The sequence below is a fragment of the Manis javanica genome, chromosome 4 (assembly GCF_040802235.1).
Source record: "Manis javanica isolate MJ-LG chromosome 4, MJ_LKY, whole genome shotgun sequence".
Taxonomy (NCBI): Eukaryota; Metazoa; Chordata; class Mammalia; order Pholidota; family Manidae; genus Manis; species Manis javanica.
Genome location: NC_133159.1, coordinates 80,179,121 through 80,304,127, shown reverse-complemented (window position 1 = coordinate 80,304,127; position 125,007 = coordinate 80,179,121). Strand labels below are relative to the sequence as shown.

Here is a 125,007-nt window from a genome sequence, read left to right as displayed (position 1 = left end):
CTCCTGGGAAGGCTGGGGTGCTCTACTTGGGGAACTTAATAAAGAAACATGTAGCCCCAATAGCTGCCAGCAGTTATCTTGAGACCACAAAGAGAGCAGCACAAACTGGAGTGGACAGACAGAAACTAGGTCACCAAGCCACAGCATTGGGCCTTACCTGAAGTCATCCCTCCCCACGGACTTTCCACAGGATGAAAGCCAATTAAGTATTTAAGCAGGTTTGGCTCAGTTTTTCTTAACTTTTCTGACTCCCAGTCAGAAGCACCCTAACCAACGCTGTACAGGCATTGACCACAGAACATAAACATAGATGAAGAAGGTGCCTATAATGTAAGCTTATGAAAAGTTTATAATGTAAAATAATATTCCATTTTCATGCCTTCTCAACTACTAAATGACTCTGCTCTGAAATTATCTACTCTTTTCAACACTATCAAGTTCTCCTTTCCTATTGGATCATTCCTGTCAGTTCACAAACATACAGCACTATTTTCTATCTTAAAAAATCATTTTAAATAATAATTGGCCCTCATCTCGATTTCCTTCTCGTGTCCTACTCCTTGGACACATCTCCTCTCAAGCTTCTAAATGCTGGGTTACCTTAGTGTTCCACCCATTGTCTCTCAGTACCACTCTCTAGGTAATAGACCCAAAAGGGCACAGCTCTATCACCTAGCTCTATCACACCATGTGCCCAGTCCAGCTGCTGATGACTCCTGAATGTGTATCTTAGTCCCCACCTCCGTCCTACAGTCCAGAGCTGCACTGTAGATTCAGCTACTTACACATCTCTACCTGGGTGTCTAACAGGCATCTCAATCTTAATATGGCCAAAGAGATCTATAATTTCCCCCACCCCCAAAAATGTCTCTCTCCCAGTCTTTCCCATTTCAAGAAATAGCACGACCCTTGGCCCTGGCCAAAACCCATGATGCCGTCACTGACTTTTTCTTCTGTCATGCCACATTCAGTCCGCCAGTGAAGCCTTTAAAATATATCCCGATTCCAAAACTCACCTCCCGCTCTGCCATCCTCCTGATTCAAGCCACTCCCATCTCTTACTGGATCATTGCAACAGCCTCCTAGCTGGCCTCCCTACTTCCACATTTGGTTCCCCTACAGTCTGTTTTCCTCACAGCAACCAGAATAATCTTTTTTAAAAATGTAAATCATGTTCTATGTACGTGCTGTTCTCATACAGTCATTACAACTTCAAGAGGGTTTGGGGTAGGGTGGTTTGTAGTATGTCAGTTTAGCTAATCTAGAATGACATTTAACACAGTCTTTTTCCCTGCAGGATCCTAGATCAGTCACCCAAAAGAGGAATGTGCACAAGATTTGAACAGAGGTAAAGCAGCTGCCAGTAAAAGGCTCGAGAGGTTGGCGTGGCAAAGGAGAAATGCAAAGGGGCCGATTCCAGGTTGCCCTCACTCTCCTCCTGACTTATAACCCTTCTGACCAGTGGCCCCCAGCCCTGCGTCATGAGGGAAAAAGTCCGTAGCCTTTTCTACCAAGTCTCTCTCTGGGAGCCCAGGGAGGGAATGAGCACACTCTTCCTGGAGGATCTGCAGAGGTTTTGAGTAAGAGATGGGTGTGAGCTGACACTGGTCCTTCCACAGTCTTGCCACCTTTCAGAGTAGAGCATTCAACTCCTTGGTGGCCACCCCGGGAGCATGAGGCCATAGTACTCCTGAGCACAGGCCAGTCCATGCACCCAAGCTGCGTGCTCAGCCCTTCGCCGTTTAGGCCTCCCTCCTGAGCCAGGAGTCTTCATGCCCTCCCCCACACAGGCCCCTGTCGTCATATAAATAGCAGCACAGAGCCCATGTGTACAATGACTGCTACTTCCTTCATGTTTCTGATGCTTGATTTCATTTCTAATTTAGGCTCCGTTTCCACCAGATGGTAGACTACATCCTAGGCAATTTGATGATTCCCCAAACATGTGTCTCTTCCCTGGAGCTGTGTCCAGGTCCACCCCTCCACTGCCACCGCCCCTGCCCCCCAGGCAACCTCCGCTTCCCCCTCAACACACATCACCGTGTGAGTCTTAGTGTACAGCTGATGGTTTGATCGACGTATAGTGTCAAATGATGACCACAACAGGCTTAGTTAGCACACATCACCTCAGAGAGATGTAGTAAAAAGAAATTTCTCCTGGTGATGAGAACTCTTGGTTTAACAACTTTCCTGTATACCATACAGCAGAGTCAGCTAGAGTAAATGTACTTATTTATATAGTAACTGGAAGTTCATACCTTTGGACCACCTTCCTCTGATTCCCCTACCCCTACACCCTCCACCTCAGGTAACCACGAAGCTGACCTCTTTTGCTATGAGTTTGGTGGTGGTGGATTTTTTAGATTCCACACATAAGTGAAATCACACAGAATTTTATCTTTCTGTCTGACTTATTTCACTTAGCGTAATACCTTCAAGGTCCATCCATGTTGTCAGGAATGGCAGGTGTCTTGCCAATGGGTTTCAGCCCCAGGCAACTTCACTCTGGATTCAGAGAGACTGAAATGTTACAATGGAACGTTCTTGGGGTGAAAGGGTTATACTAAACTTCGGCGGTGGCAGGTCACCACGATCCTGTCCACTCAGAGCAAGTTTGCCTGCAGCAAGCTGGCCTCTGCCTCCGGGCCTCTCTGCCCCTGCAGCCATCTCAGTCTCTGTCCTCGGCGCTGCCACCACTCCAGCCTCCGCTCTCCAGCAGTCTTGTAGTCCTGCAGCAGCCCAGAGCACTGGGCGGAGCTCTTTAATAGAGAGTCAATAACAACGTATTGCCCACATGTGTATAGTAAGCTAGCCGACCAGGGCCAGGTGAGAATCCTGGCCATAGGAACTTTTGTTTTTTCTACATCCATTTTTTAATTGGATTTTTAAAAATATTGAATTGTGTAAGTTACATGTTTTGGATAATAGCACCTTATCAGATACATGATTTGCAAATATTTTTCCCCATTCCGTACACTGTCTTTTCATTTTGCTGGCTGCTTTTTTCACTGTGTACAAGTCTTTATTTTGATGTAGTCCCATCTTATTTTCAGGATTGTTGTTTGTCTTTATGTGTGATTTCCAAAAATATATTACCGAGACTCATATCAGGAGGCCTTTTTCCTGTTGTTTCGTAGGAGTTCCATGTTTCAGGTCTCATTTTTAAATCTTTAATCCATTTTGTCAATTTTTGTGAGTGGTATAAGATAGGGATCAGCAATCAATGCTTTAACAAGAAGACGTCAGGTGATTCTAAGGCCTAAAAAAGTTTGAGAACCAGAGGATTACTTTATTATTCACGGCAACGAGAGACTGGGGTAGCTATAGACCCAAAGGGGGCATTCTCAGCTCTTGGGGAGCTCAGAATGCAGCCCACTGTCGAGTCAAAATCAAATTAAGCATACGTAAAGTATAAACAAGATTCTCCATCTGTAGACTGCATACCCTCTGTAGACTCTCACATGTGGGTCTGTTAGGATTTTTCATGCTGCAAGGACCAGAAACTCTTCCTAGAGAACTTAAGCAAATTGGGAAGACTGTTTTCTATTTTGTCAAGCGAGCTAATTGGTCAAGCTCTTCAGCCCCTTTTAGCCTAAATCCCATGCCTATATGTTATCAGAGCATCAGTAAGTAACATTTATAAATAATACTCTTACTCTGGGGAAAATGAAAATACTCAAAAAAAAAGAAGGTCCAGGAATTTTGAAACTGAGAAATTGAAAATCATCTTGAACATACACATTAAATAAACTTTTAAAACACAAGCCTGAAAAGCCTTTTAAGAAAAAAGTTCTTAAAAATCTTTATCCAGATTTTCAAAAACCACAAAAAATGTGTGCTCACCTGCAAAGTAATTTGTCTTCTCTGAGATTTTATCACACCAGAGAAATTAACATTCAGAGGGGCAGTAAAATGGTTTTCCCTTACATACAGCACTGGAACTGAAATGTTGTGTAACTAAGGTTGTGGCGCCATCTTCAGTTCCTGAGGAGGATCGACAACTGGACCAGAATGTTCACATTGGATTATAAAAGTAAAGGAAGTGTAGGAACCAAACACCTGTAAATGATTAGAATGAGGGAACGTGGCAGGATGGGTGGCCAGAGTGCCTTCTTCAAGTTGCTGCAACTCACCTGCTTTTCAATTTCAAGATGATTTTCAATTTCTCAGCTTCAAAATTCCTGGACCTTTTTTTTTGGTCTCTGGTCCAGAGCTAGAGCTCCCACCCCACCCACCCCAGGTCCTGTTACTCAAAGAGTGGTCTGGAGACAGCAGCTTTAGCACCATTTGAGAACCAGAAATGGAAATTCTAGGCCCTACCACGGAACTAATGAATAGAATAGGCATGTGCCAGGTGCTGTGTGCATTTACTGACATCTGAGCAGCTCTGTTCTATGTGCTTTCCCCAACCATTTAGCCAACTATTCCTGACTTCACAAAAGCAGGGTGGGGGAAGATGGGTAGAGAAGGCAGACAGACACCTCACCAATGGATAGAACTGCACAGCTTTGATGAGATGTCACTTATTAAATTTAAATATTGGCAAGTTATTAAAAGCCATGCCCAAAGTAAAAGCAGAGCCACGGTAATATTACAAATATTACACATTTCCCCAAAACAATATTTTGGGGACTTCTGCCTCAGTCAACACGTCTGGGACTAATTTTTCCTTAGTTCTGTCAGTTTTTATGTGTTTTGGGCCTATGTTACTGGGAGGGACTTTCCTTCTCATGCAAGCCTGTCCAAGTGCCACCCAAATAAAGCATGTGTGTTACTGTCTCACAACTCCTCGATCAAACCCCAAACCCCCAAACTTACACAAGTTCAAAATTTCACAGGTTCAAGGGGAGAAAATACCTCCCCTCCCCATGATGTTGTTACCATATGCTGAGAGCATGTGCAATGGGATATATATTCATGGAACCATCCTTGGAAAACACAATCTGTCACAAAGGCCAAGATACAAAAACTGCATTTCTATTCAGTAGCAACCATAAGAAAATGAAATGTTGGATACAATTTATACAACAAGCAAACATCAATGCCTAGCAATAAAGCTGATAAAAGATATATAAGACCTCTAACAGAAACTACATTACAGATAGAAATTGAAGAAGTCATAGATAAATGGAGGGATCTATCATGTTAAGGGATTGAAAGAATTCTGCAGTTGCTGGGTGTGTATGTCAATTAGGTCAAGTTGGCTAATTGTGTTCAAGTATTTATGATGGTTTCTTTTGTTATTGTTGGATCAACCCTTGTATCATTATGAAATGTCCCTAAATTCTAGAAATGCTTAGTCTTAAAATCTTCTTTGTCTGATAGCTAGTAAAGGACTCATATCCAGAATATATAAAAATCTCTGTAACATGAACAGGACAATTTATAAAAGGTGGTCCAAAGATTTAAATGCCCACTTCAAAAAAGAGGATAGCCAAATGGCCAATAAACTTGAAACAAGTTAAACTTCATTACTGATCAGGGAAATGCAAAATGAAACCACAGTGATTTACTGTTGATGGCTATAAACATGTAACTAAAATAAAAAAAGAAAGAAAACACTGACAACACTGAGTATTGGCAAGGACTGAAAAAATTGGAATTCTCCTACACTTTTGGCGGGAGTGTAAAAATGGTACTACTTTGGAGAACAGTTACACAGTACCTAACAAAGCTAAAATGTTCCACTCCCCAAATGCATATGTGCACCAAAGACATGCATAAGAATGTTCATATAAGGACTATTTGTAATAGTTGCCAACAGAAAAGTGAATGCCCATCAATGGTTAAGAAAAAGTATGGTCTACTCATCAACTTAAATATTATGCAATAGAAGTGAAGGAATTAGTATACCTACAATGATCAGTCTCCAAAGATGGAGAAAGCAGCTGTACACAAAAGGGAATCTATTGTATGTGTTCAAAATTTTTGTATGTAAAGGCAAAGTAATTTGTATGATAGGAGTCAGAATAGTGGCTAATACCATTTAGGGGCTAATAATTGGAAAACAACATGGAGGTCTTTGAGGTGTGCCAATGCTTTTTTTGCCTTGGGAGGTCAAGAAATGATAAGCATGCACTTTCTAAACTCACTTAGGTTTATAGACTTTTCTGTAACTTAACTATATACAGAAGATGTGGCAGGAATACGGACAGTAGGGAATGTTGAAAAACTGATAAATCAAGAAAAAGCTATATGGCGTATTATTTAAAAATTAAGTAATTAAAAAGCTAAAAATGGTTATCCTTAGGTGATGGGAATTGTTTTTCAGTAATTTTTGGTACTATATATTTTTTTAAGTGACATGCATGTGTTTATAGGTCAGAACATTTCTTTACAAAGTAAAAATTAATGATGCAGGTAAAAATACGATGTTTCCTACAATGGTAAAGGCCATCAGATGAATAAATTCACTATTTTAGGCAAATTATAGTTTAAACTACCAAGTTTAAAAGTTAAAAACTATACAAGGAAATGATAGATATTATATTTCCACAGTTTTAAGACAAGCGCTAATAATTAAGAAAGGGGGAAAGAGGTGAAGGGAAGCAGAACATGTCACCCCAAAATATACCACTTTGGCATAAGGACTATTATGAGATAAAAGGTACTTTAAAAAACAGCAGGTGCAGGGGTGGAGCCAAGATGGCAGAGTGAGGAGAGCAACGGAAATCTCCCAAAACCACATATATCTATGAAAATATAACAAAGACAACTCTTCCTAAAATAGAGACCACAGGACACAGGACAACATCCAGACAACATCCACACCTGCGAGAACCCAGTGCCTTGCGAAGGGGGTAAGATACAAGCCCCGGCCCGGCGGAACCTGAGCGCCCCTCCCCCCAGCTCCCGGCGGGAGGAGAGGAGTCAGCAGGGAGGGAGAAGGAGCCCAGGACTGCTGAAAACCCAGCCCCAGCCATCCGGACCAGAGCGCACACACAGTGCATGCGTGGGGCCCTGGATACTAGGGAAACAGGACAGCAAGACTGGTGAGCGGGTGCTTGAGGCGAGGCCGGAGAACAAAGAAACGGGAGCGGATATTTTTTTTTTTTCTGGCGAGTGCTTTTTGGAAGTCTTAAAGGGACAGGGACCCCAATACTAGGGAAACAGGGAAGCAAGACCGGTGAGCGGGTACCTGAGGCTGGCGCCTGAGGACAAAGAAAATAGTGCTTTTTTCTTTTCTTTTTTTTTATATTATTTATTTAATTTTGTTGTTGTTGTTGTTCTTTTGGTTTGGCGAGTGCTTTTTGGACGTCTTAAAGGGGCAGGGCGGGACACTTAGTCCAGAGGCAGGGAATCTGGGGATCTCTGGGCACTCTAACCCCCTGGGCCGCAGAGAGCACGGAGGCCCCTTACAGAAATAACTAGCCTCCCTGCCACTCCCCCTCCAACAGGGCTCCACCAATTTGGAGCAGCAGCCTGAGCCAGGCCATGCCCACAGCAACAGCGGAGATAAACTCCATAGCAGCCGGGCAGGAAGCAGAAGCCCTGTCTGTGCCCCCTGTCTGCGCGCAGCTGACCAGCACAAGCCACTAGAGATCGCTGTTCTCCCAGGAGAGGAAGGCCACAAACCAACAAGAAGGAAAGCTCTTCGAGCTGTCACTCGTACCAGCTCTGCAAACTCTCTATCACCATGAAAAGGCAAAACTACAGGCAGACAAAGATCACAGAGACAACACCTGAGAAGGAGACAGACCTAACCAGTCTTCCTGAAAAAGAATTCAAAATAAAAATCATGAACATGCTGACAGAGATGCAGAGAAAAATGCAAGAGCAATGGGATGAAGTTGAGAGGGAGATCACAGATGTCAGGAAGGAGATCACAGAAGTGAAACAAGCAGAATGGATAAGATGCAAGAGGCCACTGAAGGAATAGAAACCAGAGAACAGAAACGTATAGGAGCTGACATAGAGAGAGAGAAAAGAATCTCCAGGAACGAAACAATACTAAGAGAACTGTGTGACCAATCCAAAAGGAACAATATCCATATTACAGGGGTACCAGAAGAAGAAGAGAGAGGAAGGGATAGAAAGTGTCTTTGAAGAAATAATTGCTGAAAACTTCCCCAAACTGGGGGAGGAAATAATTGAACAGACCACGGAAATACACAGAACCCCCAACAGAAAGGATCCAAGGAGGACAACACCAAGACACATAATAATTTAAATGGCAAGGATCAAGGACAAGGAAAGAGTTTTAAAGGCAGCTAGAGAGAAAAAGGTCACCTATAAAGGAAAACCCATCAGGCTATCATCAGACTTCTCGACAGAAACCCTACAGGCCAGAAGAGAATGGCATGATATATTTAATACAATGAAACAGAAGGGCCTTGAAACAAGGATACTGTATCCAGCATGACTATCATTTAAATATGATGGTGGGATTAAACAATTCCCAGACAAGCAAAAGCTGAGGGAATTTGCTTCCCACAAACCACCTCTACAGGGCATCTTACAGGGACTGCTCTAGATGGGAGCACTCCTAAAAAGAGCACAGAACAAAACACCCAACATATGAAGAAAGGAGGAGGAGGAATAAGAAGGGAGAGAAGAAAAGAATCTCCAGACAGTGTATATGACAGCTCAAAAAGCGAGCTAAGTTAGGCAGTAAGATACTAAAGAGGCTAACCTTGAACCTTTGGTAGCCACAAATTTAAAGCCTGCAATAGCAATAAGTACATATCTCTCAATAGTCACCCTAAATGTAAATGGACTTAATGCACCAATCAAAAGACACAGAGTAATAGAATGGATAAAAAAGCAAGACCCATCTATACGCTGCTTACAAGAAACTCACCTTAAACCCAAAGACATGCACAAACTAAAAGTCAAGGGATGGAAAAACATATTTCAGGCAAACAACAGCGAGAAGAAAGCAGGGGTTGCAGTACTAGTATCAGACAAAATAGACTTCAAAAAAAAAAAAGTAACAAAAGACAAAGAAGGACACTACATAATGATAAAGGGCTCAGTCCAACAAGAGGATATAACCATTCTAAATATATATGCACCCAACACAGGAGCACCAGCATGTGAAACAAATACTAACAGAACTAAAGGGGGAAATAGACTGCAATGCATTCATTTTAGGAGACTTCAACACACCACTCACCCCGAAGGATAGATCCACCAGGCAGAAAATAAGTAAGGACACAGAGGCACTGAACAACACACGAGAACAGATGGACTTAATAGACATCTACAGAACTCTACATCCAAAAGCAACAGGATATACATTCTTCTCAAGTGCACATGGAACATTCTCCAGAATAGACCACATACTAGTCCACAAAAAGAGCCTCAGTAAATTCCAAAATATTGAAATTCTACCAACCAATTTTTCAGACCACAAAGGTATAAAACTAGAAATAAACTCTACAAAGAAAACAAAAAGGCTCACAAACACATGGAGGCTTAACAACATGCTTCTAAATATCAATGGATCAAATGAACAAATCAAAATAGAGATCAAGGAATATATAGAAACAAATGACAACAACACAAAGCCCCAACTTCTGTGGGACGCAGTGAAAGCAGTCTTAAGAGGAAAGTATATAGCGATCCAGGCACACTTGAAGAAGGAAGAACAATCCCAAATGAATAGTCTAACATCACAATTATCAAACTGGAAAAAGAAGAACAAATGAGGCCTAAAGTCAGCAGAAGGAGGGACATAATAAAGATCAGAGAAGAAATAAACAAAATTGAGAAGAATAAAACAATAGCAAAAATCAACGAAACCAAGAGCTGGTTCTTTGAGAAAATAAACAAAATAGATAAACCTCTAGCCAAACTTATTAAGAGAAAAAGAATCAACACAAATCAACAGAATCAGAAATGAGAATGGAAAAATCATGACAGACTCCACAGAAATACAAAGAATTATTAAAGACTACTATGAAAACCTATATGCCAACAAGCTGGAAAACCTAGAAGAAATGGACAACTTCCTAAAAAAATACAACCTTCCAAGACTGACCAACAAAGAAACACAAAAGTTAAACAAACCAATTACGAGCAAAGAAATTGAAACGGTAATCAAAAAACTACCCAAGAACAAAACCCCCAGGCCGGAAGGATTTACCTCATAATTTTATCAGACACACAGGGAAGACATAATACCCATTCTCCTTAAAGTTTTCCAAAAAATAGAAGAGGAGGGAATACTCCCAAACTCATTCTATGAAGCCAACATCACCCTAATACCAAAACCAGGCAAAGACCCCACCAAAAAAGAAAATTACAGACCAATATCCCTGATGAATGTATATGCAAAAATACTCAATAAAATATTAGCGAACAGAATTCAACAGTATATCAAAAGGATCATACACCATGACCAAGTGGGATTCATCCCAGGGATGCAAGGATGGTACAATATTCGAAAATCGATCAACATCATCCACATCAATAGAACAAAAAGGAACCCTACAGTATGGGAGAATATATTTGTAAATGACAGATCCGATAAAGGCTTGACGTCCAAAATATATTAAGAGCTCACACGCCTCAACAAACAAAAAACAAATAATCCAATTAAAAAATGGGCAGAGGACCTGAACAGACAGTTCTCCAAAAAAGAAATACAGATGGCCAACAGACACATGAAAAGATGCTCCACATCACTAATTATCAGAGAAATGCAAATTAAAACTACAATGAGGTATCACCTCACACCAGTAAGGATGGCTGCCATCCAAAAGACAAACAACAACAAATGTTGGCGAGGCTGTGGAGAAAGGGGAACCCCCCTACACTGCTGGGGGGAATGTAAATTAGTTCAACCATTGTGGAAAGCAGTATAGAGGTTCATCAAAATGCTCAAAACAGACTTACCATTTAACCCAGGAATTCCACTCCTAGGAATTAACCCTAAGAACGCTGCAATCAAGTTCGAGAAAGACAGATGCACCCCTATGTTTATCACTGCACTATTTACAATAGCCAAGAATTGGAAGCAACCTAAATGTCCATCGATAGATGAATAGATAAAGAAGATGTGGTACATATACACAATGGAATACTACTCAGCCATAAGAAAAGGGCAAATCCTACCATTTGCAGCAACATGGATGGAGCTGGAGGGTATTATGCTCAGTGAAATAAGCCAAGTGGAGAAAGAGAAATACTAAATGATTTCACTCATCTGTGGAGTATAAGAACAAAGGAAAAACTGAAGAAACAAAACAGCAGCAGAATCACAGAACCCAAGAATGGACTAACAGGTACCAAAGGGAAAGGGACTGGGGAGGATGGGTGGGTAGGGAGGAATAAGGGGTGGGGGGAGAAGAAGGGGGGTATTAAGATTAGCATGCATGGGGGGAGGGAGAAAGGGGAGGGCTGTACAACACAGAGAAGACAATTAGTGAGTCTACAACATTTTGCTATGCTGATGGACAGTGACTGTAAAGTGGTTTATAGGGGGGACCTGGTATAGGGGAGAGCCTAGCAAACATAATATTCTTCATGCAAGTGTAGATAAATGATAACAAAAAAAAAGAAAGAAAAAAGGGGGATTACTCCCTGATAGGGTAAAACTAACTGTAAATCAACGATTAATGCATGCTTTAAATATCCTTAATTTTTGATCACTTAAAGGGTGTCAGATGATCGGCTATGGAGGTACATTTTTCTGATAATATTCCTTTCTCTTAAAAAAAAAAAAGCAGTTCCTCTGTGGTGATCTCCAATGAGCTCTACACAATGGTATAAAGGGCATATCAAAGTGTGGGCAAAGGGTCTTTTTGTGTTTATACAGAGAATCAAAGCCTAATTTGGCTACCCAGAAAATGAACTAAGATACAATATGAAGAACTTCTAACATCAGCACCCTCTGGAAGAGTCATACCAGAAGATGATCACCAAAAAACCTCAACAAAGATTCAGGCGATACTGCAGTTGTAGCTGCATTCATCCCACCGGTTCCTGGACTTGCCACTGGAATGAAGAAGGAGATATCTAAGCTGGCCTGTGCATACAGTAAAACAACAAATTTGACTGGATTTATACTGTTGGAACTCAACCAAGAATTAGGAGAAGTGCAAGCTGTAGCGCTCCAAAATCTTACTACTACAGTCTATGTACTGTTAAAAGAACATATGGGATATGAACAGTCCCCAGGAATGGGTTGCTTTAATTTGTCTGATTTCTCTCAGACTGTTCAAGTTCAGTTGGACAATATCCACCATATCATAGATAAGTTTTCACAAATGCCTAGGGTGCCTAACTGGTTTTCTTGGTTTCACTGGAGATGGCTGGTAATTATAGGTCTGCTTTGGTTATGTAACTGTATTCCTATTATGTTGATGTGTGTACGCAATTTAATCAGTAGTTTAAAACCTATACATGCTGAAGGTACTCTACAAGAAGATATGTCAAAGAAATAATCAATCTTCCCATGTTATCTTCCGTCTGCTACTCCTATAGCTTTTCTTCTTCCTTCTTAATTACAACCCTTAAATAGAATTCATGCCTCATATCGAATTTACCGAGTATCATAATTCTTCCAAGTGGTAAAGATACCTCAAGACAAATACTGGGCCTAAAAGCCACAGGGCTTAAATCTGCAAAGAAGTAAAAAGCTAACCTTTTCAAACAATATTGCCTCTCTCTCACTTACCAACTTTACATTTCCCTGTATGGCCCCGGAAGATGACCGGTTAGCCAGAGACGGGTAAGATTCCTCAAGGGAGGAACAACCTAAGACAGGCACAGTCGCAGGGGGGCCATCAGGTGAGAAATTGGGGATCAACAGAGGTCAGGCTTAGAACATCACCCCCCATTTTGAGAGAAATCTTCTGCATCCGTGGATGTTTTATTGCCCTTGTCTAGCTTGGATTAACACTTAGTCTACAGGCACACACCTAATCATCTAAATTTGCTCTCTTACAGCACTAAATTATGTTTTCTACCTTTATCTTGCATCTACCTACCACTTCAGCATTTTATTTAAAAAAAAAAATAATAATAGTAATAATAATAAGGGAGAAATGTGGGATTCACATATAAATCAAGTATAAAAATCAAATGAATATTAATATTTGACCTGATTGTTTATAGTTCATAATGTGTGATCAAAACCGAAAGTTTCTGTGATGACTGCCCTTGTACTGTTCACTATCTAAGAACTTATTCACTATGTAAGAACTTGTTCACCATGTAAGAGCTTGTTCATTATGCTTCAGAAGATTGGAGACTGACGAGAATTAGGCTTGGGGTGGACTAATGATTGTACATTGAGCACTGAGTCCCCTATACAGAATTTTATTGTTGTTAACAACCATTTGATCAATAAATATGAGAGATGCCCTCTCAAAAAAAAAAAAAAAAGCAGGTGCAAGAAGGGTGCTCTGACTATTCCCTTTTTCTTCCTGAAAACAGGAGATAAAACACCCATATAGAAGATGTCTTCCCTATACCAGAAGAAACTACCATTCTCATCAAGGACAGGATGTTGAGACTGAGACTCCTATACAAACAAACCTTATCTTTCTTAATTCTTCCACAATTCTTATCTTCCTTTAGTCTCCTCAAAGAGTTTACTTTTCCATAAAGCTTGCTTGTTTTGCCACTTTTTTTGGGTCATTTCCTTATGAGGCTCCTATCACATAGAACTTCCATTAAATAAACTTGAATGATTTTCTCCTGCTAATTTATTTTGTCAATTTAATTCTCAGACCCAACCAAAAACCCTAAGAGGTTAGAGGTTAAAAATCTGCCTCCTCTCCAGAAGCAAACCTTTGGTACATTTTATTCTATTAGTTAGTGGACAGCTGTTCACATTTCTATTTTACATACAAAGTAGAAGTTTGGTACTGGAACACAGTGATACACTTGGTATTCAGTGTGCTGCTCAGGGACAAAAGTTCCTCCTCTTTAGCTTATTCTTAAGTCAGTTCAAACTGCCATTTCCCAGTGCAGTCTATAAAAGACACTAATAGGAATTACGTGGAAAAAGATGTTCCGTGGTCAATAATGTTTTGGAAACAACAGATTTCTTTATTGTAGTCCTTCTTAGAACCATCGTTATGTTATCATACACTGATTCTCCAGGAAAAGGATCTTCCTTTATGCCATGGTGAGGTATTTTAATTACTTGTTAAATCTAAAAAGGAAGAAGAAATGAAAAAAAAAAAAGGTTTTTTTGGATGGTAAGAATCCATTACAGAAAGAATTAGGAGGCAGCTATTAGTAGGTTTAAGGTAACCTAGAAATCTGAAAATCTCAAACTTCTCCTATACCTTAAGATCTTTCCCAGGACTGAGAATACCTTTTAAAGTCTCCTGGCTATTTGGTAGCATTTGTGAAGGTTTTATCAGGCTTCTCTAAAAGATATTCATTGTTGAAACCACATTTGACTAAACTTTTTAAGGAACTACATTGGGTGGTGCTAAAAGGGCTTTTTGAATGTTCTTTCTGTGTTTTGTAAGTCAAGACTACATGACCTATCAAGCATTTAGATACCAGAATAAAGAGAATGTGCAAAGGTTATATAGGATATCTTTTTTTTAATCTGAACAGAAGTTAAGTATACAAGTTTACTAAAGAGAGTGGTAAAAACTGAATATGTATTATGGCATCGATACATCAAGTTTTACTTCGGTAGCCACTGATTCTTATAGATAATTCTGCAAAAAAACAAAACCAGTTATGCAGAAACAAGAATATAAAATGCTCATTTCCAAATCCCAGTTTGATAAAACTGCTTCACATCCAGCTTATTGGTAATATTCAGTTTCAGTTCTCCCTGTGCAAATAATATGTGTCATCATTAATGGTACTTTGCCGAGGTGAAATCAATTTTTCTTAGGGTAGTTCAATATAATAACCCCAATATAAAAGTTACCATAGATTTACAGAGATAAACCAGTGCCTAGGAAACATGACTCTCCCATGTACATAACAATCTTATAATGTATTTTTTAAACACAAAATCGCAGAGACAGGGTCACAGTGCATGCGCAGTGCGCTGCTTCACGTAGTGCATTCCTATGGCTCATCTGGAGTTTACAACCATGTAACCACCATACTTCAAATGAATGGGCTTCTAACATACACACATTCTTTAAAAGAATCTAAAATCTTAAGACCATGAGGCTGACATATTAAAGATTTCATATTTTAATATCCCAACATTGAGAAGACAAGGTGTGAAACATAGTGACAACTACTTGCAGGCAAAACAGCACATATACTTATGTTCTATTACCACAAAGAACCCTCAAAACAAGTCAATACTGCAGACTGAGAAGGGCACATTTATTATTTAGGCAAAGAAAATTCAAATGACTGTCCTGGAGTCAAATGAACCCCAAGACATATACAAGGAATGAGTATAACTGTGGCAGCTAAAGAAGTCTGCCACTGTGTAATAAATGCTATTATGCAATAATGCTGTACATTTTGAAAATACACTGATTTGTTTCCCATAATCATGGGGCATAAGAATATGAAACTCAGGACTAACTTGTTAGAACAGGACTAGTGATGACCCCAGTTTTAAGTAGGGTTCTTCATTGAAGGAAAAGATAGAGCCATAGAAGTCAAATTAGCTGACTTCAAATGGTTTACATCCCAGGAGGAATCAGGTTACACTGATTTAAGCCCAATTTAATTTAGGCAGGTTTTTAACCACAAGAATAAGGACATTCTTAGTACATATTAATAATTAAACCAAGATATACACAATTAGCAATATCCTATATCATATTAAATGTTTTAACAACTTGTTCTGATTACTTTGTATCTAGTTAATTTGTCGCTTTAGGAAAAAAACCTCAACTTCATTTTATAGCGTATTTTGTATTCCTAAATGAGTTCTGTGATTATTTAATTGAAGCAGGTGCAGTTCTCCAGATTTTAAGAGCCAAACTCAACTGTATCTTCTGTTATCTGTTTGAATTCATAATTGCCTCTGCCATCCATATGCAGGTAGTACTATGGGGAAAAAGCAGAAGAAAAAGAATCAATGACTAAGAAAATTTACTTTTTGGCACGAATTTATGCAGAGGTTATTACACTAGAAAGGGAATAGAAATGACTATTTTAAGCCATTAAAACCTTCAAAATTTTATATTCAGAAATGCACACGGTTCTCCAAATAAGTCCAAATGAAGAAGTCTTCTCTTTTTAAAAACAGCAACAATATAACTGTTTGGAATGGATATAGTACTTCCCACTTAAGATAACTAAAATGCCGGGCTTCTCATTATTTCAGAAGACCCAATAAGCATCCCCCAAATAAGAAAGCTTGTTCAACTCCAACACCACGTATCTGAGCTACCACTGGCTGAACTGCCCTAAATGCAAGCCTGTTCAATAGGGCAGTCTTTAATACTTCCTTTATCTGGTTTTCCAAATCAACTCCGATCTCTAGCTGAAGGCCTTTTGTCTGTTCTGAGATTTAGCAGAAGAGGAAAAGAGGCCTATATATCACATCCTATGAAGACTGTTAGGGCAGCAATTACAAAGCCTTCTGTTGCATTTAGTGGCTTTTTGTATGCCACTAAACATGGCTGACATTATTCAGTTTCCCCTTTGCAGCCATAATCGCCATTAAAAATGGCACTAAACTTTTTGCCATCTAATACTTAAGACTTTTTCCTCCTCTGTCAATACTGGATGGTAAGATAAAGTTTACTTAATTATAGTTATATAAGATCATGCAATTTTTAGTCAGTTATTACACAACAGTTATCAAACTGAAGAACCATACACCGGTTCTCCAGTATCTCTCATATCCAACTAGGGATTGTTTACATATATTGTAGCTTTCAAAACTGACAACTATAATATTTAAGAAAATCCTCTTTTATTTTATAAAGCTGTAACAAAATCACCTTTTTCCTTAAGGTATACGTTTACAAGGGAATATACACCAAGAAATTGAAAACCATAATCACACTGAGTTCACAAATTTAAACAAACTTTCACTATCAATATAAGAAATACAAACCTCATGGTGTTTCCAAAGAGACTTTCTGTGTGACACAGTGAAGAGGGTGATGCCAACCTAATACAAAGAAAATGATTTAGGTTTCTACAAACAACACAGAGCCGCATATTAAACCAGCATACATATTTTAAGCTATTAAGATGACTGTCTTTGGCAGCTATAGTTCAAAATCAAGGTCAAAGAGAAAAAGATATGACTGATGCCAAATGTTCAAGGTAATGCAAAGTATAGGCCATCAACCACATAATAAAAACAAAGTTCTTTAATCAATTTTAAATCAATAAAATCATTAAGAGAAAAGCTGAAGAGAATTAATAGGCACTTTCATTATGTGTGTTATTTTGTTTGTGGCAGAAAATATATACCCTAGCACATTTTCTATTTCACTGAAAAACAGATGAAAAGAGTATAAGGATAGTAAAATTAGCAAAAAGCCAAAATCAGGAAAATTAAATCAGTATAGTACTATCATAGTCAATTTGTTTTTCAAATATATGGTCATAATCTTCTATTGGAAACCCTTGTTTTGTAATGTCTTGGAATTCAGATTTTGGAAAAGTAGTATTTACCACTCCCAAAAGGTTCTGGTACATAATTCAGTTTAAACACATGCATGCTTCTGCAGCAAGATATATGGACATTGATTTGGGACAAAAGAATTTACATACACATCTTTTGTTAGCTTAGGCCAGGTTTTGGCTACCCAATCAGTTTGCTATGAAACAATGAAAACTCTTGGTTTTAAAAGCTTGCTGGATTTTAGACTGTGAATAAGAGCTTATAGTCCCGTACTTTAGATTAAAAAAAAATACCCCTAGTTGATACAACTGTAGATACTCTGGATCAGTGGTTCTCACAGTGGGGGAAGGGGGGTCACTTAGGGGACAGGCAATGTCTGCAGACATTTTGATTGTCACAACTGAGAGCGCTAATGGTATCTAATGGGCAGAGGTCAGTACCCTACAGTGCAGAGGACAGCCCCCAACAGCTAAGGATTACCAGCCCGAAATGGCCATAGTGCTGAGGTGGAGAAACCCTGCTCTAGATCCTGTTTCTCAAAGTGGCTCTCTTGGGGCTGAGAGGGCTACATGCTAGGGTATCCAGGAAATTTCCATCAAGAATTCTAAATTTGAGTTTCATTTTGATAATTTTTTAAAAATTAGCTTAAGTATATTCCATATCATTTCTACCATGAGGTTTAAGTGCCCAAGTTTGTGCTTACACTTCTGCTGATATCAACTAATGACCAAAGTGACATCACTTACAACTTTTAATGTGTCATAAGTTTGGCTGCCCTGTAGAAAGTTTCTCAAATTTGTTAGGAACTGCATGAAAAAGTGCTTTATTATATTATTAATAAAGCATACATTTCTATAGTATAACAGTTATTGATTTTTGAGAGCTCACTTCAGATATTTCTTTTTTTAATGATTCTATAATAATTGGATTAGATCTTACCTTAATGAAGGCATTCTTTATAACAGAATGACTTAAGTCAAAATACATAAGCAAAATTCAAAATACAAGATCCAGACCTCATATTATACCTTTTCATAACTAAATCCCAAACCAGTGGTTTAGTTTCAGCAAAACAGTATTACAAGTCTCTCTATTGTTGCAAACTTGAAATTGTATTTTGTGTGTACTTAATTTGTAAATTTATATTGGTTTTGTAGCTATAAATGAGCTCTAAGCTTAAGGAGTTCATACCTTGTTTTATGTTTATGCATATTCAAATGCTACTATAGTAATATAATTTATAGTATCAACTGGGAGGACCCAAAAGAATTTTCTTCTTTTAAATGGAATCTATACAGGAGAATTTCATCTTAAGTGGGGACATATGATAGCTAGACTATAAGAAGAAATTGCAGGTTAAGCCTCTAAATCACTGATCAAATAGAGACTACATAGTTTTATGCGTAAGAGAATACCACAAACACCTCTAATACCTATACATATGAAAATCTATATGAACAAATACATAAAAATTATGAATGACCAAAACTGACTCAAGAATAGAAAATAAGCCATTAAAGATATAAAATAAGGAACCTCCCCACAAACATGAATGCAGCAAATTCATTCTTTTATCATTATGCCAATGCTTCTCAAACTTTAATGTGTATGTGAATCATCTGGGAATTTGGATGAAATGCAGACTGATTTAGTAGGGTCTGAGATTCTGTGTTTCTAACAAGCACCAGGTTAGAGTGATGCTGCTGACCCATTGCCACACTTTGCCGAGCAGGGGATTCACACTGTATATATGCAACACGGTGTTTTATATTTACTGTGAACTCCCAAAGAACAGTTAGATAGTGTTGTCTCATGTACTTTATTTACTTACATGAAACTATAGAACAGGTTGGATATACTGCTCTTATTCTCAAAATCCAACAAGAATATAGACAATAGTAACAATTCCTCACAGAAAAAAAAAAAAAAACAACAACTGATACTACTGAATAATTACTTAAAGAATGGAACCAATCTAGACAGCCACAGAAAAATAACTGAAAGAAGCTTTGGTAAAATACTGCCCAAGTCAGAGAAAAAAATGGATGAATTAAAATTACTAAATGATTACTATTTTCTTGATTGAAAGCACAGATGATATGTAGGTAAAGTTAACAGAATGTATTAGCTTGTTAACGGAGTACAGAGAATGAGGTAAAAGGGAAATAAATTTAAATATATTATGTTTCAAATCTAAGATTAGGCTAAAAAAGTACAGAATCCATTTACCATTCTTTTGCTAATATCTATTATCAGTTTAAAAACTTTATTATAGATATCATCCTCTGATAGTAATTTTGTTACTTAATAACTCAGAATCCTCTCTTTGGACAGATATTTGGTTGGACAGAGTAAACGGGGCAGGGGAACATGGACCCTCAAACTGAAAACCTATCACACTTACCTTTCGACAATGACTGTATATGTACCCTTCCACATCCACACTCACTGCACTTGTACATTCATCCAAAATGGCAAACTGGGGTTTATGATAAAATAATCTTGCCATCTGAAGCATAAAAGAAAGTAATTTTTGTAATTACAAAAAAAACGAATGAGCTAAAACAGACTTACTTTAAATATGCATTTACAGTCTGATAAAGCAAGTATGAAAATTCTTCTAACTCAAAAAAATCTACTTCCCAGGAATAGAAACAATATCAATAAACCTGTTTTACTATCTTTCCAAACAAAGGGGAAAATTTTACATTTACAAGAGTAAACATCTCTTAAGACTGATGTGAGATGAAGTTGCATTGTAAACTAATATTAAATAAAGCTCTCTAAATAAGACTAACAGGTACATATTTTAATCAAATCTATAGATGACTCAGGTGTAAAAATGTATCTATTTTAAAACATTTTGTTGCTTAAGTAAAGCCAGTTAATATTAAAGCTGCCAATTGATATTTTCAACAACAATTTCTAAGTGCATCTGTTTTATATTCCTGTGGTTGGTACTGGGTGTGCTTATACTGTAAAGCCTGTTAATTTTCTAAGTGAAAATCAACATCAAGATTGTTATAGCTTACATCTGATTACCAAGAATGTTGAACATTTTGCGTGTTTATTTTCTGGGATTTATTTATTCTGATTCTTTGTCTAACAGGGGCAACCTGTCATCTGCTCCTAGCAATGGTTTTCCATGTTGCAAGACCAACAGACACTTTTGTCCTTACCCAATTTATCTCCTCTGCAACATTCCACTCAGATGGCCACTCCCTCCTCCTTGAGAAAGTGACAGGAGACCATGGTCTTAACTGTTCTCCCACTTCTTAGGCTTTCTCAGTTTCTTTTCCAGCATTTTCTCTTCCATTTGACCATTAAATGCTGGGGCCCCTCAGGGCCAATTCCTAGGTCCTCTTCTCTTCTCCTATATTGTATCTCTCTGAGTTACCTCATCGAATCTCCTGACACCAGTTTTAATTTGCATTTGTAAACTTCCACTATAGCTCTCTCACTCATACTTCTCTTCTAATTTCCAGATTTATATACAAAAATTCCTATTTGTTCTTACTACTTGGATATCTCACAGGACTGATACTTTAAAAATCCAAAACTCAAATGGATTTTCTAGATTTTCCCCTTAAAATCCATTCATTCATGCCCCATAATATCTTAAATATTTCAGTAAGTAACACAACCAAACAGCTGCTCAAGCTAGAAAACCTTGAGTCCTCCTTAATCTTTCCCTTCTCCCTTTCATCTCTACTCCCTCATTTTTAGTCCATTCACATTAAGTCCGTGGAGTTTGTAGTCCACTCTTTTCCCCATCTCCACAATCAAGCTCGCAGCCCAGAACACAATCTCTCGGGCCTGCATGACCACAAGTAGCCCCCTACTTCCTCCTGTGCTCTTCCCCAATCCATTCTCCATGTAAGCAGAGGAGCTTTCAGAAATGTAAATCAGAGAATGTCACTTTTCTGCTTAAAACCCTTCAACAACTTCCCATTTCAATTAGAACAAAACTCAAACTGTTTACCGTGGCTGACAAGGCCCTGCCCAATCTCATCCCTACTCTCCACATTCCAGCCAATACTGCCTCCTCTGACTACCATGACACAAAGTTTTGTAGGCCTTAGGGCCTTATTATTAGCACCTTATGTTTTCACTATCCTTATGTTTCAAACAACTTACTCTACTTCTTGCATTTTTAAAATTTCTGCTTAATGTGACCTCCTCAGACAAACCTGCCCTAATAACCACTCCCCCTCAATCCAAGGGGGTCTCCTCTGTAACACCTCTGCAGCACTTCAAATACTGTGGATTGTATGTTTCCTTGCACCCCTAGGATATAGCACTCACATTAGTAAAGGCTACATTTTAGTCACTACTGTATACCCAACACTTGTGTATAAGAAACATTCAAATATTTGATAAATGAATGACTAAACCACGTAAACAACTTTCCTGGAGATCTTAATCTATTTGCATGAGGTAAAAGAAGGGAAAGCAGCAAAAACAGACTACCAAGACATTCAGCTGTGCAGAGAATGAAAGGTACAGACTATAGGGGACCTTTGGTGAAGGCAGAGTCTGAACTTTATATCAGAGACCGGAAAATGCCTAAGAGAAGAACTAGAAGAGATTAAAGGGGGGCTGGAGGTGGGGTGGGGTGTGCATGCACATAACTGAAGGGAAGGGATGTGACAGACTTAAGAGGAAAGAGGATCCAAAAACACAGATGGAGACATGTAACCTTTCTACGAGGAAGGATGACATATCCTCTATGGATAGTGGAAGGAGGGCAGTCAGGATAGCCCACTGCAAGGCTAATTAAGAGGAATGGTTATTTGAAAGCATGGCACAAGCACCCCTCCTCTGTGTTCCCATGGTATTCTTTGCGAACCATCATCACCATACTTACTTACCACATTATCTGGAAATTTTTTCATCATGTTTCTCTTTCCCACTATGCTGTCAGCTACTTGATACAATACTCGTTGTAAAACGAGTAAGTACGTGAACACTGTAGTCTGCCTGAGCTGGACCAGCCATCCCCACCAGCTTTAACTTTTACTAGCAAGCTACTTAAGTGTACTGCACTTAGAGCGCATCTTATTTCCTTTGTAAAATGGGCATTCACAGTTCTTATCTCACAGGACTGTGAGAATTAAATGAGATGACCTGTTGAAGGGCTGAGCATGTTGCCTATCATCTGTTAAGCACTCAATAAAAACTAGCTGCCATTTAACGGAAAGAACAGATGCTTTCTTTTGTTAAGGAGATGAGTGGTATACTAGGTAATGAATGAGGTAGAAAGCTCATGATTAGTAGTTTTTAGATGACTATCATGCAAAATGAGAGTTTTTAAATGACTGTCAAGAAAAATGAGAGAGGGGGCAAAAATAAATGATTTCCAAGCCATGCTGTGAGTTCCTTGTAAAACTGGAAACCATGGAACTGTGGTGATACCAATCCATACCATTCTGATTTTTTCAACTGTGTTCAGAAACCTATGTAGAGAAACACCAAGGCGAACAACTGTCCTTGGGTTGAGGTTTAGGTAATATGAGGAAACAAAAAGTGGGAAACGTAGTTAAGGTGAAGGGATCATTCATTTGCTCCTTTAAGAAACACCTCCTGAGTACTTCCTATGTGCAAGGCCCTGTGCCAGGCCCTGGGCGACTAAATCAGTCCTGGAGAGGAAAGGAAGCAGAGTCAAAGGGGACTGATGAACTACAGAAAAGGGAGGGGTCCCTACTCAGGAGATCTCAGTGAGGCGGAAGAAAGAGGACAGTTGCCAAATGAGTAAAAGAAAATGAATTACAAAAATGGATTTTAAAAACACGAGAAGTTTTATGACAGTGGTTAGTATCTCAGGTAAGGGGATTTTGGCCCTTTATACTTTCATCCATGTTCCAACTTTTCTATTACATATTCTTTTTTGTGACTCAAAATAAGAAAAACCATTACTACACAAGCAGAGCAAGAATAGTTAAGTGGAAAAAGTAACTATTGGTCAGAGAAATAAGACACCCCAAGCTATGATATTTGGTGGAGGAACCCTGGCTGATGATAGCTGGGCCCAAATGGGTGTAATGATGGTAAGGGGAATGTCAATTGAGACTTCAGAGGAATAAAGAGAGAGGAAACTGGGTAGACAATCCACCTGCACATTGAAGGCTAGATGATGTACAGGTTCAGATCAAGAGTCCTGCTGTCAGACCCACCTGCACTTGAATCTCAGGTTTGCCACTCAGTAGCTGTTTGTCTTTAGTAGGCTGCTGCTTAAGCCCCATTCAGTAGGTTGCTTAAGTTCTTTAAGTCTTTCCTTGTCTGCACCTTACTTCACAGGGCTGTCAGGAGAACTAAGTAGGACCTGCTGTTCAAAATCAACCCCACCCTCATCATTAACCCCAGTGTACTTTCCCGGAAGCTGTTACTGAAGACTGCCTTATATTTCAGTTAGTTGGGAATCTCAGGATCTCTGAATTAGATTATAAGGGCAGGCAGCTAGTTTAATGGCTTGCACAGATTAGATTCTCAGCTAATACTGAGAAATTATGTCACAATTAAGTTTTTCACTGTTAAAATAATGGAATGATAATCTTATTTCCCTACATTTATACTTTTCTTAGTAAAGTTTTATAAATGTGCTTACAGGGCTTCCCTTTATTCAGTAGTACTACTATTCCATACCCTCAAATTCAAATCTTAACTCTCCTTACCCAAAAGTTCCTTTGGTTCATTGATTTTACACCAACCTTCACTCCTATAGATACAGTTTTCAGTTGTTAGACCTTTCCAGTCTGTTCTTCCTAAAAATTATAATTTTTGAAATTATAATTTATAAAATTATATAATTTTATATGCAATAATATATAGCATTAATATTTCATTAATATTATAAAATTACATGATTTATAAAAATTGTGTCCTCTTGTCTTGCCAACGCGTTTTAGCCCCGGGCAAGTTCACTATGGATTCAGTGAGGCCAAAAATATGACAGTGGAACATTCTTGGGGTGAAAGGGTTTATACCAAACTTTATTCCCATGGCGGCAGGACAATCACTAGAATCCCATCCACTCAGAGTGAGTCTGCATGTAGCAAGCCGGTCTCTGCCTCTGGGCCTCTCCGCCCCCGCAGCCATCTCAGTCTCTGTCCTCGGCGCTGCCACCACTCCAGTCTCTACTCTCCTGCAGCCATGCAGCCCAGAACACTAAGCAGAGCTCTTTATATAGAGTCAATAACAAGGTATTGCCCACACGTGTGCAGTGAGCAAGCCAATCGGGGCCAGGTGAGAATCCTGGACATTGGAAGCTTTACTTTCTCCACACATCTCTTGCTGCAACTTTTTACTTTGAAAATTTTCAATTCAACCAAAAAACTGAAAGAACAGTAAGATGAACACATACACTCTTCACCCAATTTCTCTCTCTCCTTACAAACCCTCTGAAAGTAGCAAAACTATACATCTCTTTAAAACTTCACATTCAATTCTCCAAACACTGGCCTAAACAGAACACACCCTGTCAATGGCTTGGTCAGCAGCAGTGTCATGGGTGAGCTTTCTCCATTTCTCAAACAACTCCATCAAGGTTCATCTGGTTTTTTTTATAGGATCCTTCCCCTACTCCCTTACTCTTCCAAGATACTCCTCCAGGCCTTGAATTTTTTATCTTCAAATAAAAGCTATCCACTCTGTACCTTTTACCACACACACAGGATTTCTTAGTTACGCACATTTATTTTTCTTTCTCTGGGTTCCACTGCGCCCACTTGTAATCTTGACTCATCCTTTCATTTTCTTTGAAGTCATGGTATAGGAATTTAAATTTGTTCACTTGACTTACAATTGTTTCTAAGGTCATCTTCTAAATTACTTCCAGAAATGCCCAATCACTTCAAATTCTTAGTTCTTCAGTCCAATTTCCATTTTTGAAGGTATGGCTGATACATCTCTTTTCTTTCATGATTCACTCTCACTCTAAATTAATCTCATGTTATAGCACTAGCTAGACAAATCACAGTATTAAATTGGTATTTAAACAGAATGGGTATTATTTTGGGAAAAACAGCATGCAAAATCAGGGAATAGGAGGCAACAAAAAGGTATGATATAAACTGAAGACAATGAGTAAGCAATTCTGCAATAAGCCATTTCTGCTGTCTTTCCTTAGCTACAGTTTTCTCTAATTTCCACAAGGTCAACACTCTGGGAAAAAAAATTGCTCTGTATCTGCTCAAGCTATGGTATGTATGTATAGTTAGAAAAAGAGTTATCCCTCTTAACAGAGGGATATTGAAAGTATCACTCTTAATATGTAGTATTTTGTAGTCATGTTTGATCAAGGTAAGTTTAGTCAATCATAAAATTAAAATAGTTTCTTTCGATTACTTCTTTGTATTATAAAAATTTTTTAATTCTAAGTAACTTTAGGTAGTTGATACTGAGCCCTAAAACAATGATACATATAACAGCAGAAGGAAAGGGCAAGACCATTATAAAGAATAAAATGATAAAAATAGGGATAGGGGTGATCATCTCTAATACCTTCAGCTACTTCAGATAGAACAGCCTGAATAAGGCAAAGAGAGGTTTATAGAGAAAAGATACCGAAAGAGATCTTTTAACCCAGCCAGAATTACCATATAATATCCCAGGATCAATGTGGTGGTTTCCCCAACCTTTAGAAAAATAGATTATGAATTTATCAGAATTGTACATTTTCTGAATGTACAGATTTTTCAGAAAAGTTTTTAGTTCTTCAAAATGGAAACTGGACTGAAGAACTAAGAATTTTTCTGCAGTTTTATTACCATTTAAACTAATCCATACTAAAACAATTGCTAAATAAAAAGAATAAAATGAAACCGTCTGCCCTGACTAATCAAAATGCTGGACTCCAAGAGTGACTTCATGGGAACCAGTTGCATTATTGTACAATGTCTTCAGGACATACTTACCGCCATTCTTTGTTTCTCTCCACCGCTGAGTACATCCATCCAATCCTGAACACTGTCCCAGCCTCCTTCACGTTCAAGGATATGACCCAGCTGAACATTATCTAAGTATTCCTTCAGTACCTTTCAGCAGAATGATTAAGGATGAAATCAAGTTTATTTTTAACTAGTATCACTATAGTTCTGTTGCCAAAATCACTTAAAAAAGGTACATTTCACAAAAGAATGTGGTACAAAGACAGCACTGAACCCTTTATTTCCTATCTATACTGACTTTGACAAAATATATTTAGTAGCTTAAAGGGAACAACAATATTGTACATAATTAAAGAATGAAGGAAATAAGGAAACAAACTACAGGGTAAGAGACAAGTTTAAACACCCATCAAGTCATATTTAAGCAAAGTGGTTAACACTTGCCTCAACTTGGAAAGTTGTAATTAATGACAAGGCTTTAGAAAATTTTGTAAGTTAGGATAAACTACCTGGCATTCAAAGTGTGTAACTGGGTAACATAAAGAATCTGTACTGTAGTATTTTCATTAAGTCTAGGACATAAATATTTGCTTACTAGGTCAGATATCCCCTTCCTTTTCTGATCTTCTCTTCCATCTGGATATATCACTTGGTCTCGAAGTGTTCCAAGGGTCATATAAGGTCTCTGATAGTAGGAGAGCAAAAATCATTAGAAGTGCATTTAAAAAAAAACAAAAAGATCTTTAAATCCAAGATTACAAAATGATACAAACAAGGTCTTACCTGAGGAACGTAAAATAACTTCCCTCTCTCAGGTTTAGTTAGACGTCCCCCAAAAAGAGGCCATAGCTATAAAAGGAAAGGTATGGAGGAGGAGCAGTTGTAAATTTCACAATGTGGTAGACTACATAGCAAATGAAACCACCACATTTTTTGTTTGATTTGTACATACTTCACCAAGAACACGGAAAAGCGAACTCTTCCCACAGCCATTTGGGCCACAAATCAGAACATTAGCTCCAGATAGAACCTGAAAGAAAATGAATCTATAAATTAATTAAGTAGCGTGAATACATACTCAATGAATATTTCCTTAGAGTTCATTAGTTCTTTGCTAATGACAAGCTTTTTATTTTGTCCATAAATGTGATACTAGGTAAAAGCAGGGGAAGATATGGTTGAAGGGATCTTTTACTTTTGGTTCCTTTCAAATTTTACTCAGCTATTTTTTTCATTTAAAAATCATTATTGAGATCATCAATCAGAATACAAAAGAGCTAAAGCTTTAAAAAAACTGAGTGTTCTTGAAAACAATAAATGTTCAGTCTTTTTCTAAAAAACGGAATATATGTTCTACATTCATTATTATTTAGCAATATACCACAAATACTCTTCCAGGTCAGTATATTCAAATTTCCTCCCATTCTTTTTTTTAATGTTTGCAGTGTATTCCATTGGAAGGATGCACCCTATTTTAAACATGTACCTTTTGTTAAATATCTAAGTCATCCCCATTTTGTTTTACTTTTCTGCAATGAACCTCTAAATCACCGAGAAAATTCACACAGTAGTAAGGAATGTTTCTATAGATGAGATTCTTAGATATTAAAAGTGCTGGATCAAAGCACAGCATAAATGCATTGTAAGTATTTATAAATGCAACCAAATTGCTCAACAACATAACTTTAAATGAGAAAATGTAAAGAATGGTTAAATTCTAAGTTTTTGGTCTTACGTAAACAACCCTATGCAGAATCAGAAAACCTGGGTTAATTTTAGCTTACAGCATCACACAACAATGTGTTGCAGCAGGAAAGACGACAACATAGAGGTAAGAGTTGCATTAGCTGTGAAGCCTGCCTTTGACAAATTTTTTAAACTTAGTTTCTATTATTTAATTCAGTGAGTATTTATTGAATGCCTAGTTCAGGCTCGTAGGCAGTGGAGCTGTATTAGCAAATAAAAGAGATGCCCCTTCTCTCTCCCAAAAACCCACAAAGTGCTGCCCTTACCAGTTTATATTCTAGTAGGAGAGACATAACAATCAAGAACACAGATAAAATGAGTAAATGAGTAAATTAAATAGTAGATAGGAATAAGGAAGCTAGGGAGTGAGTGGGAGAGGTTGCATTTTTAAGGTAGTCAGGCTAGGCTTCATTGAAAATGACAACTGGGAAAAAATTTTTGAAAGAAATGGTAAACAAGGAGTTTATCTGGAGGCAGATGGTTCCAGCCCCAACCTTTCCCCAAAAAGAAGGTGCAAAGGCACCAATGCAGCAATCTACAAAACAGTCATATTCAAATACAGGAGGCTGATTTGGCTGATGAAAAATGAGCAGGAGGGAAGAGTAGGAAATGGGCTCAGAGGTTTACAGGTGGGTTCAGAGTAGTGGCAAGCAAATCCTGTAGGAATAAAATTCTGACACATATTATAACATGGATGAACTGTAAAGAAATTATGCCAAGGAAAATAAGCCAGTTGCAAAAAGACAAATACTGTATGATTCCCCTTATGTGAGGTAACTTTAGTAGTCACATTCATGGAGTTAAAAAGGAGGACAGAGGTTACCAGAAGCTGGGGGGATTGCAGAGTTATTGTTTAATGGGTACAGTTTCTGTTTTGATGATGAAAAGGTTCTAGAGATGTAAGAGTTGCATTAGCTGTGAAGCCTGCCTTTGACAAATTTTTTAAACTTAGTTAGTAATGATGGTTGCACTGTGTAATGTACTTAATGTCACTGACTGTTCAATAAAAAATACTTAAATGGATAAATTTTGTTACATGTATCTGATAACCACAATAAACAAAACTATTAATGGTTGAAAGGGTAAATTTTATGCTATGTACATTTTACCACAATAAAAAAAAAGAGAAATAATTGAACTTCTAAAATAGGTTGGGAATTACTACCCTATCACATAGTTGATCTATAATAAAATACATCTTATACAGATTAATGTTAGAAAATGACCTTTCCAGATGAACTGTGCCTTCTTCTGAGAAACTATTTTAAAGAATCATTTTGATGGACTTCAAAGCTATTACCTATTTCCTTTTCCTGTTAAAGTGAATATAGTAAATATTCCTGATAATGCAAGATTATATATAATTTTACTCTTCTATAATAGTGATGTCATTAAGAGCTTCTAAAGTTCAGAGAGCTGTTAAGTGGTTTTTCTACTACTATGTTTTATTTAAATAATGTCAGCTATATTAGAGCTTTATAGAAAGGCATTTTTTTCTGAATTGACTTAAGAGTAAAGCCAAGAGTAACTTTCACTGTATTACTGAGGCTCCTGGAATGATTTAATAGGAAAAAGAATGCTTTGAATCACTGTATTTTTACCAATTAAATGTATTTCATGAGAAATAACACTTCTTGATAAATCCTATTTCCTACAAATTTATCATAAATCCTCAAAACATTCTACACAAAAATATGATTTAAATAAATGAGAGATTAAAACTACACTGAAGATTTATAGGCTGCTTTAAACACTATAAATGTGCCTTACTGAAAAGGTAAAATAAACACTTGAGGAAGTTACAAAGTACTATTTTAAAGCCCACATTATAATCTACAAGTTGTTCTCTCTTAGGGTCCCTTCAGTCTACATTTAGATAGATGAATGACTGTGCTGGGGAGTTTATAAAGGAAATCATGCATAAAATCTCCCATCTCAAAGAAGCTTATATTATTTGGTTACTATGTAACCCAAAAGACAAGGAAACATTTATTTTTGGTGGCCAAGTCTGTTTCATTATGTCTCTTTCCAGGAGAGAGCAATCCTGTGTTTCAGATGGGCAGAAAATAATGAGGTTACAGAACTGAAGGATGTTTGTTGAATAAAAGAAGGCTATGTTAAGAAAAACAATAGAAAGACAAAATTAATGAGAAAAAGCCAAAGTTAATTTAAAATACCTTAAGTCAGAAAGAGACTGAAAAAGAATTCATTACATAGACTAAAAGGACAGAAGTCAAAGAAACAGCTCCCAGTGGAGGAGAAAACAAGAATCACAGGACAGACAACAGGTAGTATGGAACGTGGTTACGAAGCAGAAAACTTGCTCAAGTACGGTGTAAATGGGGACTCAAATAAGACTTTCTAAGTGAAACCAAAATAAGGGGAAAACAGTAATAGCTTATCTGAGACTGTAAAAGTGAAGCGATAAGACCTGGCTAGAAGTATACAAAAATCCAAAAATAAGGGCTTTAAAGAAAAGGGCTTTTGGACATAAAGGAAAGTGCAGCTTTTTAGTGTGTTAGCCTTGTGAGAAAGTGAGTACCACAGACCATACCCACGATCTTAATCTACTCCATGTATCTATACAAAAAATATCCCAAATCTCTTCTCACTATGCTTAAGCCATGGGTACATCTGTATTGTTGGTGTAATCTATTTCTGCACAAAGACAGAGTAAGAGAAAATGCGGGAAAAGACCAAGAGGATTCTTCAGTGGGGAAATCTCACGGTTAGGTTGTGGCAATAAAAGGGTTTCTGGAAATGTAACAAAGATGGGGTCCTGAGCTCGGTTTTAATCCCTAAAATCAAGCCTGATAGGTGACTGCCTGAGCCAAGGGAACACACTGAACTGACTGGAGTACCTAGAGCTAAATGAGAAAACATTTCCTTAATACCTGAAGTCATTCCATATTTACCAAATATATTTACATTTTCTCTACTTCCTCTTGTGCTTTCTGGCTTTAAATTAAATATGATTATACAATACTCATTGTTGAATAAAGTCAAAGTACTTTGTTTAAGTAACATTTTTCATTTTTATCGTTCCTTAAAAAGAAAGTGGAGGTGTACTTAATATATTCCTAAGAATAGGAAAACTAAAGACTTACTTAAGATCATAACAATTTAAAAACAAGTCCAATAATTATATTCCTTATTTTATAAACTATCAGACAACATTACTTCAGTGGAAGCAGTTGAAAAGAATTCCCACACACAATGCAAATTACAGAAGGCACTTCCTCCCTCCCTCTCTCTCTCTCTCTCTCTCTCTGTGTGTGTGTGTGTGTGTATATATGTGTGTGTGTGTGTGTGTGTGTGTGTGTGTGTGTGTGTGTGTGTGTGTGTATATATATATATATATATATATATATATATATATATAGGCATGTAGAGAATTCTGGAGCCATGCTGTCCAATACAGTAGCTACCAGTCACATGTGGCTACTTAAGATCAAATTTATTAAAATAAAATTTGAAATTTAAAATTAAGTTCCTCAGCTGAACTAGCCACATTTCAAAAGTACACAATATCCACATGTGGCTACTATATTAGACAATGTAGACATAGAATATTTCCATTATCACAGAAAGTTCTATTGGACAGTGCTGTTCTAGAGAAATGGTATCTCAAATTGGGGAGAATGCCTACATGACAGGCAGTTACTTATGTAAGTAACTACATGTTATTTATTGCCAAGATTTTCAGATGTGAACTATTCATAAAGTAACAACAGACACAGAATCCAAATATTAACCCTTACATCTGAGAGCCTAATGAATTATAAAAATACTTATCTTTTCTTCTTCTTTTTAATTTGGTCTGTCATACACCCAATAGTTAACAGACTATATTGAATCAGCACCACTGTTCACTTAGCATAAGTTGTTACCTGTTTTGGGTGAGTGACTATCGGTACTGCTATTGTGCTGCTCTTGCACTATTTTCATCAGTAGTAAGAAAGTTTTTGTTTCTATAGGTTTTTATAGATCCTCCTGCACAGTCAAGACAATACCAAACCATAATTTTTAAAAATTTAAACAGACTAAAATTATATTTCAGGTTTAAATAAACATTCTACACAGCAAATTACAATTAAGTCTATCTTCCAGGGCCTTCTTAAGATGGCCTGTATTTGCAAAAGATTTTTTGATAGCAAAATGTGAACCTTTATTAAAGACTTGTCAATTAAGAAAGACAGATTCCTAAGTGTTTCAAAAGACTGACTTTTCAAAGCAATTTTGTGGACTCAGAGACTAAGTCAAGCCTTAAAATTATTTTTCATTTCACATTTTGAAGACTATTAAGGCTTTTATAAGATCATTTAAAAACTTACTTCAAAATTAAGGTCTTGGATCAAGATATCTCCATTTGGCGTTGCTAAAGGAACATGATCAAATCTACAGAGGAAATTAATAAAAAAAAACAGCATAATTTTACATTAAACACTATGCAAATGCAGCTGAAAGAAAAAAGCTACTAAGTAGTTTAACAAATGTTTATGGTGTTGAAGAACCTTTTTGTACATACTTTATAATGTTATCAGCATTGATGATTTCTCCGGCACCAGGTATCAAAGGAATGACTTGTGTTCCTTCATTACCTTAAATGGAGAATAAGTATTAAAGCATCATATTATGTCAGCAAAAACCTAAACTACATAACCTAATATATTTATATTTACCCCTTTCCTGTTGCGAGACCATTGTGCGTTCATATTTGCCATGACTTAAATCCTTTAGTACTTGCGTTAATTCTGTAATCCGAGCAGTAAAACTGAAATTTTGAAGGAAAGCCATAATCAAAACTCCAAAGCCGTATCTTTTACTTTTACTTTTGTTTTATTTTTATTGATGATTGACATATAACATTAAGTTCATATCTTTTATTTTATACAAACTTAAGTGAAATTTCTAAAATTACGATTTAGTTTCAATTAAATAACCTAAAAGAAGTGTCATCACCATAATGTATTAGTGATAGTACACATGTTTCAGCAGGAATAGCAGGAACATGGGAAAAGGGAAGAGATTTCATAGGATCCCTACCTCAACAGATACTTATTTCATTAATAGGTAAGTCAAAAAAGCTGTTTGCTATCAGAATTTTAAAGAAATTTCTAGTAGATACGACAGAAAGACTAGTGCTAGTGTATTCCTTAGACAGAGAAAATGGAAGCTTCTGAACAGGAGATTCACAGGGCCCTGCTATCACCCATTGTGTACAATGTGAACTGTTTGCATATTATGGGCAGCAGGATGTTTACAAGGTACAGAACAGCTGTCAGTCAAGGGAGTACCGGCCCAAGGGAACTATGGAGGGGAAACATCCATTCTCTCCTCTCCTGAGTTCCTGGCACATATTGGTCAGGCGGCTGCCAGTCACCAGAGACCCGCCTACAGAGTTCCTCTCAGTGCTAGGGGCGGAGAAGGGAGGGAGAACAGGAAAGAGTGGAGAAGGGAAGCCTAAAGGGAGAGCCAGAAGAGGATGGAGGTGGCAGAGGGAAGCCGGAGAGCCCCGGGTGCTAGGGAAGAGAGGATTAAGCCCATGCTGGGGAGCAGGAGCAGCTGCACAAGAGCCAGGCAAGACTAAGACCTACTGCTCTGAAAATAAACGTGGTATGAACCCCTTTTAAACCCCCTCAACTTGCTCATCTTCAGTTGGTCTTACCAAATTCAAAGTGAACTTGCGCGAGCAGGGAACCCTCTCCTTCAGAGCAACACACAGGAAGTATGGACCTGCGTTCCTGCTGGAGTAAACTGTAAAGCCACCTATAAAGCTGTCCTTTCTATATGAAGAAGACATTTATTGTATGTATACCAAATGCATGCTATCTCCCTGAAAACATAAATTTGGAAGATTCCCGTCTTATGCTGAAGCAGGGAAAAGATGAACTGTTCTTAATATTAAATGGAAATCACTGTGGCAACAGTGAGAAATCAAAACTAATGATAAGAGGTTGAGGAATATAAGAATGACATGATGGTTAATGAGAAAGCACTCTACATCAGAGAAGCAAAACAGGATTTTTTGTGAATAACAAACAGAAATCTCCTGAAGGAACAGAAGTGCCCCATATGCCATTAATTGTCAAGGCATAATAAAAGTTATTAATAAGAAAGAAGAATGTCAGCATTCCTAAGAGAAAGAGACTCCTCTAGTTTACAACTTCTTCTATCTTGCCATGAAGACCTTAACTACCATAGGAGGAGAGAAGGAACGGAGAAGAGGAAATATGCAGATGAATAGCAGGCCTGAGTAAGATCTTGAGTCATCTAATTTCTTCATATGACCTGAAAGTTAGTGTTTTTTACATTATAGTGATTTTTACACTGTTCCATGCCCTTATATTACAGCTTGAAATACTGAAAATTTTCATTTTATTGTTCAAGAACAATTTTGCTAGACAATTGTGACCATATTTACAACTGCACCTACAGGTACCACAAGGTTAACTTTTCATTTTTTCCCATTAAAATCAACTTCAACTTCATTCGTCTTTTGCTAGGTTGCTGGTATTAAAGTTTTAAGGAAAAACAATGTATGGGGGTGTGATTTAATGAGTTACAAAAAATACATATTTGGTCATTCAGATGACCAAATTTATATTTCCCAGGTATATTTGGTGTTCATCCATAATTCCTAAAGATACTGCAGAGCCTTAAAAGTGAAATGGGTGTCTTGTTACGTTAATAAGACTTTTGGACCCCACCCAAGGCCAGGGTGGAGGTTGAATCAGCCAATAGCCAGTGATTTAGTCAATCATGAATATGCAATGAAACCCTCATAAAAACCCTAAGAACTTGGGCTCTCTTGGACCCTGCTTCTCTATCAAATACAGCTTCCATACTTGAGGAACCAGAAAGCTTCCACATGCCACAAAGCCAGGGCCCAAGTTCCACAAGGACAGAAGCTCCTTTATTTGGGACCTTGCCCTATGTATTTCATCTGGCTGTTAACTTACATCCTTTACAGTATCCTTTATAAAAATGGTTAAACTAAGTGTTTTCTTGAGTTCTGTGAGCTGCTGGAGTAAATTAATCAAACCTAAGGGGCAAGTTTTTGGAACCTCCAATCTTTAGCGGGTTGGTCAGAAGCACAGGCTTGTGACCGGTACAAGTTGGGGGTGGAGGGGAGTCTTGTAGGATGGAGCCCTTAACCTGGGATATCTGGTGCTGTCTCTCAGCAGACAGCATCAGAACTGAGGAGAGTCCCCAGACGCCCTGCTGGTGTTCAAGAACTGCTCGGTGTTGTGCTTGGGTAGATCCCCCCCTCCCCACCCCCACACAAACCTGCACTGTAATCAGGTCTGGGAACCAGAAAGGAGTACTACTGCTGGTAGGAAAAAAATCAAAGGGGGTACAAAAAAGTTCAAATGAGAAAATTATATTCGTTAACTTCATTTTCTGTGAATTAAGACAGCCATGAGTCAACATTTCCTAACTTACCAAATACTAGTATCCATGAGCCAGACAGCTTGAGGCCCACTAACCTAGTTTAATACTCAAAACAGCTATCTTAAGGAAATATGAAAAGTTAACTATCAGAAAAATCTTCCTTAATTTTCTCTCAAAACCAGCTTCCAGAAGAAATGAACTTCATTTCCTTATCTTAATCTTATCTTAATGGGCTTCCTTATCTTAAACTCAACTGGGCACAATCATTAAGGAGAATATATTTTTAAAAAGTATTATTCTCTGCAATTGCTTATTATTACTAATCTTACTTACCCAGCCAATCTTGTCATTTCACGGCCAGCCAAAACTATTCGACCCAAAGCTTGAGACATTCGCAAAAGCATTCTTCCACTTTGGTAGTAATCCTTAAACAGAAATAAGTATTAGTTTTCAATTACATTTCTAAGATTAAAATCTGGCTTTATTTTTATATTTAAATTTTCAATTTATTATTATTACTACTACTACTAGTTTACCTCCAGAAGTTCTGAATGTGTACTCTTGAGATGCCGAGAATGAGACAAATCTAGGAAAGGACGACTGACAACTAGGTAACCAACTACAGTGGCAAGATCTGAAATAAATCAATTAAGATTTAAAACAAATTAATACTTCACTTTTTCCACAAATCTTATTCTACCATCTCTTTTAAAGCATACTCACATTTGGCAATTATGCTATCAATGAAGCCCATAGAAAACCGAAACAAAATGAAACTATGTAGGTGCTCCACCTGGCAGAAAGCAAAAACAAACAAAAATATGTATATAAATATACGTATATATATTCTGTGTATAAAAAAATCTATCATGAGAATAAAAGAAAATATATAATTTATTCAACAAACATTTACTCAGTGCCTATGATTTCTAATTACATTGTATGTAACATTTCCCTGAGCACAAGCTGATCAGAGCAGGTGCCAAAGACTTCATAAAACTATTTGTATGCAAAAAGAATGGAAATTATTTAAAGAATGCTAATGTGGTGTAATAGGATGATGCTACAGTATTGTGATTACAGTATTCATAAATACTGTCAGATACATAAATGCCAAAGTGATCAACAATAAAACCAAAAAACAGATGGATAAGCTAATTTAGGTGAAACACTTACTGTCTGGGCCGGTCCTCAATGATTTTTGCTTCAGTTGGAGATACCTGGTCTGTGTTTTCCCAAACACTCAGTCTGAACCAAGTGCTATTGCAAACCAATGCTGCACAGCCATAGTTTGTAGCTTTAATCTGAGCATGCATTATCTCAAAGTTATATGTCAAAAAGTGTTCTTCATTCTGCATTTTCAGTGTCCTCAAATTTTCCATCTGTCAAAGTATCCAAGACCCTGCATGATCTGGTGCTGGGGTCTGTTTTAGACTTCATGTGTTACTACTTTGCTCCTCACTGAGCTCCAGAAATGCTAATTCCTCAGAAATGCTGCTGCCTTAAGGCTTTCCTCTTGCTGTCCTCTCTGACAAAAATACAGTCTTCTTAAATACTTGTATTTTGTGACTTAACTCCTTCACTTCATGTGGGTTTCTGCTAAACCTCCTCAAGAAAGACCTTCTTGCCACCAGAGCTAAAACAGCTAGGCAAGAGCCCCCATCATACATTACCATTTCAGTCCATCTTACTTTTGGTCACAGAATGTATTACTACCTGAAATAATATAAAATATCCAGTTGTTTACATGTTTATTGTCTCCTCCACTAAAATGTGGGTTTCCTGAGTATAGGTAGCTTGCTGTTACTATGTTCTGCAGAAGAACAATGACTGAAACACTTATTCAATGAATGCCATATATTCACATACTGTGTACTCTGTGCTGAAGATACAATGAATAAAACATACAAGTTCCCTGAGCTCATGGAATTGGCATTCAAATGAAAGAGACAAACTGGTGAACAAAGAAGATAATAATAAATAGCAATATACCCTTTTAACGACACAGATCATTAAAATGGGAGGTAACTAGTAGAGGCCACTTCAGGGAGACTAATCAGAGAAGGTATGACCTCAATTAGCTGTTAACTTTTAGCCTGAAATCCAAAGGATGAGAATAAGCAAACCATGTGAAGAGACAACTGGTGAACAGCAGTGCCCTGGGAAATTACCATATATACTTTATCGTCAGTGAGGACGATTAAAGTTCAGTCATGTTAAATATATACAAGGCAAAAATACACTTTCTGAAACAATTTAAAATTATTTCTTTAACCTTTTAAAATCACCTCCAATATTTGATTTCACAAACTTCCACTAAAATGTAAGCTCCTTAAAGGCATGATTTTGTCCATTCACCACTGTTATCACTAGCACATGGAACAAGCGCAGACAACCTAGATGGCACTCTAACTTTTGAATGAATGAATAAAATTACTTGAATTCAAATTTGCCAAGTGCAAGTAAACAAAAACTGTTAGTTTTCACAAGAAACAATGTTTATATTCTAAATCAAGGGTCAGCAAACTATGGCCCACAGTCCAAATCCAGCCCACCACTTATTTTTGTAAATGAAGTCTTATTAGAACATAGCCACACCCATTCATTTACATATAGCATGTGGCTACTTTCAAGTAGCAGAGTTGAATTGTTGCAGAGATCATACGGCCTGAAAAACCTAAACTGTTTATGTACTATCTGGACCTTTACAGAAAAACTATGCTGAACCCTGTTTTAAATAATAATCTTCATAGTATTTTCATGACTGCTACAGGAACAAATTATTTCTGTAGGAATCACTAATTATCACTAAATAAGATTCCTAAGCAACCTTTGTAAAAATACAGATAATCATTTTAATAAATTTATCCATTTTATAAATGGACAACTTAATATATTTATTTTCATATTTTTAATGAAAATACAGTACAAAAATCCTTTATAGCTATTTAAAAATAAATACCTTAAAGATTATAGAAATATATATATGTATCTTGTCATAGGTCCCCCCCCCAAAAAAAATCTTCCCATAATATATGAGTCTCAAGCATATTACTTACCAGTTTTCGGAAGACTGAGTAGATTGTTTGCTTTTCTCTTTTATTCCCATTATAAAAGGCAATTTCTTCACTGTTAAAGAAAATAATTTAACAATTAATTTTAATTTACCTAAACCTGAAAAATAACTGAAATACAGTATTTGATGACTGAATATTTGTATTTAAATGGACATTTTACAACTAAAGAGCTTATCTGGTATGTCTCAAGCCATGGGCTTGAGATCCTGTGGGTAAAATTGCAACATTTCCAGAATCTCTTGCCTGGCCGCAGTACATCTCGGTATCAATAGGTGTTTCCAAGGGGTGGAGAGAAGTAATCATCTCCATATCAATAGGTAATTACAAGGGAGAGGGAGAGCATAACTGGACCACAGAGGTTGGGGATGCCCCTTTTTTCTTCTGCAGCTGGGTCATGAGAGACACGGGTGAGCTAAAGTGGACTACTGTATGTAAGCAATCAATGGGTTTCTCCCACTTTATTTCTCCCTTTGACTGATTTCAGTTTCAAAGATATTTTGCCCTGGGATTTTCCATCGGAGTTACATCTGGTGGTAGTCAGCAGGACTTCTGAACCCATAGTCTGTCTACATGGGTGCAACCCTTGGGCGGGCTGCCTGTACATAGAGATGGTGGGGACATACCTGGAAACCCCCTGTGGATGGTGGGGAGGCCCCAGTGTATGCAGTGGCAGAGGGTGCAGCTTCACCCAGGAGACCCCCATCTGTGGGGTTTCCAATTTGGGAGGCCCTAGTGGGGAATTGGTCTAGGGTAAAGCACCTCCTAGATGGGTGGGCCCTTCCCCAGAACTGGGGACTGGTGGAGACACCAGAAGCTGTGGTATTAGTCCTCTGTGAGAAAGAAGACTGCTTAGAAGCCCTGAGAGGCTGTGTAAGCAGCCAGGATGTGGGATGTCGTTTTCTCAAGGTAGTGGAAAGAGTTATGGAGGAGACTTCTGCAGGAGAGAGAGGCACTTCAGCATAGCTTGGATGAGCTGTTCCATGACCTATGGGATGCCCGTAAGAAAGAGAGACAATTATTGAGATGGACCTTGCTAATGCTTTGTTCTCCATTGACAGAGCACAGGAAACTCAGGAACAGTTTGCCTTCAAGTGGGAAGGCCGGCAGTTGGACATTCACTGTCCTTCCACAGGGATACCTCCACAGTCCCACCATTTGTCACAGACTTATAGCCCAGGACTTGGCCACATGGAACAAACCGTAAATAGTGCAGCTGTATCACCACATTGTTGATGATATTATGCTCATATCTGACTCTCTTGCAGATTTAGAAGGGGTAATTCCTAGATGGCTGCAACATCTACAGGAGAAAGGATGTGCTGTGAACAGCACCAAGGATCAGGGATTTGGTTTGTCTGTAAAGTTCTTGGGGGTTGTCTGGTTGAATCAAACTAAAGTTATCCTAGAAGAAGTCATAGACAAGGTCCAGGCTTTTCCTACCCCTACCACTAGGGCAGTATTAAAAGAGTTTTGGGGTCTTTTGGGCTACTGGAGAGTGTTTAACCCATACTTGGCACAAATTCTGAAGCCCTCATACTGGCTGGTATGAGAGGGCATCAGGTGGGACTGGGATGAAACATGTGCAGCTGCTTTTACTGCTGCTAAGTGAGCAGTCAAGGTCCATACAGGCCTTGAGTGTAATGGACTCATCAAGGCCCTGTGAGATGGATGTTCATGTAACTGAAGATGGTTATGGGTGGGACCTTTGGCAGCAGCTTGAACAGACATGCCATCGTATTGGATACTGGTCACAACTATGGAAAGGAGCAGAATTCCGGTACACCTTGATAGAGAAGCATCTAACTGCTGTGTACCATGCCTTGCTGGCTACAGAGCTCATCACCAGAACAGCTCCAGCCAAGGTAATAACCACCTATCCCATTGCAGGGTGGGTGCGAGACTGGACCCAAAGGCCACGGAGTGGTGTGGCACAGATGCCTACATTGGCCAAATAGGATGCATATTTACAGCAACATAGCACTCTCACTACTAGCTCCTTAAGTGGAGAACTCCAATGCTTATTGGGGCTGGTGACCTATACCAGTGGAAAGCAGGAAGAACTTGCTTTTGAGCCATTGGTAGCCGACAGTCCTTATCAGAAGAGAAAAGCCCCTATACCTGAGGATGCTTGGTATACAGAGGGCTCCAACTGTGGGCAGCCCCCAAAGTGGAGGACTGTGGCTTTCCATCCTAAGACTGAGACAATATGGATGGAGGATTGAGAAAGGAAGAGTAGTCAGTGGGCTGAGTTGCAGTCAGTATGGCTTGTGATCACCCAGGAGCCCTCCCCTACAGTTGTCTGCACTGACAGCTGAGCCGTCTATTGGGGCTTGACCCTGTGGCTACCTACATGGTACCATGCCAACCGGCTGCTTTGGGGGCAACAGTTGTGGCAAGACCTATGGGCCTCTGGTCAGACTAAGACAGTTACCATTTATCAATGTGACTGGCCATTTGCCTTTGGCATCCCCAGGGAATGAGCAGACACTGGCCCAGGTGCATTGGCTAGAAGGAAAGCCTGACTCTGATGTAGCCCAATGGTTACATCAGCGTTTGTTACACATGGGGCAAAAGACAATGTGGGCCGTAGGCTGTCGGTGGGGGCTTGCCATTGACCTTTGAAGAAGTCAGCCGAGCCCAGGAGTGCCTTGTGCACTCTAAGAGGGACTTACACCAAGTCCCGCAGTAACATGGGCCAAGAGTAAAGGGGTCGATACCCATTGTCAGGTGGCAGATAGACTATATTGGGCCTCTGTCCATATTAAAAAGATATCAGTATGCCATGACTTGTGTGGACACAGCTACTGACCTGTTGGTTGCTTTTCCTGCACGTTGTACAGATCAGCATACCACCGAAAGGGGCCTAGAGAATCTCTTTGCAGCTTATGGCCGGCCACAGGTGATTGAGAGCGATCAAGGCACCCATTTTACTGGATTTGTTACAAGAGTGGGTGCAGCAATTAGGAATAAAGTGTTATTTTCATGTACCATATAACCCTTCCAGGGCAGGCATGATAGAGAGGTTCAATGGTTTGTTGTAATCCAGCCTGAAGTTGGAAACCAATAGCTACAGGGCTGGTCAGTTCACTTACAGACAGTGCTATAGCATTTGAATAAGAAGCCCCAAAAAGGAGCCTTGAGCCCTGTGGACATGCTAACACACATTGCTGCCTCTCCTATACAACTATATGTGCAAACCAGCCAGCAATGGCTGGCCCTTCTGGCATCTTGGGGAAAAGGCCTGGAAAGTGGCTTCCTGTGTATTCCTGGAGTAACAGCAGAGTGGCCCCCAAAGATCACAGTAGTGTACCCAAAACATGCGAAGGCAAGAGCATCTTATGGGGAAGTTTTGTTTTATCTTCATAGCCAGTGCATGTACCTCCCGTAGCCCTATATATTGACCCATCTATAACTCTCACAGGGGGGGTGGTGGAAGTCGGGTATACTAGACCAGGGTGAGATCCCATTCCTGCCACTGTCCTATCGAGGACCACTCTCTTGCATGCATCCTACCTGATGGACAAGATTTGCCTATGCTGGTGTCATTAAAACTTGTATCTTATCATGCTTAAGGTTTTTTTCTTCTACAGTCCCTGTGGCCTGTACCCACCCCTGGCTGCAGATACTATGTGAAGATTACTCTGAACTCCCTACCCATTCAGCTATTGACCACCTGTGGAATGGGTGAGCTATGGACTAAATCTGCATAGGACTTTGAATTTAGCTGAATCCTCCAGCTTGAGGATACTTTTATATAATCCTTAAGGATCATGATTTTATTGCTGTTGTTACTGAATGTTATTAGTCTGGTTACAGTGCTCGTTTTCTCACACAGGGGCCATTGTGGAAGATGGGGAGCAAGTAGATTGTGAGGCAAGATTTCTGGAAGGGTGGGCTATGGGTAAAACTGCAACATTTGCAGGATCTTTTGCAGGGCCTTAGTACATCTCCATATCAATAGGTGTTTCCAAGGGGTGGAGAGAAGTAGTCATCTCCATATCAATAAGTAATTACAAGGGGGAGGGAGAGCATATCTGGACCAGAGAGGTTCGGTGGGCTCACTTTCCTTCTGTAACTGGGTCGTGAGAGCCATGGGCAAGCAGAAGTGTACAACTGCTTGTAAGCAATCAATGGGGTTCTCTCACTTAATTTCTCTCTTTGACTGATTTCGGTTTCAAAGGTATTTTGCCCCAGGATTTTCCCCCAGAGTTACAGACCCTGCTCCTAGATCAGCTGACTGGAGCAGAGAAATACACACTTGACTGGATCACAGATTGGACTGCAACCAAATGTGCATATGCCATATGAAACCTGGCTGGAAAAGATGTGCTGGGCTAATACTCAGAAATTCAAATTAAGAAATAAGAAGGACACTGCCATGATACATAGGCAGGCAGGGCTGGAGTAGCTGTTATAGACCATAAATTGAGTACAGATTCAGAGGGAGTGGAGAAAACAACAGCTAGAGAAAGGCAGAGAGTGAGGCCATGACATACAGATTTGAAAGACAGAAAAACAAACTAAGTCCTGATGGTTTCAGCACCAGCTGCCAGGATGCATAGTCCTTATTCTTGGAACCCCACCATATCCTCACAACTCTCTTTGTCTTGAGCTGGCTTAATGGGCCCACACAGACCACAAGAATCTTGATTAGAAACAAAGGGCATTTTTATAGAGGAAGAAACCTTCAGTATAGTTAAGTAAATCTGTCAAAGTCATACTGCCAAGCACCTGAGAGTAAAACTTCTATATGACCCTGAAGTCTAGTTTTTCCACTCTGTTCAGTATGACGTCAACTTTCCCAGCAAAGTACCTCTTACTGCAGAGGAAAGTAAAAATTTGTAGAGCAGTCTAGAAGGCAGTTAAAAGTCTTCAACAAATAACCAATACTTCTTTAAAGTCTTTTTTTCCTTTCAGAATTTACATAAATTTTATGTTCTACTCCAAAATAAACCTGTTTTTTCTATCATAAAAAATGTAGCTCTTAAATCAACTCTTTCAAGTAAAATAAACTTTCCATAAGATGCATCACATTTGACCTGTGTTTCCTGGTTTCCTTGACAGTGATACACAGCATCAGGGTATCAGAATCCCAGTTTAAGAAACACAGTTCTACACCTGTAATTACTCTTCTTTCTTCATTCTATCTACTTTGTATGGAGGAAGATGAGGTGATATTCTAATTCTCCTGAACTGAAACACTTTAGCCCCTATCTAAAACCTGAAAGGACCCAATATCTTTGAATACTGATAGTTGCTTCTCCAATGTCTATCTCTTCCATGTATTCCCTTCTTCCAAATATTTTTAAAGTTACCTACTCTTTTCTGTGTACCTAAATGGTTTAGGAATGGCCTCTACCCCACAAGGGATGAGTTCCAAATGCTCTAAGCCAATCAGTTTTCTGTAATTGCTTTAGGAATTGGCCAAGTTATAATTCTGGCCAATGTGATGTGCAAGAAAGTCAGCTGTGAGGCTTCTGAGAAAGTTTCCTTGCTCTCTTACAGAGAAAGCAGAACAGAAAGCCTGTTTTTGTTTTTGGACTTTTTTCAGGGGAGGAGGGCTGGAGAGATCTAGAACTGTTTTTGCCATTTTATGATCACAAGAAGAATCAGTCTAATGAAAAGAGCAACTTACAAAGGAAGGCAAAGCCAAAAGAACATTAATGAAGAAGAGCCAGTGCCCGGAACTGCACTACCTTAACAGTTCTTAAGTGAAGTAGTAAATGTCCTTATTGCTGGAGCCATCTGAATCAGGGTTTTCTGTTTCTTGCAACAGGAAGTATCCAAGCTGATATTATCTTTCATTCTCTTGGCAAATCACATCTTTACTCAACTGTCTCTTCCTCTGCCTCCCTACAGCACAAAACCCTACTTAAAATTGGTACCACTTTAGCAATCTAAAGAAATAAAGGAAGAGGAAGCTGTTAAAAGAGAGTAATTTCCTCAGTAATTTTGTAAATACTTGTAGGGTAGTAAATAAATCTTAGGACCCTCAAAATTAAGGTTGACTTAAGGTCGACAGATCAATATATGAGAAAATTTACTGAGCACCTGCTACATATCAAAAATTGTGCTGGAAGCTTTGTATATATTTCACATTTTATCCCCACAAAAGCCACATATTACCTATCTATCAGAAACAAGCAAAGTGAGACGATAAATAATTTGTCAAAAGTTAGTGTAATATATAATTGATAAGTGCAAGAGATGGATTTTGAAACTATTCATTCGGTTCCAAAACCCAGTGCTTTTTCTCCTTATTTTGGATTTCTGAACTATCTGGAAAATAGGTAGAGACACATTCAGTGAGACTGAATTATTGAGCATTCTAAACAGTCTCAAAATAAAAATATTTGTGGACAAATTGAAACAAAATTTAAAGTAGTGTTGTAAGTAAATTTGTATTTGAATTGTATTCTGCCTACATTTAAAGTGAAATTAACAGAAAATGAATCAACAGAAAACATGAAAAGGTTGACCAGGGATACTGCAGTTAACAAGAAAAAGGTGTAGTTTATTACTTCATAACTGATATCCTTCACAATGCACTTCCCTCATTCCTATCTATATCCTATGTTCTATCATACTGAAAAAACTGTTTCCTGCATTTACCATTCTGAAATTACTCTTATGTCTCCCAAGTCTGATGTATCTAATGGATGCCTTTTTATCACCCTCAGAGCAGCTCATACATCACCTCCAACTCTTCCAGACACTAAGTACTTTACTCACACTTCTATTAGGGAACTTGTGTATATTTTCAGACAGGTAAATACATTTACACTCACACACACACAATTTCAATATTGGTGTTACTGGATTTTAGGGGGACAACTTACATGACATCAATATCCATAAAAATGAATTTTTGGTACAGATAGGTATATTTAATACATTTCTCCTCACCTGTTTGTGATAAGCCGGGAATTAACAAATCTATACTCTCCTTCATACTTTTGCTCAGTTATTGTCATCTTACCAATGGGTCTTCTAAGTCGAGTTAAGAACAGCCCAGAAACAACCAAGTAGGCCATCATGCTTGCAGGGCCCTATTATTATTGGGAGAGAAAGATATAAAAAGTTCAAGGATATTATAGCGAATTCACTGAATGTAACATGCACAATTTCTATAATTAACTCCAGTGACTTTGAGAGAAATTGCTCTTTTGAATATTTTTTTCCCCTTAATTGCTTCTTTTCTGAGAAAATACATAGTAGGCCTCTATGTTTTTACTATTCGTGTACTCCTTCTCCCACCACTATAGCTCATCCCCCAGCTCTCCCAAATTTGCTCATCTAAGAGCTCCTCATTGCAGTCCTCACTTTTTCTATGCATCTAAAACTCTCTGATGGAACTCTTCTTGATATTATCTTGATATCAAGATAACTCTCAGACCTCTTTTTCATCCTCTCTTTGAACGCCAATATTCCAAGGATTTTTCCTGGGCTCCCTTTTCTTCCCAAATTTATATCTATAATCACACCACTCATAAGAATCCAAGATATTATTTCCAAATAAGTATATCTTCACCTCACTACTCGGTAGAGCTTTAAAACTCAATTCCCCCAAATGAGCTCTAGCTTCTTTTCCCTTCTCCTACATGTTGCCTCAGCTGCCATACTTTCTAACTTGGTAAGTGACTTCATCACCCATCAACTGTCCCAAGAGAGAAGCTTCAAGCTTACTTTTCCAAGCTCACTGCAGGCACTTCCCTCATTCCTAACTATATACTATGTTCTGTCATACTGAAAAAACTCTTTCCTAAATTTAGCATTCTGAAGCTGTTCTTATGTCTGGCAAGCCTGACATATCTAATGGAAGCCTACTCATCCTCCTCAGAGCAGCTCAAACATCACCTCCAATTCTCCCACACCCAAAGTACTTTACACAACACTTCTTTTACTGAACTTATCACTATGCACAGTAATTGCTTGACTATCTACCCTTTTTCACCAGATCGTATTCCTTCTTCAATAGGAACTGTGTCTTACTCATCTTTCCACTCCTACTACCTAGCATATATACCTAGGTGGAATATAGTGTGTATTCACAATTTTTTAATTTAAATATGATTGATTCAAAGCATTTCAACAATTACTGAAAGTATGGACAAAAGAGATAACTAAAACATAGTTTTTACCTTCAAGAAATGTAGAATTAGGTAACAGGAATTTATGGGATATATTTTAGGTATTATAAAAATGTATTAAGTACCATAAAAATATAATAGATAGATGTAAGAGGGACTAGGCCTATTCACCTGCTTTTGGTAAAAATAAGCTGTAAGTATGATTAATTCTAATCATATTTAATTCTAATTCTAAGAATGCTTGAACCTGTATCAAGCAGAACAAAAGCTTAAGAAGATAGACAAGGAAGTTCACATAAAATCTGCTTTCCCCATTGTTCTGGAAATGAACAAAAGCCACTATATAAAATAATCACTATAAAATATATATACACATGTACATATATACATAGAACAACCACACTGTTATAGGCTTGTGTTATAAATATGTAACAATACATTACATATTAAATGACTGAAGTCAGATTTCAATGCGAATACTCAAAGGAAATTTAAAGGTCATTCTCACCAACAGAAATACCAGAGAGGCAGGGTAGTAATGGTTATGGGCTAGTCAACTGTTTATATTATAAAATATTCTTGAAACTTATAGCCATTCTAAAGGTATTTCTGATATTTATATATTCAAATTTCATTTTAAAATAGCTATCAAACTTCCTTTTTAGACAGTATTTTGCAACAATTAGTACATGTATGTTTCAATGTTCAAGCACTTGTGGTCATTAATGCCACAAAAATTTTCCAAGTATCTGACTTAAGGAAAACTAAAAAGTCAAATTAGAATACTTTTTAGGTCTCTAGCACAGCATTACTTTATAAGCAGATTTTGTTAGGTGCAGGTTCTTTGAGATAATATGAAAATTCTTAAAGCTATCTAGCTAGTTACAAGTATTATAGCAATTTAAAAAAATGAAAGTAAACTTACCTGAGCTCCTATTGCACTTGTTAACTTGAAGATATACAAAACTATGTCTAAAAATGGCTGTAAAATAAATATTAAAAGATACAGAATTAAAAAGAACTAAACTGCGTAAACTGATAGCTAATACATGTTAAGTACAAAATGTTATCAACACTTAACCATAACTATCAGCATGGAGAGATCCCACTCTGTATAATGTACCTTAACATACATAGATCAACTAATACAGAAAAGACACAACTCTTATTCTCAAGTAACTTAAAATGGAGACTACTCACTATCAAATGGTAAAACCATTTATCACTTTTGGTGAACTAGAAGCCCTACATGATAATTAGCCATTAGTAACTTAGTAATTTCTCAATGCAGTATAAAGATACTGAATAAAATGACCTGAGGTATAATTCCAAATGTGTTACCAGCTTTTCTGGTCTCTATTCTTATTCAGCTGTAAAATGCAAGGCTCTTGCTGCTCTTAATACTGTTTGATTCTATTACTTTATCACAACATCTATGTGTTGAATCTAATTTTCTGACACAAAACTGAAGCTTCGAGAACTAAAATAATACATTAATGTGTTGCTCCTCACACAGAGACAATTGGCATGCCTAACGTTGTATATATTTTGAAGTGTTTATCATAAACCCAAATTGTGTTCATTCATTTTAAGTCTTATACCCACCCCTTTCTAACTAGTATTTGCATTATTACTAGAACAGATGGCTTGGTTCATTAATTGGCTTGTACCAAGATGAACATTCTCTTTTTTTGTCTTTTAAATTATCAAGGAGCAGGACATACTTGTAAAATTCAGGTACATTAAGAAGTACTGACAAAAGTGACTCACAATTTAAGTCAGAATTCAAACAATTAGATGTTAAAAACAATAAATGTACTGTGGTGCACAGGACATTATGTCTCTTGCAGCTCTGAGAAGACCTGAGTAATAGACTTGTTCAAGTGCCAAGATGTAAAGAATACATACCGATGTCTACAGAATAACATGAAAAATTTTATATGCACCTGCAATACCCTCCCACTTACATACAGAACAAACTTTAAAATGTGGTAATGGGAGCAGAGAAAAAAGCTGAATTACAGAATATTTATAGTCGCCAGAGTTCCTAGAGTTTGGGTTTGGTTGGTAAAGGCTTCTAGAGAACTGAATAAAGAACAAAATGTAGCATGAAGTGAAAGGGCATCTTAGTCGTAGGCCCATCATGAAATGCAAGAAGCTTTTGTGGATACCTAACACTTTTCTAAGAACTGCCTATCCTCTCTCCATCCACATGGTTGAAGCAGGAGCATTCTTACTTCTACAGTGTGACCCAGTCCTTGAATATAGTTTTTTGTCTTAGGATGCATTATCTGGATCAATTGTGGCCAAAGGCTAAGATATAAGCTCCCACCCTAGACCAAGAGCAGTCATGTGGATGAAGGTAGGAAATGGGGCACCTGAGATAAAGCGGGGAAGGAATGCTGGGTAGACAATCTTACAGGTGCCCACTCCATGCCCTACTTAATGTAGGAGGTAATAGCAGAGAAGATGGTTCAATGAGAAACTACTGCAAAGGTTGAAAGAGTGGTGAGATAAGTAAGATAAGGAAAAACTGAGAAAATGGAAGGAAGAAAACTAGTTAAGGCCTTTCAACACAGACACGAGCTTTGGCAACATTCTAAGAAGGAAGGAAAATAGTAATTAGAAACTGAAATAAACTAGTATCTTGTGATTTTTTTGACTATTACTTAAATGATCTATTAAAATTAGAGATACTGAAGCAGAGAAATGGGCAGGAAGCAGTCCTAATCTAGTTTTATGGATATGGAAATATAAATATAAATTGACTTTTAATCTGTAATAAGTGTCAAAAGTACACAGGCCAATTTTTGTTTTACTGAAATCAGTCTACAAGATTCCTATAAAATCTTTGTAAGACACTTAATTCTCAGTTCTCTGAGGCCAAAGCACCTCAAAAAATATATTAAAAAATTAATAATAATTGTGGTCAAAATTATTATAACTATAATTTTCTTATGAAAACATTTAATATTTATATGCCACTGTTATGTCCATCAAATCAATTCTATGTAAATTTGATTAGATTCAAAATTCAACAAATTAACAAATTTAAAAAAGAGAGAGAGAAACTTACCTTACTAAGATTTGAATATAGATCAACTACACTGTTACAAAACTTTTCTACATCTTGAGTAAGCAGCTGGTCTGGATTAGCTATTCTGTTGTCCAGGTTTCCCATTTTATAGTAAGTGAAAGCTCTAAAATTGCAATAAGAAAATGTCTTTAAAACAAATGATTGAAAAAAAAATCACCTTAGACTACACAGCACAAATCATAGAAACAAAAAAGTATAGAACTGGAAAAGGCCCTAAATATTGTCATAATTTATTTTAGAGATGAGAAAGCAAGTCCAGAGGGATGACTTGCCAGTTAATGGAAGAGCCAAGATTAGATTCCAAATAGTTGGGGTCTTTCACTATACGCTTCTGGGTTCAAGAGCAGTTTTCTTCAGAAACCCCCAAAAAGGGGGGAAAAACTGTATTTCAGTATCCTAAGTATTACTGTTCAATGTAAGTATTTTTAATATAAAAATAAGTTATCACTTACTGGAGATACTCCTCATAGAGGTATTTAGTTAGTCTTACTCGGAAGCATAGTTTGAGTTCATTTAACCCAAACTTCAAGAAGTTATTAACCAGAGAGATCTAAAACAAACAAAAAGACATTACTGATTTTGCTTCAATTCTACTTACTAAATTATAATGTATTTCTCTGTCATTGGCTATGTCCCCAAATGTTGATTTTTTAAAATGATACTCCAAACTGATATAATTTTGTTCTGTTTCACTTAGAATTTACAAAGATCCAAAGAGAATATAATAAACATGATAAATTGACTATATTACTCTGATAAAACTTTATTTGGAACTTAATGTTAGAATATGTTGACATCATAAAATATGAGAAGCATCTTACTACCTTTTTCTTTTTTGTAAACAAACAAAAAGCCAAATGTATCACCTTTCTAGCTAATGTAAAGAGCCTTGCTTTTAGGAGTCTTGACATTTATGTGTTTATCTTCTGTTTCCTACTACCAGCACTACAACCCTAGACAATGAAATTCTATATATGCTGCATTTTGCATTTGTTAAAAATAAATATTGTAATTTTTAATACCAACTAATGCCATTTCCCAAATTATTTCTAGAGTCATCTTTACAACTCCTTTCCATCATTATTTTCAAATTAATTCTTCCATAGTCCCAAGCTCACATTTACATAGAAATATTCTCAAGAAAACACTGGTCATCTGATGAAAATCTTTAACTGATTATCTGTGCTGCTTATCTCAGTATTTTAAAAGGTCTAAAAACTGTATGTCCATCCTCAAGATTTATTAAATCTCTGACAAATTTTCTAACTGGATTTTATAAACTTCTCCTGTTTACTCCCATTTATAATGCTAAAATTCTTATAGTATCAATATAATAGAATAAAGATAAGAACCAAGCTAAGAAAATCACTTAATAAATTCCAATTTAACTTAAATTATATTAATGGTTCAGGTTACTCTAATAAATTCTGGCCTAAAGCAATGGTTCTCAAACAGTGAATTTTGCTCCAATTCCCCTCTACCACTTTGGCCTCCCGGGGACATTTTTTGTCTCAACTGGGAGGGACACTACTGACATCTAGTGGTGTGTTACTAAACATTTAAGAAACCCTGGCCTAAACGTTAAAAATAAATAAATCACTCACATACGTATACAATGAAATTGAATCAAACATAATTCCTTTTAATTTTTCTATCTCATGTAAAGGTTTACAGCAAGAAATTTGGCTAGAAGTTACAAAACCAGCATTGAAATAGGTACCTAGTGCCACAAATCTTCAGAGAACTTAATAAGTACAAATAATTTAAGATTTTAGTAACATGCAAATTTTCCCTATGTAAAGATTTTTAAAGAATCACACTTACGAGAGGCATGGCAGCGATGAAGTTGAGTAAGTATCTCTTGAAATCTTTTCTGCTACGACCAATGATACCACTGCAAACCACCACATGCAGTGCATTAGTTGCAAAAAAAGCAATATTTAACCCTAAGAAAACTAAAAAGCTCTTAAAATTACTCAGAAATGTCTACTGAATCAAAAGACTAAAGAAAAAAAGATGCTAGCAAACATTTTCTTACAAAAACATGTTTCCAACTTATGAAATTTTATCATTTAAATAGCTTGCTTGAAAATTACTCTAGAAATGGCAAAATTAAATAAGAATAACTAGTTCTTTCCTTAGTAAAAATGGTAATTTTTGAAAAGATTTAGGCTGCCACAAAAGGGGTTTAGATAATAAAACAATCAAGTTTATAGACAAGGAATGGATCACTATGGATAAAACAGTATTTTTTGTTTGTTTTTAGTAATTTTAATATCCTGATTCTCATTTGTATGAACTAATGACAGGTAGACAGACTAATGAGAAATAAATAAACTATAACTATAAAAGACCAAGAGTAAATACTCTAAGCTTTTGTGGGCCATAAGGTCTCTCTGTTCCAACTACTAAAGTCTGCTACTATGGAGCAAAAACAACCAAGAATGAGATTGGCTGTGTCCTAATAAAATTTTACCAGAACTATCAGTCCTACTTTGCTGACCATGGAACTAAATGATAAATCACAAAGTACAATCAGTGCGGGTGCCTGAGAGTTTCGGAATGGTTCTGTAGAAGTTTCAGATCTGTTAAAGCACTTCAACTAAAAAATCTCCTCTATTATCTCTTTGTAATCTATTTTACATATTCATCTGTTTTTTAAATATCCTCTAAGAACTTAAAATTATGGGTTCCACCATTTATTTTAAGTTTGAAAACCATGTACTATATAAGGGTTTTTGAGTGCTGTATGTCTATGATCTACTAGAAAGACATAATGTACTTGATCACACACTGTGTTGTCAAATAATACTTACTGAACATTCACAAATGTAAATATAATATATTTTGGAAAACACTACATCAAATGACTTAAATCTAGCTCTACACAAAAATGATTGGTATATGATAAGGATATATTTACTTTTAATGAGGAAGTAGGTGAACAATGCCAAGTAATGTTAACTGGTCTTTTAAAGCAAAAAAGTTATATGGTCAAATAAATTTGGGATAACTAGGTTAAACAAATGTATAATATATGCACTGTAAGTCTCTGAGAGGGCTTTGTAGCTAGCATGTAGTATTTCCTCTGTCATAGCTAGGATTCCACACAACATACTTTGGGAAATGTTACTTTAGACTAATTTTAAAAAATAATAGTCCAATTTTGATATAACTGCTAAAAAGTAAAAAACAAAAAGAATTAGTTGAATTAGAAGTTCAATGAAAAAAGAATTGCAAAAATTTTGTTTATAGCAATAAGATTATTAAAGACAAGAGGCAAATAAGACAGTACAAAAAGTTTAGAGATTTAAGTTAAAACTGTTTCAAGCAACCTTTATATAAACTCAGAGTGCTTAGTGTTGCCCAAGCTGTGAAACACACAGGATTATAAAACTTTGATAAAGCACATGCCATCATTCAGCAATGGTTTACCATTGGAGTAGCAGCTATAAATTTAAAAAATGGTTTCTTGAATAAAGCTTTATTTCTGCTTATTATTCCACTGCAAAAGAAAAATAATAATAATGACTAATTTTACGGTAGCTCCAATCATTCTTTGCTTCCAAAACATTTAAAGGATCTTTACGAAAGATAGTTTGGTAGTTTAAAATGCTGCTGTAGTGGACACCATCAGTAGAACAAAAAGGCATCCTACAGTATGGGAGAATATATTTGTAAACAACATATGGACAACATCCAAAATATATAAAGAACTCACAAGCCTCAACACCCAAAAAGCAAATAACCTGATTAAAAAATGGGTGGACGAATGAACAGACAATTCTCCAAAGAAGAAATTCAGATAGCCAACAGGCACATGAAAAGATGTTCCACATTGCTAATTTATCAGGGAAATGCAAATTAAAACCACAATGAGATATCACCTCATACCAGTTAGAATGGCCAACATCCAAAAGACTAGGAACAAATGCTGGTGAGGGTATGGAGAAAGGGGAACCCTCTTACACTGTGGTGGGAATATAAGCTACTTCAACCACTGTGGAAATCAGTATGGAGGTTCCTCAAAAACTAAAACTAGAAATACCATTTAACCCGGGAATAGCACTCCTAGGAATTTACCCAAAGAAAACAAGTTCTCAGACTAAGAAAGACATTTGCACCCCTATGTTTATCGCAGCACTATTTATAATAGCTAAGATATGAAAGCAACCTAAGTGTCCATCAGTAGATGAATGGACAATGAAGGTGTGGCACATAAACACAACGGAATATTATTCAGGCATAAGAAGAAAATAAATCCTACCATTTGCAACAACATGGATGGAGCTAGAGAGTATTATGCTCAGTCAAATAAGCCAGGCAGAGAAAGACAAGTACCAAATGATTTCCCTCATTTGTGGAATAATGATGAAGAAAAACTGAAAGAACAAAACAGCAGCAGACTCACAGACTCCAAGAAGGGACTAGTGGTTACCAAAGGGGAGGGGTGTGGGAGGGTGGGTGGGTAGGGACAGAGAAGAGGACTGAGGGGTATTCTGATTAGTACACATGGTGTGGGGGGTCATGGGGAAGACAGTGTAGCACAGAGAAGACAAGTAGTGACTCTGTGGCATCTTACTACACTGATGGACAGTGACTGCAATGGGTTATGGGGGGGACTTGATGATATGGATGAATGTAGTAACCACATTGTTTTTCATGTGAAACCTTTGTAAGAGTGTAATATCAATGACACCTTAATAAAAGAAGATGCTGTTGTAGCCAAATGAGTGAAAATAAAATATATCTTTATGATTACATACAGCAGCAATATGATAGGAAGGAGTCCCCTCCATGTCATGGAATAACCACATTTTCTACCTGACTTAAAGAAGGGGTATTGTCCCATTAAAATCTGCCCATACTCCAAAGTCATTAGCCACTGCTAAAAAATTAGCTTAAAAGATATGAAGGATATTAAAATGAAGTACATTAAGAACCATAACAAGTCTTTTTGAGACTCTTTTTTAGCAGAAATACACAAATCTAAACCCACTCCTACTCTTTTAAAGAGGCAAAAAGGAAAAGACAGATAAATGGAAGACAGATATATCAATTTACAATGTAGCTTTAGTAGCAAGGTAGAGAAATGAGTTAACTTTTTAAATAAAATTATTCCATATTATGGAATCACAATATTTAAAAATGTTTAATTTGACCAAATACCAAATATACATAACAGAAGCTCAAAAATATTTATTAAGGAGAAAGTTAACAATTAACTTCAAAATAACCATTTCACAATTGGTAAATTTGGATTAAGAGTATAAGGAAGTTCCTTGTATTAGTCTTGCAACCTTTTCTCTATATTTAAATTTTTAGTATCAAAATTTATTTTAGAAACTCTTAATAAATTTTTTCATTTTTTCTACATCTCAAAACTGAATTTTAAAATGGAGTACCCACAGCAGCAGACTCACAGAACCCAAGAATGGATTAACAGTTACCAAAGGGAGAGGGACTGGGGAGGATGGGTGGGTAGGAAGGGATAAAGGGAAAAAAAGGGGCACTACTATTAGCAGACATAATGTAGGGGAGTGCATGGGGAGAGCTGTACAACACAGAGAAGACAAGTAGTGATTCTATAGCATCTTACTACGCTGATGGACAGTGACTGTAATGGGGTATGTGGCGGGGGCTTGATGATGGGGAGAGTCTAGTAAACATAATGTTGCCCATGTAATTGTAGATTAATGATACAAAAAAAAAATGAAGTACCCAAAAAGTTGATTACTCTATCTAGCAGAATTATAATATAAGCTGGGTCACGCTATATAATAACTTTCCTCTTGTCCACCATCACCAATTAAATTAATGCACCATCTACTCTCAGCAATGCCTTTTCTCCAGGGCATTAAGTCTTTGAGAAAATTTAAATTAGCATCTATTCAATTTGTTAAAAATTCCTAGCTTAGAAGGTATTTTTGGATTACAAAAACATGAAATCACAAAATCTGAATGAAAGGGAAATTAAAAAATAAACTAATCTTCTATACTTAATCATGATTGTGAAGAGTTCTATGTATATGTTACTGTTTCTACATACATTTAGCATGTTGTTAAATTGGATATAAACTGTATATTTTTGCTACAGGTAATTAACAATGCCATAGTTGGGGAGTCCATATCACTATTAACATATGGCATTTAAATAATTTATCAAAAGAAAAAATATAAAATTCTACAATCATATAAAAGGGCATAAATGTCCCCTCTACATTAATTATACAAAAGACTCAAATTACTTGAGCTCATACAACGCACAGGGCTCATAAAAACAGAATCTAGCAATAAAATTGACCCTCCTGAAGGTGACATTCTTGGGCAAGGAACAAGCATTTCAATTATGCTTATGCTTAAGTTGAAATTTGTTAGAGAATTCCTCAGCAGAGCACACACACACACACACACACACAAATGACAAAACTCCCCCTACAAACACCCTTCAAGGGAAACCAGACAATAAACTAGCCCTCACTGTGTCTTCTATAAATTTTTTAGGCCTTCACTTTTAAATATGAATACACAGCCAAGAGTGACAGACTGCTTGAGAAAAGCTTCTAACACTAATGCAAAGGATCAAAACAACAAACGGAAGACCTTGAAAAAACAGAAACAATACAGGGAGCTTAAAAAAAAAAGCCACAGACTTCAAAGAATGACTGCTATAAAAATGAACATCCATACAAAAAGATAAGTCTTAGAAATGAAATTTTAACAAAAAACAAGTTCATTGGATAATAAAGTTAAAAGATATAAGATCTCCTAGAATATAGAATAAATATCAGAGGTGGAAACAGAGAATTCATAACATTATCAGATCATCAGTCCAGGGGGTCCGACACTCAACTAATAAAGATTCCAGGAAAAAAGTGCAGAAAAAAATGAAAATGAAGAATTTTCTTTTGAACACAAGAAAATTTCTCAGCATGAAGAATGAGTTTCTAGTTTGAGAAAGCTCACCTAGTGCCCTGAAAAATGAATGAAAAAAAAATTCACACCTACATTCAGTAAAATTCACAAACACTAGCAATATAACATCGACAATAAAAAAATGATCATAAAAGCTTCCAAAGGCAGTAAAATACACATCGGCTGCTAAGGAAAAAGCAATCAGCACAGGAATGGGCCTTAACATCCAATGTGGAAGCCAGATTAGTATTTAACCTTGGCTGCATATTAGAATTACATGGGATGTTTTAAAAAGTAGCGACTAACTGAATCAAAATCCCTTATTCTTAAAATTCACCAAATGATGATCATCATCTTGCAGCCAAGGGTGAGAACCACTGAACTCAACAGCGTGAGAAGACAAGTAAGGCTTTCAACATGCTTTCCAAATTCCAAGTTGGAATATATGAATACAGCTAATCATCAGTCAAGGTGCAAAAGAAAGACTTTATCAGATCCACAAGTCTCAGAAATTTACTTGTACCCTTTCTCAGAAAAAAGCTGCCATTTGCCAAAATGAGAAAGTAAACCGAGGAAAACAAAAGATCCAGAAAACAGGTTATTTAGTGCAGAGAAAAAGATGAAAATATTTTCAAGATCATGATAAAAGTAAATTCAAACATGACTGCTACTGAGTGGGCCTAAAGTGCAATCAATCCTGATGAGAACAGGAAGATGAGAGACTAACAAGAGATATGGGTGGGGTGATAATAGAGAGATAAAAATTGATAGATTGATTATGTGGTGCATTTGACCATATTACAACACTGAGGTTTTATAATGTTGTCCATAAGCTTGAGATGAATTAATAATAAGCAGGCAAAAAACTAAAGCATACAAACAGAAACTTGCAATTTATAAATGTATATAAAAGAAATTACCAAAGAAGAGCATGTGACTCAGCTGTAAACAATAATCAAAATCATGTAATTAATAAACTCTGACTTAACAAAAAATGCAATAACCACCTTGACAGGATGAACAAGGATGGCAAGACTGTAAAGTAGTTTCTCCTCATATTTCCAAGTAGGAAATAAACATATACTCTCTCAAACTAAAAAATCTAGAAATAGTAACACAAGAATGTTACACTAAAATGCAGAAATAAAGTAAGAGATGAAATAGTGTAAAGAATAAAAAAATGATTCGTTTGGGAATGAAAGAGAAGAATGGGGCAGAGAACAGATGTGATCCCGATTAAGTCCTAAGACTATCTGACTTTAAGCTATGTTCATGTATTACTTTTCAAGCTGTTTACTTTGATTAAAATAAAAGGCATGGGATTGATGACAGGTTTCAGGGAGATCTATGTTGAATTCAAGAGCCTACACAATTACACATATTCTGAGGCATGTGGTCAGGGCTTTAAATCTATGAAGATATGCTTTTTATTCTCTGAAAGAAAGAAATCAGAAAATGTGTGGACAAAGTATTCTTCCTCATCCTACAAATCCTCTAAGAAGCAAATGAAGTATATGAGGAATAAAATCTTTATTTCAAATTTGGGAGTACTTAGAAATCTTACTGTCATTCAAAGTTTAAATTTTTTAAGAAATTTTCTGAAAAACATTATATGTCAGGAAACAGAATTTCAAGAAAAATGTTTTACTGTGATATTCAACTTGGTATCATAAGGAATAAATTCTTTATTAACAAATAAATGTTAATATCCCAACTAAAAGTTTTAAAATTCATAATGATCAATTACACTGATTAATGACATAGTATGTAGAAGACTATAATGAAAAAATACACACAGTACTAACTTCAGAAACTGAAGGAAATGTCTAAAAATTTTTTTTTCCTTCTAATAAATATTCTCAATATAAGTCCCTGAAATGCTTTGACATTTTCCTCCAACTCACCTCATTAATTTCAGACACCCAACTTAGTGACTATTTTTTAAACCCCCACTATGGCATTTATTTATACTGCATTTAAATTTTTCTGTTTATTTGTTTCTACCCGTCTATAAATTGTCAGCTCTGCAGGGCTTGGTACAGGGTGTCTCCTGTTCACTGGTATGTCTTTATAGTAGAATAGCAAAATGCCTAGCACATGGGAGGCACTTGATAAATATCTATTAAGTAAATGAACAAATTCATAATTTGACTTAATACTTACACCTAATTTAGAACCTACTTTTTCCTTATTAAGATAATGCTTAAATATGAAACAAATTATTTTCCATACATGTAGGAGGAAAGTGAGTAGAAATGTACCTTTCAATGAGTGTTCCATTTTGAATCATCCAAACATCACAGTATGTTCGAGACACCAGCATAACAGCAATAAGTACCAAGTAACCTGTCTAAAATAAACCAGGTATAATAAATTAAATAAATTTAGAAATTATAAGAAACACGACCTTGTTAAGAGTTTCTGGTTTCTAAATTCTAAGCTTTATTTTAGCTTTAATATAGTTGGGTGATATTTCACCTATTAGGCAACTCTTTACAAATTTAAAAATATAAATAGAAAAGGATAGATCATTTTGTCTTCCAGAACTCAAAAGTGAATCCCAGGCAGATAAACAACTTTCATACGATTAGTAAATTACAGAAGCTGGCAGTATAATGTAGATTACCTGAATCACAGTGTATTGTGATTGCCTTGTATTTTTAATATACAAGCCTAATAAAGAAAAATGACAATAACTCTATATACAGTTAAACTAACAGCTACTGAAGTCTAAAATTTTGCCTAAGTAGAATAAATTTGGTATAATTTGTTAAAAAGTCTCCAATAGTGGCTCTGTCCTCACAGGGCTTTCAATTTAGTTATTAAGGCAAGATTTACACATAAAAAATAAGAAAATAGCAATTCAAGTAAATATATTTGCATTGCTTCATGTAATAACTGGAAGGATAAGAAGGTCTGGGGTAACACAAGAGGATTATGCCATTAGAAAACATTAAATAGGCCAAACAAAACAAAGGAGAAAATGAAGATTATGAGTGTAAAAAAGGTGAAGGATCTATGGAAAATAACAGATCAAAACCATATGAATTATGATATTGCATATCCAGCAGAATTTTGGCAATATAAAACTACTGCAAGCTTCCAGAGAGAACAAAATGTTAAAAGGTGTTTGGGGAACATTACTTAAGAAATGCTACAGAAAATGGGTTATCAAAGGGGATGGAGGGTGAATAAGAATCAATTATCCCTCTGTGTGATAAGAAAACGTACCCTCCAACCTTGCACACACACACTCAAAGGTGACCTTCAACTTTCTAAATAGGAAGAATAATGACAGTAACATAAAAAAGCTAAAGTCAGGAAAAAGGGCATGTGGTAGGGAGGATATTTGTAGGATAAGGTGTTTCATTTCAAAGTTATAGGATTCAGCATTTGTTTCTTATGCGATTTTTACAAAAACAAATATTGTTTTAAAAAATATGAAGGAACTGAAAATACAGCCCTTTAAGTGAAAGATAAGGCAGGGAGTCATAACGTGAAGTAATAATAAAGCCATAAAGAAGACAACAATATCAAAGAAAATCTGGGTAACTGAGTGGTGACAGCTGCTACCTTAGTGTTTGTCAGAGTTGCCAGCGAGGTATTCCACCATCTCAAAGTTAGGTATTAAACTACATTAAATTAAATTAAATTGGTAAGAGAAGAACCTATTAACTTTAATAAATGCTATCTGTAGGTGGCACTTTAACTGGTAATGTTAAGTGTTAATTCAGACTTAAATACAGTCTCAATCCTAAATTAATCATTTGAGGTATAAAAGTAACATTAAACAAAGATTTTTTATTTTTTCCCTTCATCTTACGTTCTTGATTTAATTTTCCTTAAAATAAATACTAGGTTTACTTGTTTCACTTTAGCAAAATCTGACAAACTGATTACTGACAGTCCTGAAATGTCTTTATACAAAGGATGTCCTTAGAACCATCACTATTCCCATTATTAATGGGTCCATAAAATATGTCAGAATCTAAAGATCTGCACAGATTTAGGCAGTCTTTCACCTTATGATATGTATGAACTTCTCCATATTCATATACACATTTCTGTTCACAAGTCAATTAATCTCTCTCTAACTACCTCCATTATTATTTGACTTTTAAGGAAGTTCATTTCATTGTCTTGAGCTGGAGTTAAACTTAGATTTTTGTATCTCTCAAACAGATTACAAAATGACTCTGTGGCATGGCTAGATGTAGATAAAACTAGAAGGTTGACCAAGTTAGGCCCTTCTACCTTCCTTACTAACTTCAGAGATCTACTCAATGTCTCACATTCATTTCATGCTCTGCAAACCCCTGCTAGCAGGTTAAGTGAGCATTAAGCTATTAACTGATAGGACTCTTTCCATAGAAGCTTGCATTTTAAATAAGGATTCTTTTAAAGCCAGGTGGGTTGTAAACTGAGAAAATGATTAATTATGCCTGAAGACACATGGAAATTCTTCACAAAGATCATGAACATTAAGCTCTTTTTTAAACAAATTTGTTTTACTGGGGAAGGGGGTCAGATTATCACAGATATGAGGTCATTAGAGCATAAGAGCACAGAGCCTCAGCATAAAACAGCAAAGAACTGTCTGAGTGGATGATACTGAAAGGAAGGTCCAAGTAAGATTGTGGGCTACCCTATAAGAAAAATGAAGCCAAATGTTTTCATTAGGGTTTTAGAAAGAAGGCTAGGGGAAGAGGCAAAAAGACCAATTAGGAGATTACAGTAATCCAGGCAAGACATAGTGAGAACAGAGGAAATGGAAAGATAGACACTAAGAGAACTCAAGGATACTTGGATAAAACATTTAAAATATAAGGGAGGGAGCAAATTTACAGAGTGGCAGTATGATCTCATTTTATTAAAATATATGCTCTCATACAAGAAAACTATACACTAAAATAATGATAGAATTATAAGTGGGAGGCTAACAGGCACCAAGATGAAAGATATTTATATGTATTTTCCAATTTTTCTTCAAGGACCATATATTATCTCTAATTAGGGAAAAATAAAATGTTATTAAATCCTTTTTTAGAGTTTCTTAAGGGTAGAACCAACAAGCATGGTGCTGAAGTGAGGGAAAAGGAGAGCAAGCCCGGTGTGATGAAGGAATGTGCATTCTCTGCAGGAATCATAGGGTTTTTGGGACATCTTAAGCTTTTCCTACTAGTAACAGATCGTAAGGCTAATGCTTCCTAAAATTTAAACAGTGGGCAACATTATGTTTTAAGAAGAAAAATTTGGTAGAAAAGATTGAACAGGAGATTCTTTGAAGTGAGACTAAAAAACACTGTAATATTGAGGAAAGACTATTTAGAAAGAAAAATTATCAGATCCCAGTAACGGAAAGAATGAGGTACGGGGAGGAGAAATCTTTGTCCAAAGATGATATTTCTGGCTGTATAAAAGGTGATTAAAGATGGAGTATACCGCATCATTTTAATATTTTTTAATCATTAAAAGTAGTTATCAAATATAATGATCTTAATAAAAGGACAAAGGAAAAGATAATAAAGCTTACTCCTACAACAACTTTATTTCCTGAAAATACTTGAAAAATTCAGATAGCATTCTGGTTATCTTAAAAATACATTTAATAAACATATTCCATGTCAATGTGACTCATTAACATCTCAATAAAAAGATTTGTCATTTTGAATATAATCCTGTTTTTATTAATAGTATTTATAATAAAGCAATAGCATTCAGAGTAGCTGTACTGAAGTACTCCAGTATTTCACAAAAAACATTATAGCATAACATTTATAAACAAGAGAAAACTAATTAAGAACTGGCACTCAACATGGGTACCTGCACAAGAAAAATATTTAGTAGTCTTCACTACCTACATAGAAAACATTTGACCTGAGCATAACAAAAGCCTTATAACTGTACTGTTCTGCTCTCATGTAATCTTGAAAATCAAACACTTATCATATGACTCACCTCTTTACAAAACATTCTAGGAACCATAATTTTCAGAATCCGTGCGAGCCTTAAAAAAAACACTTTGTCCACCACAGCACGTTCTTTTTTTCCCTCTTTCTACATTAAAACAAAATAAAAAGCTTTTAAGAATGGTATAATAAATCTACAACAATAAAATCAAAGAACTATGTTTCATCTAAATCAATATAAACAAATATCAAGATGGATACTGCATTTACAGAGCACAGACTTGTACTTCTCTTCATATTCATACATGCTTTTATCAAAACCTGAGTAAGGAGCTCCAGAGCCATGGGACTACCTGAGAGAAGAACACCACAAGCAGAAGCAGCAGCAAGTATAAAACACCAAGGTGAAAGCCTGCTTAATGTGCTTGAGGAACAACACAACAGCCAGTCTGGCTGGGGCGGTAATCAAGAGAGAGTGTGGAAGACGAGGTCAGAGAGACACGTACTTACTGTTTATCACCCACTTTCTGATTAACAGCAGAATTTTTTAAAATCCTGAACAAGAATTTCCCTGATAGTAATTATACAGGAAGCTTTTAGATTCCTAGTTTTATCGTTTATCATTTCCAATATGCAATCTGCCAGTTCACTCTTTCTCATAAATTCAAAGACAGACAAGCTTCCTTCACTCACACAGCTCATACTTTATCTGGGGAAACAGATAAAAATAAACCAATAAGGTGAGGTCCAGAAAAAAGATGGTGGAGGGAAGGAAAGGTGGAAACCTCCTCCCAAAGACACATAAAAGAAGTAAATACAGCAAATACATCTCAACTTGAAAATGACTTGAAGACTGCAGAACAGACCACCTATACCTGAGGAAGAAGAGAAGTCCACATGGAAAAGGGTAAAGTGGCAGAACCGAGATCCAGATCTGGACCCAGACCCTCACCACTCCCCAGCCTACAGCCAGGAGAAAGGGGAACAGAGCGGGGAGGGTGGAGGAGCACAGCCAGGAGCCCTGCACACCTGGCCCCGGAGATCTGCTCCAGGAGCATGAACCCACATCACATTGGGTTCCAGTGATTAGTGGGGCTGGACACCAGGGACAGGTGGAACACTCCAGGAGGCTGAGGCTCCAGCCACTGTGAAGGCCAGGCATGCTCCGCCAGCCCTGAGACCCAAAGTAGAGTGGCAGTTTGAAAGTCTTGCCAGCAATGGGAGGGAGGCCAGCGGGATGAGGGTTAGATGGAAGTCTCTCCTCAGGAGAAAGGCAGGTGGAGGATGCCCCTCCAAGCCCTTCCTTGTCCCAAGAGATCAGGTACTGCCGGGAGGCCAGATGCTCCATTCCCCTTGCTGGCAACACAGCCCCAAGGATCTTCTCTGCATGCACTGTTTATATAATTAAGATAGACTATTACAGTAAGAAAGCTATCCCTGAACCTTTGGCAACAACAAAATTAAAGCCTACAATAAATACACACACACATACCTACATAAAAGAGAAATTCAATTACAACACTAAAGAAAACCATCAATAACAAGAGAAGAGTATAAGAGAGGAAGAGATGAACAGATAGGAGCTATAAAAAACAGCCAGAAAACAATTATTAAAATGGCAGTAAGTACATATCTATCAATAAACACCTAGACATGAATGGACTGAATGCAACAATCAAAAGACACAGAGTGGCAGAACGGATAAAGAACAAGACCCATCTATATGCTGCCTACAAGAGACTCATTTCAGACCCAAAGACATGCAGAGACTTAAAATGCAGGGATGGAAAAAGATACTCCATGCAAATAATAGGGAGAAAAAAGCAAGATTAGCAGTACCTATATCAGACAAAATTGATTTCAAAACAAAGTAACAAGACAAAAAAGTATATGATGTAATGGTAAAAGGCTCAGTCCCATAAGAGGATATAACTGACACAAATATCTATGTACCCAACATAGTAGAACCTAAATATGTAAAACAAATACTAACAGAATTAAAGGGGGAAACAGATTGCAACACATTCATTGAGGAAACTAACACACCACTCACATCAATAGACAGATCAACCAGACAGAAAATAAACAAGGAAACAGAAGAATTAAACAATACATTAGATTAAATGGACTTGACAGACATCTACAGAACAGTCCACCCAAAAGGAGCAGGGTATATTTTTCTCAAGTGTACATGGAATATTCTCCAGAACAGATCACATACTAGGCCACAAGAAGAGCCTCAATAAATTCAGAAAGACTGAAATTGCATCAAGCAGGTTCTCAGACCACAATGGTATGAAACTAGAAATAAATTACACAAAGAAAACAAAAAGCCTACAAATACATGGAGACTAAACATAATCAATGGATTAATGAACCAATTAAAATAGAAACCAAGCAATACATGGAGACAAATGAAAATAAAAACACAATGACCCAAAATCTGTGGGCTGCAGCAAAGGCAGTTCTAAAAGGAAAGTACATAGCAATACAGGCTTACCTCAAGAAACAAGAAGAATCCCAATAAACAGTCTAAAATCACAAAGAAACTAGAAAAAGAAGAATAAATGAAAACCCAAAGTCAGTAGAAGGAGGGATATAATAAAGATCAGAGCAGAAATAAACAAAATAGAGAAAAAAAAATCAATGAAATCAGAAGCTGGTTCCTTGCAAAAATAAACAAAATAGATAAATCCTAGCAAGACTTATCAAGAAATATCAAGAAAAAGAGAATGTACACACATAAATAGAATCTGAAACAAAGAAGGAATAATCACAATGGACACCACAGAAATACAAACAATTATTAGAGAATACTATGAAAATCTATATGCTAACAAACTGGACAACCTAGAAGAAATGGACAACTTCCTAGAAAAATACAACCTTCCAAGACTGACCCAGGAGGAAACAGAAAATCTGAACAGACCAATTACCAGCAATGAAATTGAATTGGTAATCAAAAAACTCCAAAAACACAAAATGCCAGGTCCAGATGGCTTCACAGCCAAATTCTATCAAACATTTATAGAAGAGCTAATACACATCCTTCTTAAGGTATTCCAAAAAGTACAAGAGGAAGGAATATTTCCAAACTCATTCTACGAGGCCAGCATCACTCTAATACCAAAAACAGACAGAGACACAACAAAAAAGAAAATTACAGACCAATATCCCTGATGAACATAGATGCAAAAATCCTCAAACAAATATTAGCAAACCAAACTCAAAAATACATCCCAAAGATCATACATCATGACCAAGTCAGATTTATTGCAGGGATGCAAGGATGGTACAATATTCATAAATCTGTCAGTATCATATACCACATTAACAAAAAGAAGGATAAAAACCATATGATCATCTCAACAGATGCTGAAAAAGCATTTGACAAAATTCAACATCAATTCATGATAAAAACCCTTAACAAAATGCATATAGAGGGTACTTACCTCAACATAATAAAGGTCATATATGACAAACCCATAGCCAACATCATCATACTTAATAGTAAAAAGCTGAAAGCTTTTCCTGTAGGATTGAGAACAAGACAAGGATGTCCACTCTCACCAGTTTTATTCAACATAGTACTGGAGGTCCTATTCACAGCAATCAGACAATACAAAGAGATAAAAGCCACTTAAATTGGTAAGGAAGAAGTTAAACTGTCACTATTTGCAGATGACACGATATTATACATACAAAACCTCAAAAACTAGTTCAGAATAACTGAATCCAGAAAAGTTGTAGGATACAAAATTAATACACAGAAATCTACTGCATTCCTATATACTAGCAACAAACTAGCAGAAAGAGAAATCAGGAAAACTCCATTTACACTTGCATCAAAAAGAATAAAATACCTAGGAATAAACCTAATAAAGGAGGTGAAAGACCTTTACTCTGAAAATTACAAGACACTTATGAGAGATATTAAAGAAGATACCAATAAATGGAAATGTGTCCCGTGCTCATGGACAGGAGGAATGAATATTGTCAAAATGGCCATCTTGCCCAAAGGAATTTACATATTCAGTGCAATCCCTATCAAAATACCAAAAGCATTCTTCATGAACTGGAATAGTTCTAGCATTCATATGGAAACACAAAGGACCCCAAACAGCCAAAGCAATCCTGAGAAAGAAAAACAAAGCTGGGGGGATTATGCTCCCTGACTTCAAGCTCTACTACAAAGCTACAGGAATCAAAACAATTTGGTACTGGCACAAGAACAGACCCATAGACCAACGGAACAGAATCGAGAGTCCAGATACAAACCCATTCATCTATGATCAATTAATATATGACAAAGGAGCCATGAATATACAATGGGGAAAAAACATCCTCTTCAACAGCTGGTGTTGACAAAACTGGACAGCTATATGTAAAAAAATGAAACTGGATTATTGTTTAACTACATATACAAAAGTAAACTTGAAAGGAATAAAAGACCTGGATGTAAGTCATGAAATCATAAGACTCTAAGAAGAAAACATAGGTAAAAATCTCTTAAATATATGCATGAGAAATTTTTCCTGGATACATCTCCTCAGACAAGGGGAACAAAACAAAAAATGAACAAGTGGGACTGCAACAAACTAAAAAGCTTCTGCACAGCAAAGGACACCATCAGCAGAACAAAAAGGCAACCTACAGTATGGGAGAATAAATTTGTAAATGACCCATCTAATAAGGGGTTAATATCTAAAATATATAAAGAACTCTTAAGCCTCAACAACCAAAAAACAACCCCATTAAAAACCGGGCAGAGGACGTGAAGAGACACTTCTTCAAAGAAGAAATACAAATGGCCAACAGGCACATGAAAATATGCTCCATATCACTAATCATCAGGGAAATGCAAATTAAAATCACAATGAAATATCACCTCACACCAGTCAGAATGGCCACTATCCAAAAGATAAACAACAAATGCTGGCGAGGATGCAGAGAAACGGGAACCCTGCAACACTGTTGGTGGCAATGTAAATTGGTGCAACCATTGTGGAAAGCAATCTGGAGGTTCCTCAAAAAACTAAAAATAGAAATACTATTTGACCCAGTAATTCCACTCCTAGGAACTTACCTGAAGAAAACAAAATCCCTGATTTGAAGATACATGCACCCCTATGTTTATTGCTGCACTATTTGCAACAGCCAAGATATGCAAGCAACCTAAATGTCCATCAGGAGATGAATGGATAAATAAGATGTCGTACATGTACATGACAGAATATTATTCAGCCATAAAAAGAAAAGAAATCCTGCCATCTGCAACAACATGGATGAATCTAGAGGGTATTATGCTCAGTGAAATAAGCCAAGCAGAAGAAAACTAGAGAGTATTATGCTAAGTGATAAGTCAGACAAAGAAAGACAAATAGTGTATGATTTCACTTACATGTGGAATCCAAAAACAAAATCAAATGAATAAAACAGAAATAGACTCATAGACACAGAGAACACACTGCTGGCTGCTATAGGGGAGGGGGTGAGGACATGGTGAAATACGTGAAGGGGGAAAATACTGTCTGATATTTTGATCTAGGTAATGGTTACATGAGTGTATACCCATGTCAAAATGCATGGGGCTATACACTAATATTTGTGCATTTTGTTGTACATACCTCTATAAAAATTTTTTCTAAATAAATAGACCTTGAAAATATTACCAGGAAAAAAACTAAAGATGAAAAAAAGAATCAAGCTAGATAGTGGTGATGGCCACACAACTCTGCGAATATAGTAAATCCACAGAATTGTACATTTAAATGGCTGGCTTTTATGATATATGAATTACATCTCAACAAAGCTGCTATTGAAAAAAAAGAAAAAATCAACTAATGAATAATATGTAGGGGATGTGTCAATCAAGCTGTTTTTCAGAAAGATACCAGAAAGTTATAATTTACCATAAACACTAACAGCAGTTATCGCTAAAGAAGTAAAAGCAATTTTTGGCTGAATTTTAGCAATATGTGTTCATATCAAGAGATGTAATCATGCTGACATAATTCCATGTTAGTCAAACCACGTCTGGACAACTACATTCTATTCTAAGCATAATGTCTACAGAAAACTAACTAGTACAGGCCCAGAAGAATATATACAGAATTGAAAAAGGATCAGAAACCATGTCATGTGAGAAACACTTGCAGGAATGAGGGCTGCTCAGCATAGGAAAAAAAAATACTTGGAAGATAAAACTATTTTCAAACAATATGAAAGTCTATTACAGAAAATAGAGCAGACTTGCCCTCTGTTGCTACAAAAGACAAAAATAGAGTCAATCACTAAGAGGGCAGAGGGGGGGAAGATTAATCTTATCATGGGCTAGAACTAATACAATTATGGCTGCTTCCTAAGATGCTGCATCAAATGAAGAGATTCCAATAAAAACTAGAAGAGTTCTATTTCAGAAAGAATTCCTACTGGATTCTTCTAATAATCCATCTCTAATATGTAGTGGATTAGAGATGATATTTAAGTTCCCTTCTAATTGTAAAATTCTATGATATTATCCTAATACAAGATTATATAATGGAATAGATGCATGAAATTCCAAAGAGAAGATGATTTGAAATTTTACCTCATTGTTCTGTAATGGTGGTTTTCCAGTTTTCTTACTGTAGAGAAAAAGAAAGGAGAGAACTTTATTTGAAAACTGTTCTCATCAAAAAATTATTTTCAGATATCCAAAAAATTTACCCAATTCTCCAAATGAGTTTCTTCTTCTTCATATATACAGAGATAGAATATATTAAATATATATTAGGTCCAGCTGCCTCTTACTAAGCATTAATTATAGAAAGTGCTCAATAAAATGTTAGCTACTACTATCATGTATCAAGCATTATGTGGTAAGTTCTGCATACACATACCCAGGCACTTATTTAACACATTCTACCATAGAGAGCTGGAGTCTACTTGTCCATCTGTGAAATAAGTTTGGCCACATGAACTGCTTTGGCCAGCAGGACATTAACAAACCAACACAAACAATGGCATGAAAAATATTTGTGCATTAAGCCCCTCTCTCTCGCTTCTGGGAAGGAGCAGGAATGAGCCATATGAGCAATTTCAGGTTAGTTGTCTAAAAGATGAAAGCCCATGTGTCATTCCCATGTTACAAATGAAAAAACTGGCATGGAAAAAGTACGATGCCCAAGGTTCATGCTACTCAAAGTAGTTAATAATCTGGCACTTGAACCCTGACTACTAATCAGGCTGCTTCTCTAAACATAATAACCAGGTTTAGGTTGTTTATTTAACACACTACCTTAATACCCTATGCTGCTATACAACATTGATCACATTTAAAATCTTGTTTGATGTATACTTCCTTGCAGTAAATTAGTTCTATGAGATCAGGAGCTATTGCAGGTTGGTTTCTCCAAAGTAGAGACGAAGTGATGTTTGGGGTAAAAAATGTTTACTGGGGATCACAGCTGTGAAAGGAAGGCAAAGAAAGCAAGATTGGATATAACTCAAAACTATGACGCAGGCCCAACCAAATATACTAACCAGGTGGGAAGCCCTGAAGCAAATACTGTCCATCAGAGTACTCTGTGATAGGTTGAAAGGGCTAGGTCTTTGTATCTCTTCCTTGCTCAGTGTGCAAATGCAGGCTAGCTCCATGGGGGTCATGACCTCAGGGCAGGTGGCTCTGCAGCTAAGGCAGACTCTAAGATGTGGGTAGAAGGGATTCCCTGGTGATCCAACTCCACACATCAAGACACTGAACACTTCTTTAAGGGGAACCTGGGTAGCACATTTCCATTTCTACTTCAGGGGTCATATATTCGTCAACCCTCCATGTTCAACATCTAGCTGGATCCAAGAATATGTAGAATGAATGCTTTCAGTAATAAGATGCAAGGCTAAAAAGCCAAACTTAACTACAATTCAGTAGATGCTCTTATTTTAAAAGTGCTTACGTTTACTATTGTTTCTCTTTTCAATTGTATTACAGGATTGCTCATCTGTTTTAAGATTTTTATGAGGCTGTAAAACTGTTGCAGAAACTATATATATATGTACAGGCATGCCCAATTAATTATGAGCAACCTTTTATAAGGCTTTCTAAATTCCTCTTTCTAAAGAATTCTTTGATGTTTCCCACAGATGTTCTCAATTTTGAAAATACTAGCTATAGAAATGTATATAGACCATTTAGGTTAGATGAGAACAGCACAGTAGAATCTTATTTAATGGATTACATTTTTTCACTTGAAATGTCCTACTGAAGACTTTAGAGAAGTTAATTACTTCCAAAAATATGATCTACTAGTATGCAGATTCAAGTCTAAAATATATTCAGTATTTTCCTTGTTTTGATTTTTACCCTATGAAACTTTAAAAAGGTTCCACAACCGGTATGTCTTCTACTCTTGTGTATTCCCTTTGGCTATTGAAAATATTAATTTATCAGTTAAAGTACATTAAAATAAAGGTATTCAATATATCAAAGTCTATTACTGATAGCACACTAATGGCATGGTATCTGTAATATCTACAACAATCACTAAATGTCAGTTGTCTTACTACATTTCAGGGAATAACACACTGAAAGTATTTTTAGTTATAAATTTCGTGACTATGTGAATCATGACCACTTATATAACCAGTTATGCCAACAGTGATATAATGTTCAGTCAGGAGCTGCTCATCTATTTTCTTCTTGTTCAATTAATCAGCATACATTTCAAAATATGACAGCAGTCCCTGCACCTATCTTTTCATTGCCTGCCCAACTGCCCTGCCTGAGCAGAGGTACAGAAAAGAGAATCTCAGAACTAGGACAAGACATGGAAAAACAACTTCGTTGCTAGAGTTACATAAAAGAAACAGAAAAAATACAATATTAAATACACATATTACTGACAAGATAGACAACTTACAAAAGTGAATGGTCAAGAATCATTCAAATATTCACTAATTACTTATATGCCAGGCACTATTCTACATCAGCATTTCTCAAACTTGTAGTCTTAGGATCCCAAAAAACTATGAATATTTATCATATGGAAATTCAACTTCAGATATTTTTAAATTTTTATTCATTTAAAGATAATACACATATTACACGTTAAATAAAATTTTTATAAAAATAGCTATGTATGACAGAGGATTAAAGATGGTGGTATGAGAGGTGAGACAGAGGCTTCCTCCTAAAACTGCATGTAATATGAAAATATAATTAATAAAACTAATCCTGAGAGAGCAAAAGGAAAGAGGACTGTACCAGACTGCATACACCTGGAGAAAAGAGCAGACCTCACAGAACAGGGTAATGTACCAAAGCTGTGGCCCGGCAGGACCCAGGCCCTTCCCCCACCCCAGCTCACCAGCCGGAGGAAGAGAAATTGAGCAGGGAGGGAGTGGAGGCCTGGGACTGCTGAATACCTAACTCCGGAGATCTGCTCTGGGAGCACAAACATACATTTCATGATGCTTTCATGATACTCTCATGATTATGGGGTTGGAAAGCTAAGAGAGGCAGAATTCCTGGAGAGACTGAGATTCCAGCTGCTGTGGAAAGCAGGGATCCTTATCTGGCTGCTCTGGGACAAAAACTTACACTTGTGTGCTCGGCCCACTGGTTCAGGCAGTGAAGACAGGCATAGCAGTCAGGAAGCAGGAAACAGCTCTTTCCTCCACCCAGGCACCAATCCCACTCCCCTGTGACCCCCAACATTGCCTCAAGGGGCTGAGCAGCTCCAGAGAGTAGAGCTTCTCGAGACTAGAGGGCGCCATACACAAATATGAAACGCCAAAGGAACCTGGTACAGAGTAAAATTAATATAACCCCTGAGAAAGATGACATGGACCTCATGATTCTTCCTGAAAGGGAGTTCAAAATGACAATCATTAACATGCTAATGGAGGTACGGAAAGACATTCAAGAACTCAAGAATGAATTCCAGTCGGAGACCCAATCGTTGAGGAGCACAATGGAGGGTATTAAAAGCAGGTTGGATATGGTGGAGGAGATGATAAATGAAATAGAAACTAGAGAAGAATACAAAGAAGCTGAGGCACAGAGAGAAAAAAGGATCTCTAAGAGTGAAAGAATATTGAGAGAACTGTGTGACCAATCCAAATGGAACAATATTCGCATTATAGGGGTACCAGAAGAAGAAGAGAGAGAGAAAGGGACAGAAAGTGTCTTTGAGGAGGTAATTGCTGAGAACTTCCCCAGTCTGGGGAAGGAGATAGTCTCTCAGGCCATAAGATCCACAGATCTCCTAACACAAGGGACCCAAGGAAGACAACACCAAGACATATAGTAATTAAAATGGCAAAGATGAAGGACAGACTGTTAAAAGCAGCCAGAGAGAGAAATTAGATCACATACAAAGGAAAGCCCATCAGGCTAACATCAGACTTCTCAGCAGAAACCTTACAAGCCAGGAGAGAGTGGCATGATGTATTTAATACAATGAAGCAGAAGGACCTGGAACCAAGATTACTTTATCAGGCAAGATTATCATTTAAATTTGAGGAAGGGATTAAACAATTTCCAGATAAGCAAAAGCTGAGATAATTTACTTCCCACAAACGATCTCTACAGTCTATTTTGGAGGGACTGCTATAAATGGAAGTGTTCCTAAGGTTTAATAGCCATCACCAGAGGTAATAAAACCACAGTAAAGAAAGTAGAACAGCTAATTACTAAGCAAATGCAAAATTAAATTAACTATCCCCAAAGTCAATCAAGGGACAAAGAGTACAGAATATGACACCTAATATATAAAGAATGGAGGAGGAAGAAAAAAGGAGGAGAAAAAGAAAAGAATCCTTAGATTGTGCTTGTAATAGCATATTAAGTGAGTTAAGTTAGACTCCCAGATAGTAAGGAAGTTAACCTTAAACCTTTGGTAACCATGAATCTAAAGTCTGCAATGGCAATAAGTACATACCCATCGATAATCACCCTAAATGTAAATGGTCTGAATGCACCAATCAAAAGACAGAGTCACTGAATGGATAAAAAAAACAAGACCCAACTATATGCTGCCTACAAGAGATTCACTTTAAACCCAAAGACATACACAGACTAAAAGTGAAGGGATGGAAAAAGATATTTCATACAACTAACAGAGAGAAAAAAGCAGGTGTTGCAGTACTAGTATCAGTCAAAATAGACTTCAAAACAAAGAAAGTCACAAGACACAAAGAAGGACATTACATAACGATAAAGGGGTCAATCCAACAAGAAGATATAACCATTATAAACATCTATGCTCCCAACACAGGAGCACCTACATATGTGAAACAAATACTAACAGATTTAAAAGGGGAAATAGAAGGCAATGCATTCATTCTAGGAGACTTCAACACTCCACTCACTCCAAAGGACAGATCAACCAGACAGAAAATAAGTAAGGACAAAGAGGAACTGAGCAACACATTAGAACAGATGGACCTAACAGACATCTACAAAACTCTCCACCCAAAAGCAGCAGAATACACATTCTTCTCAAGTGCACATGGAACATTTTGAAGAATAGATGATATACTTGGCCACAAAAAGAGCCTCAGTAAATTCAAAAAGACTGAAATTGTACCAGTTTCTCAGACCACAAAGGTATGAAACTAGAAATAAATTACACAAAGAAAATAAAAAATCCCACAAACACATGGAGGCTTCACAACATGCTCCTAAATAACCAATGGATCAGTGACCAAATAAAAACAGACATCAAGCAATATATGGAGACAAATGACAACAATAATTCAACACCGCAAAAATCTGTGGGATGCAGCCAAGGCCATGCTAAGAGGAAAGCATATTGCAATACAGGCCTACCTCAGGAAAGAAGAACAATCCCATATGAGCAGTCTAAACTCACAATTAATGAAACTAGAAAAAGAAGAACAAATGAGGCTCAAAGTCAGTAGAGGGAGGGACATAATAAAGATTAGAGCAGAAATAAATAAAATCGAGAAGAAAAAAACAATAGAAAGAATCAATGAAAGCAAGAGCTGGTTCAAGAAAATAAACAAAATAGATAAACCCCTAGCCAGATGTATCAAGAAAAAAAGAGAATCTACACACATAAACATATTCAGAAATGAGAAAGGAAAAATCACTACAGACACCACAGAAATACAAAGAATTATTAGAGAATACTATGAAAAATTATATGCTAACAAACTGGATAATCTAGAAGAAATGGACAAGTTTCTAGAAAAATACAACCTTCCAAGACTGACCAAGGAAGAAACAGAAAATCTGAACAGATCCATTACAGGCAACGAAATTGAACTGGTAATCAAAAAACTACCTAAGAACAAAACCCTGGACCAGATGGCTTTACCGCTGAGTTTTATCAAACATTCAGTGAAGACTTAATACCCATCCTCCTTAAAGTTTTCCAATGAGTAGAAGAGGGAATACTTGCAAACTCATTCTATAAGGCCAGCATCACTCTAATACCAAAACCAGGTAAACACACTACAAAAAAAGAAAATTAGAGACCAATCCCTGATGAACACACATCCAAAAATAATCAACAAAATATTAGCAAACCGAATTCAAAAATAGATCAAAAAGATCATCCATCATGATCAAGTAGGATTTATTCCAGGGATGCAAGGATGGTACAACATTTGAAAATCCATCAACATCATCCACCACATCAACAAAAAGGAGAAAAACCACATGATCATCTCCATAGATGCTGAAAAAGCATTTGACAAAATTCAACATCCATTCATGATAAAAACTCTCAACAAAATGGGTATAGAGGGCAAGTACCTCAACACAATAAAGACCATATATAACAAACCCACAGCCAACAGCGAGAAGCTGAAAGCCTTTCCTTTAAGATCGGGAACAAGGCAAGGATGCCCACTCTCTCCACTTTTATTCAACATAGTTTTGGAGGTCCTAGCCACGGCAATCAGACAACAAAAGAAATAAAAAGCATCCAAATTGGCAAGGAAGAAGTCAAACGGTCACTGTTTGTAGATGACACGATATTGTACATAAAAAAACCCTAAAGAATCTACTCCAGAACTACTAGATCTAATATCTGAATTCAGCAAAGTTGCAGGATACAAACTTAAAACACAGAAATCTGTTGCATTCCTATACTAATGATGAACTAGCAAAAAGTGAAATCACTCACAATCGCATCAAAAAGAATAAAACACCTAGGAATAAACCTAACCAAGGAAGTGAAAGACTATACCCTGAAAATTATAAGACACTCCTAAGAGAAATTAAAGAGGATACTAATAAATGGAAATTCATCCCATGTTAATGGATAGAAAGAATTAATATTGTCAAAATGACCATCCAGCCTAAAGCAATCTAATGATTCAATACAATCCCTATCAAAATACCAACAGCATTCATCAACGAACTAGAACAAATCATTTTAAAATTCATATGGAACCACAAAAGACCCCAAATAGCCAAAGCAATCCTGAGAAGGAAGAATAAAGCTGGGGGGATTATGCTCCCCAACTTCAAGCTCTACTACAAAGCCATGGTAATCAAGACAATTTGGTATGGACACAAGAACAGAACAATAGACCAATGGACAAGACAGAGAGCCCAGATATAAACCCAACCATATATGGTCAATTAATATATGATAAAGGAACCATGGATATACAATGGGGAAATGACAGCCCCTTCAACAACTGGTGTTGGCAAACTGCACTGCTACATGTAAGAGAATGTAACCGGATTATTGTCTAACTCCATACACAAAAATAAACTCAAAATGGATCAAAGACCTGAATGTAAGTCATGAAACCATAAAACTCTTAGAAGAAAATACAGGCAAAATTCTCCTGAATATAAACATGAACAACTTCTTCATGAACATATCTCCACGGGCAAGAGAAATAAAAGCAAAAATGAACAAGTGGGACTACATCAACCTTAAAAGCTTCTGTACAGCACAGGACACCTTGAGGTCAAATGGCTTCCTATAGTATGGGAGAATATATTTGTAAACCACTTATCCAACAAGGGATTAACACCCAAAATATATAAAGAGCTCACATGCCTCAACACCCAAAAAGCAAATAACCCAATTAAAAAATGGATGGAGGATATGAACAGACAATTCTCCAAAGAAGAAATTCAGATGGCCAACAGGCACATGAAAAGATGCTCCACATCACTAATCATCAGGGAAATGCTAATTAAAACCACAATGAGATATCACCACACACCAGTTAGGATGGCCAACATCCACAAGACAGACAACAACAAATGCTGGTGAGGATGCAGAGAAAGGGGAACCCTCCTACACTGATGGTGGGAATGTAAACTAATTCAACCATTGTGGAAAGCAATATGAAGGTTCCTCAAAAACTAAAAATAGAAATAAAATTTGACCCAGGAATTCCACTCCTAGGTATTTACCCAAAGAACACAAGTTCTCAGATTCAAAAAGACACATGCACCCCTATGTTTATTGCAGTACTATTTACAATAGCCAAGATATGGAAGCAACCTAAGTGTCCATCAATAGATGAATGGATAAAGAAGCTGTGGTACATATACACAATGGAATATTATTCAGCCATAAGAAACAAACAAATCCTACCATTTCCAACAACATGGATGGAGCTAGAGGGTATTATGCTCAGTGAAATAAGTCAGGCAGAGAGAGACAAATACCAAATGATTTCCCTCATTTGTGGAATATAACAACAAAGCAAAACCAAAGGAACAAAACAGCAGCAGACTCACAGACTCCAAGAAGGGACTAGCGGTTACCAAAGGGGAGGGGTGTGGGAGAGCCTGCGGCGAGGGATGGAGAAGGGGATTGAGGGGTATTATGATTAGCACACGTGGTGTGGGAGGGTCATGGGGAAGACAGTGTAGCACAGAGAAGACAAGTAGTGACTGTGGCATCTTACTAGGCTGATGGACAGTGACTGCAATGGGGTATGGGGGGGACTTGATAATATGGGGAATGTAGCAACCATATTGTTTTTCTTGTGAAACATTCTTAAGAGTGTATATCAATGATACCTTAATAAAAAATTTAAAAATTTAGAAAAGATGCTTTAAATAATGACAGGCAGTGACATACATATACAACATGCTGATTAAACTGAATTTTTACTTACCTACAGAAGTTGCTGCACTCCCCCTAGTGCTTTTATTTTTAATGCCAACAGGTAACTTATTAAGCACAAAGTAAATGACAAAGTGCACAATTATGTCTATAGTGTTATGGTACCATAATAATGCCTACATCTATTGACAAATATCAAATTAGCTAATTATGCTTTGATGGGCTTTATTTTAAATTTTATGCTTTATTAATTTAATTGCATTAATTCAGGACTGCTAATCTAGCAAAAGGATAGCAAGTGCATGTTTAAGAAAAAAACCTTTTAGCACACTCACTACAGTTTTACTTAAAAAGGCTTCTAACTAACCATCTTAACATGCATAAAAGTTCCCACTGAAGAGCACAACCATCAGCTATCCAAAGCATTTTATTCTTACACTCATGGGAGACTATATTCTTTACAGAGATGCTTAAAACAGAAGTGATTTCCTCCTAAAAAGAGTGTTATGACGAATGCCATGTTCTTAAGCTACAGCCTAATGCCTAATCTTCTGACATTCCATAAAATCATTCCAAAAGAAATAACAATAGAGAAATACAACAGCCATTTTGCAGAAAATTTAATTTGCTATATACAATTTCAGAGAAAACTGCAAAGAGCCTATCTTTCTTTTTCATGATTCCAGCTTACATTTTATTGCAACAGATTAGAAGATGATGGTATTTTTCAGGTTATGGATGAGATTAATGTTGAACCTAGGAAATCACAATTGATCTAAATGGACAGGACGGCATAAGCACTTAAAGGAAAGTGGTAAAAATTGTAGGAGCAGGCAGGATTTCACCAAAAAGTCATTTCAGATCAAACTTATTCTCTTCTCTGAAGGGATATTGAAAAATCTATATACTTAAGTTTATCATGCTCCAAAGGATTTGATGATGGACCAGATGAGGGGTTCTCCACCTTTTCCATGTAGAGAGACCAATTCCACACATAATTCTAGGGTCTCATCTTCACAACTCCATGACCAGAAAAGAATGGTCCTTCCACAACAGCTCCAGCAGAAACATCTCAAAGTAGGATTCTGACTGGCCCAGTATGGATCAGATGCCTAATCCTATTGTCAGAGAGCCAGGTCATTATTAGAAGGAAAGTTGTAAAAAAGCGCTAGGTAAGTTAAAGATGAGAACCAATACAACACCCAAAGGGTATCAAGTAATTGAAAGGTTAGACTGATCTAAATACACTGTTCTGTATTTAGTCCTGTCCAAAAATTTAATTGGGAAAATATACAGAAGGAATACTAATTAAATATGTAGGATCAAAAAAAAAATTTTCAGGGAAGAAGTGATGTGCCCCAAGATAAGTGTAAATACTTGCACCCAAGTTTAAAAAAAAAAATCAAACACAAGTTGATGAAAGGAAAGGGAAAACAACTGTGTAAGCTAAACATGAATGAAGGACACAGACTGTCATAAAAGTGCATACACATGAGTGAAGGACACAGACTGTCATAAAAATGCATACAGCCTCACCTACTTTAACAAAACCTTAGGATCTACAAAGCAGGCAGCAGCCCATTCCACTCTGTCAGTCAGACCACACGTAGAATAATGAATTCCATTTCGGACCTCTTCTTTAAGAGGTGAAGAAATAATGAGTATCATATTCAGGAAGCAGGAACTGAAAATATACAGAGGCCTGAAACCCACGTCACATAAAAATAACTGAAACACTTCTAACTCTGAAAGTAAATTATTCTACCAATTCAAAAAGGCTTCTTTAGGGAGATGTTCTTGGGCACATTTGAGAATTTTTAGGAAGACTCAATAGTTTTTGAGAACCTACCAAAGGGCTGTTTCACTATTCTTTTAGTTTTCTTGTAGCAAGCATGAGGAGAGCTAAAGCTATCTTTTATTTATAGAGCTTTGTTCCTGTTACACAGAGTTAAGACATCTTCTCATTTAATCTTCACAACTACTTAGGTAAGAAAATACTATTATTTCTGTTCTACAGATGAAAAAACAGAGGATCAAAGAGGTTGAGTAAATTGACCAAGGTCAAAGATCTAACAAATAGCTGAGTAAAACTGAAACTCATACCTAACTCCAAAGACTATGCCAACCTGCCTCCATAATAAAATCAAGTTGCTGCATATAAAAATGTACATTCTTGCCAATTAAAGTAACCTTGAAACATTACTTTAGATATATACCTCTAAAGTACATATCTCAGCATGGTGAACAGCTTAAAATGAAGACATTCTTTTACTTACAAGTTCCTTGGCCATCCCCACTGTTGGAAATTTGTTGACTATTTTTCCCTCAGCCTCAGCCCTGTGGTGTGTGGCTGGGTCTTTTATTTATTCCCACAACTTTCCTATGTACTTCAAACTTAGCTTTCTTTTCTGAGATCTGCTCCTTTCAGAAAATCAAAGCCCTAGAAGGGGCTGCTTTACTTTTCTCAATTTCAAAGGCCCACTAAAGTACAAGCATGAGCCAGGTGAGGGGCTGGAGCTGTATGAGACCCTTAGGATGAACCATCAGTGGATGTTATGGCCCCATTTGGATGCTCAGAATAAAAAGGGGATGCTTAAGCAACCACAGATGAAGAAGACTTTAACGGATTTGCCAAGAAAAGCAACTATGTACTGAAACCAACTGATGCAGATCAGGTCCAGAAATAGTATTCTGGTCAAGATTTAAGTGGAATCTAAAAGAGCAGAAACAAAGAAGTGAAGTAAAGCATGACTAAGAGAAACACAAGCTCCCTGAAACTCCTCAGAAATATTCGGGGGAGTTAACTGTGTTCCCACCATCTACAGACTGGGGCTTTAAAAAGGACAAAGGATCATCCCATAAGCAGGTGGACTTGACTACATCCTGATGTCTGACAGCTAGATCACACCCAGTCAAGCAATTAATAGATAATACAAGGCAGGCATCTAAATTGGTGCTTCAGAAGGTTAAAAAGGGAGGATGATCATCAGTGAGATCATCAAGAGTTGTTAAATAATACTGCACAGAAGGAGTGATCTTCACCTAACCCTTAAAGGATAAGGGTTGAATAACAGAGGGTACAGAGAGAGACTGATTCCAGGTATGGGTAATATGAGCAAAGCTCCAAAACCAGGAATGAGTGTGGGATGTTCAGAGGATAGTACGGAGCGTGGCCTATTTGGACCAGAGTACTCACTGGCAGACAATGGCATATAAGATCAGCCAGGTAAGATGAGACGAGATGGAGGCAAGGCTCTGAAGCCCAGGATGAGAAATCTGAACTTTGACGAGCATTCACACGAAGGCAAGGAAACTGCTTTGTTCTGGTTTTGGTTTTTGGTTTTTCTTTAAGATCGTAAAATACTTCGGCAATGTAGACAGGTCCCTTTCCCCGTCTTCTAAAACTGGCCCGCAGACTTCCCATTACTCAATTCATGTTATGAATCCTCAGGTACACAACTATCACTTCTATGAAGATAATGTCTCTATTCATGTTTGTACTGGTTCCACATTTTCAACTGCCTGTCAGTTAGCCTTAAAAGTTCTTAATCATCCTACCTCATCTGTCCACAGGATACTGAGTATCCTGTGACATGTGCAAACTCGGAATTGAAAAATGACTTGGTCCATGCCCTCAAGAAACTCAAAAAGTCTGACGTAGTACAATGCAGAGTGGTAACTACAAGACCACAGGAATGCTTAGAGTATCAAAAGAGCAGAGGACAACATCTGTTTGGAGATCCGGAAAAGACAGAAAACATCTACGAGAAAGTGTTGCCTGAACTGAGTCTTGAAGGGAAAATAAACATCAAAGGGTGATGAAAAATGATAGGGATACCAGTAATTACAATCAGACTGCAAAGCCTGGGAAGAACCTGTCATACTCAGACTGTTTAGCCCATATGGCTAGATGAGTAGAAGTAGTAGTAGTAAAGGACCAGATCATGAACACCTTCCTCTCATACTAAGAATTTTGTATTTTAGAATAGCTGAAAGAATTTAGTGAAGGAATAACATGATCATATTTGTGTTTCTTGAAAAGTACCCTGGTGGCAGTGGAAGACGGAATGTAAAGGCATTGCAAAGCTTCTTAACATAAAATGTGATAAAAATATGATAAAGGCTAATATTAACATTCAATTTATCATCATTTATTCATTCTTACCCCCCCTTTCTAGTCTTAGTTCATATCCTTCATAAAGCCTTCCCTAACTCTTCCCAAACACATTAATCTTTCCTTTCTCAGAATTTCTAAGGCGTATCTGTGTACTTCATTTGTCATCATCATACACTTTAAACTAATATGCACTTAAATTCCTTCCTCCTAACAAGAATATAAGCTCCCTGAGAAAAGATGTCATTTTTTTAAATGTATGTGTAATACATACACACCTCTCCATCCGATAGCACCTAGCACAATTATACAACATTCTGAAACAGATACTTCCTTTGAACTGAAATGGTCTCCTTTATCCAGGAGTAAAAAGATTCCACTATTCCCCATAAATAATAAACAAAATAAGATGTATGATTAGGCAAAGCTAAGGTGAAAACATAGTACAGTGGTGGTGGGGAATGAATACAACAGAACTTTCTGGGGAGAGAAAAATGTTCGAATAGGGATGTTACACTATTGTACACATTTATTTTTAAAATGTATAAGATTTATACAGTTCAATATATATAAATTTAATCTAAAGACCCATAAATAAAGGGTGGGAAGCAAGGAGCTACAGATGAAACAAGAAAGGCAGAATGATGATGGTACCTCTTTGGTAAAGTGTATAGAGGATTCACTATTATTCTAATTACTTTGAATTATGTGTGAAATTTCCCATAATAAAAAGTCATACATATGATTTAACTAATGAAAAAATTTCATTAACAAAACTAAAAAAAAACTCAGAATGTTAAATGACTCATTCTTCTAAAGTTTGAAAATAATGTTACAAAGTTACAAAGTAACTTTTAAAATGGTTATACTAGCTCCATTACATATCTGATTCTAGGGAATATCTTTTAAGACAAACCTACTGTTCGCATAGTTGAAAAAAGGCCAAACCACCATAGGTTCCTCAATGAAGCACCAGAGCATAAAATTAGTCCTGTTACCAACGATACCCCCAAAAACCCTGCAAAATGTAAAGTTAGAATTTTCTCATCTTCAAACTGTGCAGCTAGAGTCTGAAAGACATCCAGAAGTTTCTGGAAATGTAACACCTACAAAGTTAGATTCAACACCATTCTCAATAGTTTTAAAATAATTCAATCATTTTATCTCAGTAATGAAAACTTCATGTTAATCTGCTTATAATTTGCATTCTCCTCCCACGAAGTATTTAATGTATGAAACATTTTCTTATGCCAATGCAAAAGATTAACAATCATTTGTTAATCACAATCTTTTTGTTCAGTTAATTAACTTGCATAATTTAATCCCCCCAATGTTTACAAAACTTCTTAAAGATTTTTAAGCATTTTACAATATGAATAAACACCTAAGTTATCTGAAAAGATTATTATTAGATATTAGATAGACTGTTTTGCTACTATTGCCCATTAGATTATTTAAAACTTTCCTTACTCAATAATCTCGTTTTATAACTCAGCAGCTCACTGCAGATGTGAGGGATGATTACACAGGTAAGTTCAACTTGTGAAAATTCTTCAAGCGCTACACTTATGTGTACTTTTCTCTTTGTGTGTAATACTCCAGTAAAGCAAAGTTTTTTTTAAAAAAATCATATAAGAAATCCAGAGCTGTTAGGGCTGTCCTCAAATCCCCTCTCCCATACTGAAAACACCTGTTCTATATGCACTGAAACATTCCCTGCAAAAATGTAATTCAAAGTTATTTTATAGCATTTAACATTTTCCTTTGGCATATTCCCAGATAACAAATAACATTCATTTGCAACAGGGAGCCAGGAAAGCATACAATCCAATTAGGAAAAAATAAAATCGTACTTTTCAGAATAAATCATTTTAAAAGCAAATTAAATTTTAAAAAGTGAACAGGTACTGTATTGTCCAGACAAAGATGAACATCATTTTCAACGGTGTTAATCAGACTTAGGAAGAAAAAGAAAGACCATTGCTTCAGACCTTATTAAGATAAGGAAGATAGGAGAAAGGAGAAAGTAAGAACTTCATGGAAAGGAAGGCTCCTGGTCAGCGTTTTGGTCCGAAGTCTACTACTAATCAGACATTTTAGGCAAATCAGGAACAGGAGGTAACAGTACGTGCCCAAACAGATGAATGAAATAAAATGCCTGAGACCAGTATGCCAAGATTTAACGTGAAATATCTAATGACTGGCAAGAATGCTTGGGAAGTAACCTTTTCTCATTCGTTTGCGGAAGACAAATATCTCCCAGCAGATAAAAAATGTTTGTAATCTGATTTATAAATCTAAACACGAAAATTCTCTCGAGGGGGTCCCAGTGGAGTGTAATCAAAAAACAATCTTGATCCTCACCGGAAACATTCTGACCTTCTACCTACAAAGCCAGGGGCAGGTACCTTGCCCTCCAAGCGGGCCACACAGCCTTTCTGGATAAAATGCCAGGACGTTCGCTGACCTACTGCAAGCGGACACCACTCCATAAAGCAACTCTGCCAAAGGACCCTGTATAATTCACAATAACCATCCTCGCGACTTTCAAGAGCAACTACTAGGGAATTGTGCCAAACCTCGTCCAACTGACTTAGACAAGAGGCTCCAGCCTAGCGAGTCAAATTACCATCCTCAAATCACGCATACACGTCCACAAAGCAAATCCACGGTCTGTCCGGAGATGAGAGGACAAAACTTAGAACATGCTCAGAAAGTTAATACAAAAAGAAGGTGGTTTAATTTTGCTCATGTGAAGCCTTCATAAGATTGTATATCGATACCTTAATTTAAAAAAAAAAAAGGTTTGTGGAGTGGGGAGGGGGCCACAACCTCGGGGCAGAGGCACAGGTTTGCTAGCGGGCGCAGGGGAGATTCGCACCCCCGGGGACCGCGCGAGGGGCCGGACAGGCCAGGGGGACGCAAGGAGCTCGGCAGTCGCCGGCGCGGCAAGGTGACCCGCACACCCTGACACTGAGCCTGGCAGCAGACGCGGCCGGTCCTCTCTGCCTGACCCCGCAGGGCAGAGGGCCCCCGACGGCAGCCAGGCGAGATGCGGGAGGGCGCTCGGGCCGGGAAGGCGGAGTGGCCACCGGCCTTCTTACCCGTGCAGGCCGAGGGCGCGGCGACGCTTGTGGAGCAGACAGAGCAACAGAAGCGCGGCCCCCGCCAGCGACGAGTTTCGCGCCGTCAGGTACTTGCTGAAGGCCGCCATGGCACCGCCTGGGTGAGCGAGGCAGAGAAGGGGAGCCGGCGGCGACTGCCTTAGTGCAGGAAGCGCAGGGGAGACTGGGAGCAGAGGGTAGCGCGGAGGAGGGCGGTGCCGGCCGCGCAGGACCGCCCCTGGAGCGCGCCGCAGACCACCTAGGGCTTCGGCTGGGCGGGAGCGCGCGCTGGCGCCACGGAGGCCGGAACAGCTCCGGAATTCGCTCTGCGCAAGCGCCGATCCCCGCGAAGACCCTGTAACTGTGCGCGTGGAGTCGCTGCGGGTTGTCGTTCTGCAGCTCCTCACTTCTCCGAACTTGGTGGCTGTCCCTCCCTCACCCCTACTCCCACCTCCGCACACCCACACCCAGGCTTTCACAAGAACTGGAAAAGCGTGCCTGGCCTGCGCTGGGGATTTAGTGGGACCTGCCACTCCACCCCCACTCCGCTGTGGAGGGCTGTTACCATCCTCTTAAAGGAGCCCACGGAGCTGCCCCATCACAGAGCACTCACAAAACTGAGGGCACTGTCACCGTTTAGATGAAAACCCAACAGTCGGAGACTAGGAAGAGATGTACGGAAATGTGGGAAGGATGTCTACAAATTAAAAACCTTTTTCCAAGCCAGTAGTTTTCCAAACGTGGGTTATAAACTTTAGGGGATTGTGAAATTAGTTTGGTGGATAGAGAGCCCACTTTTTATAAAAAAAATAGAAAAATATCGAGTACCACAACGTTATTTTGAGAAATACATATTCCAGTCTTTGTATCTGAGTCCCAAGTAGTGATATAAAATGTATTTATGTGGGTCTGATCGAACAAAAAGTTTGAGAAACACAGTTCTTCGTAAAGGAACATTCAGAAATAACAATCGTACACTGTATTAATGCTGGCCTTACTCCCAGAATCAGAAACACAGTACAGTTTACAGCATTCTTCTTCTGTCTGACCCTATGATGTAGAAATCATTATCCCTAGCATTTGACTGGCATAGGTACAGTAACTTAGGAGTCCCTGTCTTCAGTAGAGGCAACTGGAGAAAACCAAGTGTGTCAGTAGAAAATAAATAAAATCTTGCATTATGCACACACATAAAGTGGCTTATGTGTTAAATTTGGCCCATATTAAAGTAGCCTGCAAAACAGTGGATTCCTTTGTGTTTTCTCAATATAAATTGGTACTTGCCTAACAGAGATTATAACAATCACAGGGACCAGTTATAGTAGTGTGGTGGGGAATGGGGAGGGATGATCTGCTGTCTAAATTTTGCTGAAGTGGAGCTTCTACAAAATTCTCCATTTGCCATGTGGACATTTTCATAACCTTATTCAACAATTAGGTAATTAGGTAGGCCTGGCACAGAGGATACAGTAATGAACAGATCATAATCCCTGTTCTCCAGAGGCTGGTAGAGAAAAAAATATGAATAAAATAAACATGGTAAATTTCATATTAGAAGTATGAACAAGGCACTCTGACAACACAAAAGAGAAAATACTTAGTTTTGTCTAGAGCTTTCAGTTAACTCTTGCCTCAGAACATGATTTTGGTAGCTGAATCCTAGGACCAAAGCAGTCACTCAGGAGGACAAAAGGGAAAATCACTAACCCCCTAATAAATTGAATTAATAATGTAGAAGAGTTAGGAACCTTGGAAGAAAGTGACTGTATCATCTTGGAGTCTGTAGCAGTGAAGGAAGGGCATGCTTGGTTAGTCCGAAATATAGTCTATGTAGGAAATAAATTATATTTCAGAGGAAAGATATATTTAGGAAATAGACAATAGGTCAGAGGAAAGATAAGAATGACTCATTGAGCAAGATATTCTAAAAGGTACCCTTGTTCAAGAAGCATCAGTGATTCTAAAACAATGAAATCAGTTAATGTGAGCTCAGATAGTTTCATCTGTTCATAAATCCCATCAGATAAAGACCACCAAGGACAATCCTATCACTCCAAAAAATTAGGTTTATTTACTTGCTGCAGCAAAGGATACCACATGCAGAGGAATTGTGAGCCTGTCTCCAAAAAAGGGAAGAAATGGGGCATGGTGGGGAGGGGGCAGAGGGCAATGGTCATTATAGGTAGAATCTAAATGAAAATGTTTTAACAAGCTCATAGCAAATCAAATCTGTATGTAAAGAGGTTAATATCAGACCTTAGTTGAGAAGTAGACTCGGGGTTCTATTTCACTGAAAACATACATTTAAGATTAATGTAAAAGACTGTGTCCAAAAATCCCTAATCTGAACCTCTGCACTGTACATCGTTGCTTGTCTAAATCAAAGTAACTTGGATGTTTTACATCTCCCAGGCAAGAAAAAAGTGTTCTGTTCTCATTAATAGGTGTTCCAAACAACAGTTCATGGTCTAGGGGTTTGGAGAACAAGGTTCCTCAGCACCACGTCCTTTGATAATTAACCAAAGGACTTTCTCAGGTTTACATTTTATAATACTAACTAAAGAAGAAAAAAGGTGATTTTATTGAGAAATCTTTGGGAGCTCTGATTTTTAAAGAATTTGAGCTCTATTGAGAACAGGGAGAAAAGGGGCATATGGAGTTAAGGAATCTAGAAAGCCTCTTGAAGAGATAGATGTTGTGTTAGCCAGCCTCCAACACTCCTGGATGATCCTGGCTTTTTGGTATTCATGCCATTGTGTGATCTCCCTCACATGAGAGCTGATCTGTATGGCAAAAAGAGTATGGTGAAGGTGATGGCATGTGACTTCTGAGACAAGATCATAAAAGGCATTGTGGCTTCCATTGATTTCTTGGATTGCCTGCTCTTGGAAAAGCCAGCTGCCACAGAGAATACTCAGACAGCCTGGGAGAAGAACTGAGGACTCCCACCAAGAGCCAGTTCCAGTTTACCAGTCTTGGGAGAAGATCTTCCATCTCCAATGAAGCCTCAGATGACTGCAGCCTCATGAGCAATCCCAAGCCAGAATGCTGAGCCAAGTACTCCTAAATTCCTGCCCACAAAACTGTGGGAAATAATACATGCTTATCATGGTTTTAAGCCACCAAATTTTGGGGTAATTTGTTATGCAGCTGATATGGTTTGGGCCAACCCTTGAAAAATAGATGGAAGAAAGGGGCTTTAGGAGAAGATGTAATAGGAGCAAAGATACAGACAAGAAGGGACAAAGCAGATGCAGAAAGATAATTAAGCCTGGTGTGGATGGAGGTTCAAAAAAGGATGTGAAATCAGAGAAAAGTTTGAAATGTTTAATGGAGGTTAACTTGTAGAAGGTCTAAAATACCAAGCTAGCCAGGTGAGATTTTATTCTGAATGTAAGAGGGAGTCTTGCAAATTTGGAGAAAGGGTAGTGACCTTGGCTTTTATTTAAGGAAGACCATGCTAGTGGTAATATGTAGGATGGATTGCAAAAGAAAATGTCAAGCAGAGAGACCAGTTTGAACACTCTTGAAATAATCTAGGTAAAAGGTTGTGAGCATGAGAGCCAGGGCAGCACACAGCAGATAGGAAAGAAATGACTTCGTTCAAATTGGATGGGGATGGACAAGATTGTTATTTAATGGGAAGAAAAATTTTAGATTGATTCTGAGATTTACTGGTTGGGTTCCTGAGAGGATGATAATATTTACCTGAGGTCAGGAGCACAGAGGTGATGCATGCATGTCAGGAAAGATAATGAGATGCAAATGAATGAATTCCTCACTAGTTCCTCATGGCCAAAATAAACTCTGAGATCCTTAGCATTCTACACAGAGGCAGTCATGACATAAACTCCGCCTGTCTCTCTGAATTCCTGTGGTCTTCTCTTGAATATGCTTTTCCTTCTCCCTAAATTCCAATCACTTCCTGCCCTAACATTCTCACTCCCAACTCTGTTCCTCCTTTAAGATGAAGCTTTGATGGTCTACTACAAACATCACTGCTGACCACTTATCCCCCAACCCCACCCCTGCCAAGTCAACCACTCCTTCCTTTGTACTACTTGTTCTTAAAACTTTTTTAAGAGAAACTACCAATCACTTCTCTGACAAAGTAGACATCTGCGATGACTGGGAACAATTCATCTTTGTCGAGAAAAGAGGTACTTGAGAAGCTCCTCTTACTGATACAACCAGAAGGAGAGTTAGGTACCCATTGCACCAGGGGAAATATGTAAGAGAACATCCTTACAAGACCGTTTCTCCAAACAGCTCTCGTTAGCCCCAACCAATAATGGTAACGTTTGCCTCAGACAGCCTCCTGGGAAGAAAGAGATTGAGATCTCAGCCTCTTTCCTTTTGAGGTTCAACATTACCAGAATCTTTCTGATAGATTGAGATAGTCATGTCTCACTAATTCAGGGCCCAAAAGAGAAACTCTTTGGGAGGAATAGAAAGTCTGGGCTGGGGAACTAGTTCCAAAACAGATTCATGGCCATAGGCTGAGCTTGTTCCAGCAAGGTACATGGCTATGCCACGAAGGCCATCCCAGTTTAGTCACCTAGGAACTACCCTTGTTCTTTGGGAACAATTTCCAAGTATGGAGAAACCTAGGGGCTAATTAGGGGTAGAATCAGTATAATCTTCCTTATTGCATCATTTGTTTCCATAATTTTCCCACTTCTTTTCTCTGTAATATAGTTACAGAAAGACAGACCCTTTCAGAAGAGTAGTGTAATCAACATAAGTACCCACTTGGATTCAGAAATTTCTGTTTAAAGATGTTAACTTGAGGTTTTAATAATTAAAACAGAAGTAATAGAAAATAAATTTAAACTGTCATCACAGATCACTAATAATGAGATTCATTAAACAATTTAAGATTATTACTAATTAAATATATCTTAAGACAACTCTACATACAAAGTTGACTTGATTACCAATCCTTGATCATTAAGGTGGCTTTGATTTCTTTGTTTCAGTTTTTTGGTTTTTTTCTGCTTGCAGAGTTAGGTTCATCTTTCATCTGTCTATTCTATTCTCCTAGCATTAGTTAATTATTCCCGAATGTCCCTGCATCTTGGAGCATTGTTGTCCATTTATTTAAGCTAAAGGAATGGATGGGTATTTTTTCAACATGATAAAATATATATACCTTACTCTTAAAGTCAGCCTTTTACTTAATGAGAAAACTCTAGCAGCATTTACACTAACGTCAGGAACAAGGATGCCTGCTGTCTCCACTACTATTTAACATTGTCTGGTTGTACTACCCAAAGCGATAAGACTACAGAAAACAATCAGAAGCAGAAGAATTGGAAAAGCGATAAGACTACAGAAAACAATCAGAAGCAGAAGAATTGAAAAATAAGAAGTAAATCTCTCTATTTGCAGATGACATGATAGTGTACCCTAGAGTAGGGGTTGGCAAATTATGGCCCACAGGTGAAAGTCAGCTCTTCACCTGTTTTTTAAATGAAGTTTCTTTGGAATATAGTCGTATCTATTCACTTGTGACTTATCTATGGCTACTTCTGCACTACAACAGCAGAGGTGAATAATTGCATCAAAGGCCATTAGCCCCTCAAGTCTAACATATTTACTACCTGGCCCTCTACACAAAATATTTGCCAACCTCTGCCCTAGAGAATCAACAATAAAATTACCTCAAAGAATAAAAGAATTGTAAGTAACAAGATATAAAATTAGCATGCAAGAATCAATAACATTCATACATACATATAACAACTGCTTAGAAAATATAATGGGTGAGAAAGCCCATTTACAATAGCATGAAAAAATAGAAAATATTTAAAATTGAACATGACAAGAAATATTCAAAACCTATATAAAATTGAGTAAAATTATAAAACATTCCTGCAAGGTACAAAAGAAAATTTGAACAGAAAGACTTGGTTAGAAGTTTCAACATCATCATATGTCAATTCTGTTTAATTAATAAGCTTAAAGAAATTGCAAGAAAAATTCTGCTGAGCTTTTTTATGGAAGTAGATAAATTAATACTAATGACAATATGGGAAAATAAAGATGCAAGAATAGCTGAAGAGAAAGGTTCTAGTTCTATCAGATATTAAAACATACTAAAACATCTGTATTTTTAAAAGTGTGGTGCTGGCACAAAATAGACCAATGGAATAAAATAGAAAATCTGGAAATGGAGCCAACTGCATATAAAAGTCTAGTATATGATAAAAGTAGTATCTATTATCACTAGTGCAAATATGTAATTTTTTAAAATAAATGGTCTTAGGACAACTGGCTAACCATTGGAAAAAAGAGAAAGTTAAATCGATTCCTTTACATCATACACCAAAATAAACTCGAAATGGATCGGGGATCTAAATGTAAAAAATGAAACTAAACAACAACTACAAGAAAACATGGGTGAATTCTTCTATAACTTAGGTATCAGAAAAGACTTTCTAACCATGACTAAAAATTCAGATGCACTAAAAGCAAAAAATGATAAAGGTAAGGAATAATAATTTTAAAAGTTTGATATGGTCAAAAACCAGCAAGCAAAGTCAACAGACAAATGACAAACTAGAAAAAAATATTTGCAACCTACATTGCAGGTAATGGGCTAATATCTCAAATTTATAAAGAACTTATAAAACTGGAGGAAAAAGGCAAAAATGCCTATAGAAAAATGGGTAAATGACAAAAATAGACAATTTACAAAAAGAGATATAAAAAACGGCCGTTAAACATATTGAAGGATGGTCAACCTCACTCATAAAAAGAGAAATACAAAATAGACTACACTAAAATTCATTTGTTACCCATAACATTGGCAAAAATTCAGAAGCTTGATAATGTTACTCCTTGGAAAGGCAATGGGGAAAACAGACACCTCGTATATCACTCTAAGATTGGAAAAAATTAGGGGGGAATTTGGCAATACAGATACTAATACAAATTATACATGCATTCACCCCTCAGCCCAGCAAATCTATTTCTAGGAATTTAGATGTGCAAGGAAGTCAGTACACTTCCAGAAACATAAAAATGCATATGCACAAGATTATTTTTTGTAGCATTATTTGAAATTGTAAGATATCAGAAACTCATCAAATATTCAAGCATACGACATTGATGGAAAAATCTTTGGCACAGACATACAATGAATCCTATGCAGCTGTAAAAAGTAATAGGGAAAATATGTATGAACTGAAATGGAGTAATTTCAGGAGGTACATTAAGTTTTAAAAAAGGCAGAAAGGCATATATAGGATGTTACTTTAGATGCACAAAAGGATGCATACATATATTTGCTTATCTTTACAAAAAGAAACACTAAAGGAGAAACCAGATAACATGAACTTGGTGGCATAAAGAGTGGGAGGAAATAAGGTAGAATAATGTGAAGGGAGTACCACTTCTCTGAGAATATGTTTTTGTGTAGTTTTGAACTTGAAAGCATATTTATGTTCTACATATTCCTGTTCTATGTACTCAAAAACTAAATTCAACCCCTAAGAATGGAAGGGAAGAGGGAATGAAAAACTGAAAGCAAAACAAATGAATCTAATTGTATTTCATATGAATACTATAACCACACTGCAAGGAAAGAAATGAGGGAGAAAAGAACTGAGGAAGGAAGGAAAAGAAGAAGGGAGGAAGCCAAGTGACTTATGAATAAATATTTGATTATATGTCTTGTCAATGGGTTTCAGCCCCAGACAAGTTCCCTATGAATTCAGTGAGATGGAAAAAATGACAGTGGAATGCTCTTGGGGTGAAAGGGTTATACCCAACTTTATTCCCACAGTGGCAGGTCAATCACTAGAAATCCATCCACTCAGAGCGAGTCTGCATACAGTAAGCCAGTCTCGGCCTCTGGGCCTCTCCACCCCCACAGCTGTTTCAGTCTCTGTCCTGGGCACTGCCACCACTCCAGCCTCTGCTCTCCTGCAGCTGTGCAGCCATGCAGTCATACAGCAGCCCAGAGTGCTGGTGGAGCTCTTTATATACAATCAATAACAACTTATTGCTCACACGTGTAGTAAGCAAGCCGACCAGGGCCAGGTGAGAATCCTGGCCATAAGAACCCTCACTTTATCCACATTATACATGCTCAGTCTAGGTCAGGGTGGAGGCTAGGAAGAATTACAAGTTAACCCTGAGCTCATTTTAGGCATTTGTTATTGTAGTAGAATGGGCAGTGATTCGGAAGCTATTTTAGAATATGCTATAGGATTGAGCAAATGTATTGATGTTTTTGAAACTAGAGATCCCCCAGAACAAGAGACATACAGATATGAAATGAAATAAGATAAGGAACAACCCTGAGGGGATAGACTGGAATTGGAGAACTAAGGTGTGAATTTATACATATTTCTAAAATATGTATTTGATGTGTATATTCATGTATAAGTGCATGGGCATAAGTATGTATGGATATGTATTTGCAGGTATACATTTATATATTTATGTTTATAAGCATTTATCTATTTCTTAATTCTGTCCCTTGAAAGGACCAAAACACAAACTCTGATAGCAATGATCACACCTAGTACCTAGACCTTGGTCTTTAATATCATTCTTCACTAAGATGAGCCAGGGCTCCTCAAAGAAATGACAAATTCCAGAGATGGAACAGGATACATATAAAATGAGCTTGTAACATCTAGTTAAGCCAGAAATTAAGGGGGTGATATCACAAGAATACAAGAGTTATCTTGAAGAGTCTCCTCTTGGCCAAATTTGGGATAATTTGTGCACCAAAATAAAAACAGTAATGGATTATAAACAATTGAAGAAATAGAAATTAATGAATTTATACCTGTATATGGGGAAAATTGAAGTTCCTATGGCCAGGATCCTCACCTGAACCTAAACTACTTGGATGTCATACTGGCCTACTGCTAGGCTACTGCTTCCACACCCATAGGCAATAAGCTATTATTGACTGAGTCACTATATGACGATCTCTTCCCAGGGCTCTGGGTAGAGGCAGAGATGAAAGATTACAGACTTACAGACTAATGGATGCAGTTGTAATTCTAGTGCTCGACCCTATCTCCAGGAGAACAAGCCGGGTAATAAACCCTTTCACCCCAAGAACATTCTACTGCCATTCCTCAGTCTCAACTGAATTCATAGTAAACTTGTCAAGGGCTGAAACCCATAGGCAAAACACTATAATAAATAAATTAATAATACTGCAGAAGAGAGGGCTCTTGATTACACTTGAATGTTGTGAGCCAACTAGTAAATGGGGAGGAATACGCAAGTTGGAAAATTGTCATTTTGCCATAATCATAGTAAAGATTGATCAGGCAAGAATCACCAATGAATGCTAAATATAAGAGGAAATTTTGATAAGGAACAGAATATTTTCATAGTCCTAAATTATCTCCCCACCCCATATACTACCTATTAGTTACAACAGAGAGAAAATGGTAATTTTATAGTGAATAAATTAAAAAACATCTTGACTGGGCAATTCAAATTAATATAATCCGTACAGAACAAATGGACATCTCATGTCTTGAAATGTGTACCCTGAAAAGGATACCACATCTCCTACATAGTATTCTGATCCAGAATGCATTATATGAAACTAACAGGAAAAAACATCAAAACAAAATAAGAATGTAGGGAAAATGGAAGTTCCCATGGCCAGGATTCTCACCTGATCTTAATCTACTTGATGATATAATTGACCTACTACTGCGCTCATGCTTGCATACCTGTTGACAATAAGCCAATGTTGCCTGTGTTGCTATATAAAGAACTCCACCCAGGGCTTGGAGCAGAACAGAGACTGAAAGTGAAGGCAGAGTCTGGAGCAGAGGGAGAGCCTGGAGAGAGGCACAAAGGAAGAGGCAGAGACTGGCTTACTGCATGCAGATTTGTCCTGAGGTGAACAGGGTTTTAGCACTTGACTTGCCATCATGAGAATAAAGCTGGGTATAAATTCTTTTACCCCAAATGTTCCATTGTCATTTTTCAGTCTCACTGAATCCATGTGAACTTGTCCAGAGCTGAAACCCTCAGGCAAGACAAGGAACTTTTTTTTAAAAGAGAGGGGGTACTGTATTTGTCAAGACATCAAGGTCGTAAAGACAAAGGAAGGCTTTAGCCTTCCAGATTAAAAAAGGCTAAAGAGAGATGACAATTAAAAGCAATAGCTAATCCTAAACTGGATCTTGTATTGAGGAGAGTAGGGGACTTTGTTAAGGAGGTTATTGGGTCAGTAACTGACATAACTCTGATATGATTGGTAGATCAGAGTATCATATTGATGTTAAAGTCACCCAAATCAAAAACTATACACAATGGTTTAACTTAGGATTTTTTTGACTTTACAATCATGCAAAAGCTCTGCATATTCAGTAGAAACAATACTTTGAGTTTTGAATTATACCTTTTCTCAGGCTAGGGTTATGCAGTATGATCCCCTCTTGTGATGCTGGGTAGTGCTAGCAAGCCACCGCTTCCACTCAGTCACACGATCATGAGGGTGTCTTGCCAATGGACTTCAGCCCCAGGCAAGTTCACTATGGCTTCAGTGAGACCAAAGAAATGACAGTGGAACTTCCTTGGAGTGAAAGGGTTTATACCCAGCTTTATTCCCACAGTGGCAGGTCAATCACTAGAATCCCATCCACTCAGAGCGAGCCTGCATGCAGCAAGCTGGTCTCTGCCTCTGGGCCTCTCTGACCCCGCAGCCTCTCAGTCTCTGTCCTCAGTGCTGCCACCACTCCAGCCTCTGCTCTCCTGCAGCCACATAGCCCAGCGCACTGGGCAGAGCTCTTTATATAGAGTCAGTAACAATGTATTGCCCACACATGTGTAGTGAGCAAGCTAACCAGGGCCAGGTGAGAATCCTGGCCACAGGAACCTTCACTTTCTCCAGAGAAGGTAAACAACTAATATATTTACAACCATTCTGCACCCATACAACCATTCTACTTTTCACTTTCAGTTCAGTATTCAATAAATTATGTGAGATATTCAACACTTTATTATAAAATGGACTTTGTTAGATGATTTTGCTCAACTGTAGGCTAATGTAAGTGCTCTTGTGAGCATGTTTAAGGTAGGTTAGGGTAGGTTAAGTGTATTAAATAAATTTCAATTTATGTCATGTTCAACTTGTAATTATTTATCAGTATGTAACCCTATCATAAATTGAGGAAGATCTGCATTGTGATTATATTACAGAATACCCATGTTCTAAGGAAATATACAATGACATTTTCAGGAGTAAAAGGCTATAATTTTGGAGTAATGGGCCTTTGAATGGTTCATGAAAAGACTCACACAGACAAAAAGAACACACACACAAATAATAAAACAAAATTTAATTATTTACAATAGATAAATCTGGATAAAGGGTATATGAGCTTCTGTGCCATTTTAATTTTTGCAACTTTCAATAAGTTCGAAATTATTTCAAAATAAGAATTTTTTTAGAAAGACAAAAATTAAAGTCTAATTCAAGAATGTCTATAGCAGCCTTATTTATAACAGGTCAAAGCTGGAAATCCTCAGTGTCCATCAACAAGAGAACAAGTAGACAGATTGTTGTGTATCCATAAATGGAACACCACTCAGCAATGTGCAGAGAAAGTGAAGGTTCCTATAGCCAGGATTCTCACCTGACCCTGGTTGGCTTGCTCATTGCACACATGTGGGCAATACATTGTTACTGACTCTATGCAAAGAGCTCCACCCAGTGCTCTCTGGGCTGCATGACTGCAGGAAACAAGAGGCTGGAGTGATGGTAGCACTGAGAACAGAGACTGAGAGGCTGCTGGAGCAGAGAGGCCCCGAGGCAGAGGCCGGCTTGCTGCATGCACACTTGCTCTGAGGTAAACTAGATTTTAGTGACTGACCTGCCACCACGGGAATAAAGTTGGGTATAACCCTTTCACCCCAAGAATGTTCCATTGTCATTCTTCAGTCTCACTGAATCCATAGTGAACCATAGTGAACTTGTCGGGGCTGAAACCCACTGGGAAGACAAATAAAAATGAAGAAAAATTGAAAGAACAGCAACATGGATGAATCTCAGAAACACTGAGTGAAAAGATATACACACACATTACCTGATTCAATAAATATGAAGCGCAAAAACAGGCAATTTACAATAGAAGTCAAAAGGTGATTTCATTTGCAAGCAGGGTAAAATTGACTAGAAGATAGCATGAAGGAACTTTTCTGGAGTGATGAAAATGTGCTATGTTTTGTTTGGGGTGGTGATTTCATGGGTATTTACAAACAAAACTCATCAAACTGAACACTTAAGATTTGTACTTTTTATGGCATATAAATTATAACACTAAGTAAAATGAATGAATGAATAAACAAACAAATAAGCTAACTGTTTTTAATAGGGAGATAGATGAAGGTAATTTCAATTTGAAAGAGAAGTTGCATCCACTTAAACATTCCTGGAATTTGTTCCAGTGTTAAGACCATTGTATCCTGAGAAAGACCCAGGGTATCTAAAAATATTTTAAGAAGACCTAGGGTATCTGAAAACATGGAAGGGAAGTTTTCTTAACTTTCCCTCGAATAACCTTTAGAATATTTAAGAATACTCTGTGGGATGTATAGTTAATTTCAAAACATAATTAACCAGTTTGTAATCCAGAAAGCTGCTTAGGTATTGCTATACTCAGAAGGACTTCTAGATATTGCTGCATGGGTTATTTATTTCTGCATTTAAGGAGTGACACATCTCCATGAATTGGGGCCTGTTTGGGCACAATTCTGTACTGGGCACGTTATCCCTGTCTGCCCATGGTGGACACTATCCAGGGCTGCAACTGTGTATGCTAGTAATTTCCGACCAGTTCAGGAATCTGTCTTTAACAGCACACTAAGGAGTTTATTTTATTTAAGCAATAAAAGGATTAGTTCAGAAAAACTAAATTGCCCAATGGAAATAATGTAAGCTTAAACATTGGTGCCCTTTTTCAGGCACTCACTATAGTCATAGTGATACCGGGTTCTTGTTCACAGAGTCAAAGAATGAACTTTGCAAACACTCCAGGTAGGAGAGAGCAAGGTAGAGGCTTTTATTTACAGATAAAGTGAGAGAACAGAGCTCCTAGCTTAGGCCAGGAGGGGTCAAGAGAGCCCATGGTGGTGCGTTGTCTAGGGGTTTTATGTGCAGTTGAGGATTTTCAGGAATGGGGTTAAAGGGCTAGGGGTGCAGGCTTGTTCAGTGGTCCCAGAGTGCTCATTTTTGATGAGTAACAGAAGAAATTTCCTTCTCTGATTCCTTCTCAGGATAGCAACTTCCCTTTGGGAACATAGCAATGAAGACGGCCTGCCCTGCCCCCGTGTGTTTATAGTTGGGCTTGCTTACCAAATTAATCTTTTGCCCAGGTTGCAGATTACTTGATTTGGATTCGAGAAGGAAACACAGCATATAGGTACAGTTACAAATAAGCTGGGCCTTTTAGCAGGCTAAGGTAAGTTTTACAGTGTCACAATCTGATACAATGAAGTCATGGGTTATGCTGAGATAATCTTTATCTGCAAAACACTCAAACATTTCAGGCCAAGTTGCTCCTGGCCTTTTGAGCTTTAACTGATTTCACTGAAGAATGTCTATATTCCTAGTCTGGTATCTTTACCCTAGAGAATTAATGTGACTCTGACTTTGCGTAATGCTTAACACAGAGTTTCAGAGTTTCAATAGGGACTTCTTTTCACATTGTTACATTGTTCTCACTGTAATTATCTTGCTTTGCTTTTTTCTAGAGGCCCTCAACCTACTCTGCCTAAAGCCACAGTCCCTGTCTCAATAGTACAGTTTTAGAGCTGCAGTAGCTCATCTCCTGGAGATGCTGGTGAAGCCTTCAGCCAGGAGACACAAGGGTGACTTCCTGTGCCTGTCCCATGTCAGCTCTGCATCTTTAGTCAGGCTGGCTTTGTAAGTTCTCTCCTCAACCCCTTTTGCTTTAGACACATGCAGTCAGGGGACCACTTCCTGTTATCACAGCTAGTATACGAATTCCAAAGTTTCTCATTCTCCTCAGTTCCTCAAAGTTCAGTTTCAAGGGCAAAGATTTTATCAATGATTCTTTTATTCTAGAAAGTTGTGCTTCTACTTGCTACTGTTCAAATTATTGCAAAACAGGGATTCCATAAGAAAATCTTTGTTGATTCCATCCTTCTACAAGCTTCTCTGTGAATCCCTGCTTTAGACAGAGTGAAAAAAAATTTTTATAGTCCTCTAAGACACAACCTAGAAAACAAAAATCACCTAGATTAAGATACTTCCCCAACACATAAATACCCCTTTATCTACAGCTGCAGCCCAGCTAAGGTCAAAACAAAGCAGCCTATTTACTACCTCTTGGGTGTTTTACGAGTTATCCATTTCACACGCAACCATTTTGGGGTTGCAGATTGATCTGAGTGCATGCCTTTGAACAAAAACACCAGGAAGTAGAAAGAACAATGGGTTGGGAGTTGGGAGTCTGAGTTCTATCTCAAGTTTTGTCATGAATAACTGTGTGACCTTTTTCTCTGTTTCTCAATTTTCTCGTATGTGAAATAAAAGGACCAATAGTGGTTACCTCTGAGATTGGGGCTCGGAACCATTAGCTATTAGGAATGACTTCCAGATTAAAAGGTCCAAAACTGGGCCAAAGAAGGAAATAGCAGTGGAGATTAAAAGAACCCAGAAGTAAACAAGCGCTTGCATATTCACACATGCAAACAACTGAGGGAGAATTGTTTTTCATAGTATACCTTTCTCTACCACTAAACAATACATTTGTGCATTATTTCTATATATTTTTTAAATGCCGAAAATTATATAATAGAAAAGTTTGGGGCAAATGATTCCTAATCCAACTTTGAAGGGTCCCCAGCAGTAAGATGGCAAACTTCCGGCTTCTCTTCGGGGTCTTCAGTTCCCACCGGTGCCACCTGAAGCCCAATCACCTCTCGCCCCCCTCCCAATCCCAGCACCTAGCCAACAGCCACCAGCCCCGTAGAAGTGACACCTCAATCAATTCATGCCCCTTCGTATATAACCCAGCACCTTTCCCTAATAAAGCGGAACTCTCCGGTGAATTGCTGCTATGTGTCGCTCCTTTCCTTTCATTGGTGCCGAAACCCGGGAGACGGGACACCCCAACTGGGCCCCGTCTTCCCCCGACACCAGCAGCAGCTTGCCCTCGTCCTCTTTTCCGGCGCTGGCTCATCACACTCACCACTCCTCTCTGGCCTTTAGGTAAGTTTTCCCCCCGGAGTGGGCCACTCTTCCCCGAGCTATCGCAGTGCCATTGACCGTGATCGTCCGGCAAGGCCCTGACGCTCGGGGATGAGGAGGGAACGCTCCCCGCCTCAGACCTTCATGGCTGCGGTGGACCCTCAGGCCCCTCCTCCAAAAGCCATAAATCCCCGCCTCAAGCCTTTACGGCTGTGGCGGACACTCAGGCCCCTCCTCCGACAGTCGAACGCATTCACCATCGCTTCCATCAGTGCTGAAAGTTTTTAAGCAAAATTTCCCCGGGGTGGACCACTCTTCCCCGAGCTATCGCAGTGCCATTGACCGTGATCGTCCGGCAAGGTCCTGACGCTCGGGGATGAGGAGGGAACTCTCCCCGCCTCAGGCCTTCACGGCTGCGGCGGACCCTCAGGCCCCTCCCCAAACAGCCATAAATCCCCGCCTCAGGCCTTCACGGCTGTGGCCGACTCTCAGGCACCCCCCTCCAACAGCTATAAACGAGGTGACTCCTTTGTGGATGAGAACGCTCCCTTTTCCCCCCCTCCTCCTTCTGCTCCGTCCGCCGAAAACGCCTAGCACTAGGTACCTCGTGGCTCCGGCACTCTGCCTTCTTAGGGAAGTCTGGGTGACAACCCACACTTTCCAAGAAATTCCGACTTGTATATGAGTTTCCGCAGACCACCAAGGATCATCGGGGACGCCCTTTGTCTCCTTGTGGTCTGCTTCAAGTCCGAGGATCTCCGTTCGTCTTCCCCTGTTTGTCTCCTTCTCTGTCCTTTAGCCATGGGAGCGTCGTCCTCATCCCTCCCTGAAAGTTCACCTCTTGAATGCCTGCTTAAGCATCTGGCTACCCTCTCCCTGATGCCTGATATAAAACCAAAACTTCTCCGTAAATATTGCTCCCAAGATTGGCCGACATACCCCCTAGACAATAAAAACCAATGACCTGCAGGGGGAACTCTTGATCCTAACATCACTCACGATCTTTTTAACTACTGCCAGCGCCTGAAAAAATGGAAGGAGATTCCCTATATTGAAGCTTTCTGCCTCCTCCTCTCCCTGCCCCCTCCCAAGTTCTCCTAGCCTGCAAGCCGCCGCCCCCGCAGAAGCCTCCCGTTCACTCCCTTCCCCTTCTTCTCCTACAACAGCCCTTCTCCCTTCCTCCCCAACCATCTCCTCCCCCATCTCACCTCCTCCACCTTCATTCCCTGCAGATTAAGCCTGAGCCTTTCAGCCCCCCTTTAACTAGGTCCCAGGGGCCTCCTCCGTCTCTGCCCTCATCACCTGTTTCTCCCCTGTTAGGGACAGCCTTTGTCTTCTCACATGTTTGTAGGGAGAATGGGAAAGCACCTTCCCCCATGTCTGAACGCAGCATGGTAAAGCACAAGCTAGAGAACAACCGGTGCAGTCCTTAGAAGTTATCTGTCCACAAAAACATATCTTGCCAAGACTCCTCACTCTGAAAATAGGGAGACCTTGAAGATGTGTAAAAACACCGCCCCTGCTTCTAAATATGCCCTTCCCCCACTTGCAGATGTGGCAGGAATGGAGAACAAAGAACATTCTGTTTACGTATTCCATAAGCAATTAACTAGAGCCCTGCTGCAGCTCAGTAGAGCATGGGACTCTTAATTCAGAGTCATGAGTTCAAGCCCAACTAGAGCGGCAGAAGTAAGCAGCTGGGCTGCTAGCTGGCAACATGTGGGTCCGATTCTATCTTTCTTTATTTTCTTTGCCCCCCTTCTGCACTTCAGGACCTGCTCGACTAGGCACGGCTAGACCGCGTCACTCCCCCACAGACTGAGCCAGAACCCTTCAGTCCCCCTCAGACTCAGTCCCGAGAGCCTCCCAAAATTATCGCCCCCCTCCGGGAGGTAGCAGGATCCGAAGGCAGCGTGCGTGTTCACATCCCTTTCTCCTTAAGAGATTTAGCCCAACTAGAGAAACGCCTAAGTTCCTTTTCCACTGATCCCATGACATACATCAGGGAGTTTCAATACACCCTCCAGTCTTACAGCCTCACACATCATGACATTTTCATGCTCCTGGCCAATACTCTCCTCCCTGAAGAGCATAGACGAGTTTAGGACTTCGCCCAAATGCAGGCTACTGAAACCCACAGGACTGACCCCACCTATCCCCCTGGCCCCACTGCTGTCCCCGAACAAGACCCACACTGAAATTATAACACCGCCATGAGTCTCCGCTCTCGAGATATTTTTGCCTCCTGCTTAATAGCAGGTCTGAAAAAGGGCAGCTTGTAAAGTAGTCAATTTTCAAAAGCTCCAAGACATAATTCAAAAGAGAGATGAAATCCCCTCCGAGTTCTTAGACAGACTCACTCAAGCCCTATTACAGTATACCAGCCTGGACCCAGAAAGACCTGAAGGAAGACATGTCCTTATGACATACTTCCTAGCTCAAGGCTACCCCGACATTAAAGCTAAACTCAAAAAGTTAGAACAGGGCCCCGCTACCCCACAGACTGAGATCCTAACAGTGGCCTTTAAAGTCTTCCATAAGCGGGAGGAGGAGAAAGAATGCCGTAAACAAAAGGCTGATCAGGCCAATTTCCAGATGTTGGCCCAGCAGATAAAACCACAACCTGGGCGCCCCTCTACAAACAAGCCCCCCCAAGAGCTTGTTTCAAGTGCAGAAAAGAGGGACATTGGTCAAGGGCGTGCCCCTCCCCCAGATCTCCTACCACCCCATGCCCCAGATGCCACAAAAAGGGCCACTGGGGGTCTGATTGCCCAACCACCTGAAGGGGAGGCTGGACGAACAACCCCCATCCTAAGCCCGCCGTAGTGGGGCTGGCAGAAGAAGATTGATGGGGCCTGGGGGCTTCTCGCCCGACCATTTCCATCACCAAACAGGAACCCAGGGTTACTTTAACAGTAGACGGTCACCCCATCTCCTTCCTCCTAGATACAGGAGCCACCTTCTCAGTCTTGTGAGAATACCGGGGCCCTACCACACCAGCCATTACTCCTATAGTCAGAGTAGGAGGTAAACAGATTTTCCCATTAAACCCCCCACCCACCCTTTTATGCACAATCCAAGACAATCCCATACCTTTCTCCCACTCCTTCCTGGTTATGCCCCAGTGTCCCATCCCTCTACTAGGACGAGACATCCTTTCCCTCCTCCACGTTTCCATAACTATATCCACTCCCACAGCCCCCAGTACTCCCTTTCTGATGGCCCTCATAGCCGACGACCCCCCTCTACCCAATGAAAGCTCCGGTTCTGCCCTCATACACCCTGTAAATCCCAAAGTTTGGGACATTACAAGCCCCTCCATGGCCCTATGTCCCCCTGCCTCTATCAAATTATGTGACCCCTCTCAGTATATCTGTCAGGCCCAATACCCCCTAACCACTTCAGCCCTCATAAGCCTCCAACCCATCATTCAAGCAGACCCACTCACTCCCCATTTAATACCCCCATATTAGCTGTTAAAAAAACCAACGGATCTTTCCGCCTTGTCCAAGACCTTCGCCTCATCAACATAGCCATTGTCCCTATCCATCCCTTAGTTCCAAATCCATACAGCCTCAGCATCCCACTTCTCAATCCTAGATCTCAAAGACATACCCCCATATTAGCTGTTAAAAAAACCAACGGATCTTGCTGCCTTGTCCAAGACCTTCGCCTCATCAACATAGCCATTGTCCCTATCCATCCCTTAGTTCCAAATCCATACAGCCTCAGCATCCCACTTCTCAGTCCTAGATCTCAAAGACCCATTTTTCTATCCCTCTAGACCCCTGCTCCCAAGATTTTTTCATCTTCACCTGGACGGACCCATACACAAGACATTCTAAACAACTCACTTGGTCAGTTTTGCCACAAAGCTTCCGAGATAGTCCCCATATTTTTAGACAGGTCCTAGCTCAGGATCTCAAACAGTTTCATCATGATCACTCCAAGTCCACCTTATAATACATAGACAATCTTCTACTCTGCAGTCTCTCGTGGGAACAGTCTCAACTTGACACTGCCTCCCTACTTAACCTTCTAGCTTCCAGAAGTTACCGAGTATCCCCCGTCAAAGCTCAAATCTCTTCCCCTCCTATCACTTACCTCAGATTCCTTCTATCTCAACAAAGAAAGTCCATTACCTTAGACAGAAAATGGCTCCTCTCTGACCTGCCCATTCCCAAAACCAAGACAAAAATCCTTTCCTTTCTAGGCCCTTTCTAAGCCTAGCTAGATATTTTAGAATGTAGATCCCTAACTTCTCCCTGCACCCTGTTGGCAAGACCCCTGTACAACCTCAGCAAGAGCCCCCCTAAAAAACCATTATCCTCCTCACCCTGACACTCCTTCATTAAGCTCCGTCAAGCCCTTGTAGAAGCCCCAGCTCTCCATCTTCCTGATTTGTCGAAGCCCTTCTCATTATACATTCATGAGAGGTCCAGTCAAGCTCTATGAGTCCTAGGCCAATATGCTTTGCCCCAGTAGCTTTTATCTCCAAGCAATTAGACCCCACAGTTCAGGGATGGGCCCCCTGCCTATGAGCATTAGCCACTAGACAGCTCTTGCAGAAAGAAGCTCATAAACTGACATTCAGAGCGCCCCTTACCATTCTGTCCCCACATCACCTAAAAGATCTCTTAACCTACAAAAGTTTATAGACTCTCCCTCCCTCCAGACTCCTGACCTTACTGTCCTCTTTCCTCCAAAATCCTGTTCACCCCCTTTGCCATCCATACCCGAATCATGACTTTTTCCTCCTTTACTGCTCTCTTGCTTTTTTTCCTCATTCCTATTGTCTTCCCTACCACCCCAGCCTCCTTTGTATGGCGATTCAAAGTCAGACAGACTTACACACAGCATCAAACAAAAGTTACTGCCCTCATTGCCACACCAGACTGCCCTCTGAAAAGCTGCTCTGAGCCTTTACACCTCCACTTTCCTCCCTCCACTGATGTGTTCACTAGCAGCTACCCTTATTCTCCCTACCTCTGCTTCCTCTATGACCAAAAACAAGCCTATTGCAGGCGATGGCCAGATACCTACAGGAGATGTCCCTACTAGTCTTACACCATTCACTACATAAGTAACTTCCAGTACCCACAGTATTACTCCTCCAACCGTTTCATGAAATATCCCAACGGCTCATTCTCCTTATCAATCCCAGATCCCTGGAACTCTCGATGGGCTGCCAGAGTCACAGCCTCAGTTTACTACGGGGGGTCCTCGACCCCCCACAGTACCCTTCATATCTCTTGAAAGTATGTTCCCTCTCATTCCCAGATCTCTCAAGTTGCATCAGATAGCAGACATTCCGAAAAAGTCATTATCCAAACTCTTGATAGTGCCTCTTCATCTTCTTATCCCCACCCCTCTTCCCATTTCTCCTACTCTTCATTACAGCTCATTCAGGACACCACCATCTTTCTCAACCACACCCTTAACACCGCCAATTGTTTCTTGTGCGCATCACTACAGCGCCCACTGCTGGCCGCCGTGTCCCTTAATATTTCCAACTACTCCTTCCATGCAGAAAGACAACCCCTCTGCCCCCTGGCAGACATACCCCTATGAGAACCAGAATACGCAGATAATCTCACCATCCACCACTGTGTAAGCCCAACTCCACCCCCTTCCAGCGCACTTCACTGCCTCTCTATCTACACCCCTACCTCCGGCTCTAAGACTTTTACGCAACCGGGACACTTCTTTTAGTGTAATAGCAGTCTTTTCAACTCACTGCCTCTCAACTCCGATACATCCTGCATTCTCGTCACCCTAATCCCACAGTTAACACTTTACAGCATGGCAGAATTCCTTGAGCTCCAACCTCCCTTGCCCTCGCACACAAAAAGAGCTGCTTTCCTTCCCATCATGGTCAGTAGCTCTTTGATCACCTCAGCCATTGGGGCAGGGTTTTCGGGAGAAGCCTTAGGTCACTCTCTATAGGCAGTTAGAGATCTCAACGCCAAACTTGAGGGAGCCCTGACATCCACTGCCAATTCTCTAGCCTCTCTCCAAAGACAGGTCACTTCGCTAGCTAAAGTCACCCTTCAAAACCGGCAGGCCCTAGATCTGCTTACAGCCGAGAAGGGCGGCACCTGCGTCTTCCTCTGGGAAGAGTGCCACTATTACATCAACGAATCTGGCATTGTAGAAACTGACATTACCAAACTCACTGACCTTGCCTCCAGTCTCCACTCTGCTTCCAATTCCAACCCATTCTCGTCAATACTAACAAACCCCCTCCTCACCTGGCTCTGGCCCATTGCAGGCCCCATAATAATCATTCTTCTCGCCTGTCTCTTCTTACCCTGTATAATAAAGTTCATCAAATCCCAAGTCAGAAAAAATCTCTAATCAAGCTTTCAACCAGCTTTTACTCAGGAACTACCAACTTCTGGCCACAGAAGATTCCCTCACCCTCACGTGACCTCCTCACCACACGCTGAGATGGACCCCTCTCTCCACTGGAAACTGTTCCTGGAAACAATAGCCGCAGACGCCTGGCTCCTGACACCCATATCCTCTTGGCCAACCTATGGTTACAGGGAACCTTCATTGATTTCCAAACCTGAAGAAGTCCACATCTACTCGTCCTTACTGTGGGGAGTCCTATCAACCCTTTCCTCCCAATCCTCAAGCCCTCACTCCCTTCTCCACCCCTGTTCAGCAGGAAGCAGCCAGAGAGAAAGCAACGTCCACAAACCCATAGAGGAGAAAGGGGTGAATGAAGGGTCCCCAGCAGTAAGATGGCAAACTTCCGGCTTCTCTTCGGGGTCTTCAGTTCCCGCCGGCACCACCTGAAGCCCTATCACCTCTCCCCCCCCTCCCAATCCCAGCACCTAGCCAACAGCCACCAGCCCCGTAGAAGTGACACCTCAATCAATTCATGCCCCTTCGTATATAACCCAGCACCTTTCCCTAATAAAGCGGAACTCTCCGGTGAATTGCTGCTATGTGTCGCTCCTTTCCTTTCAAACTTGAATACCACAGTAATAATTATTGTGGACAAGATTCCAGGTGAATACTAAAATTAGTGAGTGAAATGTATATAATTGAAAATGTTAGGGCAGGGGAAGGCATCACCACAGAGGGGCTGCACAAGGGAAATTTATGGTGGTGAAACTACTTTATATGGCACTTGAGGTGGTGAATACATGACTCTATGCATTTGGTAAAACACACTGAACTATATACAACAAAAATAAACTTTACTACCTGCAATTTTTAAAACTGAATCTGCATGTTGGAGGATCCCAAGATGGAATGCAGACTGACTAGGACAAATGAATTTGATGGTATGAAAAATGTATGACATACCAGCATGGGAATGGGGAGAAGAGCTGACCCAAGTAATCTGGAAAAATAGTGTTTTTACTGGAAACTGTAAGACTGAGGACAGAAAGAGCTGACAAAAACACCATATTCTGCTTAGTAACTGTTTCACACAAGAATACAGGTTAGAAATTTTGATACTGAATTATAAGTATACCAGGGTTGAGCAAATAAGTAAACAAATTTTAGATGGGAGTTTAGGAAGTCTTGTTTCTCAGAGTCAGAGAAAGTAAATTACAAATAAGCAAAGGAGGGGAAGCTAGAATGAACCCTGTAGACTTGAATGAGTCAAAGATACCAGTATGAACTCAAATAGATGATGGTGATGATGAAGATAGATAGATAGATAGATAGATAGATAGATAGATAGATAGATAGATAGATAGATAGATGATACAGAAATCAAAAGAGATTTCATTAGCCAAACCTGAAACAATTTGAGCAAGAAAATTAATAACAGTAGTATTGGATTATAACCCAAAGAAAAAAGTAAGAATCCATTAGTTCACAATGATATAAATAAATAGGGAATAAGGGAAAACACTTCTTTACAAGAAAATTTCAAAATTACAAATAATAAGTATAGAAGGAATGAGAACAATAGAAAAATCACTTGAATACCACAGTAATAATTATTGTGGACAAGATTCCAGGTGAATACTAAAATTAGTGAGTGAAACTTTAAGGAGAAACAGAATAGTTGCCTAGCCTCAAAGTTATGACCCCCCAGATGTTTATTAAATCCTTTGGTAGTTTTAACATATGTTCATAAATTCTTTGATACTCCTTCCTCCAGAAGTGTCATGTATTTTTCCCCAGCTCTTGAGTGTAAACCAGAATTAGTAACTCACATCTAATGGATAGACTATGGAACAGGAAAAAAAATTTTTTTGCAGTGGAGAAACCTGGCAGACACCACCTTAACCAAGTGATCAAGGTTTACATAGCCAGCAATAGGTTCATCAGTACATGTTGACATCATGTATCCCTGATATGATACAATGAGGAGAGCAATTCATCTCTGTGGTATTCTAAAATACCCATAACCCAGTCTAATCATGAGAAAATATCAAAGCCAAATTGAAGGACATTCTACAAAACACCTGGCCAGTGCTCTTCAAAAGTATCAGGTTTATGAAAAAAACAAATTTTAAACCAAAAATTAAATTTGTGAAAAGAACTCAAGAAATGGAATTGTTCCTCATAATAGAAGAGTTTGGAGTTCTTAAAGGAACCCAGAAGGGAAAGGGAGGAGGTAAGAGGAGAAATGGGAAGAATAAGGGGGGAGAGAGAAAAAGAGAGAGAGAGAGAGAGAGACTGCAGGGTGATGAAGAGCCTGGTACCATGTAGGGTGGTAGGGCAGGGACTCCAAGAATTTGTAGGAACAGAAATAGCTATCTTTCAGTGTCTTTTTTTTGGTTCTATTCCCCTAGTGAAATCATACAACTACCACTAGTCTTCAAGATACCAATAGTAAGTGATAGATGACATGGATTATCTCAAACCATCCAAGGCCAGTTATTAAATAGAAGTTCAGATGTGTGAAGTGACCCACTCAAGATGACAGAGTGGTAAACAGTGGCATCAGAAACACACCCAAACTGTCTTACTGTAGAACTTGACAGAAACATTGGGGAGAGCATCAGACTTTCCTTAAATTGTGAAATGGAGATTTAAGCATATATTAAAGGATAAATTACATAGAAAAAACATTTGCAAATACAGAACCAAAGGTAAATAATTTCTCTGAGCACATCTACTAAAATTGTTGATAAATCAAAGAACTAAACTTCTTAGAGCAGCTCAAAATAATAATTATAAACTCTCTGAATCACTTAATTCTGAAAATTAAATCAAATGAAAGAAATGTTGCTCATGGAAAATCTTAATTGTTCAGTGAATTCCTTTAATGATCAACTATTCAATTGACTGCTCAGAAAACCCAAATAGTTCTATTTATAACCCTTATAATGACCCCAAACAATTCAGAAAGTATAAAAAGTTTTATGAGCATCCTATAGTATTTTGACTGCCTCTGCTGAATTGATTATATTCTGACTTGTGGTATATTTATGTACTTGTATTTCCTCTTCCACTGCATTAAAGTTCAGCTTTGCATTCCTTCAACTGCCTTGTACACAGGAAGTGATGAATATGTGCTGAATTGAATTGAGAGTCTTTCCAGTGCTAAGCACATACAATAGAAGAAAATAAAACCTAAAATACCTTAGTAATTTAGCATTTGCTTTGAAAAGGGTAAGAATGCATTTATGAAATTCTTAGACATTTATCATTTATTATGAAATTAAAATATAAGTTAGAACCACATGACTTGATGTCACATCTTTCTCCTAAAGAGCTCATTGCTCATCATGGCCTTCAAGGCCATCATTTAAATAATAGATGACCACTGCCCATCCCACAGACTTCTACCCACCCCTGCCCAGAGAGATGTTTTGCTTAGAAGGGAGAAATGACTCTTGCAGGTGGGAGCAGAGCCGGGTGGGGAGGGAGAGGTGGGAAGGGAGTGTGGTTGATTAAAAATTAACCTATTCCCCCCTAAAAATCTGAAAACTGCAAATGTATCAAATAGGAAGGAGAAAATGAACAAAACCTCTGTAAACATTTCAGTGAATATCTTTCCAGTCTTTTTTTTCCTGAACTTGTTTTTTTCATACTTATGGTTATACACTACACATTCTGTTAGGGTGTGTGTGTATTGTTCTCCACTGAAATTTCAGAACAAATCCTTGGCAACACTGATAAACATCTCCTGAAGTTGGATCAGGGTTACATTTCTCAAGGTGTGGGCATGGTTGAGCAAAGCTGTATAATTTAGATGTGGGATTCTGAAATGTAAAGTTCCTTGAAAGATTAGTTACAAATATTTTCCATAGCAGTAAATAGAGTCCGTTCATGTCTGAGGCAGTGACTGATACATACAGAGTAGCTTTGCACCATCAGGTGCATGACACTCGAAGGAATGCTGACAGGGTGCAGGGATGAACAGTGGCTGTCTGTCAGGTGGCAGGGGCTTTGTGTAAGAACATATTTACAGTTCTCCGGCCCTCTTTCTTCTCAGTTGCATCACTTCAAGTGTGATCTCCTGATGTGTTTGTTCCCCTCCCTCCTATTCAGTTTGCTTTCTCTCTCTGCTTTGCATTCTGGAGTCACCTCAGGTATTGTGAAATCAAAGGTCTTATTCCAGTCCATGATTACATTTTATTCGTTCAACACTCCTTCTAGGCTTCCTGGAATGCCAATTCCAAGACAATCTCCTTGGTTATCCAATGCTCACCTCAAAGTATGACCACTTGCCCTTTCTTTGGGCTAATAGAATGCCCAATGCTCTATTCTGGAGCAAGTGCCCTGAGATATGTCAGGGAGAGCAAGATTCAATCTGTCCAGATCTGGCTCCTGCTCCAGGAAAAACTCAGCTCTCAGGGGTTCATCTCTGTGGCTACCACTCTGCTTCCTGTTCCTGGCTGCCTTTGAAGTCATCCACAGGGGCCAACATCTTTTTAAACAAGTTCAGTCTCTGAGCAATGCACCTGGTGTTCACATGTTTACTGTTCTTTAAGGCTGGATGGGCCAATAGGTCCTCTGATCCTATCTCTCCATCTACTGTGGACTTTGGAGTGGGCTTTTGGCTTTGACTTTGCTCAGCATTGCTTCCACATAGGGTCAGGGCAGCCATTCACTGAGTGGACATTACCTCTGAGTTGAGAAAGCCTCTACTCTCACTCGGCTGGGCTTTAATAATATTCCTGGTACACCTAAGATTTCTGAGCATTCTCTGGGAACAGAGTAAATCCCACAATCCTCCTGAGTGGTCACCATCTCAAGACACTGTCCTTCTGTGCAGAATCACTCACAGTAGTGTGGGATTGTCATCCACTTTAAGTGAAAGGTCAGTTTCAGAAACGGACCTCACAGTGATGAAGTTAAAGTGGCAATGTTGCTTAGGATTAAAAAAAATGTATTAACTACCACTTTCTGAATCCCCAGCATGACCCATATCCTCCACACAAATTATTTCATTTTTTTTTATCACAAAAAACATGGGAAGGTAAATATTTATCCTAATCACAGGTGAGCAGGAGCTGAGAAAACTGAGGTGACCATCCCAGATGTCTGTGGCTAGTGGACAGCATGACTGAAATGCAAATCTAGGTCTGAAGAACTCCAGATTCCAGCTAGTAGTCACCATGTGGGATATAATGAGTTATAAGAAATACATATTTAGTCATTCTTATGACCAAATATACATTTCCCAGGTATAGTTGGTCTTCATCCACAGTTCCTGAAAACAGTGCAGTCTTAAAAGTGAAACGAGTGTTTTGTCATGTTAATGAGAGATTGTTAGACCCTCACCCAAGGGCAGGGGCTGTGGAGGCTGTATCAGCCAATGGCCAATAATTTAGTCAATCGTGACTATGAATGAAGCCCTCCCAAAAACCACAAGAAGAGCTTGCGCGCTCTCTGCTCTGCCTGCTCTGTTCTGCTGGATCCTGCCTCTCAGTGGGAGAGAGTTTCTGTGCCTGGGGAGCCAGAACACCTCCACATGCTACCAAGCCAGGCCCCAAGCTCCAAGAGGAGAGAAGCTCCTTTATTTGGGACCTGACCTACATCTCTCTGCCTATTAACTTGGATCCTTTACTAAACTCATAAAAATAAGTGTGTTCCTGAGTTCTCTGAGCCACTCTAGCAAATTAATCAAGCCTAAGCAGAAGGTCATGGGAACCTCCAATCTGCAGCTGGTAGGTCAGAAGCACAGGTAACTGCCTGGGGCTTGCAACCAGTGTCTGGAGTTGGGGATGGAGGACAGTCTTATAGTACAGAGACTTCAACCTGGGACTCTGGGGCTGTCTCCAAGCAGATAACAGAATTGAGTTGAGTTCTACAATACCCTGCTGGTGTTCAAGAATTGCTTGGTGTAAATATATGTGGGAAGACCTCCTCCCACGTATTTACACACACTGGAACTGGGTCCAGGTACCCAAATGAAGTTACACTACTATTACTGCTGTGTGTAATATGTTAATGTTATACATGTATGTAGGGAATAAATATACCATTACATTTGGCGGCAGAGATGTTACATCATGCTAACAACTTCCCACAGAGAGAACTACTCCACTGGAGTAAAAGCATGGGCTGCATTATTATAAAACAGGTTATCCAGAATCTTACTAATCAGTCAATGATTTATAGGGTCCGACTAGATACAACTATATACACAGGCACATGCAGTGAAGAACAAGCCGAAGTGTAACATGATCTTTGCTCTGAAGTTGGAGAGATGATGTCAAACTGAATGCTGAATAAAAATGCAAGAGTCAAAGAGCATTAGGCAGTATGCAAAAAACATCACAAATAACTCATACAGAGAATTGACTATGTATCAGATCCTGACCCTTTAAAAAAATTTTCATTGTGGCATAATATACTTTTTGACTTTTTTTGTGGTATAATACATGTAACAAAACTTGCCACTTTAACCACTTTAAAGCATACAGTTCAGTGTCATTAAGTACATTCACATTGCTGTGAAACCATGACCACTATCCATCTCTAGAACTTTTTTATCACTTTGTTAGGAAGAAAGACAGATAAGAGCAGAGTGGAGAGAGAATAAAGCCAGTAAAGCCCACTAAAAGACACCCAAATAGTTAACCAGCTATAGCCAGAGAGCCAGAAAGGACTCACAGAATTAATGAGTTAATTAGTTGAAGTTCCAAAGGCCAGGAGTGACTTGGAATGTCTGCATATCCCCCAGATGAAAAACAGCTCCCCAGATCTTAGAGAAAAGTATCAGAGTCCATGTCTTTAATTTATCAATTAGATCATGCCATTGTAAAATCTACTTAGCCTGCAGTAAAGGCCCAGTTTATTCTTTAACTCAGTCTTTATGCTGTTCTTCCTCTTTTCCAGGCCCTTAATCAACTAAGTAGCTTTGTAACCAGAACAGGAAATAGACTTCTGAAGTGTAAATAAACCTATGTGGATAAACAATAACAAGATCCAGATCAACACAGTCACCTAACCCTATTCTTAAAGACAAAACTTCAAAGGAATTGTATATCACCTGTACACATCACGCTTTACACTGACCTTAATCCAAAAGTCCCTATAAAACCCCAAACCCTAAATCCTTAAGGGCACCTCCTCTCTGAAGTTGCCCCACCACCCTTTCTTCGAAAGTGCACATTTTGCCTTAAATAAAGACTTCTTACTGCTCAACTTACTACGTTTTGTCTCTGTGCTCTTCCAGTGGTGTCTTTCTTACTTTGCTATTTCATTCTATTTTCTAGAATTAAGCACAAGTCTTCACTCTGCCTTTGTTCTACTCCAGATAAGTAGAGAGGGGCTACTGAAAGCTCTGATTTGTGCTTGCAAGTTTTCATCACCTGGGTGACCAGGACAGGACTGCAGCTGTATGATCATGTTCTTTAGTAGCCTGCCTGAAAATCTCCTTTCTTTGACTTTGGGAAGTTCTCAGAACATAATATCACTCCATCCAGTGCTCTGCAGCTCTGCCAAATCCTGGGGTGGTAGAGGCTCCACACTGTGCAGATTCAAGTGGACACTGGAGTTGGCAAGGGATTTGCCATATGCTGAGCCAGAGTTCAGTGAGCTTCCCTTTCCTCCCTGTTCTTCTTTGCTCTCTGCTGCCTGCAAGGCAGCTGCCATTCCCTGCTTTTCTTGCTCTAATGAATTCCTTCCTTATCTTTCTCTTTGACTTCTCTTCATCTCTGAATTTCTTCCCAACAATCCCAAACTTAAACTGTGTCTGATAAATAATAACACCCCATCCTTTTCTTCCCCATCCCTGGCAACCACCGTTCTACTTTCCGTCTCTATATATTTGACTACTCTAGGAACCTCATATAGTGGACTCATACAGTATTTGTCCTTTTATATCTGGAACACTTCACTTAGCATAATATCTGAAGTTCATCCCTGTTGTAGCATTTGTCAAAATTTTGTTTCCTTTTCACGGCTTAATAATATTCCACTGTATGTATCTATGACATTTTGTCTGTCTAATCACCTGTTAATGGACATTTGTTCCAAGCACTTTTATAAGAATTAACTTAACCTATGAGATTATTATCCCCATTTTCAGATGAAGAATCTAATGCTGAGTTAGACTAGAGAAGTTTCCCAGAAAGTAGTGAATTTGTATCCAGAGTCCTGAGTAAAGAGCCTCAAGTCTTAACCATTATGCTCTGCTATTTTTATGTTTTTAAGTGAGAGGTGCATGTAACTAAATTCTATACATCTAAGGGTGAGGAAATCCCCACAGGTTGGATTGGGATAGGAGCTATTCATGGCAGCTATGACTCTGGCTCTGAGCTTCAAGGGAAGTCAAAGACTTTAATAAACCAGGGGCTGCAAGATCCAAGACGTAAAAGAGCTGGGGGGACAGGATTTCCTTTGAGGGAAAGGGTTACATGAGGGCCTGCCATACCGATCCCTTTCTGCAAGGGTGATCAGGTGCCAAGAAAAACACCTGTTGAGAAAGTAAGGCAAGCTGTGACCCAGGAGTTGCCCACTGCCTGCTCAGCAGGACACAGCCTTGTCAGGGCTGTGCTTTCTTAAACTCTACCGTCAGGCACAGTGGATTAAAAGCCTTCAAAAACTGAGTATATATATATACACCCCCAAACCTGTAGAACATTTAATTTTTTAAGTCAAATAATATTTGAAGCAACCAAGAAGGACTGTAGCATGGATTAAGACTGTTTCCTCACTTTAAATTTCACCAAGTCTTCATCAATACCATCTGAAGACAACTGTCCAAGATGCTATACAATCAATACTTGTCTTCCCTGTGTTATATTGCCTTCCCCGTGTTCCCCCACCCTACATTATGTGGCTAATCGTAATGCCTCTTTTTCCCCCTTATCCCCCTTCCCACCCATCCTCCCAGGCCCTTTCCCTTTTGTAACTGTTAGTCCATTCTTGGGTTCTGTGAGTCTGCTGATGTTTTGTTTCTTCAGTTTTTTCTTTGTTCTTATACTCCACAGATGAGTGAAATCATTTGATACATGTCTTTCTCTGCCTGGCTTATTTCACTGAGCATAATACCCTCTAGCTCCATCCATGTTGTTGCAAATGGTAGAATTTGTTTTCTTCTTATGGCTCAATAATATTCCATTGTGTATATGTACCACAGCTTCTTTATCCATTCATCTACTGATGGACACTTAGGTTGCTTCCATATCTTGGCTATTGTAAATAGCACTGCAATAAACATAGGGGTGCATATGTATTTTTCAAACTGGGATCCTGCATTCTTAGGGTAAATTCTTGGAAATGGAATTCCTGGGTCAAATGGTATTTCTATTTTTAGTTTTTTGAGGAACCTCCATACTGCTTTCCACAATGGTTGAACTAATTTACATTCCCACCAGCAGTGTAAGAGGGTTCCCCTTTCTCCACATCCTCATCAACATTTGTTATTGTTTGTCTTTTGGCCATCCTAACTGTTGTGCAGTGATATCTCATTGTGGTTTTAATTTGCATTTCTCTGATGATTAGCAATGTTGAGCATCTTTTCATGTGCCTGTTGGCCATCTGAATTTCTTCCTTGGAGAACTGTCTGTTCAGATCCTCTGTCCATTTTTTAATTGGGTTATTAGCTCTATGTTTGTTGAGGTGCATGAGCTCTTTGTATATTTTGGATGTCAACCCCTTATCGGATATGTCATTTATGAATATATTCTCCCATACTGTAGGATGTCTTTTTGTTCTACTGATGGTGTCCTTTGCTGTACAGAAACTTTTTAGTTTGATATAGTTTCTACTTGTTCATTTTTGCTTTTGTTTCACTTGCCTGTGGAGATACGTTCATGAAGAAGTTGCTCATGTTTATATTCAAGACAGCTTTGCCTATATTTTCTTCTAAGAGTTTTACGGTTTCATGACTTACATTCAGGTGTTTGATCCATTTCCAGTTTACTTTTGTGTATGGAGTTAGAAGTAATCCAGGTTCATTCTCTCACATGTAGATGTCCAGTTTTGCCAACACTAGCTGTTGAAGAAGCTGTCATTTCCCCATTGTATATCCATGGTTCCATTACTGTATATTAAGTGACCATATATGCTTGGATTAATATCTGGACTCTCTATTCTGTTCCACTGGTCAGTGGGTCTGTTCTTGTGCCAATACAAAATTGTCTTGATTACTGTGTCTTTGTAGTAGAGATTGAACTTGGGAAACAAGATACCCCCTGCTTTATTCATCCTTCTCAGGATTGCTCTGGCTATTCAGGGTCTTTTGTGGTTCCATATGAATTTTAGAACTATTTGTTCCAGTTTGTTGAAGAATGCTGTTGGAATTTTGATAGGGATTGCATTGAATCTGTAGATTGCTTTAGGCAGGATAGCCATTTTAACAATATTAATTCTTCCTACACAAGAGCATGGGATGAATTTCCATTTATTAGTCTCCTCTTTAATTTCTCTTAAGAGTATCTTGTAGTTTTCAGAGTATAGGTCTTTCACTTCCTTGGTTAGGTTATTCCTAGGTATTTTATTCTTTTTGATGCAATTGTGAATGGAATTGTTTTCCTGATTTCACTTTCTGCTAGTTCATCATTAGTGTATAGGAATGGAATAGACTTCTGTGTATTAATTTTGCATCCTGAAACTTTGTTGAATTCAGATATGAGATCTAGTAGTTTTGGAGTGGATTCTTTAGGGTTTTTTATGTACAATATCATGTCATCTGCAAACAGTGACAGTTTGACTTCTTCCTTACCAGTATGGATGCCTTCTATGTCATTGTGTTGTCTAATTGCTGTGGTTAGGACCTCCAGTACTATGTTGAATAAAAGTGGAGAGAGTGGGCATCCTTATCTTATATCCAATCTTAGAAGGAAAGCTTTCAGCTTCTCACTGTTAAGTATGATGTTGGCTGTGGGTTTGTCATATATGGCCTTTATTATGTTGAGGTACTTGCCCTCTATACCCTTTTTGTTGAGAGTTTTCATCATGAATGGATGTTGAATTTTGTCCAATGCTTTTCAGCATCAATGGAAATGATCATGTGGTTTTTGTCTTTTTTCTTGATGTGGTGGATGATGCTGATGGATTTTCAAATGTTGTACCATCCTTGCATCCCTGAGATGAATCTCACTTGATCATGGTGTGTGATCCTCTGGATGTATTTATGAATTCGGTTTGCTAATATTTTGTTGAGTATTTTTGCATCTATTTTCATCAGGGATATTGGTCTATAGTTTTCTTTTTGTTGTGTGTCTTTACCTGGTTATGGTATTAGAGTGATACTGGCTTCATAGAATGAGTTTGGAAGTATTCCCTCCTCTTCTAATTTTTGGAAAACTTTAAGGAGGATGGGTATTAGGTCTTCTCTGAATGTCTGATAAAATTCAGCAGTGAATCCATCTGCTCCGGGGATTTTGTTCTTGGGTCGTTTTTTGATTAACAATTCAATTTCATTGCTGGTAATTGGTCTGTTTAGATTTTCTGTTCCTTCTTGGGTCAGTCTTGGAAGGTTGTATTTTTCTAGAACGTTGTCCATTTCTTCTAGGTTATCCAGTTTGTTAGCATATAGATTTTCATAGTATTCTCTAATAATTCTTTATATTTATATGGTTTCCGTCATGATTTTTTCCTTTCTCATTTCTGATTCTGTTTATGTGTGTAGATTCTTTCTTTTGTAATAAGTGTGGCTAGGGTCTTATCTATTTTGTTTATTTTTTCAAAGAAATGGTTTCATTAATTTTTTTCTATTGTTTTATTCTTCTCAATTTTATTTATTTCCTGTCTGATCTTTATTATGTCCCTCCTTCTGCTGACTTTGGGCTTCATTTGTTCTTCTTTTTCCAGTTTAAATAGTTGTGACTTTAGACTATTCATTTGGGATTGTTCTTCCTTCTTTAAATAGGCTTGGATTGCTATATATGTCCCTCTTAGAACTGTCTTCACTGCATCCCACAAAAGTTGAGGTATTTGCTGTTGTTTTCATTTGTCTCCATATATTGCTTGATTTCTGTTTTAATCTGGTCATGGATCCATTGATTATTTAGGAGCATGTTGTTAAACGTCCATGTGTTTGTGAGTCTTTTTGTCTTCTTTGTACAATTTATTTCTAGTTTTACACCCTTGTGATCTAAGAAGTTGGTTGGTTCAATTTCAATCTTTTTTAATGTACTGAGGCTCTTTCTGTGGCCTAGTACATGGTCTATTCTGGAAAATGTGTCATGTAATTTGAAAAGAATGTGTATCCTGATGCTTTTGGGTGGAGAGTTCTGTAGATGTCTGTTAGGTCCATCTGTTCTAATGTGTTGTTCAGTGCCTCTGTCTCCTTACTTATTTTCTGTCCTTTGGAGTGAGTGGAGTGTTGAAGTCTCCTAGAATGAATGCATTGCCTTCTATTTCCCCTTTTAATTCAGTTAGTATTTGTTTCACATATGTAGGTGCTCCTGTGTTGGGTTCATAGATACTTATAATAGTTCTATCCTCTTGTTGGATTGACCCCTTTATCATTATGTAATGTCCTTCTTTGTCTCTTGTGACTTTTTCTGTTTTGAAGTCTATTTTGTCTGATACAAGTACTGCAGCTCCTGCCTTTTTCTCCCTATTAGTTGCATGAAATACCTTTTTCCATCCCTTCACTTTTAGTCTGTGTATGTCTTTGGGTTTAAAGTGAATCTCTTGTAGGCAGCATATAGTTGGGTCTTGTTTTTTTATCCGTTCAGTGACTCTATGTCTTTTGATTGGTGCATTCAGACCATTTACATTTAGGGTGATTATCGATAGGTATGTATTTATTGCTATTGCAGGCTTTAGATTCGTAGTTACCAAAGGTTCAAGTGTAACTTCCTTATTATCAAAAGTCTAACTTAACTCAGTTAGTATGTTTTTACAAACACGATCTAAAGGTTCTTTTTATTCCCCTCCTTTTTTTCCTTCTCCATTTCTTATATATTAGGTATCATATTCTGTACTCTTTGTCTATCCCTTTTTATTACCTCTGGTGAAAGCTGTTTAACCTTAAGAACACTTCCATCTATAGCAGCCCCTCCAAAATACACTGTAGAGATGGTTTTGGGGAGCTAAATTCTCTCAGCTTTTGCTTATGTGGAAACTGTTTAATCCATCCTTCAAATTTAAATGATAATCTTGCCAGATAAAGTATTCTTGGTTCAAGGCCCTTCTACTTCATTGCATTAAGTATATCATGCCACTCCCTCCTGGCCTATAAGGTTTCTGCTGAGACGTCTGATAGCCTAATGGGCTTTCCTTTGTATGTGATCTAATTTCCCTCTCTGGCTGCTTTTAACGGTCTGTCTTTATCCTTGATCTTTGCCATTTAAATTATTATGTGTCTTGGTGTTGTCCTCCTTGGGTCCCTTGTGTTGGGAGATCTTTGTACCTCCATGGTCTGAGATACTATCTCCTTCCCCAGATTAGGAAAGTTTTCAGCAATAACTTCCTCTAAGACACTTTCTATCTCTTTTTTTCTCTCTTCTTCTTCTGGTACCCCTATAATATGAATATTGTTCCGTTTGGATTGGTCACACAGTTCTCTTAGTATTCTTTCATTCTTTGAGGTCCTTTTTTCTCTCTGTGCCTCAGCTTCTTTGTATTCATCTTCCCTAATTTCTATTTCATTTATCATCTCCTCCACCATATCTAATCTGCTTTTAATACCCTCCATTGTGTTCTTCAACAATTTGATCTCCATCCTAAATTTGTTCCTGAGTTCTTGAATATTTTTCTGTACCTCCATGAGCATGTTAATGATTTTTATTTTGAAATCTCTTTCAGGAAGATTCATGAGGTCAATTTCATTTGAATCTTTCTCAGGTGTATTTATTATTTTTCTTGGAACCAGATTCCTTTGATGTTTCATAATTGGTCTGTGGTGTCCTCTAGTGCCCAGAAGCTCTGCTCTCTGGAGCTGCTTAGCCCCTGGAGCAATGTTGGAGGTCACAAGTGAGTGGTATTGGTGTTTGGAGGTAGGAAAGAGCTGTTTCCTGCTTCCCAGCTGGTATGCCTATCTCCAGTGCCAGAACCAGTGGGCTGAAAACACAGGTGTAAGCCTCTATGCTTTGTGTTTGTAGCTGCTGTAGGCAGGGCTTCCCTCTGGCTGGCCTGATGCCAGGGTCAGGGTTGCCACTTTGTGAGCCTGAGCCAGGTACAGACTATCCAGGAAGAAGACACAGCAGGCTGCATATCATGGTGGGGGTCCTTGGAGCTGCGTAGCCAGCCAGGGGGATGGAACGCCTGAAGATCATTTAATCTCCCAACCTGCTGGGTAGAGTGCACTCAGACAATTTTGTCTACCTGTCCTTTCTCCTGAGCAGTAAGTTCTGTGCAATCCTTTCCCCTTTAGCAGCCCTCTTGCTTTTAGGAAGTCTCTCAGACTGCCCACCCAGATCAGCCATAAATGAATCCCTGTTTTCCACAAGCAGCTGGAATCTCTGTCTCTCCAGGTATTATTTAGCTTTCCAACCACACTAAATCATCAGAGCATCATGCATTGTAGGTTCATGCTCCCAGAGCAGGCCTCCAGGGCTAGGTGTTCAGCAGCCCCAGGCCTCCACTCCCTCCCCACTTTCTTTCTCTTCTTCCCATGGGTGAACTGGGTTGAGGGAAGGGCTTGGGCCCTGCCGGGTCACAGCTTTGGTACGTTACCCTGTTTCATGAGGTCTGCTCTTTTCTCCAGGTGTATACAGTCTGGTGCAGCCTTCTTTCCTGTTTCTCTTTCTGGATTAGTTGTATTAAATTATATTTTTGTATTGTATGTAGTTTTAGGAGGAGGCCTCTGTCTGTCTCACCTCTCATGCCGCCATCTTTCCCCTGTCTGCTTTGAAGCCTAGAACAGAGTGGTCCCCTAGAACTTTGAAAATACAGCCTCCTGAATGGCAAGGAACCAAAAGGCAGGCACTGCTGGGAGTGAAGAGGAAGCAGCTTCTGGTTTGGACTCAGCCACTCTGGCAGTGTGGCCATGAGCAAATTATTTAAATGTTCTGGGCATCGGTATCCTTATTTTTTAAATGGAAATAATAATAATTCCTATAATTGAAAATAGAGATACTGTAAGAATAGAAATAGGTTAGCATAAGAGTAGCCATCTTAAGGGCCAAGAAGCCATTTTCTGAGTGTGTGTGACTTAAAAAGAAAAACAGGAACTGGGTAAGGCTTTGAAAAACAAGTTAATCAATCATGAGCACCGGAATCAGGCAGTGGTGACCCCTGGTCAGCTAGCCTTGGTCAGTAAATCCCACATACCAAGCTTATTGTGCAGAATCGCCCTGACAATTGAGGAGTGGTCTTATCTTGCTCCTGCCTAACCCCAGGATGTATGTCTTGCAAGAATAATGTATAGCTGTGGGAAATTACTATGAGTTAAGTGCTTTGAAAATGCTATATAAACCCTTGGCTTTGAGTGCTCGGGGTCCTTGTTGAAACCCGCTGTGTCGGGCAGACTCTTGGACCCCAGCTAGCTGGAATAATAATAAACCTCTTGCTTATTGCATCGATCTGCCGTGGCCTTCGTCTCCTCACTCGGGGGAAGCGCAGACCGGAACAAGGTCATTGGCTCTTACAAGACCAGTTTATTTCCCTTTTTTTTTTCAGCCCATGACTCCTCAGCTGAGATGTGTACCCAACTACTGAGAAACCCATGTCCCAGGGCAACATAACTGGCATTGTTTGACTAAACTTACAGCCTCCAGTCCCTAAAGGAAGAATGTTCAGGCAATTGCATAAAAATTACCAAATAATGCTATAAACTCAGCAAAGGCAGGCAAAAAGCAGTGGGATAGGGGAAATAGGGAGTTGTTATTCAATGGGTACAGAGTTTCAGTTTGTGACCCTGAGGAAGTTTGAAGATGGATAGACGGCTGCATGACAATATGTTAAAAAGGAAACAAGCCCCAAATGGAGTCATTTGCCCTCCACCTTGGGACAACAAACCAAGATTTAATGAGTTTCAATCTATCCCAGAACTATGACCTTTTAAAAGTCCATCTAAAATTTCCTGATCAGCACCAGTGAGGCAATCTGCATGACAAAAAAAGTACTGTTCCCCCACTACCACCCACCACCCAAAAGACAGCCAGTCCTGAAACAATCCTTTCTTTTCTTTTGCTAGTAAGTTGTTACCCCACCCTCCTTCCTATAAAGGTCTTACTTCCATTTTGCACAACTCCTCAGAGTCTCTCTACTTGCTAGATGGGATGCTGCCTGATTCATGAGTCACTTTGAAAAGCCAATTCGATCTTCAAATTTACTTGGTCAAATTTTGCTTTTTAGCAATCTGAATGTACTTAATGCCACTGAACTGTACACTTAAAAATGGTTAAAATGACAAGTTTTATGTTATACTTATTTTACCACAATAAAAAAAAATTCTTTAGGGTGCTATGGGTATATTGCAACATTTCCAGAATCTCTCACCTGGCCCTAGTACATCTTCATATCAATAGGTGTTTTTAAGGGCTGGGGAGAAGTAGTCCATCTCCAAATCAATAGGTGATTACATGCAGTAGGAGGATATATCTGGACCAGAGAGGTTGGGTGAGGTCCCTTTTTGCAGACAGATGATGAGGGACACAGTGAATGACTGTTGTAGGCAATAAAAGAATTTCTCCCACTTTATTTCTCCCTTTGACTGATTTTGGCTTCTCAGGTTATTTGCCCCAGGCTGAGGACATGTTTTCACCCTGGAGTTACAGGTGCCCATAGTAACTTTATATTTTCTGACTTTTTGGGGTCATAAGGAGCATTCCAAATATAGCATTTTGGGTTTTCCTAAGCTTCATGAAGAAGGCTATTTTATGGGGTAATTGGCAACTTATGACATGACTCAGCACAAGAGAATGAAATAGGACTCCTTCCCTTCCTCCTCCCTCCCTGTCCGTCTCCCTCCCATATGACTGGGCAACAGTGGGTAAGGATTTTATCCTGGCACATGTGTACATCAAAGGGAAGCACACAGTGCCGCCATAATGTGGTAAGTCTCACGGCAACAGAGGAAGAGGCTGGGGTCGAGCCTTGAGGAGGCACTACAAACACTAGTTATCACCACAAAATAGAAACTGTGAGCAAGCACATGCTATAAGGTAGAAGAGAAATAAATAAGGTACAAAAAAATAGGCTAGTTTCAGAAACAACCAAATCCTGAGAGAAGCCAACAAGTGGGGATGGCTGAGTGAGGTTGACGGAGAAGCCCTGTGGCGTGGGTCCCTGAAAGCCGCCTGCTCCCTCTGTGGTCCCCACGCAGCCCATCAGCTCTGATTTCCTCTGTCCAGAGAATAGGGTATCCATGGATTTCTGCATGAATATTCCTGCAGAAACTCAAGTAAGATATCATGCATTACTCAGACATCTTTTATGCCATTTATTCCATTTGTGGGGGTTCTTCAGTTTAAGAGGAGTAGAAATTAAAAACAAAATAAATAAGTGGAATAAGAGGGAAGAATGATTGTTGATGGTAATCTTTTGGTAACTTTGCTAAAAATAGGATGGTTTAATTTGAAGAATAAAATAGCTGAGATGACTTCATTAGATAAAAGAAGCTCTGTAGCAACCATCACTACTACCAAACTAATAGCCTGTCGAAAATAGGACTAAAGAAGAGTGCAGGAAAGAGGAGATTGTTGTATAAAAGAGGAGGTTTATGTGTGGTTAGTTGGGGCAGGAATAGGATACCTGGGCCCATGGAATGAGAAATGAGAATAAAAGGGGAAGGAGAGAAAATAGACGTAAGAATTCATTACCCCTATGAGTTAGCATGGCTGGTTACTTTTGAGAATTTTTTGAAAGTCATGAAATATGCCTCAGAACTATTCACTCAAGGGAATAAAGAGGGAAACATTTATGCATAGTTTTTTGTCCTCTTTCAGACGCAGGCTGCCACTTGTAGTGTTAAGTACCCTCTGGGGAGCAGATCCCCAAGGGTATCTCTCATGTCAGCATCAGAAAGCCCAGGCAAAGCCAGCTGAAGCTTGAGGGGCTTTGATAATGGCAGCACAGATAGAATAGCAGGTCAGAAGGACCTGAAGTTGTTTATAAGAGGTGTCCAATACAGTGTTCTCTCATCCCATTCAGGGACCCCTGACCACAGAAAGCTCAGAAAGATGGGTTCTTCTTTTTTTTATTTGCTTATTGAAGTATAGTTTGCATACAATATTAAATTGGTTTCAGGTGTACAATATAGTGATTTGACAGTTATGTATATTACTAAATGCTCACTCTAATAAGTGTAGTTATTATCTGTCAAAATACAAAGATATTACAATATTATCAGCTATATTCCTATGATGTACTTTCATCCCCATGACTAACTTATAGTGGGAATTTTGTGCCTCTTTATCCCCTTCACCCATTTCACTTCCCCTATTCCCCAATGGCAAACACCAGTTTCTTCTCTGGTCTATAAGTCTATTTCTGTTTTAATCATTTGTTTTGTTTTCTAAATTCCACATGTAAGTGAAATCACATGGCATTTGTCTTTCTCTGCCTGACTTATTTCACTTAGCATAATACCCTCTAGGTCCATCCATGTTGTCATAAATGGCAAGATTTCATTCTTGTTTATGGCTGAGAAATATTCCATTGTGTAT

The 125,007-nt window shown here is 38.4% G+C and overlaps 1 protein-coding gene across 3 annotated transcripts; it reads right to left on the bottom strand.

The window, feature by feature from the left end:
* Positions 1-14,490: 14,490 nt before the first annotated feature.
* On the bottom strand, positions 14,491-85,294 carry ABCD3 (ATP binding cassette subfamily D member 3). Of its 3 annotated transcripts, XM_017664712.3 has the most exons (23): positions 84,859-85,289; positions 69,180-69,216; positions 62,640-62,738; positions 58,943-59,031; positions 51,591-51,660; positions 50,219-50,316; positions 49,746-49,869; positions 47,595-47,651; positions 45,486-45,628; positions 38,562-38,631; positions 36,226-36,295; positions 36,039-36,136; positions 35,836-35,927; positions 32,790-32,881; positions 32,636-32,708; positions 32,442-32,505; positions 27,314-27,391; positions 27,145-27,210; positions 26,957-27,046; positions 26,389-26,508; positions 19,881-19,985; positions 16,958-17,014; positions 14,491-15,939 (listed from the first exon to the last, which is right to left on the bottom strand). In XM_017664712.3, the coding sequence occupies exons 1-23, from the start codon at positions 84,966-84,968 to the stop codon at positions 15,862-15,864; spliced, it is 1,980 nt and encodes a 659-aa protein (XP_017520201.1). In that variant the 5' UTR covers positions 84,969-85,289; the 3' UTR covers positions 14,491-15,861. The 3 variants fall into 3 exon arrangements, 2 of the variants coding, with proteins under 2 accessions (XP_017520201.1, XP_036854029.1); XR_012130240.1 differs by lacking the exons at positions 14,491-15,939; positions 16,958-17,014 and adding an exon at positions 24,148-24,237 and having other exon boundaries at positions 19,879-19,985; positions 84,859-85,293; XM_036998134.2 differs by lacking the exons at positions 14,491-15,939; positions 16,958-17,014; positions 19,881-19,985 and adding an exon at positions 24,268-26,109 and having other exon boundaries at positions 84,859-85,294.
* Positions 85,295-125,007: the final 39,713 nt, after the last annotated feature.

Bases quoted from the DNA above. Each gene is read 5' to 3' on its own strand.
- ABCD3 (XM_017664712.3), bottom strand. From the start codon at position 84,968: ATGGCGGCCTTCAGCAAGTACCTGACGGCGCGAAACTCGTCGCTGGCG. The intron at 45,629-47,594 runs GTAAGTTTACTT...CAATAATAATAG, and splicing joins CAAGTGCAATAGGAGCTCAG to GGCCCTGCAAGCATGATGGC. The intron at 32,882-35,835 runs GTAAGTAAGATT...TCAAAATTTCAG, and splicing joins GAAATGACAAGATTGGCTGG to TTTTACTGCTCGGATTACAG.